General features: G+C 42.1%; 2 protein-coding genes across 2 annotated transcripts; both read left to right on the top strand.

Moving 5' to 3' along the window:
* The first annotated feature begins 50,752 nt into the window (after positions 1 to 50,752).
* On the top strand, positions 50,753 to 101,765 carry PDE4C (phosphodiesterase 4C). The gene is made up of 15 exons (XM_070931753.1): positions 50,753 to 50,898; positions 68,502 to 68,693; positions 69,589 to 69,625; positions 71,803 to 71,876; positions 74,385 to 74,437; positions 76,966 to 77,078; positions 80,239 to 80,332; positions 84,586 to 84,764; positions 85,998 to 86,096; positions 86,589 to 86,753; positions 87,219 to 87,318; positions 89,539 to 89,693; positions 99,709 to 99,831; positions 100,326 to 100,508; positions 100,887 to 101,765. The coding sequence occupies exons 1-15, from the start codon at positions 50,753 to 50,755 to the stop codon at positions 101,424 to 101,426; spliced, it is 2,253 nt and encodes a 750-aa protein (XP_070787854.1). The 3' UTR covers positions 101,427 to 101,765.
* An 8,840-nt stretch (positions 101,766 to 110,605) lies between these two features.
* On the top strand, positions 110,606 to 138,179 carry RAB3A (RAB3A, member RAS oncogene family). Its single transcript, XM_070943543.1, has 5 exons — positions 110,606 to 110,662; positions 123,541 to 123,768; positions 127,840 to 127,958; positions 133,468 to 133,592; positions 135,930 to 138,179. The coding sequence occupies exons 2-5, from the start codon at positions 123,541 to 123,543 to the stop codon at positions 136,118 to 136,120; spliced, it is 663 nt and encodes a 220-aa protein (XP_070799644.1). The 5' UTR covers positions 110,606 to 110,662; the 3' UTR covers positions 136,121 to 138,179.
* Positions 138,180 to 144,179: the final 6,000 nt, after the last annotated feature.

Below are 144,179 nucleotides of genomic sequence, written 5' to 3'. Positions count from 1 at the left end.
TCTTTCCAGAACTGATGTACTCTTTTCAGATATCTTCTCCTCTTTAGACTTGATTTATAATAGCAAATCATTATTTCTTGGGTTTTGTCTTTGTATATTTGCAACCAGTAAGCATCTTTTCTTCCAGTAACTCTGCACCTGCTGGCCTTGGTTACTCAACCAATAGTCCTGAGCCCTGGAGCCCACTCATCACCGGATATCCAGGAACTCCAACACGTAGTGAACTCCTTGTTGACCCAGACAATGACTCATAGGAGTAGACAAGCCCCACAATCAGTGCAAGCCAGTGACTCACTGAGGGATTATTGTTATTACTATTATCGACAATTACAAGATACATAGATATTGTCCCTTCTCCAAGTGCCCTGATTCACTGGAGGTTTTTAAAGAAGAGATTGAACGGCCATTTATCTGAAATGGGATATACTAGGGCCGTGATGGCGAAGTTATGGCATGTGTGACAGAGGTGGCACACAGCACCCTCTCTGTGGGCACTCAAGCCGTCGCCCCAGTTCAGCTCCGCTGTGCATGCCTGCATGCCACCTGCCAGCCAGCTGGTCTTTGGGTCTCTGCCGCACATGCACGGGGGGGTAGGGCGTGGGGGGACACACGTGTATGCATGGGGAGGCAGGGGCATGCGGAAGGCACACACGGGGATGGGATGTGTGTGTGCATGTGCGGGGGTGGGGCGCATGCATGGGAGCTGCACACCAGGGGTGAAATGTAAAATTTGTTACTATCGGTTCTGTGGGCATGGCTTGGTGTGGGGGGGGGGGTAATGTGACTGGGGTGGGCGTAACCAACTTTTTTTTTTTTAACTTTTCAAAGCATTTTTTCTAATGCTTTGAAAAGCCTCTGCCGATCAGGCAACTCAGCTGGGATCGTCAGAGACTTTTCAAAGCATTTTTTTAACCACCTCTTCGGCCAAGAGGTTGCAGAAAAAAATGCTTTGAAAAGCCTCTGATGATCCCAGCTGAGCCGCACGATCATCAGAGGCTTTTTTTTTTACTTTTAAAAGCATTTTTTCGTCGGAAGAGGTTGTAGAAAAAGTGCTTTTAAAAGTAAAAAAAAAAAAGCCTCTGATGATCGTGCGGCTCAGCTGGGCATGGGGGGGGTGGCGCGCAGGGATTTTTGCTACCGGTTCTCCGAACCACCCACCGCCATTGCTACCGGATCGGGCGATCCGGTCCGAACCGGGAGCATTTCACCCCTGCTGCACACGCATTGCATTTTGGGGGTTCGGGTGCATGCGCACATTCGCACGTGTGCCCACGCGCTTTGGGCACTCAGTCCGGAAAAGGTTAGCCATCACGGAACTAGGGTCTCCTGATTGAGTAGGGGGTTGGACTAGAAGACCTCTAAGGTCCCTTCCAACTCTGTTATTTTGTATTCTCTAACTCATATGTAAATATGGCTGGATAACGTTATAGCTTTGTCAGAAAGAAAGACTAAAAATGTGAACTTACTTCGCCCCCCCTCCACTCTTTTCCAAAAGATGTCACATGTTTCCCCCTCCTCTCCCTTTTTTGTGTGTCAATATCTCTCCAGGATTTTTTTTTCTTCTTTACAGCAAAGAGAAAGTTTGCTGCAGCTTGTTGCAAACATTATTTTCACATACACAGATTTCATTTCACTGTTTTATAAACACTGTAAAAACCTTATAAAAATTCTTTTAGAGTCGGTAATCGAAGCCATCGTAAAAATAAATTCTATTGCTGACCTTTCCTTCTTTCTCCCTGAGTGTTTAATACAGCTTCTATTTACAGCTGGTTAGACTGAATTTTAAATCACATCTAAGTATAATTTCAGTAGTGATCATTTGGGGACACTCAAATAATGGTTACAGATTGCAAAAGCTAAGGATGCCTTCTTTTTGGTTGCCGACTGTGAGTCTTCTCAAGTATGAAGTAGGAATTTTAAACTAAATCTTGAGTCATCTAATCAAAATTAAAGGTTTTACATTACAAATTTGATAGAATGCAGAAGTTCACAATCGATAGCCTGCAAAACACAGGCAATTCCTCACATGCTGGGGAACTGCTATCAAACCAACACAGCAAGAATACTACAGGTAATCCTCAAGTTACAACTGCAACTGAGCCCAAAATGTACGTTGCTAAGTGAGAAATTTGTTAAGTGAGTCTTGCTCCATTTTATGACTTGTCTTGCCACATTTGTTAAGTGAATCACTGCAGTTGTTAAATCAGTAACCCAGTTGTTAAGTGAATCTTCAAGACCGCCTTCTACCGCATAGCTCCCAGCGACCGGTAAGAGTTGGTCTCCTCCAGGTCCCGTCAGCTAAACAATGCCGGCTGGTGGGCCCGTGGGGGAGGGCCTTCTCTGTGGCTGCCCCAGCTCTCTGGAACCAGTTACCTCCTGAGGTCCGGACCATCCCCACTCTATTGGCCTTCCAAAAAGCAGTGAAGACCTGGCTTTTCCGGCAGGCCTGGGTACATTGATCTCGCTTTGCGATCTGACGAGATCCGGCCATGAATGGTGTGAATGAGTTTTAATGTCTTTAATGTTTTTAATTTTTAAGTGTTTTTATAGTGATTTTTTGAGTGTATTGTGAGCCGCCCTGGGTCTTGGAGAGGGGCGGCATATAAATTGAATAAATAAATAAATAAATAACCGCTCAACTACAGAAACCCTCCTTTTGTTCAAGCAAAGCTTTGTTGTTGTTGTTAGTTGCGAAGTCATGTCCGACCATCGCGACTCCATGGACACGGTTCCTCCAGGCCTTCCTGTCCTCTACCATCCTCTGGAGTGATTTTTTGAGTGTATTGTGAGCCGCCCTGGGTCTTCGTAGAAGGGCGGCATATAAATTGAATGAATGAATGAATGAATGAATGAATGAATGAATGAATGAATGAATGAATAAATAAATAAATAAATAAATCTGGTTTCCCCATTTACTTTGTTTGACAGAAGGTTGCAAAAGGGGATCACGTGACTCTGGGACACTGCAACCGTCATAAATGTGAGTCAGTGGTCAAGCATCCGAATGTAAATCACGTGACCATGGGAATGCTGCAATGGTCATAAGCAGAGGTGGGATTTCAGCAGGTTCTGACCAGTTCTGGAGAACCGGTAGCGGAAATTTTGAGTAGTTCAGTAAATACCACCTCTGACTGGCCCCGCCCCCATCTATTCTGTGCCTCCCGAGTCCCAGCTGATCGGGAGGAAATGGGGATTTTGCAGTAACCTTCCCCTGCCATGCCCACCAAGCCACACCCACAGAACCGGTAGTAAAAAATTTTGAAACCTACCACTGGTCATAAGTCTGAAAAATGGTCATTAGCCACTTTTTTCAGCACCGTTGTAACTTCAAATAGTCACTAAGTGAACTGTTGCAAGTCAAGGACTACCTGTATTTCATAACAGTTTGTTTTAAGGTCTCTGCTTCATGTGAGCTAAAGTCCTGGCTTTCAGAAAAGGAGCAGGGACAAATGGAAGATTTGAAATCTCCCATTATTAAATCAACAAGCAATCAATTAGCTCAGTAACAACTGGCAACAGATGTTTAGGGCCTGTGTTAAAAATCTACACTGCTCAGTGTTCCAACTATTAGCTTGGGGATATTTTATATGGTTGTAATTATAAAATGCATTCAGATCAAATGAAGACTTAGCAGAAGCATTGATACAGCATTCTAAATTGACTTATTTTATTTGGAATAGCATAGCATAGCATAGCATAGCATAGCATAGCATAGCATAGCATAGCATAGCATAGCATAGAACTGAACTGAATTGAATTGAATTGAATTTTTTATTGGCCAAGTGTGATTGGACACACAAGGAATTTGTCTTGGTGCGTATGCTCTCAGTGTACATAAAAGCAAAGATACGTTCATAAAGAATCATAAGGTACAACACTTAATGATAGTCATAAGGTACAAATAAGCAATCAGTAAACAATATCAATATAAATCATAAGGATACAAGCAACAAAGTTACATACAGTCATAAGTGGAAGGCGATGGGTGGTGGGAACAATGAGAAGATTAATAGTAGTGCAGACTTAGAAAATAGTTTGACAGTGTTGAGAGAATTATTTGTTTAGCAGAATGATGGCGTTTGGGAAAAAACTGTTCTTGTGCTTAGTTGTTCTGGTGTGCAGTGCTCTATAGTGTCGTTTTGAGGGTAGGAGTTGAAACAAATTATGTCCAGGATGTGAGGGGTCTGTAAATATTTTCACATCCCTCTTTTTGACTCCTGCAGTATACAGGTCCTCAATGGAAGGCAGGTTGGTAGTAATTGTTTTTTCTGCAGTTCTAATTGTCCTCTGAAGTCTGTGTCTCTCTTGTTGGGTTGCAGAACTTGAAAAGGTGAACTTGCCAACTGGCCCTACCCTTAAGGATATTTTGAAAGGTAGTGTGTTGGGCAACTCCAGCCTGTTACATTAATTTAGAATTCACAGTGTTGGGAGAATCCAGAAAATGGATTGATATAGCGACCGTGATGTATGGTGTATGAATACAGACAACCATGAAGCACGTGTTTCAGCATTGAAGCAGCAGTTCATCCTGAATACATGAAAATGCTTTGTGCTGAGAGAGAGATCCAGGTCAATTGGGCAGGCTGTCCACTTTGAGTCGGCAGCAAAATTGGCAAAAATGTTTAAAGATAAATCAACTAAATGTTAGAAATGCCACCAGACACCGGGATCGTACTATCATAAATGGTGGACATGTCCACAAGCGAGAAATTATTGGGCAAGAATTTGAACATGGTTAGAGAAAATGACACAGCAACATATTGGTTTAAAGCCGGAGCTGTTTCTGTTGGATATCTTATCGGAGAAATTTAGTAAAAAAAACCCATATAATTGATCATACATGTAATAACTGCAGCGAGAATCGTATTTGCACAAAATTGGAAAGCAGAAAAAATTCCCACAAAGGATGAGGTAATTAAGAAAATATTAGAATGTGCAGAAATGAATAGACTAAAAATGGCAATTAAAGGGAAGGAAGAATTGGAATATTACAATATATGGGGGAAACTTTACCAATGGATAGAGATTGAATATAGATAATAAGCAGTGTAAAATGTAAGAAATCTGGAAAGAACATGTTGTAATAAATTAAATTAAATTAAAATGTAAAAGCAAAGATATATACCGTATGTATTAAGAAAACGGTGGTAAATGTTGAATATGATGACACAAAAATGTTGTACTCAGATGACACACTGATTGAATAACGATGTACCGCTTGTTTAAAAATAAAAAACTTTTTTTTAAAAAAAAAAGATGTGGCAGCAACCACCACCAGGCACCCATAATTCACAGTATTTTTCTAATTTATTGTCTGATTAGCTAAATGTCTTTTAGGAAACAAATTTATTAATCTTGAATGAATACATCTTAAGAAGGCCCAGGAGTCATCTTTTAAATTATTGATAGAACTGAACAGGGGGGAAGAATGATCCATCAGTCACCAGGAGGGCATTATTAATACTTGGATTTTGCTTCCTCCAAAGAAGAAAGAAAACTGGGGGTTTAACCTGCTGAAAGGTATGAGATGCTGGACCAATTTGGGGACTTGGGATGGGCTAGTTCCCCATTGGCTGGAACTCCTGATGCAGTCCTAGGCTGCATCAACAGAGAGATAGTATCGAGGTCACATGAAATGCAGTGGTGGGTTGCCCCCGGTTCGCACCGGTTCTATAGAACCAGTAGTAAAACCGGCGGGAGGCTCCGCCCACCAACCCCAACGTCATCAAAATGCTTATGCGCATGAATAACTTCCGGTGGGACCGAAAGTTGTCGAAGTTTCAAATGGGCCATTTTCAGCCTCTGGAGGACCTCTGAGTGGGTGGGGAAGGCTGTTTTCACCCTCCCCAGACTCCTAGAGAGACCCTGGAGGCTGGGGACAGCAAAAAACGGGCCTTCCGGTCCCACCGGAAGTTGTCAAATGGACCATTTTCGGTCTCTGGAGGACCTCCGGGGGGAGGGGAGGCTGTTTTCGCCTTCCTCAGACTCCTAGAGAGGCCCTGGAGCCAGGTGAGAAAGAAAAACAGGCCTACTGGGCCACCGCGTGCCAGGGATGGGAGGAGTGGGGGGGGGTTGTGCACGCATGCGTGGGCGCATAAAATTATGGGTGTGGGCACGCACGCGTGCGACCCCCCCCCTCCTGGCACACGGTGGCAAAAAGGTTAGCCATACCAAAAGGTATAGGGTCTCCTGTTTGAGCAGGGGGCTAGACTAGAAAATCTCCAATGTCCCTTCCAACTTTGTTAATCTGTATTTCAACCAATCCCTAGCTCTTGGTTCCTCTGTGCTTCCTCCTCACCCACAATGGCCAAGTGCTTTGTGCTCTTGTCTTGGAGTTCAGGAGACCCAGCCAGCCAGCGACTCTGCTGTGAATACATTTTCTTCCTCTTAATTAAAACAAGCACTGAGAGGGAAGATGGAACAGGATGTATTAGATGGGGTGCCTGCAGGAGGCTGAATTTGGTGCTGTCTCATTTACTAGCTCAAAGGAGTGCTGGCTAGTTTCTGATGATCTTCACAGTAGTTGGGATGGGTCAGTCAAGAGAAGAATGGATCCGAAGACTTGGGGAATGGAAACAGTCGTCATATAGAGACAGTCTCAGCATCTCTCTGTGCAGGATTCTCCACAATATAGCAATAGCACTTAGCACTTATATACCACTTCATAATGCTTTTACAGCCCTCTCTAAGCAGTTTACAGAGTCAGTCTATTGCCCCCAACAATCTGGGTCCTCATTTTATCCACCTCGAAAGGATTGAAGGCTGATCCTTGATCCAGTGAAATCCCTGGCTGGGTGGCTCAGAGGCTAAGATACTGAGCATGTTGATCAGTTTGGTGGTTTGGCGGTTTGAATCCCAAGTATAGATCTCCTGCGTGAGCAGGGGGTTGGGCTAGATGACCTCCAAGGTCCCTTCCAACTCTGTTACTGTTACTGTTAAATTTGAACTGCCGAACTGCAGCTAGCAGTCAGCTGAAGTAGCCTGCAGTGCTGCACTCTAACCACTGCACCACCTCGGCTCTATATATCACAGGCTCTTGATATTCTTTGTGTGTAAGACAGAGAGATGAGATACAAACAGCAAAGGGCAGAACTTGTGTTGCAATACTGCTGACATTAGTCTGACACACATATATCCCTCAATCTTTCACTGGGGATAAGGTTTTTCCCATCTGATTAATAGAGAATTTTTGTATGCCTCTGTTTTGGTCCCAGTCAGGTCATTTTATTCATTCTATAATCATGAAAAACGTAAGAAGAGCAACTTCCTTTTAAGAACTTTTTTCTCCATATTCCTCAATATTAAGGTTCGCTAATCTTTATTTCCATCGTAGGCCGATATTAAAAAAATGTAGCATTACCACCATTCCAGGAGTAAGAATTTAAGGTATAGTTGAAAAGATTCATAACAGAAGTTAATGGGGTTATTAATACAAAAGTAAAACATTATAGTACCAAAATCAGACCGTTAAAAATTGTACTAAATTATTGATAGTGAAACTCTAAAGATATGGAGATGGTATGATTGATCAAACAGAGTAGCATTAAATAAGCGCAATAAAAGAAAATAGACTGAGCAGCGGTTCAAACAATTTTAGCCATAAAGCATCATAAACTATGAATTTATGTTATAAGCTTTAAGCTATAGATTGAGTTTATTTCATTTGGTCGAGGCCTTTCTCAGTCAGCACCCTTTTAGTGTGGTTTGCTTTTTACCATGAGTTGTGACTCAGTGCTCAGTCATTCAATGCCCTTGGATAGCAGAGAAAGGTGAATGAGTAATCCAAGCAACATTCTCAGTGAACCTACTGTGGCCCATTGATCCTGGAATGCAGCAGCTGCTGAATTATTTGTGTCGATTGTCACATTTCTCTTGATACCATACTTTTTGGGGCCTGCGTGATGCCTTCAGTTAGGTAACTTTAACAGACCTCGTCAAAAATATTAATCACCAAAAATGAGAGCAAAAAAATTTTTTTTTCTATATCTCTTTGTTTCATTAAATGCCTCCCCACATTTTTGCAATTTAGATATGATAGCCCTTAACTTTAACCCGAAGTGTCATATTGACTTATACCCTGTTTCCTCCAAAATAAGACATCCCCTGATAATAAGCCCAATCAGGCTTTTGAGTGCATGGCAATAAGGCCAAGCGCTTATTTCAGGGTTCAAAAAAATATAAGTCAGAGTCTTATTTTCGGGGAAACACAGTAAGTATATGCACTTGGTGGAGTATATATATACTTGGCGATGATGGAAAAGGAACAGAAATGCAAAATGCACCAGATCAATTACTTTAAACTGTAAATACAGAATGTTTATGTAAACGAGAATACAAAGAACCCAACCATAAAATCGCTAAATTTGGGGAAGTGCAAAACTGTACAGTGAACTATAGTGAGGAACTCCAAAATATATTATTCCACTGTTAGGCTTCCCACCTGTCAAAGGATGGTCCAGTAGACTTCTGGAAGTCAAGTGTCCCAATCAAAAGTGATATATGGTATTCTGGGTATAGCATTTTGGACAAAATAGGCCTGGAGGATGATAAATGTTATTTTTATGGGCTTCCATTTGTGTAATGCAATTTGTTCTCCATTTGGTTTCCCAAATTTGCACTGGAAAAGTTCCGAGTCGCCTCTAGCAGGATTGTGTAGGGCGTACTGTAAAAGCATTCATGCTCCTAGAGCAGGGGTCCCCAACCACTAAATTCATAATTTTAAATCCCGCGGACCACTAATATGATCTGCCTAATGACCGGCTGGGTGAGCGTGGCTAGGTGGTCATGTGACTGGGTGGGTGTGGCCAACTTGATGTCACTCACGTCGAGGGGCACTTTGCCGACTTCTACTCGCCCCTCCCCTCCCAGTCCCTCCTCGCCTGCCTGTCTGGGTTCCTTAGGGCCCCAACAGGAAGCAGTTGTTGGAGCTAAGTAGCCACCATGAGAAAGAGTTGGCAAAACAGCTGCTCAGTTCAAATTGGATCTGACCGAGAAGGAGACTCAGTAAAAGCACCTCACTGAGGACTATGAGCAGAGGAAAGACCTGCGGGAGTGCAAGGCCAGGTACTGGCGCCTGGAGGCTCAGTGGGCTGAGATGGTCAGCCAGTTCCAGGCCATGAGGCAGTCCCACTGGAACAAGGCCCTCCGGCTCTTCACCACCAGCAGCACTTCCCTCCAGCCTTCACCCAAAGCCCCACCCCAAAGCAGACACCAAGTCAGAATTTCTGCCCCCCTCCAACCCACACAAAAAGACCCCAAATGGGGAGACTCTCTGCAGCAACACAAATGTACATTGCAGGTATCTGGCCCAGGGGCCGTAGTTTGAGGACCCCTGATTTAGTGCAATATAAAAAATGCAAATAATTTTTCTGCGGACCACCAAAATTTTCTTGTGGACCACTGGCCTAGAGGACACCAGACAATGCCACTCCTTTGCTACTGATAGTAGTGGTGGGTTTCTACTGGTTCGCCCCGGTTCGGACAAACTGGTAGTGGCAGTGGCGGGAGGCTCTGCCCACCCGCCTGGATGTAATCACGGACACACTGTGCATGCGCAGAAAGTTCTGCACATGTGCAGAAGCGCCACGCACATGCTCCCAGTTCCGAGCCGGTAGCGAAGGTAAGAGTGATACTGGTAAGAAGGTAATACTGACTGATAGACATGGATTTCTTGATAATTTGCAGCTCTGAAGTTTCATACTTCATCTCTTCAAAATTACTCTTTGCCAAGGGAATGGCACTGTAAGGTCAAGCAGTAGAACACCTCCTGAGGATTATATTTTTTTTAGTGGTTTATGAATGTTACTTTTTTTTTGGTTGTTATTATAGAGCACTGCACACCAGAACAACTAGACACAAGAACCGTTTTTTCCCGAATGCCATCACTCTGCTAAACAAATAATTCCCTCAACACTGACAGACTATTTACTAAGCCTGCACTACTATTAATCTTCTCATCGTTCCCACCACCCATTGCCTTCCACTTATGACTGTATAACAGTAACTTTGTTGCTTGTATTGTTTGTACCCTATGACTATCATTAAGTGTTGTACCTTATGATTCTTGATGAACGTATTTTTTCTTTTAGGTACACTGAGAGCATAGGCACCAAGACAAATTCCTTGTGTGTCCAATCACACTTGGCCAATAAAAAATTCTATTCTATTCTATGAGCGTGTGTTCTACATACTGTGTAGGTTTGCACCCATTTTTCAATAATACATTTGATCCTAAGCTAACCAAACAAGCCAGATTGTTGAACCACCCCTCCTCCCAATCCACCGCCACATACACATAGACCTGAGATTAAAGCTAACTCAGTGAAGTTCCCCAAGTCTTTAATTGACCTGGTCAATCATGTTGTTTAAATCAGTTTCACTTGTACATAAAAACTGGTTATTTGACCTCTGTAGATTATAATGTGGACTTGCCCCAGAACTTTCTTTGAATAATATCAGAAAATGGAGAAGCTGGTATAGCATTATCTGATTAGATTTTGGAGACAGAGTTGATCTTTGTTACATGGCGTGCTTGTCTGGATTGGGACTGTTTACATGGCCTGCAGGTACCAGTGTTCCAGGATTTTTAATATTGCTTCCAACATCAATGTTATCCAGCTTAACTTTGGTACCAAGAGCCAAAGAGCCTGGTGACCTAACCTCTGCCCTTGGCATCTGGCTTTCATTAGTAAAACCGCCCTTGGGTGCCGGTTCTATGGTTACCAGGAAGTGTTTCCACATTTTTTTTTTACTTTTTTCTAAGCCAGGGACCATCCTTGTATGTTGCTCCATTAATTATTCATTTTTGCAGAAACATTTTTCCTTTGGTTTTCTCTGCTTGTCAGGTTTAGGGCTTCACTGGACATTGATGATATATTATCTGCCTCAGGTCCAATATTAAGGTAAAGGTAGAAGTGTTGATCTGTTCCTGCACTACAGTGTGTGTTAATTATATATCCCTCTTGAATTTTCTTGATGAAATCACTGGAAGTTTTTAAGAAGAGACTGGACAGTCACTGGTCTGAAATGGTATAGGGCCGTGATGGCGAACCTATGGCATGCATGCCATAGGTGGCATGCGTAGCCATACCAGTGGGCATGCGAGCTCAGCTCCAGCATGCGCAGCTGATTTTTGGGCCTTTTGGGCCCACCAGAAGTAGGGAAACAGGTTGTTTCCTGCCTCCGGAGGGCCTCGGGGCGGGGGCAGGCATGTTTTTCTCTCTAGGAGTCTGGGGAGGGCAAAAACGGCCTTCCCTACCCCTCTGGAGGTTCTCCAGAGGCCGAAAACAGCCTGTTTGCCAACTTCCGGTCCCACTGGAAGTTGGCAAATGGGCCATTTCTGGCCTCTGGAGGGCTTCCGGGAGGGGCCATTTTCGCCCTCCCCAGACTCCTAGAGAGGTTCTGGAGCCAGGTGAGAGAGAAAAACGGGCCTACCGGGCCATCACGTGCCGGGAGAGGGGGGGGTCACGTGCATATGCGTAGGGGTGGGGCACATAGAATTATGGGTGTGGGCATGCGATGGCATGGGTTAGCCATCACTGGTATAGGGCCATGATGGTGAATCTATGGTACACATGCCGAAGTGGCATGTGGAGCCATGTCGCCTGGCATGCGCAGTGTCGCCCATTCCTTTTCTGGGTTTTTGGTGCACATGCATGCGCGACAATCAGTTGGCCTTTTTGCGTGCAGCAGTGCCAGAAACTGGAAGAGCTGGTCTTCCGTTTTCCTGCATGGGCACCGGCACCGGCCAGCTGATTGTCGAATGCATGCCAGAAACCCGGAAGACTAGCTGGGTTAGTCTGGATGTGCGTGCTGGAAACCAGAAATTCATTTTCAGGCGTATGCATCCGCCCTGGGCATCTCCTCCTCTTCCGGTTTGCGGCCCAGACAAGCGTGCGAACAGTCCCTTTTCGGCACTTGGGACCAAAAATGTTCGCCATCACTGGTATAGGGTCTCCTGCTTGAGCAGGGGGCTGGACTAGAAGACTTCCAAGGTCCCTTCCATATTCTATTCTATGCTATCCTATGCCATGCCATGCCATGCCATGCCATGCCATTCTATTGTCATGATACATTTACATACCTGTTTGTGGCGCAGTGGTTAGAATGCAGTACTGCAGCAATTTGGTTAGAATCCAGAGATAAGGAGAATCCAAGACCTTCGTGCCTTCCGCCGTTCCCTTAAAACTTTCCTTTTCAACAAGCCGGGCTGGCCTAACAAATCCTTTTAAATGATTTTAAATTATTTTAAATTCGTTTGTCTTTTTAAATTTTAGGCCAAATTGAGATATTTTCTTTTAATCTGTTCTTAATCTATGTATTATGTATTATGTATTTACGTGTTTTTACTTGGCTGTACACTAAGGTGACCAGATTTTAACATTGGTGAAGAGGGACATTGTGGGCGTGGCTTATTTTGTGGGCATGGCTAGCTGGTCATGTGACTGGGTGGGCGTGGCTAGCTGGTCATGTGACCGGGTGGCCATGGCTATGTCTATAGGGTAAGGTGAACAGATTTTAACATTGGTAAGAAGGACACCATTGTGGGCGTGGCTTATTGTGTGGGCGTGGCTTGGAGGCCATGTGACTGGGTGGGCGTGGCTACCTGGTCATGTGACCGGGTGGCCATGGCTATGTGTATAGGGACTACTCAGAGGGCTGAAAAGTCATTTCTGACAGGTCCTCACACTTTTGACTGGTCCTCACACTTATGACCATCCTCACATTTATGCCCGTGCAGCATTCTTAACAACCATGTCACTCATTTCACAACTGCTTCTCTTCAACAAGGTGACAAGATAGGGCAAAAATGTAAAATGTGAGGACAGTCGTAAGTTCGAGGACTGGTCAAAAGTGTGAGGACCAGTCAAAAATAACTTTTTCAGCCCTCTGAGTAGTCCATATGCATTAAAGGATTACAGCAATAGAGAGGGATGAAGGAATGGAAATTAGAGTAGGAGTGAGGGTAAGAGAGGGAGGAAGAGAGGAGGAGAAGGAGAAAGAAAGAGGAAGTAGGGAGGAGAAAAAGAGGGTGGGGGGAAGGGAAAGTAAGAAGGAAAGAAAAGAGAGAGGTGGTAGGTTTGAGGAGAAAGATTGCTGTACAATAAAAAAGATGAAAGGGAAGAAAGCCAACCCCAAGCAAATATAAAGATATTAAGATAAAGAATGAATTGTTAAACTTTAAAGAATAAAAGAGAACAAATATGAATAAATAGCAATAATTAGAAACACACATACAAACATACAATGTATTTTCTTTGAACAGAATATTTGGCTGGTTCACAAATTTAAACAGCGTTTAGTCATTTCAATTAAATTTACAATTTCTATATTTCCTTTTTGCCATATTTATTCCTCATCTATTTTTTAAAAAAACCAATATTACCCTTCATCCTCATCTCTAATCTTAATCAAATTCAATTTTTCCCTTCTATTCTATATTATACCCCTTCCCATTGTCATCTATTTTTATATCCATCCTCACATTGTTTAATTATGTAATTATGTAATACAGTTGTTTAATACAAATTCAACATTTTAATATAAATCAATTAGTTATAAAACTATCTTTTTTGTATATTAATCAATATGAACATGAATATTCCAATTATTTCCATGCAATCCAATTTCTTACAAATCAATTAATTATATTTACCAATAATAATAAACCAAATAATTTCTCCCATATATTCCTCCGAACCACAACTTAACCATTTCTGCTTTCAACACAATATACAATTAATAGTATCTCAATTATTACAATTCCCTAGTTAAATACAGCTTTTTTTCCTTTGTGTTTTAAAATCTTGAACTCTCCTCCTAAATTTCCCATTGTTTGCAGTTTTTCACCTACCTTTTTTGGGGAGGAAAAATAAAAATAAAAATAAATCTCTCTCTGCCTCATTTTGTCACGCTGCACCAAAGATCCTGGTTTCGGTTTCGTTTCTGAAGCTTAGCTAGGGGAAAAAAAACTGCTTTACACTGATTGCCTGTAGGGCGGCCCTTTGAAGCCCCGGGCAAGAGTTTAAACAGTTTTTTTTTCTTCTAGCCATCAGCTGGAGCTCAAGAAAAATCGGGACTTTTTTGAAACGCCGCGGGACGCGGGACAAATTGCTCAAAAGCGGGACTGTCCCGCCAAAAGCGGGACGTCTGGTCACCTTACTGTACACCGCCCTGAGTCCCTAGGGAAAAGGGTGGTATATAAATCTAAAGTAAAATAAAAAAATAAATAAATAAAAGAATGCAGTACTGCAACTGCCTGCAATTTGGCAGTTCGATTTTCACCGGCTCAAGGTTGACTCAGCCTTCCATCCTTCCGAGGTTGATAAAATGAGAATCCAGATTGTTGGGGGCAATAGGCTGACTCCGTAAACAGTTTAGCGAGGGCTGTAAAGCACTATGTAGCGATATATAAGTCTAAGTGCAAATGCTGCTTGCACTTCATTCCTTAATTTTCTGCCCTCTTGCTGTGTTTTTGTCAATCTTTCCTACAATGCAAGAAACACCTACCTGCTCCTTTTCTCTTTTCTTGCCTCTCCACCTGCAGCCTCCCTTTGCCCACCCTCCAAGCAATTATATCAGAAGGGGGGAAAAAAGGGATTCCATAAGCCGTAATGGAAACTTTTCCTCAACCCTTTGCAGGTCGATCTGGGGAAAATCAATAAGCGTGGAATGTAGATTAAGCTTCCTTTCCCCAGCAATCACACATTTGTTCTCACATGGCAATTAGGCTTAAGGGGGGAAAAGTGCTATTGTTCATGCAAATGAAAGTGTTATTTTCCCTTGCCCTCAGCCCAGTTGCCATGTAGACTTAGCTCTCAAGAACAGAAGCTCAGGGTGGGATTTAAAGGTATTTCAGACTTCAGAGATTCCCTACGTGACATGGTTGCAATCAGTGGTAGCTCATAGACAACCAGGGCTCATTCTTGGGGGCGTGGGGTGGGGGGGACACTAAACAGGATCAGATCAAGGAGGGAAAATGCCAGGAAATTCAAGGTGGTAGGTGAGACTGTGAAGTCAAAAACACATCCCAGAAGATAATCTTGGCAAGTAATTTCCATATTGCTGTCGTGAACACTTCGTGTGCATGTCCATTAAATCTCTAATTATTAAGACTGATTCAGAGGAGGGTAACAGATGATACATGAGGGATCAGGGGATGCTTGAAGAACTGTTTTGTTTGGAGGAAAGGAGATTGAGGGAAACGTATCCATGTTTGGTACAAAAAAGGATGCCACAGCCATAGATAGGGAAGGAAAGAAGGTCAAGGACATTATTCTATTGACACAGAAACTGGGATCAGGAATAATGAGCATAAATTACAACTACAAGAAAGGGCTTATTTAAATAAGATCTGCGCAACGGTGGAACAGTCTGCTTTGTGGACATTTAATGAAGAGACTGGTTGAACTGTTTTTCCTGCGTATTGCATGAGACTGGCTTCTGCGATCCTTGTGTGGCCCCTTCCAACTCCATAATTCTATGAGTGTTGCCAGGAAAATTACATGGATGTGTCCATGAAGTCATTCAGATAAACACATTGGTGGAGGCTGACTTGAAGGTTAGGGGAAAATGGAAATGAAATCCTAACTGAAAGAACTGCTTGTTGTCTTTGAAAATATGGAAAATTTTAGCACCGCATCTGAACTGGCAGCCTTAAAGTCAGCTAATTAAGAATTTGGAAAACCTTCTTGGTTCTGAATTAAAATACAAAATATACTATTTGTTGGATAGAAAGGACAAAGTCAGCACCACCACCCATATAACTTAACCACCTGTGAATTGGCTGATAAATATAGTTGAAAACAGATGGTACAGATGACTGCAGGCAACTCCTAAAAATCAAGCTGCTTTTGAAGATTAGCCCTTGTTTTGAGAGGCCTTGCATGCCCAATGACTTTAATGCTTTTTCTAATGCCTAGAAAAAGCTCGTTCCTTTTCTTTCTTGTCCAAATAGCTCTTCCTTCCATCCATCCATCCAGTTTTTGTATGCTCTTTTGTCTTTCTTTCCTTTCCCAGTGCAATGTATCCCTTGTTTATTTATCACATTTGCAGATTGCCCATTCAGAACGACTCAAGTTAGCATACAAATCAAAAACAGTGGAGTCCCTCCATCAACTGACCTTCATTGTTTCCTTGTAAACATTTCATTACTCAGCTAGCTAACATCATCCGTGTGAGTGAGTGTGGGGTTTGCTTCCTGTTTATATATAGATAATTTTTGACTTATGATCCATTGCTTAACGACAGTTTGAAGTTACAACGAATCTCCTGGGGGTGCTTATGTTTCAAAATTCCAATGGCTGCTCCCCCCCCCCATGGTCACATGACTTTTTCCCGAAAGCTGTCATTTACTTCTGGTTTTCAGCAAAACTGGCCTATGGCAAATCATTGGCATTCACTTAATGAATGTGGCATTTGCTTTATGACCAGGGTGTTCATTTAATGACCATCTCAAAAAAGGTCATAAAATTGGATCACTCATATGGGTGACCAGATTTACAACCATCATAACTTACAATCATGATAGGCAGACTCAATTTACAGTTGTAAATCAAGGACTACCTGTACACTGATTTGTCCGGGTAATTTTGGTGGGGGTGTGATTTTCTCCTTGATAGTGATAGTTCCTTGATTAGGGTGTTGTTTGTCTGATGTTAATCCCTCCTAACCTGGATATTGGCTGCGAGAGAGGATGTGTTCTGGTCTTTTTGTTTCTTTGTGGTTTGTTCGTTTTTTGTCTCCTTTGAATAATAGCAATAGCACTTAGACTTATATACCACTTTACAATGTTTTACAGCCCGCTCTAAGCAGTTTACAGAGTCAGTATATTGTCCCCAACAATTTGGGTCCTCATTTTACCCACCTCAGAAGGATGGAAGGCTGAGTCAACCTTGAGCCTGGTGAGATTCAAACTGCCAAATTGCAGGCAGCCGGCAGTCAGCAGAAGTAGCCTGCAGTACTGCACTCTAATCACTGTGCCACCACGGCTAAGATAATATGTAGATATAGTTTATCTTAATGGCCTGTTGATTGCTCATTTGTCTGAATGCCAAGATTTTAGGAATTCCCTAACGTTTTTAGATTTGGCTTGGTCTAAGTGGCTCACAGTTTCTAATTGGAACGATGATTGAATCTTTCCATGTGTTGTCAAGCTCATTTTTTATTGTGTCTTTCTGATCGCTAGCCGGTGTTCACTCTCCTAGTCTTTTGCTCTCTGTCCTATATAGTGGCTTTTTCAGTACTGTATGTTATCTACTGTATGTTGTAGTTAATTTTTGTTTTTTCTTCTTGGGTTTCTGGGTCTTTTGGTTAAATTTAGATGTTTCAGACGGTTTTAGTTGTTTTTTGTGCCAGGGTGATATGATATACTGTCATTGTAATTATCTGTGGGTTGTTTCTGAGATGTTTTGGATGTAACTGTTATCCTTTTCACAACTTGTGTTGGTTTTACTGTAGTGGACTGAGTGATTGCACTTTTTGATAAAGTTGTGTGGGTACCAGAGATGGGTTTCAGCAGGTTCTGACCAGTTCTGGAGAACCGGTAGTGGAAATTTTGTAGTAGTTCGGAGAACCGGTAGTAAAAATTTTGACTGGCCCCACCCCCATCTATTCTCTGCCTCCTGAGTCCCAGTTGATCAGGAGGAAATGGGGATTTTGCAATAACCCCCTGGATTGGGAGGGGGGGAAATGGAGATTTTACTGTATCCTTCCCATGCCATGCCCACCAAGCCATGCCCACCAAGCCATGCCACATCCACCAAGCCAAATCCACAGAACCAGTAGTACGAAATTTTGAAACCCACCACTGGTGGGTACTCATTTTGTTGGGAAATATTGTCTAGGCAGTGTCAACCCTGAAGCTGACCTGATCTGCCTCAGAGTTCTGTTTGCTATGGGTGTATTACTTGGAACCCTTACATTCAGTCTGTTTCCTTTTGCTGATGTTCTGAATTGCTGCAGTACATTTATACAATGTCTCTTGCAGGAGATTGGATTGTTACTTCAGTAATGGAGCATCTGGTTAGAATGGATTGCTTTTCCAATAGACTTCCTTTTCTGATTTGCCATTGTTTCCTTTGCTGGTGAGGATATTCAGGAAGGTGACAATTTACATGTTTTCTTTTTCCTCTGTGAATGTTATTTTTGAAGATATGTCGATTGTTTTATCTGCTTCTACTAGTTTGTTTCTTTTTTATTGCGACGAACATGCCATCAACATTATTATTATTATTATTTATTTATTTTTATTTTACTTCAAATTTATATACCGCCCTTCTCCTTAGGGACTCAGGGCGGTGTACAGCCAAATAAAAACACATAATAAATACATTAAGAACAGATTAAAAGGAAATATCTCAATTTGGCCCAAAATTTAAAAAGACAAACAAATTTAAAATAATTTAAAAAATTTGTTAGGCCAGCCCGGCTTGTTGGAAAAGGTAAGTTTTAAGGGCACGGCGGAAGGCACGGAGGTCTTGGATTCTCCTTATCTCTGGGGGCAGCTGATTCCAGAGGGTGGGAGCCCCCACAGAGAAGGCCCTCCCCCTGGGGGTCACCAGCCTGCATTGCTTGGCTGATGGCACCCCAAGGAGGCCCTCTCTGTGGGAGCGCATGGGTCGATGGGAGGTCGTCGGTGGCAGAAGGCGGTCTCGAAGATAACTTGGTCCTATGCCATGGAGCGCTTTAAAGGTGGTAACCAACACCTTGAAGCGCACCCAGAAGACCACTGGGAGCCAGTGCAGCTCGCGCAGGAGCGGTGTTATGCGGGAGTGCCATGCAGCTCCCATAATTACCCGCGCGGCCGCATTCTGGACCAGTTGGAGCCTTCGGGTGCTCCTCAAGGGGAGCCCCATGTAGAGAGCGTTGCAGTAGTCCAGGCGAGAGGTGACGAGGGCATGAGTGACTGTGCGCACAGAATCCCGATCAAGAAAGGGGCGCAACTGGCGGATCAGGCGAACCTGACAAAAGGTCCCCCTGGCAACAGCCGTCAGATGTTCCTCCAAGGACAGCTGCGTATCCAGGAGGACACCCAGATTGTGCGCCCTCTCCGAGGGGGCCAAAGACTCGCCCCCAATAGTCAGTGATGGAGTCAGCTGACTATATCGGGATGCCGGGAACCACAGCCACTCAGTCTTGGAAGGGTTGAGCTTGAGCTTGTTCCTCCCCATCCAGATCCGTACAGCCTCCAGGCACATCACTTCAAGGGCATCGCTGGGGTGGCATTATTATTATTATTATTATTATTATTATTATTATTATTATTATTATTATTATTATTATTTCAATTTATATGCCGCCTTTCTCCAGAGACTCAGGGCGGAGACATCCTGGATCAGAGGTGAAATGCTCCCAGTTCGGACCGGATCGCCCAATCCGGTAGCGATCGTGGCAGGTAGTTCGGAGAACTGGTACTGAATGTGGCGCGAGGCTCCGCCCACCCACCCGGTTGTTGTTACTTCCTGGTTTTAACCAGGAAGTAATGTGTTTTATACCCTCTGCGCATGTGCAGAAGGTTTTGCTTTTTTGCTTTTAAAAGTAAAAAAAAAAAAAAAAAGGCTCTGATAATCACAGCTGTGCCTCCCGATCGTCAGAGCCTTTTTTTAACTTTTAAAATTATTTTTTTGCAACCTATTCGGCCGAATAGGCTGTTAAAAAAATGCTTTTAAAAGTAAAAAAAAAAAAGATCGTGCGCCACAGCTGATCACCCTCCCCGCACGCGCTGTTGTACTTACCCCACACCTCCTTTTGGCGTGTGCTGCACACACGTGCACCTTGCATTTGGTGCATGGTGCGCACTGTGCATGCTCGTATGCAGAGCAGGTTTGGTGTGTGGTGCGCATGCACAGCCACCGAATCAGTAGTAAACCGGTTCAGATTCCACACTGTTCTGGATCCATACTTTCCCACAGTACTTGTGGGAGTGCTATAAAATCTAGATCTGCAGTATAGTCTTTGCTATGAGTTTTGTGAGTGATGATCCTCCCAGGGTGTTCCTCTGATTTGTTGGTCTATTTGTCCATCATACAGAAAGCAGGTGGTGAGGCAGAGGGAGTGGGTATTTCAAGCTTAATGTATTTGGCTAGATTGGATGTGTTGTATGCTTCAGCCGCCATGGATTTTTTCCACTAGTTCTGGATCTATTTATTTATTAGATTTGGTTGCCACCCATCGCGCATCGAGGTGTCTCTGGGCAGCTTATTTATTCAGTTATTAGATAGGAGAAGCTGTGGTATTGAATGAAACCATAATTTCATCTTCTTCTATTGTTGATTTTCAGGAGGCACTGTAATGGGAAGTTGACAGAATATTTGCTCCTCTCTGTGATTAAAAATTAAAATGAAAAATATTGAAGACATTAAACAGTAATAAAAATTATAGGAAAAGGGGAAGGTAATCAAACCAGAATGCAAAAAGTTCAATAACAACCAAATACAATTTCTTAGTGCATATCCAGGAGAGTCTGCAAGGTGTAGTTAAAAAATAAAATAAAAGTGGTGGTTGCAAAAGTGCAATCAAAGCTCCCTCTGGTTTTTTTTTTTATGAGCACTACACTACAGGTAGTCCTCAGATTATGACTACAATTGAGCCCAAAATTTATGTTGCTAAGTGAGACATTTGCTAAGTGAATTTTGCTCCATTTTACAACCTTTCTTGCCACAATTGTTAAGTGAATCAGCTCAATTGTTAAATTAGTGCCGCAGCTGTTAAGTGAACAGCTTAAATCCCCATTGATTTTGCTTGTCAGAAACGTGATCACATGACCCTGCAATGGTCATAAGTATGAACCAGTTGCCAAGCATCTGAACTCTGATCCCCTTAGCATGGTGATGATGCAAAGGTCATAACAGTGAAAAAGGCTCATAAGTCACTTTTTTTCAGGGCCGTTGTAACTTTGAACAGTCACTAAATGGACTGTTGTAAGTCAAGGACTACCTGTATTGTGTGGCCACCATTTTTTTTTAACCACAGCCTGTGAACTGTCCTGGGCTTGTCTAAAAGAGAGTAGGATTGGAGCTGTGTGGCTCTCTAGGGGTATTGTGAATGTTGTTCCAGATGGCAGGTGCTATGCAAAAGAAATCACACTATCTGGGTCCCATTTAAGTGGTTCTAAAACTCAACACCTATTTGGTGGCCGATAATCAATACAAAATAAAAGGAAAATAATGACAACTCCCTGCTGGAGTTATTTTTCCAGATATACCATACATTTGTTAGAAGGAATGACATCAAATTAGCAATTGGCATTCTCGGCACCACTGAAGATTCCTCCCACACATACTGCATTTGCTGTCATACAAACAAGTAGACAGAGAGCTCTCCAGCATATTCTGGCCCGCAGCTGTTATTTTGTTTTGAAAACAATTAATAAACCAATATGTTTGTTATTTTGAAGTTACTCCACCTGCAACTGGAATCTGAAAGCGGGTCTAGCTCTGTGATATGCAGCATTTAGCCCCACAGTGCATGGCCGGTCAATGGTCAAAGGAAGGGAACTGAACATTGGGCCCTAACTAACAAAATAAAATTTAATGTACAGATAAGTGAAGTCTTACACTTAGGTAAGAAAAAACAAAAGTGCACATACCCGTGTTTCCCTGAAAACAAGACCCTGTCTTATATTTTTTTGAACCCGAAAGTAAGTGCTTGACCTTATTTTCGGGGAGGTCTTATTATTTTGGGGCAAGATGGGGCTCCTCTTGCCATCTTACCTGATTTCCAGCTCTGCATTTAAATATTTTTGGGGAGGGCTTATTTTCAGGGGGAGGCTTATTTTAGTGCATGCGCTCAAAAGCCCGTTTGGGCTTATTATCAGGGGATGTCTTATTTTCGGTAAAACAGGGTATATATTGGGATAAACTAGGCTTAATAGCAGTAACTGTGAGAGGGATCTTGGAGCCTTAGTGGACAACCAATTAAATATGAGCTAGGAGTGTGCAGCGGCAGCCAAAAAAGTCAATGCAATCCTAAATTGCATTAACAGAGGGATTCAGTCAAGATCAAGTGAGGTACTAATACCACTCTATAAAGCCTTAGTAAGTCCACGCCTAGAATGCTGCATCCAATTTTGGTCATACTATAAAAAAGTACTCTAGAAAGAGACTCTAGAAAGAGTGCAGAGAAGAGCAACAAAGATGATTAGGGGACTGGAAGCTAAAACATATGAAGAACGGTTGCAGGAACTGAGTATGGCTAGTTTAGTGAAGAGAAGGACCAGGGGTGACAGGATAGCAGTGCTCCAATATTTGAGGGGCTGCCACAGAGAGGAAGGGGTCAAGCTATTTTCCAAAGCACCTGAAGGCCAGACAAGGAACAATGGATGGAATCTGATAATGGAGAGATTCAACCTAGAAATAAGGATAAATTTTCTGATAGTGAGAACGCTCAACCAATAGAACAGCTTGCTTTCAGAAGTTGTGGGAGCTTCATCCTTGGAAGCTTTCAAGAATAGACTGGACTGCCATCTGTCAGAAATGGTGCAGGGTCTCCTGCTTGGGCAGGGGGTTAGGCTAGATGACCTACAAGGTCCCTTCCAACTCTGTTATTTTATTATTCTGAATTTCCTTGTTTTTGCTGCCCACTGCCACAAGGATAGGTGAGAAATGTGCAGAGAAAGTGGAAAAATAAGCACAAAAATAAGCGCGTGCAATCCTGTTGCGAACCGGTAGTAAAGGTAAGTAGAACCAAACCCCTGATTTAGTCATGCCGGCCACATGACCACGGAGACGTCTTTGGACAGTGCTGGCTCTTCGGCTTTGAAACGGAGATGAGCACCGCCCCCTACAGTCAGGAATGACTAGCACATATGTCCTAGGCTAGGGGAACCTTTACCCTTTAACTAATGAATCTATTCCCAGAGTTACTAGAGTTTTAATATATTTAGATCCTAATATAGTCCATCGAACCAAAGATGCTATATATGTATATTCCAAAGTTGCCCAAATTGAAAAAACTAACACCAATTGTTGGCTTCTAATATTTAATACTTGACAGTAAGTAAGCATGATGATATAGCTCCAGATTCCAAAAATCAAATCCTTCCTGGTAAGGATTTGGTAAATGCATTTCCTGTAAAGATATTCTTGGAATCAAAGAACTTCATATAATTTTTCTAAACAAACATGTGTAGCTATATAAATCAATTAACATTATTAAAAAGAATAAATAAAGTTTGCTCTCTTTGCAACTTTTAGACACTTTTCAAGTACAATTTCCCTACCAAATTTGTTGCAATAATCAAGAGATGCTTGATTATTGTCTCTACACCCAGTCTATCTGTAAATATTAAAATCTGGCCCAAAATCTTTTTAGGCTGTCCCAGATACACCTGGCTAGCTGTGAGTAACAGGTGAACACTAAACCAGATGGATGGGCACTCAGCATTTAATTTCACTGAACCCGTGCACAAAGTTGTCCTAGTAAAAGCAGAGCCATAATAGGTAGCCGCTAATAATGGTTTCCTTCAGACAGAGGAAAAACGTATTTTCATCAATAATAGAAAATGATGGGATTTAAGAGAGAAAAGCACAGAGGGCAGCTTTGGAAAAGAAGTGTGTGTGTGAGGAGCAGTGACAAAAATATGAGTCACTCAGCAATGCCCTTTGGCCCTTTTTTCTTCATGCTGTGCCATTAAAGTATTCTCTCTCTTTTTTTTAAGAGGACCAGCTGAACATGGAAAGATTGCAAATCTTTAAACCCCTGCCTTACCCTTCCTTTGGCTTTGTAGCAAAGGCAGGCAGAAGAAGCCAAAGCCTCTCCTAGCCAAGAAACCCATTATGCAGGCAGGGAACTCTAGAAAGTAGATGTGATAGAGAGCAGCGTGGTTGAAAGGAAGGGAAATTATCCTTAAACACGTAGCCCAGGGGGCGATAAAATGGCTGGGAAATTAATAACACAGGGCCTGATCAAAGCCACAGTTGCATAGTAACTTGCCAGTTGATTACTCACAGTTGATGACCCAGGAGATGAAAAATCTAACGCTTAACTTTTTGAATATATTTTTGCCAGATGAAGCAGATGCCAGGGAATGTTTTTTGAACAAATATATTTGGGGCTTCTCAGGAAGGATCTCCTGGAGCCGTTTGATGAAGCTCCTCTTGGGGGCATCAGTTGCCATGGGTTTCCCGCCCCACCTCCCCCAAGAATATTCTTGGGAAGAAATGAAGCCACCTAGGAAAAGATTGGCTGCTTTGCTCTCCCTTTAATCTAGCATCCACAGCTGCAGGGAAGGGAGCACCAGGCATCCCAGACAGGAGTGCTATTGAGCAGGTTCTGACAGGTTCTGGAGAACCGGTAGCGGAAATTTTGAGTAGTTCGGAGAACCGGCAAATACCAACTCTGGCTGACCCTAGAGTGGGGTGGGAATGGGGATTTTGCAGTATCCTTCCCCTGGAGTGGGGTGGGAATGGAAATTTTGCAGCATTCTTCCCCCAGGAGTGGGGAGGGAATGGGGATTTTGCAGTATCCTTCCCCTGGAGTGGGGTGGGAATGGGGATTTTGCAGTATCCTTCCCCCAGGAGTGGGGAGGGAATGGGGATTTTGCAGTATTCTTCCCCTGGAGTGGGGTGGGAATGGAGATTTTGCAGTATCCTTCCCCTGCCATGCCCACCAAGCCACACCATGCCCACCAAGTCACGCCCACAGAACCAGTAGTAAAAAAAATTGAATTCCACTACTGATCCCAGATATATGGCCTTGCGTTTGCCAGCTGCTATCTATGACTCTTCTAGGCACTTCTTTTTCTCGTACAAATGTGCAGGTTAGTTTCTCTTCTTTGGGAATCAAAAGTACAAGACAGGGAAATATACGTGTCCCAGGATAACGTTGCACGATCCAATCCTAGTTGGTCACCAGGACCAGAAGTTTAGTCTTCTAAGCTTTTGGACTCGTGCTGGAGCCCAACCTCACGGAACTTCTCTCTCTCTCCAGAATGTGTGCAGTGAACTGTTCTATGCATAGTATTTGCATGGTGCCTGATTGTGCATGGCACCACAAAAATACTATGCACAGAACAGCCCCATGTACGCAGTCCAGAGACAGAGAAGTTCTCTGAGGACGGACTCCAGTAAGAGTCCAAAAGTTTGGAAGACTAAATCTCTGGTATCGGTAACCGACTCAAATTGGATCCTGGTACAGACAGATCCAAAGAGTCATTGGACTGGTGGCTGGACATATCTGCTAACTGTCTCCTAAGGCTGGGAAAATACTTATTCCCTACTAATGTTCTTCCTTTCTTATTAGGAATCACTTGCTACCCCAAATAAACCAAGTCCTCCCAGATGCAGTTTTTTGTAAGAGCAGAAAGATTGCTGCATGAGGAAAGAAGTTTCTCATCTAGCCTCTTATTTCCCCTGTGACTAGCCAAACACTAGAATAAAATGTCCAGGAAGAGAACAAAAGATTTCTACCAAGGGTTTTTTGCTTAGCACTGCTTAGCAACTGCGATTCCAAGATAGACTGTTTCTGGATCTGAAGGCTCCATGTAATTTTCACTGTTACTTTCCTCTTCCATTACTCTGTCTAGTTCAGTGGTGGGTTGCCCCCGGTTCGCACCAGTTCTATAGAACCAGTAGTAAAACTGACGGGAGGCTCCGCCCACTGACCCTGACAGTATCAATGCTGTCTTATGCGCTTGTGCATAAGAGCGCGCGGCCCCACTGCGAACCGATAGTAAAGATAAGTAGAACCCACCCCGGTCTAGTTCTTCCTTTAAAGACATGTAAGACGGTAGCCTTCATCAAGCAATTAGCATTAAGAGATTTAAAATAGTTTATTAAAAGATTTATAATAAATTAAGATTACATTATACAGAAAACATTCTTCCATTTGGACAGCATTTCAACATTTTTTCTCCTTCTGGAAAATATCTGGTGAGGACTGTTACTGTTAATGTTACTGAATGAGCAAGACTAAAAATTTTCAATTTCTTTTTTTTTTTTTTTTTGGCATATTTCAGAGGGCTAGGGAATTATCAATGTGTCACTTTTGTATTTCAGAGACTTAATGTATCCATTTCTGCCCTTGTTTGGGTTTGAAATATTAACAGCAAAATTGCTTTGCTAAAACAGCTTTTTTTGCTGCCAAAGTTGATTGCTAATATATATATTTAAGGGGAATTAGGTAGCCACGCAGAGCCTACAAATTGTCACTCCGGTGTTCTGTGTGATTCTAACTGAAGATTAAACTAATTTCAGTTCTTTTTCTCAAAATGACCTGCTTGCTGAAGATTATGCCAACAGTAGTTTGAAATACCCATTTCAGGAGAAGTGCCTTAGTTTGAACAACTTCAGAATAATGGTTGCATATTTTAGTTTTAAATAAAATAAACAAGTTTCAAGAAAGGAACCTTCTCCCAATTATATCTGCACGAATCAGCCTTCTTCAGTCTGTGCTTTCTAGGTGCCTTGGACCACAAGACCCATCATTCCTGACTATCAGGACTGTTCTGTCCTCACTACACATTGGTCTGTGTGCAGCTCGAGATGCAGCTAAACCCGCCTATCCTGCAATAAAGCAAACCGTGTGCGTAGATCTGAATGCTTTATTGAAAGAACAGGATATGGTGAAACTGGGAAAAATAGGGATACATACAAGAACCAAATACAAGATAGTATTGAGTATTGAGTTACTGCTGAACATAACAATTAATAAATACAAACAATTTAAATCTCACCAGCGATGCTCTGTGTGTGGGATGTGGGTTTGTCCTTGGATGACCATGTATCACAGATTAAGATGGATTCTTCTTTGTGCTTCTGCCTTCTCCAAATGCTAAAGGAAATGGAATCTGGCTTCCCAGCTTGCACTTGTTTTGAGAGTGCGGGCTGATGGGTAATGGGGTGGGGTCAGCTTCAAAAAATATACTTGGCATTTGTCTCTCCAGCCACTAGATGGGGCTAGAGTGCAACAACAGTATAAAAAGATTATATGTTGGGGCATATTTGTCCCTCTGGCCACTAGATGGGGCTAGGGAGCAACAACAGTATATAAAGGTTATATCAGTGGTGGGTAGCTCCCAGTTCGGTCCAGTTCTATAGAACTGGTATTAAAACCGGCGGGAGGCTCCACCCACCCACCATGATGTCATTGTGGGTGATCTGCGCATGCGCAGAAGCGCACGTTCCCGCTGTGAACTGGTAGTAAAGTTAAGTGGAACCCACCCCTGGGTTATATGCTGGGGCATGACAAGGACATGATGTCCAGAGAATGATGGGGGTTACAAGTTAGTAAAGCTAAAATGTAGTAGTTTGGAGAAGATTGCTCTAAAATTCTTTTCCAGATCTATTTGCTGCATTTTGTTTTATTGTGATTCATTTTAACTAAATTAAATGATAGCATATGTGTGCCAAGATATAATGTTTGTATATTAAATGATTCCTCTATTCAGATTCCTCTGTTTAACATTTTGTTAAACAGGATCTCAGTTTTTCCTTGCAGTACTACAAGGGCTGATAAGGACTGTTCTATGTCGTAGCATTGACAGAGCCTGGGATTTTACTCATGTAGATGAACATTTAAACGAGGTTGTATATAATTCCTTGTCACATTTCGCAGGGAACGATGCTGTCTCTTTTCTCCAGCATGTAACATAACTGCATATCAAGCAGGAGAAAACATTAGGCTGGAGATGAATTTTACAGGAGACAGAAAATTCAGATGCCAAAAAGTAATTGACTCATTTATTTAAACCCGTCTGCAAATAAGCAATGTTTCCTGAAAATTGTTGCATTTACACACGATTCACTTCAGTTGAAGCTCTTGGGGCACAACCCGTCTTCATCAGTAGTTTGGTGCAAAGCTTCTTCAGAAAAAGGAGACAAGCTGTAGAGCAAGGGTGGGGGAACCATGGCCTTTTGAGGACTTGTGGACTTCAATTCCTGAGCCAGTCCTTAAAGGACCATGGTTCCCCACCCCTGCTGGAGAGCAATATGGGGATGGTCATGAAGAAAGTATTTGGGTACCATTAGGTAAACACCAGCTTAGCCGTGAAAGAAGGAAGGAGTGAAGAAGAAACTCAGTTTTGCCCCACCTTGATTTTCTTTGGTCTAAAAAGAGGGAGAAAAAAATTTCTATTTGGCTTTCAAGATTCTGTTATAATACCTTGCAAGAATATAGTGCAGGTAGTCCTTGATTTACAATGATTCACTTCGTGATCATTCCAAGTTGCAATGGCACTGGAAAAAGTGACCCCAATGATCAAAATTTGGATAGCAATAGCACTTAGACTTATAAACCGCTTTACAGTGCTTTTACAGCCCTCTCTAAGCGGTTTACAGAGTCAGCATGTTGCCCCCAACAATCTGGGTCCTCATTTTACCCACCTCGGAAGGATAAGTCAACCTTGAGCCTGGTGAGATTCGAACTGCCAAATTGCAGGCAGTTGGCAGTCAGCAGAAGTAGCCTGAAGTACTGCGCTCTAACCACTGCGCCACCAAGGCTCTTATGCTTGGCAATTGACTCATATTTCTGACACTTGCAGTGACCCAGAATCTCATGATCTCCTTTTGGGACTTTCTGACAAGCAAAGTCAATGGGGAAGGTGGATTCAGTTAACAAACGTGTTATTAATTTAACAACTGCTGTGATTCACTTAACAACTGTGGCAAGAAAGGTTAATGGGACAAAATACACTTAACAAATCTTTCGCTTAGCAACAAAATGTTGGGCTCAATTATGGTCATAGCTTGAGGACTACCTGTAGTTCTTGGGGAGTCTGTTTCCTGAAGCTTCCAGATGCTACTCACTGATATAAACCAATTCTTTTCTGCTGCAAACTTCTGCTTAATTCTGAACTGGCTTCATGCTGATTAAGCTAATGGTTTAAAAAAAAAAAAGCTTTATAACCTGTCTGAATGATTTGCAATGGCAGATCTAAATTTTTCTCCAACTTTCTGATTGAAGCTCATTCTATTTTGGCCCATTGTAGCACTTTCTCTTTTTTCTCTTTCTTCCTCTCCGTTCCCCCCTGCAGGAGAGTATTGATGTGTGATATTGATAGAAGAGCCAAATATTCTCCTTAATTAAATTGTAGAAACCCAAATCATTTAGCTATGGAGATTAAAAATAAATAAACGCAATCTTATTAAATGGAACACTGAAGTAGTGAACATAAGCAAAACATGGTAGGTTTGGTTGTTTCTTTTTTAAGAAGTGGAAAATTTTATATGAGGCCACTGCCTGTGAGGCAAACGACAACAGCAGCCCAGGATGGAAGGTAGATAATAGCACCTTGATTAAAAAAAAGATTTGGACTTTATATTCAATTGAAGGGGTTGTCGTTAAAAATAGGAAATTACTTAATACTTTCTTCTCATTGTTCCATTTTTCCCCGTTAGTCCAAAATATTGACATATTTTGGAATCATGTTTACAATAGAATTTCTTTTCTGATTTGTTTTACTGACTTGAAAAAAAGTGCTAATTCACCTCAGCAATGCAGAGAACCACAGGGTTGTGCAGAGCTCAGATTTGAAAGCCAAAAAAAAAAAGTAAAAGTTCTTTGGAGGGAAAAGAATGCAGACAAATTCCATCAATCCAAGGAATCTTTCCCAGGATAGTGCTGCAACTGTGAGGGGCAAACAACTGTGCCCGGACCTTTAAAGAGTTGCGGACGGGAGCTATGCAAATACCCTCAAATTTCAAATTAGCATTTTTTGCCTTAGAAACCAAAATACTGCACTGTCCGTCCGTCCCCAGCCCCCCATTATCTTGGAATGAGTTCATTTGAGTTGTATGGGTTTCATGGCTCTTGGCCAATGGGCTCTTCTTCCCACTGGCCCTGGAGATAACTAAGATAACTAAGAAAAGTATTGTTATTACTCCAATGGATGTAGAGCAGGGGTGTCAAACTTGATTTCATTGAGGGCTGCATCAGGGTTGTATTTGACCTTGAGGGGGGGGGCGTGGCCAGAGGGGCATTGCCAACTCGATGTTACTCATCAAGGCTCCATTTTCAGCCATGACAGCCCCTTGCAGCCCTCTGCCAGCGAAAACAGAGCCTGGGGGGGGGGGCACAGTCAGCCTGGGCTCCGTTTTTGGCCATGATGGTCTCCTGCAACCCTCTGCCAGCATAAACTGAGCTTGGGGAGGTGGCCCGCGGCCTGCCTGGGCTCCATTTTCACTGGCAGAGGCACTGCGAGCCAGTCCGTCGCTGTTTCCAGGGCGGGCCCGCAGACCAGATGTGAGCACCCCACCGGCCGCATCCGGCCCGCAGGCCTTGAGTTTGACACCCCCGATGTAGAGCAATGGTTCTCAACCTTTTCTTTATGATGATTTCTTTATGATGATTTAAAGGACCCCCTTTAAATAACCTTTTGTGGCTGCGGACCATGATCACGGACCCCCAAAACTTAACTCAAGATTTAAATGATAACATTTCTTTAACTCTTTGAGGACCCCCCTCTGACACTGCAGCCCCCAGGGGTCCATGGACCACAGGCTGAGAGCCAACTGATGTAGAGGTCCAAAATTCAATCTATTATGTAATTATAACAACATCTCAGTTTCAATCAGACCATTAATGACCAACCAAATATGTTTAAGAAGTAGGACAGGAAGAAAGGCAACAACGCCTCCCATCATTGTCCTTAGTAATGGATATTCAAAAAATAACATGGCTTCCAAATATAGACATCTCAAATCTATTTCAATGCTAGGAGCAGTAGTGGGTTGCAAATCCCGGCGCTACCAGTTCGCTATCGGTAGAATGCGGGTGTGTGCGCTTGCTTTGGGAGCGTGTGGTGCTTCTGCGCATGCGCAGACCATTTTTTGTGACATCTGGGCGGGTGGGTGGAGCCTCCCACCGCCGTCACTACCAGTTCACCCTAACTGGGGCAAATTGGGAGCAACCCACCACTGGCTAGGAGCCATTGCTGAAGGCCTCGATATACAGGTAGTCCTTGATATACAATCATAATGAACCCTGACGGTCATAAATCAGGTCACCCCACATGACTGACATGATTGTGCCACCTTGTTTGCAGCAATCATTAAGGACACATGACTGTCGCAAAATGAATACACTGATCTTTAAAGAAAAGCCAGGGTCACTAAGTGAACCCATTGTTCAGGATGACACCGTTTTGCTTAAAACCAGAAGTAACTACCTGTTTTCGGAAAAGTCATCCTAAAATGTGTCACATGATTGCAGGATGTTGCAAACAGTTGCAAATGCGGCCATGTTGCCAAGCATTTGAAGTTATGATCAAGTGACGGCGGAGAGTGCAGGAACTCTGGAACTGAGGCCTAGAACTCCCTTTTTCGCAGGTAGGTTGCAACTTCAAACCATCACCTAGGCATAAATCAAGGACTACCCGTAGTTCCAATTTAAAAGCATTTAAGACAATAACCGAAACCCAAACATTACAGTAATGAGTTCTGTAAGATTTCTTGAAGGACTTCCCTTTCCTACCTGAACAAACTAGGGAAGATCCTTCAACTGAGAAAAAAAAATATTTGATGCAAAAAAACCGAAAACAAACCTCAAGCAAGAGTAAAAGAATCAACGGCTTGAAAAAGAATCAATCTTGTGGATCATAGCCCACATCAGCAGATGTACAGAGTATAATACTGGATATTAAATTATACTGCAGGGCTCTGCCGGGCTTTGGAATTGATTCCAAAAAAATTATTCTGGAGTGGGATGGATGCTTTAAAATCTTGCAGGCAATAACCATGTTGGTGTCTAAATGCTCTGAAGCATTTATTTGAAATTAAATCCAAGGCTCTGCACAGCAGGGGTGGGTTCTAAAAATTTTTACTACCGGTTCTGTGGGCGTGGCTTATTTTGTGGGCATGGCTTGATGGTCATGTGACAATTATTTAGGATTTAGCAGAGGTACTGGTCTACCAGGCTTTTAACTGCTTATAGAGCTGTACCGATCTACCCATTTATTTTTCCAGGCACTGATCTACTCATGTATTTTTGCAGGCACTGGTCTACTCATTTGTTTTCTTTTAACACTGATCAGCTGTAGGGCGGCCCTTTGAAGCCCTGTGGCAAGAGTTTAAACAGGTTTTTTCCCTCTAGCCATCAGCTGGGACTCAGGAGGCAGCAATAGATTGGGGGTGGGGCCAAATAAAAGGTAAGAATAACGCGGAGGGTGGGGGGAAGGCGGGGTGGTCATATCGTCACCGCTACTAGCTCGGGGGAACCGGGCCGAACAGGGAGGACTGCTGCACAGCCATTTTCTATATACACACATCATGTACCCCCATTCCTTTCTTAGGTCTATACGACATCTAGCCAATGAAACATAAACTTTCTTACACACTTATACCAGCAATACCTTATAAAACACAGCCAGAAAAGAATGTTGTAGTAATAATATATATTAGTCTGATCTACTAAAGCATCCAAGTGGGCAGATGGATTGATTTTGCACAACTGCCCATTTCAACAAGTGTCTCTTGGTTAAAAAAAATAATACATTCGTTAATAAACACTGCTGTAGTCTTAAGCACAGATCAGTTGATGATGACGATGTCGATATATAAATTCCTCCACTCCAAAAGTCTGTTCCTTCTCACCCAGACCAAAAGAGCTTCCAGTCACTGGGTCAGTACCTCAACAGCTTCACCTGCACAATCTGGGGATGAGTTGTACAGCTGGGTATCACCATCATGCCAATAATACCAAACCCTGAACTGATGGGTGACCTTATCCATCAGATTCACATGGATGTAAATCAGGAAGAAGGAAAGCATGGAATCTTGAGATACCCCTACATGGAAGAGGCCATGAGTTTGATTTCTCCCCTCTCATCAACATAGATTGGAAGTAACCACAAGAGGCAGGAGAAGAACTACTAGTGCCCCCAAACCCAAAATCCACAGCTGGTACAGAAGAGTCCAGCTCATTAGTGTTGGAAGATCAAGGAGCACAGAAATGCATGCATCGCTTCCATCCTGGTCCTACCAAGGTCATCAAAAAGTATGACAAACTTTGTGTCTGTGTTATACCTTCATCTGAAAGCCACCTCAAATAAATCCAGCTAATCTGTTTCCTCCAAGATCCCTGATAGCTGCCATCCAACTACCTTCTCTACAACTTTCCCCACAAAGGAAGATTGGAAACTGGATGATAATCTGCACTTCAAGATCTCATATTCAGTTGTAATAATCTCCCCAGATTCACAAAGGTGTTGCTCTGAACAACTGGGGCATTATAGAATCCTGTGTCTAGAACTGACAACAGGAGAGCATTGAAGCGGGCTCTGATAGAGACTCTGATATTTAGGATTTATAAGTCACTTTAAGTAACCCACTTGAAGCTTACTTTAATTTTCTTTGGAAGATAAATGCATCCTGTAACTTTAAATTTATGTTTCATTGCCTCCTTGGTCTGATCTAAACTAGAGCTTAAGTGCTGCAGTAAAACATCCAAGTGTTGCAGTTCCCAGTGGTGGGATTCAAATAATTTAACAACTGGTTCTCTGCCCTAATGACCAGCTGGTTAGGCGTGGCTCGGTGGTCATGTGACTGTGTGGGCGTGGCCAACACAACGTCACACACATCGATGGGCGCGTCACCTTAGCTGTTACAATGTAATAAGGGTTAACCAGAGAGGCAGTTTCTGTAAGCAGGGCAATAAAGATTAGGCTAGAAACAACACCAGAATGTTTCCCTCCTGCCTTCCTTACAGGATTAGCCTTGTAAAGTGGAAAAAAAGAAAATATTTCTTCCAACAACCAGTTCTCTGAACTGCTTAGAAAGTTAACAATCGGTTCTCCCAAATAGGTGCAAACTGGCTGAATCCCACCACTGGCAGTTCCAATATAAAACTATCCCACCAACTGCATCTATGTCTCTCCAGTGGTATTAATGGCAGCCTTCCTACGGTCATCAGGTTGTTCTTAATCCTTGGGGCTCAATAACAAATTTGAACTCTAATTGTACCTAACAATGTTTACAATCAAGATTTCTGATTGAACCTTGGTGGCACAGTGGTTAGAATGCAGTACTGCAGGCTACTTCTGCTGACTGCCGGCTGCCTGCAATTTGGCAGTTCAAATCTCACCAGGCTCAAGGTTGACTCAGCCTTCCATCCTTCCGAGGTGGGTAAAATGAGGAGCCAGATTGTTGGGGGCAAGAGGCTGACTCTGTAAAACCGCTTAGAGAGGGCTGTAAAGCACTATGAAGTGGTATATAAGTCTAAATGCTATTGCTATTGCTATTGTAGAAAATCAAATTTTAGTTAAAAGCATAAATTTTCCATTAGCAGCAGTGGTGGGTTTCAAAATTGTTTACTACCGGTTCTATGGGTGTGGCTTGGTGGGTGTGGCATGGTTTGGTGGGCGTGGCTTGGTGGGCATGGCAGGGGAAGGATACTGTAAAATCTCCATTCCCACTCCACTCCAGTGGAAGGTTACTGCAAAATCCCCATTTCCCCCCCAGAAACTGGGAATTGGGAGGCAGAGAATAGATGGGGATGGGGCCAGTCAGAATTTTTACTACCGGTTTTCCAAACTACTCAAAATTTCTACTACCGGTTCTCCAGAACTGGTCAGAACCTGCTGAAACCCACCTCTGATTAGCAGAGATTAGTTTTCCAATTATACTAGGCAAATGAAAATATTTTGTTAAAATATTTTGTCAAATATGCCTGGACATCTTTTACTTGGATGGAAGACAATCCAGGAATATAAAAACTGCAGGCTAGAAAGAGAAGGGGAACATATCCTGTAAAACCACACTGGCAACCACTTTCATAGGACTATTGAAAAAACTCTATAGACATGAATTCAAAAAAAAAAAAAATGAACTCACACAGGACTGAACAATTATTTTAGATCAGGGGTTTCACTTGAGTTTTGAATACCAGGCCCAGAATCCCAAAAAGAAGGGTTAGGGTAAAGAATTAAATGGGGCTACATCAAAAGCTAAATTTGATTAACTAAACTGAAGGCAAATGCAGATAATGTGATTCATTGCCAAGTATTTCATAATTTATCCTCTATTGTATTAAATGTTGCATCCCCATATAGCAAATTTTGGAAGGAATCTGGAAACTAGTTGCATCAACTAGTGGCTGGGATTCAGCCGGTTCAGACCGATTTGGGTGAACCAGTAGTTGTGACCTGCTGGTGGGCCTACCCACCCGCCACGGCGCTATGCCATCCTATTTAGCTGCGTTTTTTAAGCCATCCGCATGCCTGCAAGCATACGCACGAGCAAAGCCATTGCGCAGAAGGCCACGCGCATGTGTGAAAGGCGCGCACTCACATTTTCGGTGCTGGGGCGAACCGGCTGAATTGTTAAATTATGTGAAGCCCACCTCTGATCAAAACTTTTGGGGGGGAACACACAGTGCACAGTCTGCTGTAGCAGAATAAGACAAATTCATGATCGGAATTCAATCTTGTTCCATCATCTTATTCTGTTACCGATTCACTTTATGTGAATCCAATAGATAAAGTTCAGAGGATGACACTTATGAGACCTCTGGGGGATGTGTTTTTAGTGCTGTTTATCAGAGGGCATTCTGCAACTGTTCCAATTGGGTTGTTTTTCCCCTGTTTAAATTGTGTTTTTAAAAGATGAAGAAATAAAGAAGCCTTGTGGAAAGCTGTGATATAAGCTGTACCACTGATTAGTTAATGAAAGAAGCATCTGGAAGTATCCATTGTCAAGCTTGCACATTGTGCAAATCCATGTATCGTTTAAGCACCTCCTACTAAATAAGTTGTTTCTGCTGAACATTTAACTATAAGCCGTGACTTCCAACCACAATGGTAAGATTTAGAAAAACATGCTCAGCCAAAAGCATACCAAACAAGTTATGGATTAAGATTGCAGGGGTCTGCAATCTTAAACACTCAAAGAGCCATTTGGACCCATTTCCCACAGAAAAGAAAACACCGGGAGCCACAAAACCCTTCTCATGCCTGACTGTTTCTTGAGTGGCCACAAAACTAGCATATGTCGTTGAATTAAACGTTCTGCTTTCTTCTGAAACTTTTCTTTTCTTCGATTTATCCATGGTTGGCCTGCCAGGGGTTGAAAAGCTCAATAAATTGTGTGCCGGCGGATATCACACATTAGCAGTTGTGACGCATGTTTTGAGTGACAAGGAGCCGCAGCAGAGGGGTGAAAGAGCCACATGCAGCTCCAGAGCCGCAGGTTGCTGACCCCTGGATTAGTGAGATGCATGAACCAGGTCATTGTCTCAGAAAAGGATGGGTTTCTTTGCTGCTTCCTGGTGTGGTTAGAGGGGATGCGGTGGCTCAGCGGCTAAGTCGCTGAGCTTGTCAATCGAAAGGTCAGCAGTTCAGTGGTTTGAATCCATAGTGCCGCATAACAGGGTGAGCTCCTGTTACTTGTCCCAGCTTCTGCCAACCTAGCAGTTCGAAAGCATGTGAAAAATGCAAGTAGAAAAATAGGGACCACCTTTGGTGGGAAGGTAACAGCGTTCTGTGCACCTTTGGCATTTAGTCATGCCAGCCACATGACCATGGACAGTGCTGGCTCTTCGGCTTTGAAACGGAGATGAGCGCCGCCCCCTAGAGTTGAGAACGACTAGCACATATGTGCGAGGGGAATCTTTACCTTTAATGTGGTTAGTCTGTGTTTTGAAAGTAGAAGTAATAACAGAGAACTGGATAGCATGGGAGAGCGAACGGCTCATACGTGTTATGTTGAGGAACACACATCTTCCACCATTCTGCCCTAATTCATGCACCACTTCTACACAAGAGTTCCTCCATGACCATAACTTTCTTAAGGGATTACACTTGATTGTCTGCTGCTGATCAAGACATAGTTCTCGTCCAACCCAACCATCTAAATTAGGCCTGCTGAGAAAACCCACCACCCATGGAGCAGTGGTGGGATTCAAATTTTTTTACTACTGGTTTGATGGATGTGGCTTGGTGGCCATGGCAGGGGAAGGATACTGTAAAATCTCCATTTCCTCCCAATCAGCTGGGACTCGGGAGGGAGAGAACAGATGGGGGTGGGGCCAGTCAGGGGTGGTATTTCCTGGGTCTCCAGACTACTCAAAATTTCCACTACCGGTTCTCCAGAACTGGTCAGAACCTGCTGAATACCACCTCTGCCATGGAGACATCAGAACTTCTCTGCAATAGTTCTCTGGACTACTCTGTCCCAAGATGTACTCTCATCTACGCAGTTAGCAGTCTGTAAACAGAGAGAGCAATGGAAGGAATGTTAAACATAAACAACCAAGAGATAGGAGGGGAATCCACTGTTAGCTTATCTCATAAAAGGCAACTGAAGCCAACTAGCAGAAGAAGCCATTCAAAACTTTTCAAGAGACTCCTGCTTAACAAACTCACTAATAAAGCAGTGTGGGAATTGCTTTTGCATTTTACAACATTCTGTTGTATTTACCCCAAGATTAGCATTAAAGAGACTTTACTAAAAACTGTATCCTACTTGCTTTCTTGACCTCACTAGCTGGAACCAATTTCCTAAAGAGGCCATGAGTATCCATTGGACACATTTAAGCAGAGGCTAGAGTCCTATCTTCCAATGTAATTCTTGCCTAATCCCTATGATCAGTGGTGGGTTTCAAATTTTTTTACTACCAGTTCTGTGGGTGTGGCTTGGTGGGTGTAGCATGGCTTGGTGGGCGTGGCTTGGTGGGCATGGCATGGCTTGGTGGGGATGGCTTGGTGGGCGTGACAGGGAAAGGTTACTGCAAAATCCCCATTTCTTCCCAATCAGCTGGGAATTGGGAGGCAGAGAATAGATGGGGGCAGGGCCAGTCAAAATTTTTACTACCGGTTCTCCGAATTACTCAAAATTTCCGCTACCGGTTTTACAGAACTGGTCAGAACCTGCTGAAACCTACCTCTGCGTAAGATCCCTTCAAACTGAGTTTACATGGCTCTGTTTGGGGTAGGGAGCAAGGATGCCTTCTGTTAGATCAGCGCTGGAAAGAAATGCGACTCAGCTCTGGTCAGTTCAGCTCTTTATTAAAATGGTGAAAAACAGACTGCTGGCAGTGGCTCCCGAGCCTCCTTATATTCTGCTCGGGCCAGCCAGCCAGCCAATGACAGCTATTCAAACTTCCCACCGGTGGAAGTGACCAATCCCCCGGCGGATGTCCTTATAAGGACATAACACCTTCCTATTAGGAGAGTGCAAACTAAGAATATGAGTCCACCTGTGGAATTATATCTGTCTAAGAAAATGTAACAAAATTTTAGTTATTTGAGATAACAAGGGGATTGCTTCAGGGATTGGGGATGAACTGGCTTCATTGTTGAGCCTGGATAGCTCAACAGACAGAGCTCTGTAATTTAACACCAGCTGTCTGCAATTAAAGTAATATCGAATCTCGCCAGGCTCAAGGTTGACTCAGCCTTCCATCCTTTCTAAGGTAGGTAAATTGAGGACCCAGTTTGTGGGGGCAATAAACTGACTTTGTATAAATATACAAAAGTATGAAGGCTATTGCTTAACGCATTGTAAGCCGCCCTGAGTCTCCGGAGAAGGGCGGCATATAAATCAAATTCAAAAAAAAATTACTTGAAATTGTTCTTCTTTGTTCAGAAGTATTAATATGAGGCAAGAGTCATTGAGCTATGAATCCAGAAGTTCATTCCCAGAGAGGGTTATAGATTAACAGAGTTGGAAGGGATCTTATAGGTCATCTAGTCCAACCCCCACTCAAGCAGGAGACTCTACATCATTTCAGACAAATGGCAGTCCAGTCTCTTCTTGAAAGCTTCCAGTGGTGAAGTTCCCACAACTTCTGAAGGCAACTTCTGTTCCATTGGTTGATTGCTCTCACTGTCAGAAAGTTCCTTCTCATTTCTAGGTTGAATCTCTCCTTAGTTAGTTTTCATCCATTATTCCTTATCTGGTCTTCAGGTGCTTTGGAAAATAGGTTGATCCCCTCCCCTCTGTGGCAGCCCCTCAAATATTGGAACACTGCTATCATATCTCCCCTGGTCCTTCTCTTCTCTAGACTAGCCATGCCCAGTTCCTGTAACTGTTCTTCATATGTTTTAGTCTTCAGGCCCCTAATCATCCTGGTTGCTCTCCTCTGCACTTTTTCTAGAGTCTCAACATCTTTTTTATGGTGTGACCAAAACTGGATGCAGTACTCTAGGTGTGGTCTTACTAGGGCTTTATAGAGTGGTATTAGTACCTCACTTGATCTTGATTGTATCCCTCTGTTAATGCAGTTTAGGATTGCATTGGCTTTTTTGGCTGCCCTAAAAAGCTTCAACCAAAATATGATCTTTCTTTTACAAAGCTGGTAGGAAACAGGAAGAAGGCTCCAGATAACCTCATTGGACTACAATTCTCATTATTCGTCTGCAATATGCTGGGAATAATAGCACTGTGAGAATGATGAAGTCTGCTCTAGGACATGGCTATGAAGCTCCTTATATTATTGTATGGATCAGACTAATAAGCTTGTTTTAGGATGTACAGTATCAGGCTTCAGTTTGGGGGACGAAACGATTTTTGTCTCGTATTGATTTTGCTTTTTCTGTTTTGCTTGGCCATTTTGCTAGGTCGTTAGTGAAACACAAACAAAATGACTTCTCTAATGTACCAATTTCCTATTAGTAAAGCAGAGTATTGGTTTGTAGACTGTTGTTTTTAATTGTTGACTTAAGCAAAGCTGTTTAATGGCTTTTCGTTGCTTGATTTCATGTCAGCTGCCCCAGGAAAGATTGGTTACTGCATCGTTGTATTTCGAAGTTTAGCCTTTCCAGTTGTTTGAAGAGAAGCTTCAAGCTCCCAATAGGGATACAGATAGATTCTTGTTTTAATCTTCTTAGGTCCCTTGTGTAACTTCTTGCAGTCCCCAGCATGAGCAGAAATGGGATAAATAATGGGGGGGCGGGGGGGCGGGGGGAATTCACCAAGTAGTCATAATCCGAAAAAAACCAGAACCCACCATTTCTTCGTGCAGAATTCTATAGCTTTGAGCCCAGAGACAGGTCTCTGCAGAGTAAAAATTACTTCCTGTGGTGCTTTCCACTCTCCGGAGTTGATGCTGAACGGGGTAGCTTTTCCATAGACAAAGTGCTGGGCCCTGCAGCGACCGTACAAATAGGGCCCTTGCTGTGTGCCAGGGAGGCCACCCCCTTCCCTCTCAACTGTAGAGTTGAGGAAAAAAATCTAATATTTCTAAACCCCTCTGGCCATTTTCATTTAATCAACTTAGCACTTATCACCTCTGAAGATGATGTTTTGTTCTTGTACGGATAAAAATAATAATCAAGATGAGTGGGTGGCAAGTCTGCAGAAGAGCCCTTTCCATTTTACAAGGACCTGAGTAATCCTGTAGCTGTTAAATCGACTCAGGTTTCATTATTATTGGACCCTTTTGGATTAATAAGAATCCACCCGCCTGCCATCACCCCACTTGGGCTTAATCAGCAGCTGTGGAAAAATGAGAGGGGACAATAGTTTGGAGAAAGTGAGAAAACAAGAATTGTTTAAGAATCGACTTTCTTAAAGCAGCTGTCCTTTTTTTCAAGCTGGCATCGGAGGTTAGTAAAGGATGGTTAAATGAATAGTAGAGAGATGTTGTGCTTGGCAAGTCTTTTTCTAAAAAATGAACAGCCATAGCGTTTGCATGAGACACAGCGCTTGTGCTTTGTTAACTCAAGGTTACAGTTAGAATGTTATGCAAACTCGGTTCTCGCTAGTTTCTTTGTTTTGGGCTAAGTGCAAAGATAATTAATTGTGGTTTATTAAATTAACTATTATCAAACAAACTTAGCACAAAGTGTGAAGCTAGGTATAATGTTTGTAAATATTGGAATGCAGAGGGTTTAGGTGGTTTTTTTTTTTTTAGTTTGCCTGTATGTTTGCTCATTTTTTTTTAATAAACTGGAATTTTGGGAGCATGAGAAAGGCTGATGAGGTTGGGAAACCCTAATTCTTTAGACAGTCTTATTCCTTTTTCCTTGTTGTCCAAGACTTTGCAAACCTTGGCACGGCAAGATTTAAATTAAAATTCATAACCTAGTAATTAGACTTTCGATATACAGGTAGTCCTCAAGGTACGACCAGAATTGAGGCCAAAATTTATCTTGCTTAGTGAAAGATTTGTTCAGTGAGTTTGCCCCATTTTACGACTTTTCCTGTCACCATTGTTAAATGAACCATTGCATTTCTTAAGTTAGTAACACAGGGATTAAGTGAATCTGGATTCCTCATTGACTTTGCTTGTCAGAAGGGCGCAAAAGATTACCCCAGGACACGGCAACCGTCGTAAATATGAACCACCTGCCAAGCATCTGAATTTTAATCATGTGACCATGGGGGGATGCTGCAATGCTTGTAAGTGTGAAAAATGGTCATAAGTCACTTTTTTCAGTGACGTTGTAACTTTGAACGGTCACTAAATGGACTGTTGTAAGTTGAGCACTATCTGTAATGAGTTACGAGTGATATGCAGGAAAAATTGGCTCATGAAGCCAATTTTGTGTGTCTCATAAAACTTAGATACTGTTTCTATACTTGTACTAACCATGACCGACCTAATTCAATACTACACTTTTTCTATGGCTGGCTAGCCTAGAACCAATGAATAGGCTCACAAAACTCCAGGAACTTCTGATATATATATATAAATGAATGAGCCATGTGATTCCTGCCTATCAAACAAAAGATGTATTTTGGTAAAATCTGTATTCAGATTTTTGTGTCTTTCTCCTACCTTGAGATATGCAATAGCCTGGACAGCTTTTCTTTACTCTTGTTCTGGTAACAAACAGATCTGACACAGTTTGTTTTCCTCTGACTGTATACGCAAACCCACATCTCTTGTATGTTCCGAGCCTGCAGAAGGTCAGACAGATGCTACCAGTTTATATTATTTATCCCCACAGCTTCCTTTGCTTTACAGAAGGAAGTCATGTGAATACCCAAGATTCCTTGGGGACTAAGCCAGGTATCTACCGGTAGCAGTGAGACTACTTTTCTTTTTTACTCCAGAATAAATAAGGCAGGCAGGTAGCTAATTCAATTATGCCAGAGTTGGTAGCTTATAGCTGTAGGCAGTTTTCTTCCTTGGGGTAATTTGATTTACAAAAGTATTGGCAAAGCAGAATTGATGCAGTGACCAGGATTCAGGGATATAGCCTATAAATAATTAGGGCTTTTGCATCCAGGTCAGGCAAAATTAAAATGACACCAAAAGGGAGCCTTATCTTCTGCATGACTCACTCCTAAAATCTCATGGCTCAATTCCACTTAGCCAGCTCATTACCTCCCCTGTGATCCATACTCTAGCTAACAGGTTAAAGCTGCTCTTGGTAGCCATTTGCCTAAGTAAACTTACATTCAGGAACTAAGTTTGCACAACAGTCCAAGTCTTAGCACGAGCTCCTTGCTTATGGCTAAGAACAATGTGCAAATATTGTAAGTCTATAAATATTGTGTGTCTATATTTTTCTTGACTGTACACCGCCTTGAGTCCTACGGGAGAAAGGCGGTATAGAAATATAATAAATAAATAAATAAATAAATAAATAAATAAATAAATAAATAAATAAATAAGTCTCTTTCTAAGAGAAAGAACATCTGTAGCTCAGGAGTGAACTGTGGAGTTCTTGGTGCTCTCTGAGTTTGGTTGTTTGGTTTTTTTTTTAAATATTTATTAAATTTCCAAAGATTAAAATACACAGTACAAAAAAAAAACATAATACACAAAAAAAGCAAGAAAAAAAACACACACACACAAAACCCCAAAAATATAAACAACCAAAAACAAACATATCAAAATGTTGATAGTAATAACAACTTTTCTGCATCGATATCTGTAACCTATTTAACCTCTTTACACAAATTCTGCTTCTAAATATCTCTGTCTTAAACTTACATCTTTATTTAAACTATCTTGATTTCTATTCACAGTTCGATCTCATAACAAAAACATCCCTTAAATTTTATGTTTACTCTCCAGCCAGGAATACCATTTATTCCATATTAAATAATACTCAGTTGTTTGCTTTTAAATGTTTCATTACCCAACTAGGCAGTAGTGAAATGCAAAAAATTTTTGCTACCAGTTCTGTGGGCGTGGCTTGGTGGGTGTGGCTTGGTGGGGTTCATATGATTAGGTGGGCGTGGCCTCTTTTAAAAAACTTTTTAAAGCATTTTGTACTACCTATTCGCCCGAACCGGTAGTAAAAAAATGCTTTAAAAAAGTAAAAAAAAAAGGTTCCGACGATTGCGTGGTACAGCTGTGATCGTCGGAACCTTTTTTTTTTTTTTAAGTTTTTAAAGCATTTTTTTACTACCGGTTCAGCTGAACTGGTAGTTTTTATCACCAGAGCGAACCGGTAGCATTTCACTCCTGCAACTAGGTAACATCATCAGTTTGAGTGCATCCATGAAAACCAAGTAGCAAGCACAAGAAAACCTAATCTCACAACACACGGACAGATTCAACCACAGTTTCAACTGGGAAATGATTAGACCAAGCCAAATCTAAAACTGCCAGGGAACTCCTGGAAAGGTTGGCATTCAGACAAAAAGGTCATCAATAGACATATAGAGATAAACCACGTTTATACATTCAAAAGGGACAATACAAATGTAGAATGGAAACAAAAATGCTAGAACATATCCCACTTTGCAGTCAAGCATTCAGATAAGCAGGATTAACACCACACAAACAATCAGGCAGAAGACAATATTCTGATCAAGGAACCACTAAGGAAGAAAGTCTACCCCCCCTCATCAAAACAGACAGGGCAAGCTAGTATATACTCTATAAATAGACAGCAAACACCCCACACACACACTCGCCTGGGCTAATGCAAATAACCAAACTTAGAGAGCCTCAAGAATTTTGTATATTGTAGTTTATCATTCATGTTTTACAGTTTATTGTGTGTGAATCCAACACTTTATGGAGCACTCAAGAAACTATGTTTAAGCAAACTATGGCAGGGTTGATTGAGCACAGCCAGAGGGACTTTTGAGGAGACCTAAAAAGGATGGTAGCATTAAAATGACTCTTTTGCTTCATTAAGTCCAATGTCCAAAGCTCTGACTGATCAATAGCACTCTCCAAGTAGAGTCTTCGAAGGATCATGTTCTCCTGTGAATCAGCTCAATTGCACAGCCTTAATGAATTCTGCCCTTTCTTTGAAGAGATAGTGAAGAGGCCAATTTCCTTCCGTTACCTGGAGGCTGGGCTCACTGAACTCTGTGGTGCCTACTTAGGAGTCTAACTATAAAGGTTTGTGCTAATCTGTTTTGCTTAACTTATTCAACAAAGGCCCAAGGCAAAGCATAAAGGTGAAATTATCATGCAAATGCTACCTTATATGCAAACATTTCATCATTTGCTTGCCAGCCCTTTTTCCAGGTCCAATCTCAGTGGCCTCCAGAGTGAGGATAGGAGAGTAGGAAACATTGCATGCCTCCTAGACAAGAATATGGTTCAATGCAACAAAAGAAATGGTGTAAATTGAGGTTTACTGTCCTCCTAGAAGAGAATGAGAAGGGGATGGGGAAAACCCTGCAGTTTTTCAGGGAAGGTGAAGTATTTTTGCATCAGATGAAAGAAGCACATGTGGAGCCTAAGAAGCTTCCCAAAAGATAGAGGCACAAGAGGGGACAGATAGATCTTACATGGCATCTTCATGCTAGATCTTCATTACATGACACAAAGGCTCAGGTGCCAAGGAGGACTCTTGCTTTTTGGAATTTCAAAATACACCAGCATTTTGTCAGTGATGAAGTTTCTGGACCCCTGAATGAAGAATGCTGCCATTAAGACTCAAGGAGTAAAGAGAGGCCACAGGTTCTGCAAAGGTGGAATTGCTTTTTTGTGCCCCAAAGAGGAGGAATGATGGTGATTGGACATCTCTATTGAGAGGGACTGAACCAATAGTCTTTCGGTTGGACATTCTATCAAGAGAAGTTTGACAGGAAGATTCCCAAGACTCTTAAACTCACTGACAAATAGCCCTTACTCCTGATCTCCATGGAGACAAATGGTGGTGTCTTCAAGATATTTCAAGGGATTACAAACTCCTGGACAGGAAGTGAAGGACCCAGGGAAAGAGGGAACTTTTCATTCCTTCTTGTTGAAGGCCCAGGCTCTGAAAAGGAGGAAAGAAGACTGTGTGAACTGGCTGTACAGAATCCAAACGGAGAATGGTTTGGATTCTTTGATAATGGATTACATTTCAGAGATTAAGGACTCTGGCCCTCATGAGAACTGAGAAACAGGAGTTCAGAAGATACCTTACCAATCTGATCCAGAGGGATTTAACTGAATCCTGAGTGGGAGGTGAGGGATCTCCCCCAAAATAGTACAATCCAAGAACAGGACCCAGAGGGACACGCAAAAACTCTTCCCATCAAGAACATTGTCCAATCCACTCCCTTTGAGACCCATCAACTCATAACCTTTCCAAATAAGGTTGCAGTTGCTACCAATTCTTCAGATTCAGTTCAATCATTCCCCAACTCCAAGTCTATAGTGACAAACAACAACAACAACAACAACAACAACAACAACAACAACAACAATTTGGGGAAACTGTCCTTTTAATTACATTCATTAATCAGAAAAGATATTACTTGTCTTTTTTATTTTCTTCTCAGTTCAATGAATGTTCTCATCACCCCATTTCTGTTCTGTTTCCCCCCCCTCTCCTTTTGCTGTTTCTGCTGGAGGTGTGAATGTTTTCTTTTTTGGTGTAAGACAAAATGATTAGTTTATGGATATGAAGAATTAATTCAATAAATGAAACATTTTATAGGAAATTCATTTTATTCAGTGATTGAAGACAGCTTTAAGTACAGGGAAAGAAAGAGGAACTGGACAGAGAGAAGAAAAGGAACAATAGCCGCATTTAGGTACTAGAGAACGGATTAAAGGCAAACAACCCTCTCAAACATGGGCCAGTCTTAATCTTCAGGCTTGTTATAATGATTTATGGTGTTCCAATATCTAAAGGACTGCTACAAACAAAGGAGAGAGGGTCAATTTATTCTCTAAAGTACCTGAAGGCAGAACAAGAAGTAATGAATGGAAACTAATCAAGGAGAGAATCAACCTAGAACTAAGGAGAAACTTCCTGGCAGAACAATTAATCAGTGGAATAACTTCCTTCAGAAGTTGTGGGTGCTCCAACATTGGAAGTTTTTAAGATGAAATTGACCAATCATATGTCTGAACTGCTTGAGCAGGGGTTGGATTAGAAGACCTCCAAGGTCCCTTCCAATTCTATTATTCTGTTCTGCACCTTCTGACCAATTCATTGTCCTCAGCATTGGGGATAAGTCCACCCACTCATTATTTGGCAGAGAGAACCCTGTCTTCTTATTCGATCATTTTTCCATCCTTCTTCATACGCTGTTAATGGTCTTAACTAATGAGGTCTCAACAGTTTATGAAAAAAATATTGTGTTTGACTCACTTGAAATTGGAATTTAAACCATTCATTTATAAACTCAGCTGCAAGGGGATTTCCATCCGGAATTCAATCTCTTAACTCTCTCTAACAAATGTTTTACCATCTCAGCTTATATTGAACAAATTTATCCTCGGGAATGAGAAAATCAGAAAGCCAAGCAGTTTAACTGTTTCCAAATTTCTGAAGTAAGTTTTAAAATACGAACATAAGGAAATGGATAGTAATTTCTTAACGCTGCGGATGAACCCTATCACCCTAAATGAAAAAGGAGTCCAATGTTAATATAGTTGCTGTGTGTTGAATATTCTTTGACTCCTAATGATGTAAATACTATTTTAATTGAAAACCATCCAACATTTAAAATTGGGGTCATGTTCCAACTTGCACCTGACTATGGTGAAAGGATGTTCCGGCCATTCCTTTTTTCTGCTGTTTCCCTTTCATGTTGCCTTCATCTCATCCCCATTCTGTGCGGCAGGTTTTAAATCATTATTATGTTAGCCGTACTTGTGTTAAAGCAGTGTTTTTCTCCTTATTCTGAGGCCCTCCAAGCTCAGCCTCAAGATCTGTAAGGTTGGTTAGGCTTTGTTAGACACCGACTTGGACAGAAGCCGGGGAAGAGATGCAAGAACAGCCTCAGCAAATAGGGATAGCCAACATCCTGCCAACTAAGTATTTTGCTAAGAGAAGGGAAGAAAACACCTCAGCTCAACAGAGGAGGGAGGGGGAAATCAAGTTCGCAGTGCAATAAAAAAAAAAAAACTCCTTGTTTAGAATTTTGCTATGGTAAACTGCCTCCACCTAATGGAAATAGTGGTGCATTGCAATAAATAAAGTCCAGATTTCTCTTAGAAATACAAACACATTCATGATGGCATTTCCTTTCACAGGTATAAAATGTCTTGATTAAATGCAACTCTCCTAATTCTGCCTTAATTAAGATTTATTTCTGGCATCTCCAGTTAAATGACGGTTAGGGAGGAGAGGGTACAAAAAGGTTCTGTAAGAAGGGCAGCTGTCTGTCAAAGTCTGCCATTTGTCAGAAATGGTGTAGGGTCTCCTTCTGGGGGTGGGGGTGGGGTTGGACTAGATGACCTACAATATCCCTTCCAACTCTGTTAATCTGTTAAATTAGGGAGTTAGAGAAATAGTTTGGCCTGTGTTTCTATTAATGTCATCCTCATTTAGTATCTCTGTTTTTCCTCCCCCACCTTTATATACACATTAAAGGCAAATCTCCATATAGAGGATACAGCCTCTGATATTTTTAATGAAAACTTAAGAATACAAATTCCTGAGGACTAGCACCCCTCAAACTGGCAAAAAAAAAAACCCAACAACAACCTAAGCATGCAAATTTCAAAAGCAGCAGTGTTTGTGAATTAGAGCTGTCCACCAAATCTACAAGAGATTCTTCCATCTACTCGATACCTTTAAACTGTCAGAAAAAAGCATCTTTTTAGGTACAGGAGAATATACAGATCGCTTTGCTTCAGGAAGTAAGGGAAGATTTCACAGGCAAAGCAAATGTTCTGCAAAGGTTCTTTGTTAAATGTGAAATGTTTTCAGCTTAGGGTCCTTTATTTTTTTAAAAAATGAAAACACTAATCAAGCATCAAGACCAGGATCAGAAAAAGTTTCCAGTCTTCCTCCCAAATGTGAGGCTTTGTAACACCAGAGTCATTTGTTTTTCCTTCTGCTTTATAACCTTATATAGTCACTTGGCAGGAGGTGGGATACACACATCTAACCCAACTTCTTTGGAGGAAATCTGACATTCCTTTTTTGCCCACTGCATATCTGTATTTGGTTGCCCCCCAATTTTCAGAGCTCCCCAAATATCAGGTAAAGGCAGTGGTTCAGCAACGCTGCAGAGGGTGCAAGGGAAGCCAAGAATTACCTAGCAAGAATCCAGGAGCAAGTGGGAATTTACTGTCAAGGAATCCCATTTGTTTTTCTCCCACCTTCCTGAGCCTGGATCTCTGCCAGCTGCCTCTGATGAAGGGCAATACATGATCAAGCCAGTCGAGAAGGAATTATGTTTATGGGACTCTGGCTTTCGACCCTCTTTTGATTCAGATCCTTACCAAATCCCTTCCTCATTTATTGCTTCACATTCCTGGAACTCCTTTGCAAAATGTCAAGCCAAAAGGCCTTGTCAAAAGGGCTTCCAACTTCACACTCAATGACGTGTGTCAGTATGTAGGATTCCAGCCAAAGAGCTTTTCCTTAAGAATTCCTGGGATTTGAAGACCCAAAGGACACAGTCTAATGCTTTATAAAATAGCTCAATATTCTCATCAGCTTTTAAGAGCCCATTGGTCAGATATGCCCTGTGCAATCTCCCCACAGGACCCACTGAGGCATGAATGAAGCCCCTCCCCCAAGCCCTACCTTCTGAGAGATTTAACAGTGCGACCATGGTTAACCCATCATAGGGTTCTGCCTGTTTCTCTTTCACAAGCAGACTCATGTCTTTCTTTTAATTTGTAACCAGAACAATCTAGCCATGATGGGGTAGACCTACCAGGTCATGGTTTTTTCTGTGCATATAGAAATGAAGACTGGTTTGAAGAAAAAGTCTGGTCTGCTTTTGGGGGCAGAAGTGCCTTCAAGTTATCCAAGACTGCCTGGACAAATCCCTGCAGGTTTTTTGACCACATTTTTTTTTTCAGAAATGGCTTTCAGAATCAAGAAGTGTCCGTTTCAGCCGTTCTTCCTAGGACTGAGAGAGGGTGAGTGCCCAAGGTCATCCAGCTGAATTTATTCCTAAGGCAGGATGAAAACTCACAGCCTCCTGGTGTTTCCCCGGTGCCTTTAACCACTACACCAAACTGGCTCTCGTTCTTCCATTCTTGCTCTTTGCGGAAAAGTCCTGCCAGGGAAGGATTCCATCTAGATGATGATACCACCTGGCCCCACGGGTGATGTCCCAGGAGGCCTCCCATCCTTCCAACTGAAAACGAATCCGCAGCTGTTCTCGTCTACTTTTAGTTCAGTGGCGCATCACATGTTTTGTAGGCAGTCCATCCCAGCGTCGGTCTCTGAACTGAAAGGATCGCTCTCTGACCAAGAGTCCAGCAAGCTGTTTGCCTGTCAGAAGAGTTCGTTCTGGAAAAGATGGGAAGCGCCATATGCTAATAGCCTAGATCAAGTTACATGCGCGCCCTCCCACCCACGCACCCTCCTGCCACACGAACTGTGCCGAAGTTAGAGAGTTACAAGAGATTTCCCCAGGGGCTCTCGGCTGTCCCATCTTTATCACTGTTAGCTCATTTTTTGCATCGCCGCCGCAGTTCTTGTATCAGCCGGCTATTTGCAAGCAGCCCGGAGCAACAGCAAAAGGTCAGAGCAAATGTTTACATTTGCCAGACGGGTTTGGAAGACCGAGGCCCGGGAGGGCGAGTTGGCAGAGGTGATCAGCTGTCAGTGAAATCGGACTCACCGGAGGCCAGAGGGCGGGCTAGCAGAGGTGATCAACTATCAGTGTAATTGGACTCACCGCATCAGTAGCATTGCCAGGACTGCTAGGCGGTTTTGAACATAAGTGATTTAGGTTTTCAGGTCTACTGTGCCCTGCCGGAATTTTGCGAGGGTTTAGTGTGGCCATTTCCAATGGCTTGTGCTGCTCTGGGAGGCAGCTCTATAAATGCAAAGTCTTTTTTGCATTTGAGCTTCTGGGAAGGGCTCTGCTGTCTTGTTAGGGCTGACCACCATTGGCAGATCCAAGCTGTCTACCCAAGGATGGCCTAAGTGTTTAAGGGAGGGAGCTAGAGGGAGCTGCAGGTGAGTTATGGGACAAGCCTCTTGCCCCTTGTCCCTGGCTTACCCTTGCTGGAGACAGTGACGAGAGAAACTTGGCCCTGCTGTCAGCTGGATCCATGCCAAGCCATTTGTTTAGCTTCCCGGCTGGGGGTGAGGCGACAGCAGAAAGTTCCCTAGAGCAGGGCGGATAAGATGGTGCCTGTGCGTGTCTTGCTTTGGGCTTGAATAATGGCTGGGGTACCTTCAAGGAGCCACAAAAATCAGAGGATGGTGAAGTTCCTTTGGGGCCGGAATATCTAACGTGGAGGCTGTCACGTCTCTGGACACAGAGCACCAATACATCAGGACAACAGAGCCGGAGGAACCAGAGAGAGAGCTGGCTTCTTGCAAATAGGATGGGTCCCAGCCGTGCTCCCTTCTGTGGCAGTGACGGTGTCCTTTTGGGGGCCCATTTGCGCACGGCATTGGGCATTTCCAGCTCCAGAGTCTAATTTAGCCTTTCGGCCATCAGCTACCCTCCTTGGCTTCGTGCGGAGCCTTGGGGGCGGTAGCTGTGGTGGTGGCAATTGCCTGAGTTCTCTGCCTCTGAGGAACAGCAGCCGGGATGTAAGTGGGATGCTCTCCTCCTGCTCCAAGCTACCCAACTCCCCAGGACTTTCCCCAGCCTCCAAGACCGACAGCTCACCTGTTCTCTCCAAGAAAATGAGTGTGATCCCCAATCTTCGTCTCCAGAGGAGGTTCACTGTGGCCCATCCGCTTTGGTAAGAGGATTGGGAGAGGGGGGAGGGAGGACTTCTCTGGGGCCGTTGCATGCGCTCCTAGTTCAGAGGTTCATAATGATGAGCTTGAAGAAGGACAAACTAACCCAATATCTAACCCAATATCCTTTTTCTAGCAGCAGATCGTTAAATCTCTCTAGGAGCAATCCTCCCCTTTGTTTTCCAGTACTCACAGATTCTCCACAAAGAATTTCCACTTAGCAGTTAAACCTGTTCTTCATGGATATGTTTCACTCTCTTTTAAAGTAATCTCAAATATCCTGTCTGGGGAGGGGGGCGGGAGTTGCAAGTTGGCTCTCCACTGGATGAGAACAGGTATCCTGTTGTCTTGAAAGGGGAGGGGGGGTAGAAAGTGTCCTTCCGTTTAAAATTCCATTTACCATTTTCTGGACAAGTAAATGGTAAAGTAACTTGTTCATGCTTAAAATTTGTTAGACGACGCCTCTGCCGGTCCATAGGAGCAAATCAGTTGTAGGATGAATAGGTATCTTTGATCAGATCGTCTTTTATGATCTTTTATGATTAAATGGAACCTCCCACTGCAAAGTCACTCTATCTGGTAACATACAGTGGGAAAGAGCAGCTGTCTTCTTCCCTGCTTCTTCTGAGCTTCCTGCAGGCGTTTTGTCTTTTAAGGCTTTTGGAACTTGGAGGATGGGGGAGATTGCCCTCCAAACAAAACAATAAATCAGCATTTAAGTAAGGAAATAAATCTGTTAAGTCTCTAATTGGGTAAAAAGGGATGTTTCAGATGTATTACAGTACTTTCTAGAATTTTTATGATTCTTGGCAACATAGGTTTGTGTCCCCCCCCTCCTTCTGCACTCTGTTTTAACTTTGACCATGGTGTGGGGGAGAGAGATTGTCTCCCAAAGGGGAGAAAGATAACCTCAGTCCATTGTGAGATTCCTCCATCTCGCACAAACCACACACTCACAGCTTATTCTCGCCAAGTCCCTTCCAGCCGCATCAACAGCTATTTATAGGAGAGTTCCAGATTCCGAAAGTATCTTCCCCAATGGGGTCAGGAACAATTAAAGCAAACAAAGTGGGGTGGAATTCAAAACAAGAGTCGGGGAGGGATGGTTTGCCAAATGCTTTCCCTCCTCTGGTGAGTTGAGTGGGATGGAGGTTAAATTGAGCTGCTCTGTTGCGCTCATGGGGTGGGGGGTGGGGGGGTGTCCTCCGTTCACATACATACCTCCACACATCTGCTGCTGTTGTTCTGGGTCCTCGGTTTTTGGCTTTCCCAAAGCATCACGTGATATTTTGCACATTCCTGAAACACAATTTTAGAACCAGAGTTATTGGAAGGTGCCATTTAGACCCGAAGGTCCAATTCCCTTTATGGTGATTGGGTGCAGATCAAAGCATCCCCATTCACCCAACTTGAAGAGCTTTAGTGAATTGGGGGAGGGGGTCGGTCGGGGGCTGCATAGGCTGCTGCTTCCACACTTCAGCTCTTTCCTTTCTGTGTTAGGAATGTTTTTCTTAATATTCAGCAACTATTACGGGTAGTCCTCATCTTATAGCTATTCATTTAGTGACCATTCGAAGTTACAATGGCACTGAAAAAAGTGACTTACGACTCACACTTATGACCGTTACAGCCAGTGGTGGGTTTCAAATTTTTTTTTACTACCAGTTCTGTGGGTGTGGCTTGGTGGGTGTGGTATGGCTTGGTGGGCGTGACGGGAAGGATACTGTAAAATCTCCATTCTCAACCCACTCCAGGAGAAAGATACTCAAAATACCCATTTCCTCCTGATCAGCTGGGACTCGGGAGGCAGAGAATAGATAGGGGCGGGGCCAGTCAGAGGTGGCCCCACCCCTATCTATTTTGAATACTTTGAAGAACCCGCCCTGCCCCGGTTCTTTGAATTTCCACTACCGGTTCTACAGAATTGGTCAGAACCTGCTGAAACCTACCTCTGGTTGCAGCATCCCTGTGGCCACACGATCAAAATCCAGGCACTTGGCAACTGTTGTGTGTTTGTGACGGTTGCAGCGTCCCAGAGTCATCGGGTTGCTATTTGTGACCTTCCCTGCCAGGTTCTAACAAGCAGAGTCAATGTGGGAAGCCGGATTTGCTTAACAGTGAAGTGAATGTGATTCACTTAACAACTGTAGTCATTCCCTTAACAACTATAGCAAAAAAAAAAAATGATCATAAAATTGGGCACAACTCACTTAAAACTGACTTGCTTAGCAACCAAAATTCTGGTCCTAAATTGCCGTCGTAAGTTGAGGACTACCTGCATTCCACATCATTCTTTTGTGGGGAAGGTAGAGTTTTCTTGGCCTTTTTCTGCAGGTATTTTCAATGTGTCGTTATGGAGGCTGAATGTTCCCAGTTGTTCAGTCTCTGCTTGCAGCGCTTAAGGTGGGACTGGATCCGTGAAGCATTTAGTGGAGCTGTTACTTCTCTTGATTTGAATGTGATTCTTTAAGCGGGAATGGCAGTGACAGAAGCGGAAGGAAAGGACACGCTAACGTTTTCCTGGTAGACTATGCTGGATTTGTCAAAGCCAGAGATATCTTGGGTTCATCCAAGCTTGCTGAACTCCAGGCAGGGCCTAAAGAAATGGCTTTGTTCACAGAGAAGCTTTAATCGGTTCCATTAAAGAACTGACCCTGCATGTTCCCAATACAGTTAACTTAGTTAGGATGGCTTTGCCTTGTTTACTTTTCTTTTGAAGGCTTGCAGGCTGTACAAGCCTAGCAGCTGACTTGGTTATTTTAGGGTTTGCGTGAACCTAGGGGAAAAAATTGGCTAAGGGTATAGGGTGTATATAGGCCTTGCAGTTTAGCTTGATAACCTGCTTTACACCCAGCGGTGGGTTGCAGATTATGTTACTATCAGTTCGCCCCACGTGTGCACACTTGCTTCATGCGTGCTCCTGCCTTCCACGCATGCGCCCGGCCCTTGGCGCATGCGCTTTGCTTGTGCATACGCCTTCCGTGCCTGCACCTGGCCTCAAAAATGTGCCTAAAGAGGATGGCATAACGCCTGGGCAGGTGGGCAGGCCCACCCGCGATTTCCGCTACCAGTTCGGGCGAACCGGTCCAAACTATACCATCTCTCTTTACACCACAGGGAACAGCAACTGGATTCCCCTAACATGCCAAGTCACAGACCACCAAGAAAAAAAAAGTTGTGTGTCAGATGACAAGGTGACCTTGCTCGCTCTTACTGGAATGTCCCCTCCACCAGTGACTTCAAAAACAGCCATCTTGCCTTTGTTCAATTTGTGCCTTTCTTGGCTTGTGAAGTAATGTTTGGTTTGCTTGAGTTTGAGTTTGGCTTCAGGTCCCTGCCTGAATTGCTGAAAACTCTGGAGTTTTCCTACCAATTTTCAGAAAATGAATTTTCTGAAAATGAAATGAACAGAATTTTCATTCTGTTTGAATGGAAACTGCATGACTAGAGGAAGTCTACCTCCACGGATAAGCACTGGGCGGGGCTGATTCTTTCCATCCCTGTTTATGATTTCCTGCCATTCGTGAGCTGCCCCGCTGTTTGCAAGTGAAATTTGCAAATATTGCAAATATTAGATGAGGGAATAGAAAGGGAATTCATCCAATTTGCAGACGACACTAAGCTGGCTGGAACAGCCAACACCCTAGATCAGGGGTGTCAAACTTGCGGCGTCACATTGTAGTCACATGATGTATCGCACCTTTTTTCCCCCTCTTCGCTAAACCGGGCATGGGCATGGCCAGCGTGTGACGCATCCGGCCCACTGGTCACGAGTTTGACACCTCTGCCTTAGATGATAGGCTCAAGATCCAGATGGATCTCAGCAGACATGAACACTGGGCCCTATTTAATAAAATGAAATTCAACTTAGACAAAAATAAAGTCTCACACTTAGGCAAGAAAAGCAAAATTATACGTACAGATTAGATGAAACCTGGCTTAACAGCAGTAACTGTGAGAGGGATATTGGAGTTTTAGTGAACAACCAGCTAAATATGAGCTAAAAGTGTGTGGCAGCAGCCAAAAAAGCCAATGCAATCCTAAATTGCATTAACAGAGGGACTGAATCAAGATCATATGACATGCTAGTACCACTCTACAAAGCCTTAGGAAGACCACACCTAGAGCAAGGATGAAATCCAGCAGGTTCTGACAGGTTCTGGAGAACCGGTAGCGGAAATTTTGAATAGTTCGGAAAACCAGCAAATACCATCTCTGGCTGGTTTGGGAATGGAGATTTTGCAGTATCCTTCCCCTGCCATGCCCACCAAACCACTCCCATTAAGCCACCCTACACCCACCAAGCCACGCCCATAGAACTGGTAGTAGTAAAAAAAAATGAATTTCATCACTGACCTAGAGTACTGCATCCAGTTTTGGTCACCACACTATAAAAAGATGTTGAGATTCTAGAAAGAGTGCAGAGAAGAGCAGCAAAGATTATTAGTGGCCTGGAGGCTAAAGCATACAAAGAACGGTTATAGGAACTGGGTATGGCTAGTCTAGTGAAGAGAAGGACCAGGGGAGACATGATAGCAGTGTTCCAATATTTGAGGGGCTGCCACAGAGAAGAGGGGGTCAAGCTATTTTCCAAAGCATCTGAAGGCCAGACAAGGAATAATGGATGGAAACTGACCAAGGAGAGATTCAACGTAGAAATAAGGAGAAATTTTCTGACAGCGAGAGCAATCAATCAGTGGAATAGAAGTTGCCTTCAGAAGTTGTGGGAGCTTCATCACTGGAGGCTTTCAAGAAGAGACTGGACAGCCACTTGTCAGAAATAGTGTAGGGTCTCCAGCTTAAGCATTGGGTTGGACTAGATGACCTACAAGATCCCTTCCAACTCTGTTATTCTAAGATTGTAATGCATTAGACCAACTGTGGAGTTAGTAAATGGACCTTCCAAAACTCCTGTGTTAGCGAAATGAAACCTCCCTGTACTGAAAAAGTCTACCTCTGCCTGCCTTCATTCAGCAGACTTTATTTATCAGGCAGCAAAGGGCTATTTGTTTTAATTTTGCTTTTTTTCACAATAGAAAGAAGCATATTTATGGGATTTTTCCGTCTCAGGTGCTCAAATGGCCTTAAGTTTTAAGTGCTTTAAAATGGAGAAACAGAAATTGTTGCTCTGTCTTAAACAGCATAAGGTATTTCTCACAAGTTATGTGCAATAATAATTATTAAGAAATAATAAGTGATTACAGGTAGTCCTCGATTTAAAACCATTCAAAGCTACACTGAAAAAAGTGATTTCTGACCGTTTTTCACACTTATGACCATTGCAGCATCCCCTTGGTCACATGATCAAAATCTGGATGCTTAGCAACTGGTTCATATTTATGATGGTTGCAGTGTCCCGGGGTTCTGTCATCACCTTTTCTGATCTTCTGATAAGCAAAGTCAATTGGGAAAACCAGATTCACCTAACAAACTTAACACTGAACTGATTCACTTAACAACGGTGGCAAGAAAAATTGTAAAATGGGGCAAAATTCACCTTAACAATGATCTCGCTCAGCAGCTTAAATTTTGGGCTCCATTGTGGTCATAAGTTGAGGACTACCTGTATTCTCTGCCCCCTGCTTGTGAGCTTCTCAGGAGGCTTCTGGTTGTGCACAGTATGAGACAGGATACTGCCAAGGTTAGCAACAAGATCCTGGACTAGATTTGATTCTACCACCCTACTCTGATTAAGAGCAGCCAAGTTAAAAGCACACCACCAGCGATGCCACATTTCTGAGATCCAGAAAGTCTTTGTTGGATCCCTCTCTTTCTTTCTCTCTCTCTCTCTCTCTCTCTTTTCTATGCTTTCTTTTTCCATTGAGCTGAGTCTCAACAAGACTGCAGAGTTCTGCAAAAATCCAAAGCTGTTATACACCTAAACATGAGCAGAGTGCCTTTTCCTTGAGGCCAACTGATCCCCCTGTGCTGTTGGGAGAGCGAAGGAGGAGCAGGGAGGAGCAAAGATTTTTCTGTTCGGGGCACTCAAGGCCCAACGTAGCTGCCGTCATCTGGACTCATTCATTCAGGAACTGGGTCTGACATTTCAGCGTGGCGAGAGCGACACAGGAAGCTCCCATCGCTTGGTTAGTCACCAGGATGAATTGTTCATCCAGAAGATTTTGATCCACAATGAAGCCTTTGTCCATGTTGTGCCACTGGGAGAAATGAACCAGAAACAAAACAACAACCAGTTTTAAATGGAGTGGTTATTTTTATTTCTTCTTCCTTTTGTTTTTTGTTTTTGCATTACATTCATTCAAAAAAAAACAACCACACCACACCGTCTTTTGGAAACTAGCTTCTGTCAGAGTAGATAGAAAGAAGGACCTCTACACCACTCCCTATTTGGGGGTGGGGGAGTGACAGTCTGAAGCATATCCTGGCATTTCCAGAGCATTCCCCCAGACCCCAACCCCGTCCTGCCCAAAGGCCCTTCAGGATCTAGTTTGAGGCTTGTACTCCAGAAACAATTGACTGATTATCTCACCCTGCTGGGCTTCAGCACTGACGCGAGCTGGAGCAAGCTGTTGAAAGGGTACCCATTGTTCCATACTCAAATGCATTTCATAGGAATGGGAGGCTTTCGGTGGTTATGGGGGGTTGATATGGGGACCTGGATATACTGTACAGAATCCCTTGAGGTTTAGGCACATGTGTGGCTTGCAAAGAGGATGTGGTCACATCCTCCAGAGACCCTTCTACATTGGGAATGTCCCTGGTAAGATTAGTCCAAATGATACCTTCTCCTTTTAAGGGTCTTTCACCCCACCCATCCTCCTCCCCTCCGCAGTCCAGTTCTGGCTTTTAAGCAAACTGCATCTGGGTAGTCAAAGCTGCAATGGAATGAAAATGGTCTAGGAAGTATATGGCAAAGGGAGAAACTGCTCAGAGTTTGCTGAACTATTAAATTCAGATCCACCTTGCTAGCAGTGAGAAAAATGGAGGATCTCTAGGCGAGTCACCATTTGGGAGATGGACACAGCACCTTCCCTCTCATGTACTGGCCAGTGTGTTTGGGGCTATCTAAATAGTAGACTTCAGTGTGGTTAGTTGCTTTTAGCTCTTCTTCTGAACCCAAATGGAGAAAAGTTCATAAGTTATCCAATTCTCACTTAATGAGGAGGTTTGGGTGGGCTAATCTTTCTGGAGAGGAAAAGTGAGTAGCCCCAGGGGGAGAGAGGCTGGCAATTATGTTTTTTTGCAATTCTACTACTTTTAGCCACTTGTGTTGCACAGTCATCAGAAAACAGCAGATAAAAGATGTTAAAAAGCAAAGGAGTATTGGGAGAGGACAGCCAATTTTCTTTGATGTTTTAAGGATAGATACAGGGTAGCTGCAGAATCCAGGAGAAAAGAGGGGGGGTGAAAAGATAAGATGGGTAAGAAAAGGGTGACCCATCCAATACCACATCTAAGGATCTTAAGTACTTCAGTCCTGTATATTTGCATGGTTTATGGTTAAGGAAAACTACCTTCTAACATAATTCAAGCCCCAAGATTAAAAAGAGAATGAAAAATTCAGAAACAAAGCAGAACTATAACTGATGGCAGTTATAGTCCAATATTTTTGAAAGGTGCTACTTTGGAGAAAGATGCTGCTAGTAGCTAGAGAAATTAGGAAATGCAGTCCAACCCATCTGGAGGACTGTTAAAGAGGAATACTGAGTTCCTGAACTAAATTTGTAATCAATAGAACTTTTTTGAAATAACAAAAATAGGAAGTAGTTTGATTTCTTGTTGCTAAAGATGTCAGCTAGCAGGGTTTTCCCCCCAATTTTACACATGAAAAAACTGTGTGTGTATGCGTGTGTGCCAGTGCCCATGATGCCAATATAGAAATAGATCAGTGTTTCTTAACCTTTGCAACTTTAATATGTGTAGATTTCAACTCCCAGAATTTTGGCTGGGGAATTCTGGGAGTTGAAGTCCACACATCTTAAAGTTGCCAAGTTTGAGAAACACTGTGCTCTATACAGTATTCAGAGCAGTGTGTCTTTGAATACCAGTTGCTGAGGAAAACTACCTGGGAAAGTTGTTCCCTCTATGACCAGCTAATGCACTTCCTGAAGCTGTTTGGTTCATCCTCAGGATAAATAGAGCACTGGGTTAAACAGTCCTCAGCCTGATCCAACAAATTCTTGTGTTCCTAGAAAAGATTCAGATCAACTGATAACTACAAGTAGTGTCTTCAAAGTGATTTGGAAATGATTGATAAGACTAGAACTTCCCTATTCAGCAGCCACCTACCTCTGCGTATCCAGATTCTGGACAACAAGCAAGGAGGTTGTTTACTTTAGCCTTGCTTGAGTAGGTCCAATCAGGGAAGAGAAGGTGGGTAAATTATATTACCGGTAATTCTGATCCAGCACAGCTTTTATGTTTTGTTGTTGGAAAGTTATGAAGTAAGCAAAGATGCCTCAGAAACTCTCTCTGGACTTTAACCTCATGGCATCTTAATGACCTCCTTCCCTACTTAATGGTCTAAGGTTATTCAGCACACATGAAATACTTTCTGGAGTTTTCCGGAACTCATTGTATGTACGCTCCTCGTGATCCTTCCAAGAACCCTATAAAACAGACAGGCTGGGTTTTTTATTGCAAAGGTGAGGCTGAGGAATTAGCTGCTGGCCCGACTTGTGCTCACCTGATTTGAGTTCCTGGCAGGAGTGAGCTGCAGACAAGAGGTGAGGTGTAAACATCTTGATTGGCAGCTCAGTCCATGGGCTGCATTGCCATGCTAAGCTCTGTCCCATCCTGTGAGCCATTAGGCGGTTTGAGTTTCAAGAGAACGAATTCATTCCAGGGCTGGATGGGATGACCTCCAAATGTCCTCAGTGAGAAGTTTCCTCAGATTCATGATGTCTATAACACCTGTGGTTCTTGGCATGCCTCCGCTCTACACTGCCGCCTTTTTCCTACTCCCTGGTGGGGCACACACTTTTTTCTCACGGCATCATGGAAACAGGACAAGAGCCAAAATGGATAAGTAATCCTGTCCAGTCGAGACAGTTACATTGGACAGAATCAAAGACTTAAAACTGTTTTTTGGGGGGGGGCAGGGCAGGATTGAAGGAGAAGCTAAAATATGTGTAAAAATTAGGGAGGAAATATGTGCCTCTTACACAAAAAATAGGGGGAAAGAAGCATTTCTCTCTCAGCAATGCTAGCGCTGTGAGTTGTTTAGCTAAAGCCTTCGCCAAATGACGTAGAGAATTCATTGCCACAAAACACAGTGATAATGTCAGAGCTTCAGCCAAGATCTGGTAATAATTAACAGAATAACAGCTGGAAGGGACTTTGGAGGTCTTCTAGTCCAACCCCCTGCTCATGCAGGACACCCCATAGCATTTCAAGCAAATGGTTGAGCAATTCTTCTGAAAAAACCTCCAGTGATGGAGCACCTACAACTTCTGAAGGCAAGCTGTTCCACTGATCAATTGTTCTGACTGTTAGGAAATTTCTCCTTAGTTCTAGGTTGGATCTCTCCTTGATTAGTTTCCATCCACTCCTTCTTGTTCTGCCTTCGGGTGCTTTGGAGAATAGGTTGACCCCATCTTATGTGTGGCAGCCCCTTGTAAACAAATCTTTGTTTGCAAACTCTAATCTGCACTTGGAAACTAGTTCCAAAGAATCTGGGACAAGGCTGGGACTGATAGGTTATTCTTATTTCACATACAAGAAGTGCTAGCAATGAAGAAGAGCAACTACTGCAGAACAAAGTCACCAGGCCCTCTGGTTTAAATCTTGAATTTCATTCACCCAAGCTTATGTAATGTAAAGAGCTCTTCCTGCTCGTTTCTCAACCTTGGATCCAGATGACATCTCCACCATGTTTTAGTAATGGGCCTGTCTGGATTTGTTCTCTTTGCTTGTGCTCCTGCCAGCTTAAGCCATTGTCAAGTCAAAGAATCAGATTCGTGGAGCTGGAAGGGATCACAAAGAGTATTTAATCCAATCCTCAGGGCCATTTGATTCAATTCCAGTTGAAACCAATCTTGGAGATTTCCTCCTACATATGAATGTACAAAACTATACCTGCCAGAAACAACAGTATATAAAAAAGGGCCAAGACAAAGACATTTTTTACTAACCACTGATTATTAAAATTACCTATAAAATAAGGTGCCCCATTTATCCACCCATTTTCTCCCTCTTGTCAGACAGAACAGACAAAAAACAACATGTGGAGTTACTTCTGAGTAGTTTATTGTTATTCCCCTTCAGGCAGAACTTTGCCAGACTAAAACTATGATCTGCATAACAATACCCTGTGGAACTGCTAGGGAGGGTCATCTTTTCCCTCTTCCTGCCAACCAGACATGAAAGCTCCACTGCCACTTTGCCTTCTGGGAAGCAGCCCCTCCTTCCTGAGACTCTATCCCTTAGCTAGAAAGAGTGCAGAGAAGAGCAACAAAGATGATTAGGGGACTGGAGGCTAAAACATATGAAGAACGGCTGCAGGAACTGGGTATGTCTAGTTTGATGAAGAGAAGGACTAGGGGAGACACGATAGCAGTGTTCCAATATCTCAGGGGTTGCCACAAAGAAGAGGGAGTCAAACTATTCTCCAAAGCACCTGAGGGCAGGACAAGAAGCAATGGGTGGAAACTAATCAAGGAGAGAAGCAACTTAGAACTAAGGAGAAATTTCCTGACAGTGAGAACAATTAATCAGTGGAACAACTTGCCTCCAGAAGTTGCGAATGCTCTTAACACTGGAAGTTTTAAAGAAGAGATTGGATAACCATTTGTCTGAAGTGGTGTAGGGTTTCCTGCCTAAGCAGGGGGTTGGACTAGAAGACCTCCAAGGTCCCTTCCAATTCTGCTATTCTAAACTCCAGACTACACTCCACTACAATCTGCCAAACCACTTCAATATATCAAATCTTTCAGAATAACAGCATTTGAATGGACCTTGGATATCTTCTAGGCCAACCCCTGCTCAAGCAGAAAATACTATAATATTTCAGAGAAATGGTTCTCTAATCTCTTCTTAAAAACCTCCAGTGTTAGAGCACTCAGAACTTCTGGTGGCAAGTCCCAAAGGCACATTTTCCAGAGGCAACTGGACTTTCTGGTTTTTCATTGAAGACGTTTCGCTTCTCATCCCAGAAGCTTCTGAAGAAGCTTCTGGGATGAGAAGCGAAACGTCTTCAAAGAAAAACCAGAAAGTCCAGTTGCCTCTGGAAAATGTGCCTTTGGGGTAACAGTGACCTGGATGACTGAGAATCTCCAAAGACATTCTGGTGGCAAGCCATTCCACTGATTAATTGTTGTTCTAGTTGTTTAACTGTCAGGAAATTTCTTCTTAGCTCTCAGTTGATTCTCTCCTTGATTAGTTTCCATCCGATGCTTCTTCTTTTTCACAAACAAGCTACGGTACTCTTGCTCACAAAAGTATCTAAGTATAAACCCATATACTTCCCTCTCTCTTCTAGAAGAGATAGCATAAGAAGCAGGAGATGAGTGGAGAAGAATAACAAGAAAGAAAAGCAAGAGAACTCCCAAGTTTATACCCTGAAGTCACCATGAATGAGTTGGGTGTCCATACAAATTTTCTTAATAAAACAAAATGCATTTCAACCTTACAAAATGAGTTGAATTCATCAAGCAAACGAAGCTCTTATCTCCCCCACCCACTCAGGCTAATCCTTTAAGGTGGTCTATCGTTTCAGCATGCTTATGTTGAATATACCATCATTTGCACCATATTATTGTTTTCAACCACTTGCTTAGTTCTTAGTAAGGAATGTAAGAGGACCTCCTCAATTCTGGTAATTACTTGGGAGAAAAATTAGAAGGTAAAGTTTCCCTGGAGTTTCTTGACAACAAGACCGCTGCCTTTTTCTGAGATGTTTTTTCTAAAGTTCCAGTCTAGTTTATACTGTGGGATTTCTTGCTTCCTCCAAAATACCACCCGTCCATCTTACTTTGTTTTTTGACGATTAGCCAAGATCAACCTAGTGTTGGCACTTTCTGTGATATTTTTATTTTATTCTTTGATTCCATCTTTATTATTTTTATAAACAACTCAAGGCAGCATACATACCTAATATTCCTTCTTCCTCCTATTTTTCCCATTACAATAATCCTGTCAGGTGGTTTGGACTGAGAGAATGAGTGGTCCAAAGTCGTCTAGCTGGCTTTTATGGCTAAGGCAGGAATAGAACTCGCAGTCTTCTGCTTTCTAGCCTGGTGTCTTAACCACTGACTAGACCAAATGTCAGAGGGAGATGCATAAAATGACTTTCTGCCCAACTTTTATTTCTGGAAACTGTTTTCAGAATTGTCCAGAAAGTGGTCAGAATCCTCACCCTGCCTGTATTCTGGACCTCTATATCTTTCAATTGGCGTTGCTAGCAGCATTGGATTGATTGTGACAGGAGGCTGGAAGGCAGTGGTGAAATGCTCCGAAGTCTGCTACTGGTTTGCTGTGCGCGCGCATGCACGGTGCACACCAAATGCATGCATTGCGCACATGCGCACCGCAGATGCTACCACACAGTGCTGAAAAAGAAGGTTTAAGAAGCCTTTTCTAAAGTAAGTAGAACAGTGAGGGGTGGGGGAACAGCTGTGCCGTGCGATTTAGATTCGCTAGAAAGCTTTTATTACTACCAGTTCGGACGAACCGGTCCGAACCGGTAGCATTTCACCCCTGCTGGAAGGGACTTTGGAGGTCTTCTAGTCCAACCCTTTGCCCAAGGTGGAGTCCTCATACCATCTCAGACAAATGGTTGTCCAATCTTTTCTTGAAAGCCTCCAGCGACTGAGTACCCCAATATCCAGAGGCAAATTGTTCCATTGCTTAATAGTTCTTACTATTAAGGAAATTCCTCATTTCCATATCAGATCTCCCTCCATCCTTCTTCAACTCCTCCAATTTTTAAGTAATGAGCATGCTCCTTGTGGTCTCTCATCAGCCCCAATTTTTAGAACCCTACTCCCTCTGGAATTCCAGATCCATTCTTTTTAAATCTCTCTAGGAAGCTGCTTTGCAATATTTGCTTCATTTCAGATGATTCAGTGATTCCTCATGGAAAGACCAGTCTCTGCTTCAACAATCTCCGAATCTGATATATTGATAGACCAAGAGGTCTTCCAACTTAACATTAGCATAGAGGAAAACTCTGTCCCTTAACATTAACTTAGCTTACCTATCAAACCCAAAAATTAAAACTAAAAAATAACTTCTGTGCATGCAAATCCCAACATCCCCCAATTTAAAAGATGTAGAGAAAGAAGTGAGGGGGGGAAAAGAAGGGAAAAAAAGTTGTTTATGACCCAAGCATAAACACAATGTCCTTTAAAAACTAAGCTTAATTTTTAGTACATCTCTCCATGCATTTCATACCACCGTGTTATGGCAAAGTAAGCCTATACAAGTAATCCTCAACTTACAACAGTTCGTTTAGCGACTGTTCAAAGTTACAACAGCTCTGAAAAATGTGACGTGTGACCATTTTTCATAGTTACAACTGATGATCCCCATGATCATGTGATCAAAATTCAGATGCATGGCAACTGGTTCATACTTATGACCTTTGCGGTCGTCCCGGAGTCATGTGATCCACTTTTGCGACCTTAGGTTGCTAACTTATCAACTGCAGTGACTCACTTATGTGGCACGAAAAGTCGTAAAATGGGGCAAAACTCACTTAACAAATGGATCACTTAATAGAAATTTTGGGCTCAATTGTGATCGTAAGTCAAGGACTAACTTGTAGGGTGAATTACTGGTCTCAAACATACTATCCTAGAAGCCCTCTGCATCAGTGATGGGTTTCAAAAATTTTTACTACCGGTTCTGTGGGTGTGGCTTGGTGGGCGTGGCTTGGTAGGCATGGCAGGGAAAGGATACTGCAAAATCCCCATTTCCTCCTGATCAGCTGGGACTTGGGAGGCAGAGAATAGATGGGGGTGGGGCCAATCGGAATTTTTACTACCGGTTCTCCGAAGTACTCAAAATTTCTGCTATGATTCTCCAGAACTGGTCAGAACCTGCTGAAACCCACCTCTGCTCTGCATCTGTACACCCTAGCTCTGTCCCTTGCTTTGGTGATAGTGCTATCATTACCTTCAGTATCTTCCATAGCAGCTCCTCACTTTTCATTCTCCCCCTAATGTAGGAGTGTGTGAGAGAAAGATGACTCTTGCAACCTTTCTTGCTTTAATGGCAAATAAAAAGGAAAACTAAATAAAATAAAGTCAATAGCACCACATACTGGTCTTCTAGTGTTATGGCTAGAAGAATCAATCTTTTTTTTTTTCTGTCTCTCCTTCAGAAAACAGACCAATCTCACAAGAGAGAAATAAAATAAAATTTTATTAAAAAGAAAAGCAAATGTAAAAAATCCCCTTTTAGCTTTATATGTATGCAAAAATATTTGTTAACAAACGAGATAAAAATATAGAGCTGTTCAAATCTCAGCAACTGTAAAGAATAAGCCCTCTAAAAGAAAACTGAGAAGGAAAATATAAGGCTTTAGGCAGAACATAAAATCGATCTGCTCCTAATTTAGAAGTAGCTCCACTATAAAGCAATTGCAAATTGCATAAAACCCACAAATTACTGGTTTTACACAAAGAACATCAATACAAGAGACAAAACATTAGACTTTAATACTGTTAAACAGGGTAACAAAAATTAAACTTAATGCACAATTCCAACTAGACTTGTTATCTATTTCTTAGGATCGTCTAATGATGCTTGAGGCTAGAGTCCACTGCCTGGACCTTATCCAGATTTTTGTGGGTTTTCCTTTTAACAGTTGCTTAGGAAGATGCTACTTTTCTTCTTTTCCTAGCCTACTTACCCAGCTTCTATTGTTTCAAAAGATAATAGTTTTCCTCTATGGCAGAAAGGAGATCTCCTTGCATATCTAACCTCCAGCCTTGTCTCATTCTGGATGACCCTGCTAGACAGGGGAATGGCTATTTCCTTCTAGTTAACAGGTTATTGTTCTTATGAAAGCGAGGTGGTATTGCAACAGCTGTGATTATGATTTGTTGACTACTAACTCAAATAGGTAACTTCACTGAAAAAGTTCAACTGTCATCTATAGTTTACAAGCCACAATAGTTTAGTCCATACAACCATATACACGGTGGAGCAATGGTTAGAGTGCAGTACTGCAGGCTACTTCTTCTGCCTGCCAGCTGCCTGCAATTTGGCAGTTCAAATCTCACCAGGCTCAAGGTTGACTCAGCCTTCCATCCTTCTGAGGTGGGTCAAATGAGGACCCAGATTGTTGGGGACATGAGGCTGACTCTGTAAATCGCTTAGAGTGGGCTGTAAAGCACCTTAAAGCAGTATATAAGTCTAAGTGCTATCGCTATTGAAAGCAAGCAAGACGCATTATGGGTTAGCTGTGAATCTGATTGGTAGGTTAAGATGGTGGAGTGGATGAGCAAAGAAGTTTTAAAACTTGGCAAAGCAGCAGTTGATTTAGTACTTGGGTTGCCTTTGGCCAAAGATTCATAAGCATTATAATCCTGCTGACCCCTAAAATGACTTTGTGCAATACTTCACACAAATAAAACCAAGTACAGGTAGTCCTTGAGTTATGACCATAATGGAGCCTGCCTATGACAATCATAAATCATGACGATTGGAAAATGGGTCTTCATGTGACCAGATCAGTTTTTACAATCTTTTTGCAGTGGTCATTAAGTGAGTGTGGTAGTTGTAAACACATCAGGACTAGATTCAGCAGTCCATCTGCATTTAAAAGATACAGGCCACTCTTTTGAAGTCCATATTTTGGATAGAGAAGAAGCTGATTTGGAAGAGGAGTGAAAGAGGCCATCTATGTCAAAATTCAACGGAGGGATATTCCTCCCTCTCTCAACAGAGGGGGAGGGATAAGACATTTTCTATCTCCAGTCTACAACACAGGTCTTTCAACAGTTCCAAGAAGGCTCCACACCCATTTGCACCACTCAGGTGACCCTGATGGCACAGATAAGCCTCCAGGTGGCCTTAAGAACATGCTAAAAGAAGGCAAATGTCCAGCTGTCTGCAAGGAGTATAAATCCTTCCATTCCCCTCTATCCAGTTAGAGCTGAAGAAGCTTCTTGCATGAGAAGCAAAACATCTTCAAAGAAAAACCAGAAAGTCCAGTTGCCTCTTGAAAAAAGCACCTTTGGGACAACCATGACCTGGATGACTGAGAATCTCCATAGACACTGGTAGTCATAAAGTAAATGCAACCATTGTAAAGCAAATGCAGTGATCATTAAGTGAACCAACAGTTTGCTATGGGGATTTTTTGTTGAAAATTGGAAGTAACTGCTGGTTTTCAGCAAAAACATCATAAGGGATGGTCATATGACCATGGGACACGACAAATTACCAAAAATGTTGCCGAGTGCCTGACGTACAGTCATGTGATCAGGGGGTGGACGACAACAGAACTGGATTGCAAGTACCTCCTGGGAGGTCCATCAGAACTTCAAATGGTTGCTAAGGTCATAAATCAAGGACTACCTGTAATAGGTTTTAGTGGTTTATTGCTGTGGATTTGAGGGGCTTCCTCAGGAACTACTGTATGTATTTCAGTTTTGTTTGTGTTTTACTGTTTCTCTCTTGCTTTTTGTTGCATAGAGTCAAACATCAAGTGGTGGTTATACAAATTGAATGGATGAATTGAAACCGCTCTATAGTGGACTTGGTTTTCTCCATGAAATTTTAAGGCACCAAATCCTCTCAAAATCATATAGGTACCAAATATTTGCTAAAGTGGTACACTAAGAACCATCATCACATGGTCATCCTGTCAATGACTATAGGTAAAGCTCATCAGCCTCTATTCTCCTTCCAGGAATTAAAATATAGCAAATTCTTAAACTTTCTTACTGTTCAGCAGTGGGATGCATTCATATGTATGTGCGTTTGCAGTTATGGAAGCTTTATTTATTTATTAAATTTATATGCAGCCCCCCCCTTACTATTGAGGTGTCATTTACTATTGAGCAGCTAGTACTCCTTTTTCAAATTAGTCCTGTGAAATTTTATAGGTAGTCCTCAATTTACAATTGTAATTGAGGCCCAGGTTATGGTCATAAATGCCCGTCGTTAATTAGGTTCCCACACATGACTGCACCTGATTTTAAAACTTTTTTCGAGGCAGTCATTAAGCGAATGCAGTGGATGTACAGTGAACACCACAGTTACTATGCAAAGTCTGTGACTGTTAAGTGAATCCATGATCTGCGATCCATAGTTTTTGACGGAAACTGGAATAAATATCAGTTTCTGACAAAAAGAATTAAGGCCACGTGACTATGAGATGTTGCAAACAGCCATAAATGCAGGCTATTTGGGTTTAAATGCCCAAAATGTGATTCGATGATCTTGGGGAAGTGGGGGGTGGCCTTTGGAACTTCAAATCCAAAGGAGGTCTGTTGTTACTTTGTATAGTTACTAAGCAAGCAGTTATTAAATTGAGGACTACCTGTAATTTCATTGGAGGCTTAGTGTATATTATGAGCCATGATTGCCATCTTCTTTAAAAATAAAATGTTCTTTTCAACAGGAAAAGACTGAGCAAAGCAACTGGAGCAATCGTTTTACATTTTGGCATTCTCTTTTTGTCTTTCTACAGCTTTGATGTCGAGAATGGCTTCTCTCCAGGACGAAGTCCCCTTGGTTCCCAGGCCAATCTGGGCCTGGGACTTGTTTTACAAGGCACAACACCCCACAGCCAACGTCGGGAGTCCTTCCTGTACCGATCGGACAGCGACTATGACCTCTCCCCGAAAGCCATGTCCCGCAATTCCTCTATCAGCAGTGACATGTAAGCACAGAGGACACGGGTAACCCCAATACATTTTTCTGTCTTTTGCCAGCAGAAATTGAGGCTCATCAAATCACACAAAGCCCATTTCTTTCTTTTCCATCCTTGACATCCACTGTTACATGGAATTTCTTGATGCTCCTCTTCTGCTGGAAAATCAGAGCCACACTAAGTGTGTCTCCCAGGGACAACACCGTATCTTGGGATGTTTGCAGTCTAGCTGCTCTAAGTCTAGTAATCAGTCTGGCTGGGATTAAAGAAGGATCGCAGAAGAATTCTGTTCTGGTATTTGCAATTAGAATAATTCTCTTCAGCTTCCCGTTCTTTTACATTTGAGAACAATCCCTTGTCAAGTTCAGTGAATTTCATGCAAGGCAGTGGGACAGAGTCTTATGAAATGGGTACAGGGTGGGTTCTGATCCAGGTTTCCGATTTCACCTGGGATATGTTGAAAGGTCTGCCATAGTGTGGAAAGGAAGTTCCAAGGCCATCTATATATTCCAGGGCAATTCCTCTAGGTTAGCTGAGGACAGGGATGTAATCTGGATAGGGCGCTCAGTATGGCACTTCAGGCTGTGTTCAGAAATTGAACCCACTCTTTGGACTTTATAGCAGTGGTGAAATCCAAATTTTTTTACTACCAGTTCTGTGGGCGTGGCTTGGTGGGCGTGGCAGGGGAAGGATGCTGCAAAATCTCCATTCCCTCCCCACTCCTGGGGGAACGATATTGCAAAATCTCCATTCCCTTCCCACTCTGGAGCCAGCCAGAGGTGGTATTTTCTAGTTCTCCGAACTGCTCAAAAATTCCGCTACCGGTTCTCCAGAACCTGTTAGAACCTGCTGGATTTCACCCCTGCTTTATAGCCATTAACATCCTTCTCTTCTCCCCTTGCAGGCATGGAGAAGACTTGATTGTTACTCCTTTTGCACAGGTAGGTATTCTCTTTAGGACTGAAAATGGTCCTCCCTTGTCAATCTTGGCACGCTGTGCCCCTGTGCCCAGTTAAGAACATGTTCAGAAGCATAATGAGATAATGTTCCCTATGTGGCTTTCTCCAACCTCATATGTTAAGGGCCTAAGGCCATGGCCAAGTCACTATTGTTGTGAATTGTAGCCTCATTTCTCTGGAAAGGATTGCGGGGAGGGTGGGGCTGTTGTCCCTCATAGGGCAATCCTTCCTCACTTTTGATTATTTTTTTGAACTCTTTCTAAGTCATTTAACTTGTTGGCCACAATCACATAACATACCTAGATATTTTGGGAATTAATGCTGCATAATTGTTTTTTATCTGTTTCTTAATCTTCCTTATTCCCCCCCACCCCCCAAGTTTATATGTGCAAAAATAATGAATTTCTCTGCTTCCACCATGCTATGCATAGCTTTTCAGGCTTCCACACTGCATCCCATACATATCATTTTTATCAATCTTCTTGCTGCCCTTAGTATACATACCTCACATACAGGTAGTCCTTTGTTTAACGACTGTTCAAAGTTACAGCAGCATTGAAAAAAGTGACTTACGACCAGCTCTCAAACTTATGACCCTCACAGCAGTGGTGAAATCTAAAATTTGTTACTACCGGTTCTGTGGGCATGGCTTGGTGGGGGGTAATGTGACTGGGTGGGCGTGGCCTTTTTTTTTTTTTACTTTTAAAAGCATTTTTTCTACAAGCTCTTGTACCTTTTCTACAACCAGTGAAGACGTTGTAAAAAAAAGGCTCTGACGATCCCAGATGAATTGCCTGATCGGCAGAGGCTTTTTTTCTTTTAAATGCCTCTGACGATCAGGCAACTCAGCTGAGATCGTCAGAGCCTTTTGAATGCTTTTAAAAGTAAAAAAAAAAGCCTCTGATGATTGTGCGGTTCAGCTGGGCATGGGGGGGGGGGGCAGGGATTTTTGCTACCGGTTCTCCGAACCACCCGGCTCCATTGCTACCAGATCGGGCAAGCCGGTCCGAACTGGGAGCATTTCACCCCTGCCTCACAGCATTCCCCACAATCATGTGATCAAAAGTCAGGCATTTGGCAACTGGCATGTATTTACAACAGTTGCAGTCTCCTGAGGTGACGTGTTTGCCATTTGTGATCATCCCAACTGGCTTCCAATAAGCAAAGTCAATGGGGAAAGCTGTATTCACTTAATGACGTATGATTCACTTAAAAACTGCAGTGATTTAATAGCTGGCAAAAAAAAAAAAGGTGGTAAAATCAAGCACGATTCACTTAACAGCCTGTTTGCTTAAGCAGTGGAAATTCTGGCCCTAATTTGTAATTTAAAGACTACCTTTATATGGTTTGGCATTCCCATATCCTTCCTTTGGGATATCTCACTGTTTTGTAACAGTGTTCTCCAGGAGAAAAACATTTTGTCTCTTAAAAGAAGGGAAGTACATGGAAAAGTGAATTCACCACCTGGAGTCAGCAAGCAATTTTTCCCTCTTGGGATACAGAGTTTTGGTACTATCTGGGAAGGAAGGTTAAAAATAGCCTCACCCTCTCCTTAATCAGATAGCAAAAGAAAACTTCAATTTCTGGCAGCTGCAAGACCACTGAGAGGCAGAGCTGGGAGTCGGGGAGGAAAAGAGACTGACTAAAGACTGCAAACCCACATCTGCAAACCTCACAGTATTCTCTAAAGTAGGGGTCTCCAACTTTGGCAACTTTAAGCCTGGAGAACTTCAACTCCCAGAATTCCCTAGCCAGCTCGCTGGGGAATTCTGGGAGTTGAAGTCTGCCAGGTTTAAAGTTGCCAAGTTTGGAGATCCCTGCTCTAAAGGAGAAAGGGAGTTTCAGGGAAAAGTTGTATGAAGGGAGGCCCTCCTAAGTGATAACATCCTTTCAGGCTTGGATTGTATAACCTGGTCAGTTAAAGACAAAGAGCATAAAATATGCTAAACTTGGTTAATTTTAACCATGGCTAACTTTGTGGCCTAGTTAATCTTTTATTTCATTTATGGTTCATTGTAGGAGGCAAATCCAATAAGTGGGTTGATTCAATTACTGAAAAATATGGATTTTTTTGCAAATCCAGCTAGCGAGTATTCATGTGAGACCAAGAGCCGCTACACGGTTGATTCTGAGGGATGCTTTTCTTCTCCCACTCACAGGTCTTGGCCAGCCTGCGGACAGTTCGTAACAACTTTGCTGTCTTGACCCACCTCCGGGAACATGTCTGCAACAAGTGAGTGACAGGTTCAGGTGGGGAAGGAAGGAAGGAAGGAATTGTGTGGGGACTGGGCAATTAAAGGGGTGGTTGACGAAACTGTGCCCCACTTTGGCATTCAATCAACCTGCAGAAACCCTTTTTTATGATCCTGTAGTTCTTTCTGCATGATGGTTTGATAAAGCAAAACTGCAGACAGAAGGCACTGTCTCTGGGGTCTCATCCTTTTGTCCTCCCTATTGTGTACAAAGACACCTCAAGTAGCATTTGCAAGGACCATGTTCTTATGACACCCTGTCTGCTGCAGAAATAGAAGCTGTTACACTGAATGTTCTCCATTCTCCCGATATAACCTGATGTTGCATAGCATTTGTCTGTCTTGAGGATGTTATTATGATTGTGCGATCCAGAACTTGGGTCTGCTGAACTTCTATTGCCTGCTTAAGACTGTTGCAGCCACACAGAGACACACCCATTGTGTCACTAGGCCCTGCTCTCTGGGGCCATTTTGGCTTCAATTGTAAGAGATTTGGGCACTTGGCTTCCATGGAGGCATCGAGCCATGGTGGCGGTGGTTAGAAGGCAGTACTTCAGGCTACTTCTGGTAGCTGCTGGCTGCCAGCAGTTAGGCAGTTTAAGTCTCACCAGCTCAAGGTTGACTCAGCCTTCCATCCTTCCAAAGTCGGTAAAATGAAGACCCAGATTGTTGGGGACAATATGGTGACTCTGTAAACCACTTAGAGAGGGCTGTAAAGCACTGTGAAGCGGTATATAAATCTAAGTGCTATTGCTACCCACTTAACCCTCAACTGCTTCGTTTTATGAATATGGGTCTGCCAGTTTTCTGGATGGCTGGTAATTCTGGTTTTTGGCAGACCTGTCAACAACTAATAGATTTGTATGTACAAAAGAGCAATCCGTATAAACAAGGGAAGAGACATCTCATTGATCATACACCCAATTAAACATTGGGTGTATAAACATTAAACAGTTTTTTTGCTAGTCCTAACAAGTACAGGATTTGCATGGTCATTCTTCTCTTAGTGTTATCTTTTTCTGGAGGGAGGTACCCCAATTTTGACTACTGTAATGCATTTTTGTGTGTCCTGTGGGGGTTACCAGTTGCAAGCTCCATCTTTAATAGATTCCTGGGCTGTGAAAAAATGAAAGAGCGAGTTCCCTTGTTTCCCACAGGAATACTGATTTTCCAGAAGACTCTTCCCATGTTTAAAAAAAAAAAAAAAGGAGCCCCACCAACAGTTGCTGGGATGTTGGAGGGGAGCAGGATGATGCAGAAGAGAGTTCCCCTGATGTAGCTGTGGGCTTTTCCCCAGTGACAGGCTGTGTTGTTTTCCTTCCCTCCCCCTCACCAGAAAAAAATATGACTCTTGACATGAATATATCCGTCTCCAGAAGGCTGATATTCCCATGTCAAGAAAACAATCAAAGAAAAAAATATATCCAGTCAGAGGGGCACATAAGAGTAGCAGTGTGATAGGAAAAGTGAGCTCTTTCCTGCTCCTTTCTATGACCACCAATTTGTCAATGGAATTGCTGATCTCCAAAGACCAACTATCGATGTTAGCTTAGGCCACTTGAAAAGTGACTAAACCTTCCATTCCAGGCACAAACCGGAGTTCCTCAACTTTGTGCCATCAGGCCACATCTAATGGGCGAGTGATTCATGATTGATTTTCCCATTGGTAGGAGACACATGATGGGAGAGGAAAGGGAGACTGGGAATTAAATCTGTACCGGAGCATCCCTCCCCAGCCGGGTTTCTGAGGCACAGTGAAGCTTACCTGTTGGCCCACTTTTCTTCTGATTCAAGACCGGGAGGAATGCTGATTTAATACAGCTATGAAGCCACATCCTCAGTGTCACAGGGTGCTGGGTTGTACAGCTCTAAACAGGAGAAATACAACAAGAAACAGAGACAACAATGGGAAGAACATTTCTAGGGTGAGAGCAGCTGTGTTCCCAGCGGAGGTCAAAATGGGCAAGATGGCAGATGCAAGGTCACAATGCAATAAGGCCAAAATGCCTACAGGAAGGGGTCAAAAAAGTGAAGTGGGTCACTACAACCATGAGATTGAAGGGGCAAAGGGAGGGAGACATGACAAGCTGTCGTTGCCTGCATCTTGCCTGTTTTGACCAGAGGGAAGGAGAACCTCACTGTGTACAAGTTACCTTTGTCCCAGATTTCTAAAAGAAAGAGAAGTAGGGAAGACATTTCACATTACTGCTCCCATCTAAAATTGTACTCCTTTGAAGTACAACCTCTTGGCATATTGGCAGAGCTAATTTTCAAGTAAATTTGCTTAGGAATGCAGCCTTCTTTAAATTAGAGTTTATGGTTCAATTATAATTTGCATGCCGGTAACCATACTCTACTCTTACGTTGGTGTGGGGGGGAATGTGCTCTTGAGTAAATAGCTTGTTTGGGGATATTTCCCTTCTCTCCATCACCAGCCACAGAGAGCCGCAGGGCTTCAGAGAAGCTTAACTTTATGCTATATTTTGCAGGCGAACATCTGGTCCAGTCAATCCCGTCTCTACCTCTAAGGTCAATCTATCAGGTAAACCCTCTCAGCTGTCTCTGGGATCTTTTCCTTTTCCTTTTTTTTTTTAACTCTCATTCAAGTAAAATGGCCTCACCTTGTGAAGTGGCCCATATTACAAACTGGAAAGCTTCATAAGCTTGTAAAAGGAAATCAGCTGATTTGGATCCAAGGTCTGCATCATTCAGCATCTGGCTTTCAAGAGAGGCCAATCAGATGCTTCCACAAAGTCTGCAAGAGAGATGCATAGGCAGATGCCCTTCTGTGGTTGTTCCCAGTAACTGACATTCAGAGCTAGACTGCCTCTGACTGTGGAAGTCTCAGCCTTCGTTCATGGCTTAACAGCTATTAATAGATCTTCCCTTCTGAATTTGTCAAAATCTCCTGTCAACCATCACTAAGGTTGATGGGCAAAGAGTTCCACAAGCTAAGCTCTGTGCCCAAAAAAGCTTTTTTTTAAAAAAAAAAAAAAAGGTAACTTGTTAAATTGGAGGTGCTGCAGACTTTATTTTTTTGTGAGGTGCAAGGAAAAAAATAACCCTTTCTCTATGTTCCTACAAGATTTTACTTCTCTTATACCACGCTTTAGTTGCTTCCTGACCACCCCACCCCACCCCACCCCGTGCTTTACCCTTTCCCATGTCTGAATATTGGGAAAGGATGATTTGCCCTTTTCCAAGTGAATTTGTGCCACAGAAGTTCGAACTAAACATTCGGGGGGCTCCTCCTAGCTCATGTGTGTGCAGTGTCAGCAGGCAATTGTATTGAAGCCGTGGAAAGGGGGAAAAAGGGTTTCTTCAGCCTAAAGAGAAAAGCGGGGGGGGGGATTGATTGGTGTTACCAGCTCCTTTTCATGCATTGTACATGAGAGTAGTATTGAGGCCCGCTGCAGGTGATTCTTACGGGGGCCTCTCAGGGCCAGCCTTGCCCCCCCCCGGCTACTTGCCCTCCCACCCCTACCCGTCACACCCCCCTCAGCCTCTGCAGTCTGTGTTTGCTCTGGGCTGCCCTCTCCCTGCCCCTCCTTCTCTGGCTCTGTTTCATGCCACCTCTGCGGCGGGTGGAACGTCTCCAATTGACGTCAGTTGTTCCATTATTCAAAACGCTCTCTTTCAGCTGGTCTCTGCGGCCCCACAAGAGACAGGCCCTTCTGATGGGCAGCCCTTCCTTTCCAGCCTCGGGGCAACCTGAACCACCTCTCTCTCTCTCTCTCTCCTGCATTCTGCTAAACCTTTGGTCGACCCCTGACATCGGGCAAATGGGTTCCAGAAGCATATATCAACCTCGGCGGGCTTGTCTGACAGAAGGCAGGGGATGCCATAGAGGCACATGCTGCAGTAAATGGCGGGGGGGGGGGGGAGTTGATGGCTCCCAGTGAGATAAGTTAATGTGAGGGGGAGGCAACTTATATACCAATGCTATGGCCAAGCACTCTTTAGCAGGATTCCTAGGCTGTGGCATTCAAAAGTCCTAGAATGGCAAGGAGGAAAGCCTCTATTACTTCCTTATCCCTTTCTTGTCTTTGCTTCCTTATCTTGCCTCTTTGGACAAGGTAAGCAATGTCAGGACAGTCTAAAGCCAGGATTTTGCCCTAAAATTCAATGTTTGGTTGATCATGATATACTGAATAAGTATAGCTCCTTGGTTCACACATAATGCTAAGCCACTATGAATGAGCTTGTACATTAAACCAAAAACAAACTAAATGTAGCCTTCTATCAGGCATGAGCCCAGGAAAGGTTGAAATGTAGATTATAAGGTCCTTGAGAGCAAAGACCTATCTTATTTCTCTAGCACTGTGTTTCTCAACCTCAGCAAGTTTAAGATGTATGGACTTCATCTCCCACAATTCCCCAGCCAAAGTTGCTGAGGTTCAGAAACATTGCTCCAGCCATTTAAAATATATGCAAACTACTTTTCCAGCAGGCATTCAATGTCCAAACTGCTGCTTCAAGTTATTATAGAATAAAATTACAGAATAAAAGAGCTAATGTTAACAAAAGAAAATCCCAAAAGCAAATTCAAATATTAGGATTGCAACCCTTAAGGAAAATGGTCCAAAATACGAGTGTTTATTTATGTTGCAGTAACTCTGTTATAAATCATTAATCCTTTTTTCTGGCAATCCCATGTGGTTCAGCATCTTGTTCCCTGAAGAGGCTAATATAATATTCTGAATCAAATGATTCTGCTCTGTTTACTGTGGATTTGCTTTCCAGCTGATTCCAAATATTACAACTGGGATCTTCAATAACTCTAAAATATTATCCCATTTTATTTAACCTTACTTTACTTGCCTCCATGATGCTTAGACCCCACCTTGATAGTTCTGAGAGATGCCACATGTGAACTGCAAAAAATAAGAGCTGGACCATTTTTTTCAAACTAGAACCAGTTTTCAGAATGTACCACTGTGGTTTCCACCTAGGGCTACTCAGGTTATTGCCGGTTTTGAACCTAATTTTCAGTGTGTGTGGAGACTCCTTAAGGTGGCACAGACATGCCTTCTAGATGGCATTTTCAATGATGCTCTTTGCATTTCATAGAGGATGCCTACCAAAAGTTGGCTATCGAGACCTTGGAAGAGTTAGACTGGTGCCTGGATCAGCTGGAGACTTTGCAAACACGTCATTCAGTCAGTGAGATGGCTTCCAACAAGGTAAGACATTCAACCCAGGTTGGGATTCAACTCCAAAGACAGGAAGTTCCCCTCTACTCTCTCTTTCTTGACCACTGTCAACTGTTGTGTTATGGCCATGGAGTTGTTTCTTTTTTAAAAAATGGCATAAGGTTTTGTGAGAAAAGGGGAAGCCAAGGAAATGACACAGGCTTTTTGCTTGAAGCAGATTCAAATTTGGGGAACAGCTGAAAGTTGAGAAATGGGGTTGCTGCTTAGAACATTCCACAATCCACCTTTGCAAAAAAAAGTCTGCAACCCCTGTTTGTCCAGTGCAACTCTTCCCAAGATATATCCCTGTGCTGTTGCAACTAGAAAGTCAGGGAAAGGCTGCTCTGGGCCACTGGCCATCAACCGGTGCGTTTCCTCACAGTTCACTTTATTCTTTCCTCTGAAGAGAAGCATTAGTGAACTTCCTGAAGGGCAGCCTCGATTGACCAGTCGTACAAATAAACAAACCATGATATCAGTCAGAAGAGATCGGAAGTGACTGCTTTAAATAACTTTTATGTATTTAAGCAGAAAAAAATATCAGAGAAGGCAGTTGGGGGGGTGGGGAGTAAAAGTATGGCTCAACATTCAAAATGCTAAAATGGTTGGCAACTTTTATTGCCTTTCATTCAAGACAATAAAATAAGTTCTTTCAATTTTTTAATACACTCCCAGTTTCTGGTCCATTGATTCCAACAGAATCGAAAATAATAATGGGGGGGGAGATACACTGTGCTGGAAGCCAATGAAAAATGAGTGCCTCACTATGCGGGGGACACTCCAAGCCATGAGAGTGGGGTAATAACACACATTTGCAAGGTTTATATAACATGCAATGACTATCTGATGGCTTAATACAATGACCTGGAGCATACACCAAACAATGCCAAGCTACCCAATTCAGTTTTAGCTTAAGATGTTCAGACTATCTGTGGGTCAGAAAGTGTCCTTCCCTTGCAACTTTTAGAACCTGAAAAAGATCAGCCTTCCCTCATATCACTGTGAGCCCTTTTTACAAGAGAGAGAGAGGGGGGGGGGGAAAGAAAGAGGGAGAAAGAGAGGGGGGAGAGAGAGAGAGAGAGAGAGAGAGAAAGAAAGAAAGAGGGGGAGAGAGAGAGAGAACCTTCTCCAGCCTTTGTTCACCCTAGGAAGAACACTCTCTCCATTTGTCAATGGTTTTCTTGACGAAGGTGAAATGGGGGAGGGGATTTTCTCCCAGTATTCCTCTTCCCCGGTCTCTCCGAAAGCCTTGGCTGTTGCTAAACAGAGTTTTTGGAAACAACTTCCATGCTCTGTTGTGCCTGGGCACCATCGGGGTTAAAGCAAGTCGCCTTCCTCAGAGGCTCTGCCAGCCAATGGAAGAGCTGAGCTGGCTCCAGCCTCTGTGCCTCTGGCTTCTGATTGGATGGCAGCAGAAAGGAGAGGTACCTGATGCTGGAGCAGCCTTGGTACATCCATGGAAGAACCTTTCTTCGGCAGTGATGCAGGGGGGACTTCGTCCCCCTCCTCAGCTTCTGTCCTAACTCTCAACGTTGCAGACAAGTCCTAGGCTCCTTGTTGCAGAGCTTGGGATGGTAGTTCGGACCCCTTGGTAGGAGCATCCGTGGTCTGACTAGGGTGCCTCAGAGAGAAGGGTGGGCTCGCACACAAGCTGGCACTTTTGGCGTTGCGATGCCTGACGCCAGCACTTCGTTGTTCGCATTCTGGGACAGCAGCATCAAGGTAAGTGGGGACTCCCTGACACAATGTAACTCCCGGCAAATCTCTCCAGCAAAGGGTGCAGGAAAGGGCTTTTGCTGCTGCAAAGATTTAGTCACAGACACAAAACATCAAAGACACACACATACGTACGCACACCCCTAAATGCATGCTGTTCTGCAGCAGTCGGGATGCCTTTTCCTCTCTAATTGTTCAGGTATCCTCTCCTTATCTCAGGAGCTGACGGGAGGTTTCTGCTTTTGATACACCAGCAATGCTTTTATTTTTTAACCTTGTTGAAAATACTCTCGAAGGAACTCTGCGAAACTGGCTGAATAATGCTGTCAGACAGATGAAACAGTACCAAGGGAGGGGTCTGTCCCCCTCCCCACATAATATGTTACTTGATGAAGAGACATTTATAAAAGAAGCGTATTTCAAAGTGAACAAAAAAATGCAATCAAGGCGTTCATGTGTGTTTTGAGTTATACAGAACTCTTCTTCCCACAAGCTGAATTTTTAAACAATTCTACGAAAGGACCAGGTGCCTTAATTCACATTGTAGAATATAACTCCACATTGTCTCACATAAGTATAATTCTTTTTCATTAAGGTGAATCCTATAATAGGATGGAAGGCTTGTTTCAGTATGAATAAGACCTAGCACATCTGATTTGGAATTAGGTCATGTTTGAGAAAAGCAGTAAAATATACAACATGAATGTATCTTTGCATTTATCACCTAATTCTTTATGGAGTTTCTTGGGTATTCTCCTCTTTTCCAGAGATAAAAATGAATTTTTACACTAGTTTTGAAGCAAGATTCCTGAGCTCACCTTTGATGTTTGAAAATTTTCAAATTTTCACTTTTAAAAATGTAAAATTGAAGATTTATCTAAGATTTGTGCAATCAGAATTCTCCAAGTCATTGTTTTTTAAATTTTCTTTGATGTTTCTTCTTCTCCTTGGCCGGATATGCTACCAGTAATGCGCATAATTTAAAAGCTTACAAAATAACGAGAAGATAGATAATACGTTTGTAGCTCATCAAAAGACTTTGATGTGGTTTAGCTTTTCCTCTGCACATTTCAACATTTGCTTTCTTTTGACTCATTTTCATGTCTCAGGTTCTATGTTAACTCGATACCTAATATTTAAATGTTTAGAAATCGAAGTGGATGGACATCTTTGCTTGCAATTAGGCAATCCTTTCTCAGATTCTGAATATAACCAAAAGCCAACTGAGAAAATTCAGAAATTAAGTAGAGACATTTTTCTGCTGTTGAAGTGCCTTATTGGAAATATCTTTCCTTGCCACTGATCTCTTTCTTTAACAATGGCCTCCTGTTCAGTGGTGTCTTTAAGGCCAGGCACATAGGATTCAGATGCTCCTGATCCAAATGCTGTGATGGCTCCTTACAGGTTGCTGATTTCCTCTCCTCTCTGTCTCTAGTTTAGAAGAATGCTCAATCGGGAACTGACACACCTCTCGGAAACAAGCCGTTCTGGAAACCAGGTATCCGAGTACATCTCCAACACATTCTTGGGTGAGTCATCAGCTTTATGGTCTTCAAATGCAATTCTTGAGAAAATTGTTAAATTGATATGGAAGAGTGGGCCAGTCACTTCTCTAAGGGGAGGCAGACGTAAACTGTTAAAGAAATGTTATTCTAAATTAGCCTACAATACATACTGCTCTTTCTGATCCTGGCAGATAAGCAATAGGCCTTAAAGGACTTTAGAAATACAAGTAAAAATTATTTTGCAGTATTTTCGGATTCTAGGTTTCTTGAACAACTAGCATCTTTCTTGTGCGGTTACCACTATTCTCTTTTAAAACACCATAAAGAGAAATCTACAGCTGTGCTGTAGCAGACCTACCAAGCTGTCTAGTCCAGTATTCTGTTCCTACAGTGACGAACTGAACATCCCTGGAAATTCTATAATAAAGACATAAATGCCATCTTCTTCATGTACAAGCTGAGTTCCTGAGCATACAAGTTGACAACCAGTGGAACAGACTGCCACATGAAGTGATCAGTTCTTCTTCTCTAGATATCTTCAAGCAGAGGCTGGATAGTCAATTGCAGAGATGTACTAGTGGATCCTGTACAGAGCAGGAAGTTGGATTAGACCCTTCCAACTCTATTCTGTTTTTCGCCATGATGAATAGTCAGAAGTGTACTTCCATCTGATACTGGTGGTGTCATACATACACCTCAATAACAGACAACTTCATTCTTGTCTAATCTCCTTTTTAAACTATCCAAGTCAGTATGCATCACTGTGACTTGGGATGGTGAACACCACAGTTAAACTTTTTGTTTGCTGAAAAGTGGTTCCCTTAATTAGTCCCAAATATCTTATCATTAAATTTCTCTTCCCGAGAGATCCATTATCTACCATTGCTGCATTTTGATTATTCTAATACCGTGTTTTCCCCAAAATAAGACCCTGTCTTATATTTTTTTTGAGCCCTGAAATAAGCACTTGGCCTTATTGCCATGTGCTCAAAAGCCCGATTGGGTTTATTATCAGGGGATATCTTATTTTGGGGGAAACAAGGTACATCTCTAGCGTATCTCCTCTAATATGTATCTTTTTTATCTTATTAAATTCCCCAGCTTTTTAAATATTTTACATATTTTCCTGATAGCAAATTAGCTTTAGCCCTACTTTGTTTTGGCTATTCTTTCCTGCACCTTTTCCAGTACTATAAAAAAAAATTAAGTCCAGCAATAGTGTACTAGAATTATGAAGCTAGTAGCATCATTCATTCATTCATTCATTCATCCATTTATTCATTCAATTTCTATAGACGTCCTACTCAATCAAGTGACTCTGGGCAGCTTACAATTATAACATTATAAAGCAATTTAAAAAACATTAAAAGACTAAAATATCCACAAAATAAATATATAAATAGCAGCTGTGATGATTTATCAACTAACAGCAAAGCCAATTTAATTTCAATTCTTTTACTAAAGATTCCCAAAACGGAATTAACCTTTTGAATAGGGACTGTATGTTGAATCTTGTTTGAGATAATCACTGCAATCCCAAGATCCTTTTCATGGATCATCAATGAGTCTAAAAAATTAGGTTACGCTGGGCAGCAAATGTACATAAATTCTTGTATAGAATAGCACTTACCAAATGTGAATAGTGTAATGCAAACATATAAAGATTAGCCAAATATCATATGTATCTGACTTTAATTCTTCAAATTTTATCTGATTCATGAAATGCTATCCTCAGTTTTCAGACAGACAAATTGGTCAAAAGGTGGATACAGTATATATAGAGAATAATAATACATGCAATTAAAAAACTTGGTTAAAATGGTCTCAGTCCATTAGGTCATCAGTACTGCTATATGTGCCCTATTGAGGAAATTGATACCTTGCACTCACATGCAAGTAGGCAAGTAGGTTTTCACTGGGGGGGGGGCAGCATCTGTATTGTGGCACAATCTCTCCTTGAAATTCACATGCCTCCAATGATCTTTTAGAATCCTGATGAAGACCTGTCTATTCACCTTGGTCTTCCGAATATGAAGGATAATTGAATGATTTCTTATTTGATTGTTTTCTTTTTTCCTCCCCTATTCATTTTTACTATCAAGGATGGGCATAGCATTCAAAAGAACCATTTCTCCAAGTACCTCTGTTGAAAATATGAAGGCAACCATGTCCTTGACAAGGCTGGCATGACTATTTTGAAATCTTTCTCTGGCTCTTTCTGTATACACATGTGTGTGTCCAGTTATTTTGTTTCTCTGACAGTTTTTCCCCCCACATGTATTATCTATGCATGCATATATGGGCAGAGACAACTGGGACAGAAACAACCGCATGAGCTTTGTGAGCGAAGTGGCTGTTTTAATGCTTCAGAGGGAAATGCTTCTCTTGCGCTAATGTACTCTTTTTAATCCTTTGCACAATCTATTTTCATAGTGATTTAGGTGTTGCCCTTATTATTCTATTATAATAATTTTGTTGTAAACCACCTGGAGAAACAATTGTAGGTGAAGCTATATAGAAATATATAAAATAGCCACATATACATCAAGTGCACTGATGATGCACAAGAACAGTAGGCAACAATACATGTATTCTGACTTTGATATGCAAACTGAAACTGGCAAAAGGAGGGAAACACTGATATTTATTAAGCTATAAAATAAATGCCTAAATTCTACTTCAATCTGCCTTCTTGTTTTTCAAGGAGGCAAAGATGCAGGCAAGATTGGTACATTCTTCTTAGTTTTGCAAGAGAAGATGCCTTTTAAAGTTCTTCTGTTAGTGAGTGGATGCCATCATAATCATCATACAATAGAATTTATTTTTATTTAATTATTTTAAAAATAAAAAAATCAATAATAGATGACCCCGAATAACTGAAACTTCTGCTGGATTTGAAGGTCATTGAAAAAATATGTTTAAAATGCAACACTTCTAAAAAAAGAATAATTAGAATAGAATTACCATCTCTAAGTTGAAAACATCTGGACAACCACTAGATGGCTGCAGCAAGTTAGAGTTGTCTAATTTCTAACTGCTACCTTCTAATGATCATCCAGATGTATGCAGTCCAGATAATGACAGTCTTACAATAAAGAAATTTGTCTGAAAATGTGTACGAACGTTTATGATTTAAAAAGAAAAAAAATGGATCAATCCAAAAACATTCTAAGCAGTTACCTTGGAAGAAAATCCTAATCCTACTGTTCTTATTCAGAATTTATATATATAATAAAGAATATGCTTCATTATATCACTATTGGTGCTTATAAACTGATTTCGCTTAGCAATTTTTAAAAATTAAAACATTATAGTCATGTGGTTTATAGTCTTGCTTTTTGCAAAATAGTTTAACAGAAAGTTCTTCCCGTTTGTTCTCTCCATGAATGTGACTTTTTTTTCTCATGTGTGGTACAAGTTTGAGTATATACGTGTATGTGAATGTGTGAGAGAGAGAAGACAGGTGAGGTGGGGAGACCCTGGCTGGTCTTAGAAACATCACTTTGAGGAAAGGACCAACATTCCACCACGCATTGTCTCTGGTTGCCATGGTGTCTGTAATATTATTAGTTTCTGCTGACGTCAATCCTTCTGTGCCTCAATATTGGGGGAGGGTCTCCCTTTGAACAGCAGGAGACTCGTGCAGGGGTGGGGGCTTTTCATACTCCACTTTTTTCAGCATGCTTAACTCTTTGGTTTCAGAAATGTTGTTTCAAGAAGGACAATTGTTAATCCTGGGCAGGGAATTTGCTAGCTCATAGCAACTTTGAAATGAGAAGGCTGAGTCCCCAACTCCAAGTGGGGAGAAAGAGTATGTGCTTTTAAAGGGTTTCACAAGATACAGTTTCTTCATCCTTCTCCATCTCCTCCTCTTACTTTTTGTCTTGAATTTAGATTTTGTAAAGCTTCATGGAGATGGAAGGTGCCATATTACACAATAGGGCAATGGGGCTCTGCTCTTCAGATTAATAGGAGCAGAGATATGATTTGGTTTATGTTGATTCTTTGGAGATTTTCAAGATACTGTCACGACACAGTTTTTTTCATCACAGATAAAGGAAGTTCATAAAGGTCCTGGATCTTACCGTGAACCATCAAATCATCTAAGCTGTCAGTCTATATTTTGTTCCTTTCATTGCAGGGAATCTGTTTCTTTAGGGGAGCTTCTCTATTGTCATTCATGATCTCAATAGGAATTCCCATAAGCTTCTGAAGAATTTTGGGGATCTTCGTAACAGGACTTGTTCCACTGCTATTGTATTTTCTGTCTCCTCCAGACAAGCAGCATGAGGTGGAAATCCCAACCTCTGTTCCCAAAGAAAAAGACAAGGAGAAAAAGAAGCGGCCAATGTCACAGATCAGTGGTGTGAAAAAACTGATGCATAGCTCCAGCTTCAGTTGTGCTGCCATCCCTCGTTTTGGAGTAAAAACGGATCAGGAAGGGCCATTGGCTAAGGTGAGGAATGCCAGGCACCAGAAAAGACTGGAACAGGAAAGCTGGCATGGTTCACTACATATTGTAGTTGTATATACGTATTCTGAATTTTGTCTAAATGCAGAATTGATGTTCAACATAAAGAAGTCCTTCTACCGAAGCATTTAAAAACAAGTTTCTAATCTCCAAATTGCATAGCTTAACTACAGTAAGAATGTTAACTGAAGACTGCTTTGGATGGAGAGCTATATTTTTTTCCCAGGTTTACAGATTAGTTTGGAGGCTGTGGGGAGAGGGAGGGGATATGGAATAGATAGCATTAATTGTGGCTCCACAGTTGTGGGACTCCCTTTAGTTGCTTCCTGTTGAGCCGTAAGCAAAAACTCTTTTCTTTGTGAAAATAATTGTGCTGCTTGTTACGTGCATGGAAATCTGCCAATTTCATGTTATTTTAATTGCTTGGTGTTTCATTCTTATTGTAGTGTTTTTAAACCTGCTGTAAAACATCTTGATAATAATTTGATTGTTCTTTTGATTGGTGGGAGAAAGAAGAAGGGCATCTGGCAGGGGCAACCAAGAGGAGGAAAGGAAGACAGGATTATAGAGGGAGGGAGAGAGGGAGGGAAAAATCCAGAGGGCGATGTTGGAACTCAAATAAAATCTGAGAAGAGGCGAAACAACCATATCTAAGTGAGTGATGAAATGGAAAAATAGAGAACGAAAAAAGGAAAAATAAGGGGAGGGCAGTGGAAGATGGATGCATATTTACAGAAGACGAATGGTTTGGAAGCAAAGGAAATAAAGAAAATACAAGGAATTGGAAAGATACCGAGACAAGAAAAAAGACAAGAACATGGTTTTACTTACACACACACACACACACACACACACACACACACACACACACACTGTGTGTATCTGTGAATATATAAAAATCTAGGAGCCATATATTTCCATTTCAGTCTTTGCAATACCACTTTGGTAAGTGCTATCCCCTTTCAATTGAGCATAATATATTGTGAATCAGTTCACTTAATAATGCAATGTATCACAGTTCCTGAAAGTCAGTTTGAGGTTTTTGATGTACTTTCTCCTGCTTATTTTAATTGTCTTCCTACTGAAAACTTTAGTAATTTTTTATATGTTCAGTTATGCTAGGTAAGTCTTCTTATTTGGAGAGACAGTTTGCTTCTACTTTTGTTACTTGGCAGAGTCCAACATTGTAGCAACATCTTTTCTTGCCACCCCCTTTAGGAACTAGAAGATGTGAACAAATGGGGCCTTGATGTATTCAAGATTGCAGAATATTCTGGCCACCGCCCACTAACAGTCATCATGTACAGCATCTTCCAGGTGAGCTGATTCTTTTTCACAAAAATTATCAGGTTCACAAAGTTGTTATTGAAATGTTAAAAGCTAAATGGCAGAGGAGAGATCCTGCAGTTTTACCATTAAACAGGGCCATTGGTCTGGAAGAAGAGTCCAAAGAAGTAGTTCAGTCTATATGTATATTGATTGATCAATAATGTAATGCAGGTACATTAGGTAAATAATGTTTTAGGCACTAATGGTTACTTCCACACTGCTTTGAAGCCTTAACACATTTTGTTGATATGCCTACTTTGCAACAGCATCATACTAATTGACTTGGAAATTGTAGGGTATTTTTTTAGGAACTGTGGTTAGAGTAAGAGATTTATTCTGTCCTTGGCTAGTTCTGAAATCTCAGGAGAAAGGCCAATTTTGGTTTCATGAGTTCTTCCTCCAGCTCTTCTTTTCCCTCTTTCCCCGATGATTTGACTAGGAGGGTCATAGCAGCTTCCTTCTGTATTGTCCACATTGTAGGAAAGGGATTTGCTGAAAACTTTTCAGATCCCTGCGGATACCTTCATCACATTCATGATGACCCTGGAAGATCATTATCATGCTGATGTTGCCTACCACAACAACATTCATGCAGCTGATGTTGCCCAATCCACACACGTATTGCTTTCAATGCCAGCTCTGGAGGTGAGTCTACAGAAAGGCTTTTTGGGGGAAGCTTTGAAATAGGCTGGGAAAAAGAAAGGGAATTTTTCCTTTAATTGTTGGAACCGTTCTTTCTAGTCATTTGGGAGACTTTCTATAGGACAAGAACAAGCTGTGCAATTAAACCCCTACTAGGAAGATCATTGAATTCTGTGACACTCAGAGAAAAAAGCTAATTCTTCCAAGAAAAAAAATTCTGACAAAGCCAGCCAATTTCTCCATTGTTCTGCTATAAGAGAAGAGACCAGTAGTTTATAGAATAATGGAATTGTAGCATCATAGGATTGAAAGCAACCTTGGGAGTCTTCAAGTTCAACCCCCTGTTTGAAGTACCTAGTCCTATATACACTGATACAGTGTGAAATGTCAGATCTAGTGTTCCATTCATATGTTTATTGGTTTCTTTCATATTTTCTAATGTTGCTTCTGCTCCTTTTGTTCTCCCAGGCTGTTTTCACTGACCTGGAGATTTTGGCTGCCATTTTTGCAGCTGCCATCCATGATGTTGACCATCCTGGTGTTTCTAACCAGTTCCTGATAAATACCAGTGAGTGAATCACCTTTAATACCAAATTTCTTCAGGATATTAATACTGTCTTCAGTCTAATCTATTTTAGGTCTTATCCACATGTTTTAGGGTTGCATCTTGCATGTCTGCTTTCCTCCTGTCCTTTCATTGGGAGGCATGTAAGCCAACATGAAAGATGACCCCACAGCCAATATTTACTGTGACTCAGCAATAGAGCTGATTAATTTGCTGCCTGCATCCATTGGATAATTTTAGGAAGCCCTGCTGAACTTCCACCTCCATCAGACATCATTTAGCACCAAAAAATTGCTCCCTGCTATATGGCAAGGCAGGGTTGGAGGACTCCAGATCCTTCTGTCAGCTAAAATATTTTATGTAAGGGGGTTTCAAGGTCAATCTTCATTTCCTTTTTTAACAGTCTGTCCTATTAATGTTGAAATGTTGGAACACTGAGAGGTTGATATTCCCATGGGAAAAATACTCTAGAACACTGCTTCTCAACCTGTGTGATCCACGGACCCCTGGGAGATGCAATGTTACAGGAGGTCTGCAAAGGCTTGAAGAAATGTTATGATTTCAATCTTCAGTTAAGTTTTGGTGGTCCATGGCCATGGCCCGTGGCCCGTGGCCACAAAAGGTATTTAAAAAGGGCCCGTGGTGAAGAAAAGGTTGAGAACCACTGTTCTAGAATATTCCAAACTGAAGCCCCTCATCAAATATTGAGAGCTCAGGCTCAATATTTAGAACTCATCATAGTGAGAAAGTACATCACTTGATTTCCATTCTTCTGGAAACTGAGATCTATCCATAAGTTATACCATTTCCAGAAGACCTCTTCTCCCCCTGCTACTACCTCCTTACGTCTGATGGGAGGATATCCTCATAAGACACCAATGGTTTGGGACAAAATTTCAAAGAGATACCCAGACTGTAGATCTCTTCTTGAAGCTGTGTTTATCTATAGTAAGAGTAGAGTATCACAGATCAATTTTGGAGTGGCCATCTTAAACTGGTTAATTCTTGAAAAAAAAATGCTGGGCAAGTGGTTAAGTCTACTGAATCAGTAAAGCACTGACTTTTCATATGCTTAAAAAGTTGTTTCAGTACCTATTAATGTGGACATAGGAACTGTTTCCCTCAGGCTGTTCTATGGTTTAACCAGGGCTAAAACTTACCACAGGGAATGCAAACTCAGGGACCAGTATTAGGTTTGAGGAAAGTGGGAAGCAAGACACACAAAATAAAAGGCAGAGTAATTTGATACGGAATGTTTTGAGGCCAAAACATTTGAGGTAAACTGATTAGAAAATCCATGTTATGTAAAGAGAAGCTGGCTGAGAACTCCATCTAGAACTTTATACTCCTGAAGAAACAATACAAATGTCTATTACAAAACAAGAAAAGAAAATTCCCCGTGCTTCTTGGCAGCAATTGATAACAACACCTCAAGCCAGAAATACCATTCTACTCTGGTGCCCAATAGCTGGCACCAGATTGACAGGGTCCTTCTCCTTCCCCAACTTGTACCAGCATCTGTGTGGGAGGACTATTTTAGAGCACTATAGTCACAAGAAGTGTCTCCTAAATTCAATTTAACTTGTAATGCTAACCTGCTCTCTAACTGAGCTCCAGTTTCAAGTGCTGAAATAAAGATGTTTATAAATCATGTGATGCCTGGTAAGGCTCCTGAAATATTATGCAATAACTGGGAATGGTGGGCCTCAATTCTTGCTTCCCTGCTTGCTTATACTGATCACTCTGCACAAATTAGTAGGAATGCAAATTCAGGGTTGTACCAGAGATCAGTATGTAAGATCATCTAAGTTTATTTTTAAATCAGACCAAAGGCCTGTGTAATTCAACATCCTTTGGAAGATACCTAGTAATCAGCAATCATATAATAAGCCACAATGATCTAGCAACAGCTGCCTATGGGCTTATTTGACACCTAACATTTAAGTTGAAGTTTAGAATACGAAATGTAAAAAAAAAAAGAATGAACTGAACAAGTTTATTCTTGTTCAAATAATAGGAAATTATATAGTAAGAGTGCATATAAGACAAAGGCAGGTTATTTCAAACCCGTATGTAAACTTTTTAGCTTCCTTACGTTACTGCCCTATTTCTTACCAAACTGAACAATTGTCACAATCCTAAACACTGCCTGCAAGGCTGCCTTTTAAACTAATGATGCTCTTCCTATTGTCTCTTTCCTTCCCTATTTATTTTTATTTGTAGATTCAGAACTGGCACTAATGTATAATGATGCATCAGTGTTGGAAAATCATCATTTGGCAGTAGGATTCAAACTTTTACAAGAGGAAAACTGTGATATTTTCCAGAATCTCTCGAAGAAGCAACGACAAATGCTCCGGAAGATGGCCATTGACATGGTGAGAAGCTTTTGTTGGTCATGGTTATAATTTTGAATGAATCACAATATTTCAAGTGAGATGACATGTGTTTATTGAAATGCATGAGACTGGTTATTTTGATGTTGAAAGCTGTTTCAAGGAGATTGTTGTTTAAGAATAAATTAATCACATACCGGTAGTTAAGGAATTAGGACAAGATTTTACTATTTTAAAAGCTTGGCAGACCTGTTTGAAAGAAACTTTCCTTTATCTCTTGGGAAGTTTACATTTTTCCTAAGTTTACATTCTTCTTTTAGGAAGTTTCTGTTGTACCATTTCTAATCCTCTGAAAAATAGTTGCTTGGCTTTAGTCAAATATAATGGAAATTCAGAGACCATTATGGCTTCATCACTTGTGGGGGTGAACTTATACAGTTGCATTTTGTACTTAAAGGCCATTCTAACCCTCATCAGGATTTAGACAACAATATGAAAATGTAGTGATCATTTTTATTCTTGGGGCTCGAATTAGAAAAAAGCAATTTGTCATTAATAGGGAATGGTGAATGAGACCCAAATACAACTAAAGCTGTTAATCAAAGATGTTTGTCAAAAACTCAAGATGGTGTCCATGAATATGTGATTGAAACCCCATTCCATTTCTACATTTATCATTTGCAGCATGGCCATCATCTTGGCTTATGTAAAGAATATGGGGAAAATGAAATGAAATAATATGTTGTGTGCATCTGAAACTAAAAATCCATTCAAACAGCTGCTTTAACATGCATTCCATTGTGAGTTGGCACAAAAGTATGGTGGCATAAATTGCTCTGTCACAACAATTACTCTCTAGTTACTTTAGGAACATGCAATGCTACTCTAATAATTTTAAGATGGGACAAATTAAAGAGAGGAAACAGTTGCTCAGTTTCCATTCCTACCTGCTAGGTGGGAAAAATAATGGCCTATTTTTCTCCAGAATATTGGGATGGTTGTATTTACAGGTAGTCCTCCTTAACAATTGGGAACAGAAAGTCTGTTGATAAGTTACATGGTTATAAATTGAAAAAACACATGACTGCATTGCTGTCCCAGCTACCATTTTTGAGTGAGGAATGTGACAGTCATTAAGCAAGGACCTCATGTGACTGCAACTTGCAACTTCCTGCCAACTTCCTGCCAACTGGCAGGGAGGGTTACAAACTGCAATCATGTGACCATGGGACACAGTGACTATCAGAAGTGTGGGCCAATTACCTGAAATGCAGTCATGACCGATGGAACACTGTGGCCACCATAACTTTGAGGATCTGTTGTAGGTGCCATTTGTTTAACACCATCATAACCATTGTAACTTCAAACAAACACTGTATGAATGGTCACTAAACAAGACCTACCTGTTTTCAATTTTGATGCCACCTACCTCCATTAGGGTTTGAGCGATAGTAGCTATGAATCAATTATTTGGTACTTCACCAGAGCTAATGTAATGATTTAAAAATCATATTGAAAATAAAATAAATACTCTTGGTTACCTTTGGAATTGCCCTACTGTTATCTTCACAATAAACTTACTGCTACTACACTCTTCCTCTATTCCCCATATTTAAATAATTTTCTTTGTTTAAAGAAAGGTCTAGTGCTGTGATGGCGAACCTATGGCACGTGTGCCACAGGTGGCACACGGAGCCATATCTGTGGGTGCACAAGTGTTGCCCTAGCTCAGCTCCACCATGCATGTGTGCGCCGGTCATCTCATTTTCGGGCCTTCTGGGCCTACCAGAAGCTGGGAAACGGGCTGTTTCCGGCCTCCGGAGGGCCTCTGCGGGGGTGGGGAAGGCCATTTTCGCCCTCCCCAGGCTTCTAGAAAGCCTCTGGAGCCCAGGGACGGTGAAAAACAGGCCTACCAGGCCCACTGTGCCATCCCATGCCAAAAGCAGGGGGCGCACGGGGGGGGTTGCACGTGCATGTGCGGGGGGCATGGTGCAGCATTGAATTATGGGTGTGGACACATGCATGCACAACCCCCCCACGCTCCCCCCGCTTTTGGCACGCGACGGCAAAAAGGTTAGCCATCACTGGTCTAGTGATACAATAAGGAACCCCCAAATGACCTGATGTGTGCTTTGATAAATACCAGATTGCCAGTGCCCACAAACTGAGGGCAGGGGTAGCATGCGAAGAGCAATCAGATTCTGTACCATGGTCACCAGCAAAGTGCTAGAAATTGTATGCAGCAGGGCTTAGGTTGAGAGAAGACGGTAAGCATCCCTGTAACACTGAATCAACTAACTACAAAGTGAAGTGGGTTCAGCTATGGGCCGAGATAAACTGAAGATAATGTGAGTGATCTCCTTAAAAATGGCTAATTGGGCATCTTCAAGCCACCATTAGAAGGCTGTTGGATGAGTCCTATGAAAATTGAATTGAATACTTTATTCGGCCAAGTGCGATTAGACACACAAGGAATTTGCCTCTTGTGAAGAAGCTCCCAGCATACAAAGAAAGTAACAGAATAATGACCATTATCATCAACATACCAATAAGAGAGGGGAGTAAAGAAAATAAGAAGGTAATAAGAAGGATAAATAATACTACAGCCATACTACATGAGTAAATATACATAGACATTTATTTTATTTATTTTATTCAATTTATATCCCGCCCTTCTCCAAGTGTACTCAGGGCGGTGCACAGCCAGACTAAAACATGTATCGATACAAAATTTAAAATTATTAAAAGAATTAAATAACTGGCCCAAAAATTTAAAACATTGAAACTAAAACCCCTTTGACAATTTAAAAAGCTAAAAACTAAAAAGGGGAGGGGGTTTCATGCCAGCCCTGCTTGATGGAAAAGAAAAGTTTTTAGGGCACGGCAAAAAACCCGGAGATCCGATATCCTTCATATCTCCGGGGGCAAATCATTCCAGAGGGCAGGAGCTGCCACAGAGAAGGCCCTCCCCCTGGGGGTCGCCAGCCGACATTGCCTGGCTGACAGCACCCTGAGGAGTCCCTCTCTGTGGGAGCGCACTGGTCGGTGGGAGGCTATCGGTGGCAGAAGGCGGTCCCGCAAATACCCAGGTCCCATGCCATGGAGTGCTTTAAAGGTGGTGACCAACACCTTGAAGCGCACCCGGAAGACCACTGGAAGCCAATGCAGCTCACGCAGGAGAGGTGTCACATGGGAGCGGCCCCTCACTCCCATAATCCCCCGCGCGGCCGCATTCTGCACCAGTTGGAGCCTCCGGGTGCTCCTCAAGGGGAGCCCCATATAGAGAGCATTAAACAGCATTGTGAGAATTAGATATTCAGCATAGTGATAGCTGAATGATAGAAAAAATGATGGTAGAATGATGGAAAAAGGAGAAAGGTTTAAAAGATCTGAATGAAGGAAGTAGGATCTCGTGCAGAACTGAGGAAGGAAAATGAATGTGCATATTTGATTATGAATAAAAAGATTAAAATGTATGTCAGTATGAATTGGTGTCATCTAGTGGTGGTGGATGCATATGAAAATATAAATCCATATGTTGGTGACAGTTCATGTTACACTCTTCCAAACATCAGACCCACGGATTAGCTTTGGGGGGAAATGTGCAATACTAAGAAAGTATGTAATCCAGATGAAAATTATTCTAACATCTAACACGAGTGGGTGGATGAGAACAAGATGACAGGGTATAGAAAGAAGTGATCAAGCTGTTTAGAAGTTCAAGAATTAATAATAACAGTAATTATTTGGAGCTTATCTACTTAGAAAAAGACTTGTTTGTTTGAATGTGTAGTTTAAGCATAAGTCTGTCCATAGATCTATATGGCTAAGGATTGAATCTAATTCTAAAAATGTGATTGATTTGAGAGTTTACAAAGCAAGATCAAGAGAATTAGTGAAGATGATGAAAGGTTCCGAATGTGATAGAGATCATTTTTGTAGAAAGGTTAAAAGTGGATCTTAGAATAGTGAAATTGGAGTGAAAGAATAACTAAAGGAAGGGAATGTCAGAGGCTGTATAAAATAAAATTAAAAGACAGATTACACAAAAAGAATGGAAAGTGTATGTAAGGAAACAGTGGGAAATGCTTGGAATAAAGTGAAAAGAAATATATTACAGAGTTCCACAGAAGTGTGTGCAGTTAAACTAATTGGAAGTTAAAAAAAGGAACTTAGTGATATCATTGAGTGAAAGAGGCAGTGAGTGAAAATATATATATATCAGAGGATGACCACTGCAAAAAATAAGTATAAGGAAGAGATATATAATATGTTCTGACAGAAAAATATGGTTTATATAATACAGTCAAAGAGAACAAAGAATGGTTAAATTAAAAGTGGCAGAGAAAAAATGATATTAGTGATAATAAAAATGGTTTTAGAAGGAGAAGCAAACTAAACAAGGAACTTTCAGCAGAGTAAAAGGAATTAACCATAAAAGTAATGAAATTATTGGGAAAGAAGCTGAAGTGAAATTGAAATTTCATAGATTTACAGGAATGATAGTGATATGTTGAAAAATAGTACTGCAATACAGCAAATGCAATCACTTTTAAGGTCTATGGGGAAATTGATGAAATGGAAGTTTTATAAGGAGTGAGAATATGGAGAAATAGTGAGATTGCAGGTATAGAGGGTACAAGTGAAGATGTTAAAAGGTAGATCTGGTTTGCTTAAAGAACGCCTAAGCAACTTTTTAACATGTACAAAGACTATATCTGTGTTTGAAACTTGGAAAAATGCCATTATTGTTTCCCTATAGAAGGGAAAAGTAGCGAGAATAAATGCCAAAATTGCAAGGAATAAGTTTTTAAGTTGAGTCAAAAGATTTTTGGCAGAATTTTGATTTAAAGGGTATGAGGTAGGGTGAGAAAAACTTGAGAAGTATACTGTGTCTTTTATTTCAAGAAGGGAAGGGAATCAGATTTCGGCTCTTCTGCAGGTCATTGGAAAACAATGTGAGAAATAAAGCTTATTTGGTTAGGAGAATAGGCCTGAATTAGATAATATTTTGCTTGAATGAGAGTGAAGGTTGCTGAATGCAACAAGAGCAGTACATGAGTTGTTTAATGACAGTAATTAGGAATTTCCCTTTGCTAAGTAATGCAGTCATAAAATATGACACATGACTGCATCACTCAGCAAAGGAAATTCCAACAGTCCCCATTACTGTTGTTAAGCGAGGATTGAGTCATTAAGTGAGGGCATCACATGATTGTGACTTGCAACTTTCTGCCAGCTTCTAATAAGCAAAATCAATGAGGTAGCCAGCAAAAAGCCGCAAGTGAGGCTGGATGAGTGCCATGGAGTGTAGCCAGGTGACAGATGGGGTGCTGTGGTGCCACATGAGTGTGGCCAGGCAGGGGGATGCTGTGGTGTGCGTGCAGCTGGATGGGTGGGCATGCGCTATGGAGTCTGGGTGGCAGGCAAGTGATACAGAGTATGAAATCCCTGAAATCTCTGTAGCAGGCTCCTCATGAGAAAAAATGGCAGAAGCAATTTCCCAGTGATTTGGGATTTCTTGCATGCTTCCACCTTGTCTTTACTTGTGGGAAAGTCTCAAGTGGAGATTGCATGACCACAGGATGCTGCAAGGCAATTGCCAAGCACCCAAATCACAATCATTTTTTAAAAAAAATTGATTTATATGCCGCCCTTCTCCGGAGACTCAAGGTGGCTTATAATGCGTTAAGCAATAGCCTTCATACTTTTGGTATATTTATACAAAGTCAGCTTATTGCCCCCACAAACTGGGTCCTCAATTTACCTATCTTAGAAAGGATGGAAGGCTGACTCAACCTTGAGCCTGGTGAGATTCGAACTTACAGTAATTGCAGACAGCTGGTGTTAATCACAATGCTTTCAGTCTGCTGAGCCACCAGGCCCCTTGTGAATCATGTGACCATAGGGGTGCTGCAACAGTTGGAATTTCAAGGACTGGTTATAAGTATCATTTTTCAGTACCATAACAACTTCAAATATTCGCTGAGCGAGTGGTTGTTAACCCAAGGACTATCTGTATATTGAAAGTAAAGCATTTATGAGAACATATGGAATGCTTAGCAAATTTCTCAACACTGAATGGAGTTAGATTAGGATATGTGCTGTTCCTTTGACTGTGTAATGTATTTATTGACAACTGCTTAAAGAATGTTAATGGGTGATGTTAGAGCAATGTTGTTTGTGAGTATGATTATACAAGTATATGAGGATGATGCTATGTTGTTGGCTAATAATCTGAATGATTTGCAGTGAATGTTAGACTGTATGATGTAACAAGGAATATGAATCTGAAAATCTGAATATGGATTAAAGAATATTAGTTGTCTTTAACAGGGAATATGGAGGAAATGATTGTAAATTGTGTTTGTCAGAAGAATCATAAATTGAAAGCAGTAGGAATGAGTATGGATTAAAATGTGTGCTATAAAACAAGAAGTAATAGTTATGGATTAATATATGTTAACTGAATGTGGATTAAATACAGAAATGAGTGGCCATAATGAAACAAATATTTCAAAGTGGTTTGGTCACAGAGAGGGAATGAATGAGGATCAAATCATCAAATGAATACATGAAGAAAAGGTGAATGGATTAAAAAGAAGGGTGACACTGAGAAAAGCATGGTTGGATGTAATTGATGAGAACATGAAAAAGAGCAATGAAAAGTTTAAAGATAAAATGCAGCGTATGAAGCAGTGTATATTGATATGGTAAAGAAGTAAAGAAGACATGTAAGAATGGGAAAAGGGTATAATAATGATGTAAGTTTAGCAAGGCTCATTTGCGATCTTATTCAGGAGGGGGGAGCGGACCTGGCAGGTATTACGGAGACCTGGTTGGGCCATGAGTGGGGGGTTCCCCTTGTGGATATGTGCCCACCAGGTTTCCGAGCATTCCATCAGCCGAGAGCTCAGGGCAGGGGCGCGGGGGGTGGCGGTTATTATAAAGGAAAGTCTTGATCCGAGGGAGACCACTGTTCCACAGATAGCCGGATGTGAGTCCCTTTTTGTGAAGTGGGGTCGTGGAGTACAGATGGGCTTGTTGATCACATACCTGGCTCCCTGCCGCGTGGCAACGGCCCTGCTCGAGCTGCTCAACGTCATAGCTGAGGTGGCGGTTGGTACCCCCAGACTTCTAGTCATGGGGGATTTCAACCTGCCATCTGTCGGCGAAACGTCTGAGGTGGCTCGAGAGTTCATGGCTTCCATGACGGCCATGGACCTTACTCAGTTAATTCATGACCCCACTCACACGGGTGGACACACTCTGGACTTAGTTTTTGTCTCTGGTCAGTGGTCGAGTGGCTTTGATACAGGGGATATAGTCATCGAACCCTTGTCATGGTCTGACCACTCACTCCTTCGACTGGACTTTCTAACCGCTGCACCCCGCCGCAGGGAGGCGGAACCGACCAGGTGGTTCCGCCCCAGGCGCCTGATGGACCCTGATAGGTTCCAGATGGAGCTTGGGCCATTTCCTGAGACTCTGGCTCATGACTCGGCTGAGGACCTGGTGGCCGCCTGGGATAATGCGGCTGCCGGGGCCTTGGACCGTGTCGTGCCTTTGCGGCCTCTGACCCGGCACCGAACTCATCTAGCTCCTTGGTTCTCCGAGGAGCTCAGGGAGATGAAGCGCCGGAAAAGACGCCTGGAGAGTAGTTGGAGGACCAGCCGCTCCGAATCCGACCGAACACTGGTGAGGTCTCATATTAAGACCTACCTAGTGGCGATAAAAGCGGCGAAATCTAGCTATTTTGCCATTCTTATTGCGTCATCAGATAATCGCCCGGCCGCCCTGTTTAGGGTGACCCGCTCCCTCCTCCATCTGGAAGCGCGGGATGACCCCTTGCAGGGCCGAGCTGAGGATTTTGTGCAGTATCTGTATAACAAAATCGCTCAGATTCGGGAAGGGCTGGCCTCTGACTGGGTATGTCCGGACGGGATGACTGAGGTAGGTCTTGAGAGTGTTATCTGGGGGGAGTTTGATCCTGTGGCTCCCGAGGACATGGACAGGGTCCTGGGACGGCTGAACGTGACCACATGTTTATTGGACCCATGTCCCTCCTGGTTGGTACTGGCTTCCCAGGAGGTGACACGAGGCTGGCTCCAGAAGATTGTTAACACTTCTTTGAGTGAGGGGGTCCTGCCGGCTGCTTTGAAAGAAGCGGTTGTGAGGCCCCTCCTCAAGAAGCCCTCTCTGGATCCGGCTGTTTTGGCTAACTATCATCCAGTCTCCAACCTTCGCTTCGTTGCGAAGGTTGTTGAGAGTGTGGTAGCGCAACAGCTTCCCCGGTACCTGGATGAAGCTGTCTATCTAGACCCGCTCCAGTCCCGCTTCCGGCCTGGGCACAGCACGGAAATGGCATTGGTCGCGTTGGTGGATGATCTCTGGAGGGCTCGGGATAGGGGTTGCTCCTCTATCCTGGTCCTGTTAGACCTCTCAGCGGCTTTTGATACCATCGACCATGGTATCATGTTGCACTGGTTGGCGGGGTTGGGGGTAGGGGGCACCGTTCTGTGGTGGTTCTCCTCCTACCTCTCTGACCGGTCGCAATCTGTGTTGACGGGGGGGCAGCGGTCGACCCCGAGGCACCTTGCTTGTGGGGTGCCACAAGGGTCGGTCCTCTCGCCCCTTCTGTTCAACATTTATGTAAAGCCGCTGGGTGAGATCATCCGTGGCTTCGGGGTGGACTTCCATCAGTACGCTGATGACACCCAGCTGTACATCTCCACCCCAGGCCACCCCAACGATGCCCTTGAAGTGATGTCCCAGTGCCTGGAGGCCGTGCGGGCCTGGATGGGGAGAAACAGGCTCCGACTCAACCCCTCCAAGACCGAGTGGCTGTGGCTTCCAGCGTCCCGATATAGCCAGCTGACGCCATCGCTGGCTATTGGGGGTGAATTACTCGCCCCCACGGAGAGGGCTCGTAACTTGGGCGTCCTCCTGGATGCACGGCTGTCTTTAGAAGACCATTTGACGGCCGTGGCCAGGGGGGCTTTTTATCAGGTTCGCCTGATACGCCAGTTGCGTCCCTTTCTAAATCAGGACTCTCTACGCACAGTCACTCAGGCACTAGTCACTTCCCGCCTGGACTACTACAACACTCTCTACATGGGGCTCCCCCTGGGGTGCACCCGGAGGCTCCAGCTGGTCCAGAACGCGGCCGCGCGGGGGATTATGGGGGCGACGAGGCGCTCCCATGTGACACCTCTCCTGCGCGAGCTGCACTGGCTTCCGGTGGTCTTCCGGGTGCACTTCAAGGTGTTGGTGACCACCTTTAAAGCGCTCCATGGCTTAGGGCCGGGGGTACTTACGAGACCGCCTTCTGCCACCAATAGCCTCCCACCGGCCAGTACGCTCGCACAGAGTGGGCCTCCTCAGGGTGCCGTCCGCCAGACAATGTCGGCTGGCGACCCCCAGGGGGAGAGCCTTCTCTGTGCGGCGCCCACCCTCTGGAACAACCTTCCCCCAGAGTTACATACAATAACAGACCTCCAGATTTTTCGTCGGGCCCTGAAAACCTATTTATTTCAACTAGCTGGGCTGGCTTGAGTTAAATTTTAAATTGATTTTAAATTGGGTTGTTTTAATTTACGGCCAAAATATCTAATTATTTTAATACTGTTTTTAAATTTTGTATGCTCTGTTTTTACTTTGGCTGTGCACCGCCCTGAGTCCTATTCGGAGAAGGGCGGTATAGAAATTTAATAAATAAATAAATAAATAAATAAATAAATAAATAAATAAATAAATAAGGCCTTTTTTTCTCATCTTAATTCTTTAAATTATTTGACTTCCTCCTATTTTTTATTATATTTCTTTACTCTGTGTAACATTGCTTTACTAGGATTGGTGTGCCTGAATGCATGAATAAATGCCTGCAGGCATAACGAAACTCCCCCCACCCCCGAAAATATGTGTTAACTTTTTCTTGTTTCAAAACTGATACTTTGTTTCTCAAGTGATTCTTGTCTCTTCTTTCTAATATTCTTGAAAATAGGGAGAGGAAGACAGAGAAATAATTTTTGTATTTGTGGTGGGGGGTTATAAACAGGTGCTCGCAACAGATATGTCAAAACATATGAATCTTCTGGCTGATCTGAAGACAATGGTAGAGACCAAGAAAGTGACCAGCTTGGGAGTCCTACTTTTGGATAACTACTCAGATCGCATTCAGGTAAGGCACTAAGGGGCAGGGATAAAATGGAGAAGAGCACATTTCAAACAGAGGTGTGAATTCCAAGCTCAGTTCATACTTAAATAAAGTTCGACCTGAGCTCAAGATTTTGTAGCTAGTTATTAAAACCATGAATGTCAAATGATAGTTCTATGGAGTCCTCTTGTTCAGAACTTAATGTTATTATCTTCAAAGAGCTTTATTAGTTAATGTATAAAAGATACACTAAAAGATACATATAAAAGATACATATAACTTAAAATATATTCTTAAGATCTGTCTGAGTTTGGTGCTAAGAAAAATAATAGAGAAGAGGCAGAGAAAGAAATGAATGAGGCACATACATACGCTTAATTATTAAACATTATTAATAAAATTGAAGTGCTGTAACATATTAGTTGTCAAAATAAGACTTCCAATGATATTTCCTCTTTGATATGTTGATTTGTGATGTAGTTCTACTGTAAATGTTATATAATTGTTTTTCTCCACAGGTTTTGCAGAATATTGTACACTGTGCAGATCTCAGCAACCCCACAAAACGACTAGAGCTCTATCGCCAGTGGACAGACCGAATCATGATAGAATTCTTCCACCAAGGCGATCGTGAGCGGGAGAAGGGCATGGAGATTAGTCCAATGTGTGATAAACACAATGCCTCCATAGAAAAGTCTCAGGTGACACTGCTAGTAAACTTCAGGTTATAGATGGCATGGGGATGACAGCTGTTTAACTGTGGGTGGGGTTTTTGAATTTTTATGCTAAAGTGAAATAAAATACAAAGCTAAACACAAATGAATGTAAAAGCTATGTATATCAGCATAGCCATCAATAATTTTAATGGCTTCTTGAATGGAAGGGAGAAGGAGAAAAGCAAACATGGGTATTCACAGTCAGAGCATTTTGAGTTAGGAAACTTTTGCTTGTATACCTCTGGTTTTTGCAAGTGTAGAATTGGAATTGTAGGAGGAATTAGGTACAGATTTATAAAAGATAGGACAACAAAGTGTCTGCCCTAGCATATTTAACATTCTGTGTTGTTTTTCTTCTGCCAGGTGGGATTCATTGATTATATTGCTCATCCGCTTTGGGAAACTTGGGCTGATTTAGTTCATCCTGATGCTCAGGAGATTCTGGATACTTTAGAAGACAACCGAGAATGGTATCAGAGCATGATTCCTCATAGTCCTTCACCTCCCCCAGATGCATCAGGTTTAGAGAAAAATGGAGGAGACAAATTCAAGTTTCAGCTTACTTTAGAGGAGGAAGATGGAGAAGAATCAGAGATTGAACCAGAGATTGAGAGCCCTTTGGAAGAGGATAATAGTGAATCCAAAACCTTGGGGACAACTGATGATTCAGAATCTGCAAATGAGCCATTGCCTTCTCCAACAGACAAATTGGGCAGCCCCCACAGAAACGCCCTGATCAAACAAAAGGGTGCATTGAACTTTGACAACCAAAGAACACTTTCACAGATGGATAGTGGTTCCATAGCAGATCCTGCTGAGTTAGCAAGAAGAGAGAGCCTGACTGATGTACAATCATGTCTTGACATGGAAGGAAATATCACCTTTTTGCCTCTTGGGACGTAGTGAAGGGAAGGCCCGATGATGATTACATTCTGGCAGGGCCAGAAGGGGATCACCCCAAATCTTGCTGCCAGCAACCTATGATTTCACTCCCCATTGTAAGGGAGTGTTACTATTAACATTTTCTTCCCCAAAGAAATCTGTAGCTTGAACCACATTATTTGCCCAGGTGGCGAAATATCAGAGATCAGACTATGACTGTCATGTCTTCCTTCCAGTGTTGCTACTCAGCATCTGAGTTGTACCTGGCAAATGGAAAAATTCTTCCTGCTGGACTTCTCACTATCACTAATTTCTTATTTTGATTTCAACTTGGAAATAGTCTGTATCTTGTTTTAAGAAAGCCCAGGTGGAAATACAGCTTTTAGTTCAGTGTAAGAACAAATGTTTTGCCTGAAGATGGACACAGGTTCAGTCTCTGACATCTTTAGTCTTCTTTTTTAGAGGTTCTAGGCTGGGGGGGGGGGGGGTTCTGACTGTGATCCTGGATAACATTTTCAAGTTAAAGCAGACAGTACTGGGTTGGTTGGATAAATGGTCCGACTTTTTGTAGTCCTACACTTTCCAAGTATGCAAATTTTATTTGAGGAAAAGTTCGGTATGATCCTGCTGAAAATCAGGATAATATAGTGGGCTTGATGGACCAATGATTTGACCCAGCAAAAAGGGAATCTTAAAATGACATGCTATTGCAGAAAAAGGGGAATTGTGCAGATAAATATTATGTTTGCTTTTCTCAAGTGTAACAAAACCAGCATCCTGGGAAGTTTCACATAAAATATTCAAGTAGGAGGCAGTCTCTGTAAATTTCAAATAGTTCTATCTAGTGTGATGGGATGCTATCAAGAGATACAAAATTCATCCTGCTGGATGCATTTGGCATCAAATTTCTGATACTCAAAACAAGAAGGCCTTCCTTCAGACTGCATGTTGCCTCAATCTGGTAGCTGCATTGAAAATCACCTCCTTTATATTAATCTTTTAGATACCTTTTATCCCACATGAAAAGATTTATAGAAAGCGATAACCCAATTTCTCCAATATTCAGAAGCCCTATAGAGAAGGGACTACAGATTTTGTTTTACTTTTCCAGTAAGGGGGAAACCCTATTGTTTTAAATTATTTTTTATTTTGTGACATGTATTTCTCCATAGCAGCTGTAAAGAGTAAATAATTCATGTGTTCTTTAAAAAAAAATGAGGAAAGTATTTTGATGCACAAATAGGTAGTCACTATTTTAAAAAATATTTAATTAATCTTCCCAGCAATTTCTAATATAAGACTACTATAGTAACTGGCAGAACTGCTTGCTATACAAGGGTAATTGGAAGTCTTGCTAATTTTCAAATTAATGATGGGGGGGACTTCAATTTGATAATTTGTCTCTTCTGACATTTTAATCATTTGACTTTTTCCTGTGAAATCAATGTCCCACTTTGTTACAGCTTTGGGTGCGTGTGGCTTCTTTGCCCCTTTCTCCTAAAAGAAATGGGAGAAGCTATCCCAAGTGATGTGTTCATATTAGACTACTCATAAAAATTTTGTGTGATATGTACACTATTTATTTTGAATCTTTTGATCATTAACATTTCGCTGAAGAAAAAACCTATTATTTTTAAAGGGCATTTTAACTTTTTTTTCTAAATACAAACATAGAATTGTTTTTTTTTAATAAGCTGGTTTTCTGACATTAGGGGAGAAGCAATTTATGTCGAATTGTGAAAAAATTGTGGATTTACACATTTCCCCCCTATTTTCAGTATTCAAAGAAATCTATTATTTTGGTTTTTCTGGGTTACCTGGATCTTCACTCCATGTATTTTGCAGTTCACAAAAAAAGATTGTTACCACACTGAAGTTGTTCAAATCAAGTTAGAGAGCCACTCTGTCCCTCTTATTCTCCGTATGCATTAAAGGGTCTGTCCTATTCCAGAGAACACAACTAGATAGCACTCTATCCATTGATTTTTCCCCTAGAAGGCTTAATCTGCTGATTTGAAGAGATAGATTCATTTTGTGTTTTTACAGTACTGTTTTGGGTAAATAATGCAGTTCTATGGAGTTTCAAAAAGAGACAGGGTTGGTTGAAACTGGGGAATCATTAGCCAATGCAAGTAGCAGATAAAACTTATGAATAGACAAATGAGATTTAAAGGTTCATTTGTAAAATTTTGGTGAGGCCAGATTATGATTTAAGGAGCTGAAACTGCTAAATGATTATAAAGCTAGGGTGGTACCTCCATCTACTATATTTATGTATTAGAAATCCAGGGAGGGTGCAAACGAGGATGATTCTATGCACCAAAATGATATTGTGTCTCATCATTTTTTTTCCATATACTGTACCTCTTATGAAAGGCCGGTTATGCATTACTACTGGGAAGGCTACCACTTTTAATTTATTTTCAGCAAGTATTTTTTGTTCTTTTTTTTAAAAAAAAAACTTTTGTAGCTTTATGCTTAATGATATTTTGATTTGTAATAACCTCACCAATGGTTGGTTCAGGCAAATTTTATTGATAGCAATTGGTTTAACTGTGATTTGCACTCAAAAATGCTGCATTATATGTGTGCAAATGTATATATGTATATGTTGAATGTTTGTTTGTATACACATGTATTTCACAATGCACTTTGAGTTTGCTGAGCTGCCACTGGGGCCTGGCCCTACAGATTGAGTTACTGTTTCTTTGTGAAATAAGTATTGTCGTAACCACAGAAAACATATTGACATTTTTATCTGATTGTCTGGTTTTCCTTACAACATTAAGTGTTTTCTGGCAACACCTTTTCTTTACATTGTATTTAAGTGTTAAAATGAAATGATTGGCTTTTAAAATTGTACTATAAATCTCCAGAGCTTGAAAAAAATTTTCAGTTCTAAAGAAATCACAGTAACGGAGCATTTGTTAGTAGGAATGATAACTACAGGAGAGGAGAGATACTGCCACAGGAGTTTAGAATGTGGAAATTGTGGATGGAGACGTGAACGGAGTTAATCCAAGATAGAAAGGTAAATCTGAGCAAAGAAATTAGAGGAGACAGGGAGGGGGAGGGAGGGAGAGAGAGATTATATAGTGATGCTTGATCAGAGTTTAGGCAAAAAAAGCAAAAAGATATGATAAGAACTGTCAGGACTTAGCCCAACTGATTTAGGAAAATTAGGATCATTTAGAACTGCAAAGGACATAATACTCTCTTTGCAAACAACATTTTCTAACATCATAAGGAATTATTTTGAAAGGGTAGGGGATTGAGTGTTATAGCATGTAAACTTTCACAGTTACTGATGCAAAAATGAGTGAAGCTCTGGAAAAACAATAATGATTGTTTATTTCCCACAAGCCAGGTCCTTTTTTCCTCCTAGCAAATCCATCACTGACAAGCCTAACTCCCAAATAATGTAAATATTTAATCCCAAAGCATAAAGCTTATCTCTCATCTGTGCTTGCCTGTCTCTTGTATGTCCCTCGGTGCTCTTGATTTATACACGCACATCATACACGCACATCTGCCTAGTTTCACAAAATACTCTTGCCTTCTTGAGGGCTTATTATGACAGTGATCCACCAACTACATTTCCCTCCAGGTCCTATTTGTTTCCTTCACAGATTACATGGTGGAATTATAAGGGAGTACTGTATAATCAAATGGCCAAGCAAGACTCAAATCAAAATTTTGATATTGGATTTTGGAAGATATTGTAAATAAGATTTAGCAAAGCCCACAGTACACAAACACACCATGAGGTTAGATGGGGATGATACACTTGCCTTTATTAAGACCTACAGATGCACTCAAAACTCTACAAAACATTTTCTGCCATATTTTTTCCTTAAGCAGATCATATGTAGGTGAAAGAAACAGAAATAATGTAAAAGAACAGAGTCATAGCAGTGGATCAGTGAATAATGATTATTCAATTTTGGAATGCATTTGAGCTTCCAGAGGGTCTTTCAGCATATAACAAGGTGGATCTCTTCCTTATTAAATATAGGATTCCTATATTTTGCCAACACTGCAATCTGTGTGCCCCATAACTAACTTGGGAACTATACAAGTATGTTTGAGGTGTTCCCACTCTTTCTTTTTTTAAAAGTGTTATCAGTCTCAAAAAAAATCACTTTAGCAACATTCAGAAGTTTTAAAATGGTGTTATGTTGCCATCTAATGGTCACACACAGTCTTTGGGCATGCATTCACATATATCACTCCAAAGTCTTCTATTATAAATAAGTTTACAAGTAAACTTGTAATCAACTGCAGTTGACATTCTATACTCTTAGGAGATACTGCATGTATCTCTCGCTATGATCTAACCATCCCACTGTGGTTAGGAATAATTTGGTTTTCTTATAGATGGCGATTTATGAGGCAGATGAGCTAAACCTATTAAAGCTCAGGACATATTTACAGAATTTTGCAGAGTAATGAAAGTCCTAACAAGATAACACTTCAAAGTTTTCTAATGATATTCCTCATAACAAAACATAAACATGATAGAAGGGAAATTTTGATCCTAGTCTTCTGTATCTACATGCTTAAAACATTTTTCGTAAGTTACTTAATGGAAAGATTGTCAGTTACAATATTTTACTGAAGAAGCACTACAGATACCATACAACATGGATGGGTTGGGCTGGGTTTTGTTAGGAGCCTTGGGGTGCAGTGATTAGTATTGCAAGTTAACTCTGCCCACAGTCTAGAGTTCGATCCTGACAGGGTTCAAGGTTGACTCAGCCCTCCATCCTTCCAAAGTCAGTAAAATGGGGACCCAGATTGTTGGGGGCAATATGCTGACATTGTAAACTGTCCATGGAGTGCTCTAAAGCACTATGGAGTGGTATATGTGTCTAAGTGCTATTTATATTGGTTTGCTTTTTCTCACTTTCCTGACCATGATTGTCTTGGCCCATTTTCACAGAAAAACCTGCTAGCATTTTCAAATACTTTTCTCATACTATATGCATTTTATACACATTTGTTACTGTAAGCATGTTAGTAAATAATTTAGTAAATAAAATACATCTGTCTATGCTTTTTTCATTAACGTGTTTTAGTATTCACTTTTTGTAATATATACATTTTATGCATATTTTTGAGTGAATTAGTGAATTACATCACCAATTCAGACAAAAAAAAAAACCCCATATAATTTGTATACATTCAACAGGTGTAAGTTTATATAAAAGTTCAGACTAGATAAATCTCTCCTAATCCTAAAACTTAACTGACTCCTCATTTCATATTGAACCTCCAATAATAATAACTCAAGCACTTTTATTGCCACTATAATCCTGGCCCTATTGCTAATTTTTTTTAGTGTAGATTGATGTAGTGGTTAAGGCATCAGGTTAAAAACCAGGGGACTATGAGTCCAAGTCCTGCCCTGGGAACAAAACCAGTGAGATGACCTATCTCACCCTAGGAAGGAGGCAATGGCAAACCATTTCTGAAATCTTGCCAAGAAAATTGCAGGGACATGCCCAGGCAATTACCAGGAATCAAAACTTGAAATTTGTGTGTGTGTCCTTTCAAAATTTGAAAGGACACGCACATACATTGGTAAAATGACAATAAATGAAAAATACCCGATAATGTTATAGAGGTATTGTGATATAATACTCATTTAAGTGTAATTTCATTATCATTTTAGTACTTAGAAAAAGATGGAAATGACACTGGGAAAACCAAGAGGATTACATTAGAGGGGTTTTCTTGACCCTCTATAAAACATGTGAAAAAGCCACAACAGAGGTGCCAGTTCTGGAGTATAAAAATTCGGGTGATCAGGAGATAACAATAAAGAGATACAGGAAACTCCTTGCTACTTACTATCTACTGGCTACTGCAATCTGGATAATGTAATGCAGTCTTGTAATAGCTTTAAATCTCAATAATTTTATCACTGATATCCAGTGAAGAATCATTGTGTATGACTGAAGCGTTATCAGCACTGATTTTCAAAAGGACAGTTTATCCTGTCTTAAAGGCCACATAGTGTATGTCTAGTAAATTTTAAAATGGTATTATATTCTGGAATCTGGGCTATTATTGACTGTAGTCCTTTAATAGAAAATGCTGACATATATTCAGCCTTCTAATATAACAAACATATAACCTAATATCAGAAAGCAGTCTAAAATGTTTTCCCTTCAGATTAAACAGCATACTTTCCAAGGGGTAAAATAAATAAAAAAGAGAAATGGCTAACTCCTACATTTTTATGATCCCCAGCCCTTTCCTGCAAACAGTCATCTTGAGGTAAATCCCAACCTTGTATTTTACAGCTATGAAATTTATACACTAAAGTTATTTTGTTATTCTATTACTGAATATTGTTTCATCTTTTGCAAACATTGTAATAAGCAGATATATGCAAGCTTGCTTTTATCTTTCACCTTAAAAATCTGAGTTGTAATAACACTTTATATGCAAAGATACTGAATAATCTATAATAATTATATTACATAAAATTAATACAGGAAGTCTTCAATTTATAACCACAACTAAGCCCAAAATTTCTGTTGCTATGTGAGACATTTGTTAAATGAGTTTTGCTCCATTTTATTTATTTATTTACTTGTCGAGTACTTATTAGATAATATATATAAGTATAAGCATGAATTGAATACATAAAATGAATACAATTAAAGGGAACATTAGGACAGGGATGGTAGGCATGCTGGTGCTCTTATGCATGCCCCTTACAGACCTCTTAGGAATGGAATGAGGTCAATAGTAGCCAGGCTAAGGTTAAAATTTTGGGGGTTTTGGGATAAAATCACAGAGTCAGGTAGTGCATTTCAGGCATTGACCACTCTGTTACTGAAGTCATATTTTCTGCAATCGAGTTTGGAGCGGTTCACTTTAAGTTTGTATCTGTCTGCTTGTGTACTTTTGTGGTTGAAGCTGAAGTAGTCATTGACAGGTAGGACATTGTAGCAGATGATTTTATGAGCTATGCTTAGGTCATACTGAAGGCGTCGTAGTTCTAAATTTTCTAAGCCCAAAATTTCAAGTCTGGTGGCATAAGGTATTTTATTGCAAGCAGAGGAGTGGAGGACTCTTCTTGTGAAATATTTCTGGACTCTCTCGATTGTATTTATGTCTGATATGCAGTGTGGGTTCCAGATAGATGAGTTGTATTTGATAATTGGTCTAGCAAATGTTTTGTATGGTCTGGTTAGTAGTGTAATATTACCGGAGAAGAAGTTACGCAAGATTAGGTTTACAACCCTTGATGCCTTTTTGGTGATGTTGTTACAATGGGCTTTGGCACTTAGATCATTTGATATGAGTCCTCCAAGATCCTTGACAGAGTGAGGGTCATCTACAAGATCATGTCCACTCAGCTTGTATTTTGTGTTCTGATTCATTTTGCCAATGTGTAAAACAGAGCATTTGTTGGTTGAGATTTGGAGTTGCCAATTTTTTGACCATTCCGACATTTACAACTTTTCTTGCCACGTTAAGTGAATCATTGCAATTCTTAAGTTTGTAACTTGGTTGTTAAGTGAATCTGGTTTCTCCTTGTCAGATGGTCGCAAAAGTTGATCACATGACCCTGGGATACTGCAACCATCATAAATATGAACCAGCTACCAAGCATCCAAATTTTGATCATATGACTGTTTTATGCAACAGTCATAAAAGAGAAGAATGGTCATAAGTCACTTTATTTCAGTGCCATTGTAACTTCAAATGGTCACTAAGTGAATGATTGTAAGGACTTTCTGCACATATTAATAACAAGTTGCTGTTTTTTGTTCCAGAAAATTCACAATTATGAATATGTTCAAAAGTTACAAAACAAGCTATGGCAGCAAATAGGACAGCGAATATTCATGTCTTGCTTCATGGAACCAGTTGCTCACTAGAATTTTTGTGTGTTTTGGGGATCTTGGTCATGTTTTCAAGATGAAGACATGAGGTAATAATATCAGGAGCTTCCTCATGTTTTATTTGTGTATTCCCAGGAGTTATGTACTTATTGCGCACAATATATTTTATTGAGGGCAGATAATAAATAGTGTTAATATTTTGCTTTCATGCAAGGGAAAATATAAATAAGTAAAGCACAGGTAGTCCTCAACTTACGACCACAATTGAGCCCCAAAATTTCTGTTCTTAAGTGAGACATTTATTGAGTTTTACTTCGTTTTACGACCTTTCTTGCCACAGCTGTTAAGTGAATCACTGCAGTCGATAAGTTACTACCCTGGTTGTTAAGCGAATCCGGCTTCCCCTTTGACTTTCCTTGTCAGACGGTCGCAAAGGGTGATCACATGACCTTGGGACCACACACAGCAACGGTCGTAAGTATGAACCAGTTGCGAAGCATCTGTATTTTTGATCACACAATCGTGGGGGGGGTTGTAAACTGTGAGAAAATGGTCATCAGCCACGCTTTTCAGCGCCGCTGTTAACTTTGAACGGTCACTAAACGAACTAAGGAAATAAATTCCACCTCAAGATCACTAGGTAGCGCCTTCTAAAGGGAAAGAGAGGCAAAATGAAGGCGGGATATATTTCTCTGTGTGTGTGTGTGTGTGTGTGTGTGTGTGTGTGTGTGAGAGAGAGAGAGAGAGAGAGAGAGAGAGAGAGAGAGAGAGAGAGAGAGAGAGAGAGAGAGAGAGAAACACAGGGCCTGGTGGCTCAGCAGACTAAAAGCATTGTGATTAACACCAGCTGTCTGCAATTACTGTAAGTTCGAATCTCACCAGGCTCAAGGTTGACTCAGCCTTCCATCCTTTCTAAGGTAGGTAAATTGAGGACCCAGTTTGTGGGGGCAATAAGCTGACTTTGTATAAAAATATACAAAAGTATGAAGGCTATTGCTTAACGCATTGTAAGCCGCCCTGGGTCTCTGGAGAAGGGCGGCATATAAATCAAATTAAAAAAAAAAAAAAAAAGGAAATCTCAAAGGCTTTAGCAACCCTTACTCAGAAGTCAAATCCCTCCGTGAGGTAAAAGATTACACAGCCTAATCAATCACCGACGTGTCGCCAATCCCCGAGACGACAACTCCTCGGGCCCGCCCCCAGGAAAACCAGAGGGGAAAAGGGGAGGGCCCTTTGCGAAGTCACGTTACACCCCCCCCTCATCTGCATATCCCCGCCCCCTTCGGAGCGCTGGTGACGTTGGCCAGGGATCTGCAGGCAGGTGCTATTGCCTCGCGCCACTGCCGCCGCCGCCGCTGCTGCATTTAGCTAGGAGATCAGAAGCGCGTTCACGGGGTGAGTGCGCTCCCGGTGCAATTCCCCCCCACCCCTCTCGTCTTTTATTTTTTTACCTATAAATCTTTTTCTAACCTAGATAGATGACCCCTTTCCTCTGGATTGCCTCTTTTTCATTCGGTTGGCATTGCTTTGAAACAGGGTGGCGCGACGGCTTGGGAGAAAGAGTGGGGTGGGGGGGCAGGTAGTTAACCTTCATTTGACACATGTATGACAGGTGGGGGGAGGGGTGCAGAAAATAAAGGGGGGAAGGATGCTGGGTTTATATAGGGGGCCGGGGGGAGGGGAGCGTCGTTCGATCGAAGGATCTATGGCGGTGGAAGGAATGTCGCTGATTATTTTCTTTTCTTTTTTTCCAAAGGGAAAGGTGGTGGTGTTTTTTTTAAATTAATAAATAAAATAAAATAGATGGCACTGGAATGAAACGGGAGATGGGCATTCATTCGTGGGCCTCGTCAGAGGAGGTTTCAGTGATGCAGATGGTAAACAGGAGGCTCGGGAAGAGAGAGAACGGAGGGGATGGGAAAGGAAGGAGGCAGCATCGCAGGTTGCAAAGGGAGCCAGTTCCGGCTCAAGTGCTGTTCCTCATTCGGCTGGGCCTTTCTTGCAAGAGATGGATTGGGCTGGGAGAGGTGGGGAGGGGAGGAGAAAAAGAGGGGGCATTTCGTAATAACAGCTCTTTCCCTCCAGGCAAAACAACTCTTTCCTTCCCCCCCCCCCCCAAGCTTTTCCAAAGGATCTTCAGGATGCAAATCTGTCAGCAAGATCAGCTTTATAATACTTGACTAGAGAGGTTCTTTTCCTTCCTTTGAACCCCTCCCCAAATGCCCCATGTAGTTTTGGGGATCAGCACTTTGGGAACTTCTCCTTTGAAGTGCCCCCCCTCCCTGCTATTGAGCAATTTAATTCCAAATCTGATTGAGAATGTGGGGAAGGGAAAGAAGGTTGCCATCTGGGATCTCTTGTCAAAGGGATCTACTACATTGTAGCTGGGGGAGGGGGGGAAGAAAAAAGCCTATGGTAGTACAATTGTGAAAATACAATTTGGTATCGGACATGATTAATGTCTTGTGGCTAACACATTTATCAGCTTTCCTGAGACTCAGCCTCTTGTATGCAATGCAGCATTAGGGGCTGCTTTTTCAGATCAAGACAGTGGGGGGAAGGGTGCATTATCGCTATGGTGTTTTTTTTTCATCCGAAGGAGAGCAACTTATCCTTGGCCAGGCTGCACTCAGCTATTCCTGCTAGCTTAACAAATCTTCCTAAATGTTCTACTGCCCATGGTTACAGTTGCCCATTAGCAAGAGCAAAACGCTGGTGTCTGTGTGTGATGTGTGTGTGTGTGTGTGTGTAGCCAGACAGACCGCTTTAAATATTCAATAACTGGGGAGCATTTGATTCAACATGAAAGCATTTGCAACTTGAGCATACCATGCAAGGCATTGCATGGACAGATAAGGCCGGGCCAAAGGATCCTTGCTGGATAGCATCGCGCTTGGATGTCCTGGCAAACCAGTGATTGATATTGAAAAGATTGAATAGCTTGACATTGGCCTGCTCTGCTTCCCCTTTACGTTGCCATAAGCTACGATGATGATAATTTGCTTAGACAGCCTTAAAACTGGTTTGGACTTTTATGAAATGGAGAGAAGAGTTAATTGCACTGGTGAAATGGAGCTTCCATGTTTGGAAACAGCCAGCAAAACATTTTGCCCAGGGGTAATTGGCAATAATTGGTAATATCCGGTATTGGATATGATGTTGGGCAGAAGACATTTATTTTATTTTATTTTATTTTATTTTTGAATTTGTATACCGCCCTTCTCCCTGAGGACTCAGGGCGGTGAACAGCCAAATAAAAACATCAAATACAAATATTAAAACACAGTTAAAAAATATATATAGATTTGGCCCCATTAATTAAAACGATAAACAAAACAAAACAATTAAAACCCTTAAAAGAAATTAAGCCAGCCCGGCTTGTTGAAAAAAGAAAGTTTTAAGGGCATTTGATTCGAATTAGCAGGATCTTACAGAATATGAATCAAGTATATTCCTGCATTAGGGCAGTCTTCTTCAAAACATTGGGTGCTGATCATGAATATAGGAGTTATCACTTTCATGTCTTGCATAACATTTTCCCCTCTGAGGCATATGCATGAAAGTGAGATGGAAGAGGTGGAGAGCCCATCTAAAACAAAATAACCGAGTTGGAAGGGACCTTGGAGGTCTTCTAGTCCAACCCCCTGTTCAAGTAGGAGACCCTATACCATTTCAGAAGTGGTTGTCCAATTTCTTCTTAAAAACCTCCAGTGCTGGAGCACCCACAACTTCTGGAGGCAAGCAGTTCCACTGGTTAATTTTTCCCATTGCCAGAAATTTTCACCTTAGTTCTAGGTTGGTTCTCTCCTTGAGTAGTTTCCATCCATTGCTTCTTGTCCTGCTTTCAGATCTTGATCTTATCCAGTAAGGCTCTTGGCCTAGATCTTAAGGAAGGAAGGAAATTAAGCGAGGGGATGTTAGCTGTAGACAGGTATTCCTATATATTAGGAAACCCATTTAGAAAATGTTACTCAGACATGATGCCATGATCTTCTCCCAGTTTCTGAAAGCCCAACTGATGAGCTAATATTATGTAAGCCAATTCATTTTGGGAATTATTAGCAACTAGAATTGATGACTGTTTACTACTTCCTGAATCACAGATAGCTATCCTTATGTAAGGCATGCTATCACTTTCCTTGTCTATGCTGTGAGCATTTCATGGCACAGAATATTACAATAGATGAGCTGCTGGCCTGATCTAGGGCTCTTCTTGTGTTTTTATGCTTTATGAGAGCTCCTAGAAGATCCCTTATTCAGTAGATAGGCCTGAAAACTGGAGCCAGATTCAGACTAATCAGTTTTCAAAGAAGACCCTGCAACTGTCATGTGAATTAGAACCATTGTTGTCAATTTGACATTTTGTTTAAAGTAGAAATGATATCTGAAAACCTTCTGAGATAGAGCTGGTACCAGATACCCAAGCAAATTCAAAAGGTGCTGATATTCTTCCATGTTGGAGAACCACGAGTTGCATATCTGCATTGGCCTATATGCTGTTTTCAGGATTCCCACCCATCTTGCTTGCTCATTACCACATAAGGAGGATCTTATATGTTCATGCAGCATATTTACATCAATTAGTGATTTGCTGGGTTTCTACAAGATACCCTATCATAAACGAAACCAAAAAAAAATGGCTTGATCCAAAATAGTAAAGTTGTCTTCAAATGCTGCAAAGGCCTTTGTGTTCAAGATGATTCCCCATTCAAATATTAACCAGAGCCAACCTTGCTTAGCTTTCTAAATCAACTAAGGTTTGCTAGGTCCTGTCACCTGCTAAAGCCCTTGCATAACATACTAAACCACACACACACACAAAATTAACCAACTTAGCACTATCTCAGTTTAGCATATTGTAGGAATGCATATGATAAATCTCGACTTGGTCTTGTGAAATATATTGATGAATACAACCAGAGGCAAATGTACATTGTTGAAGGTATCTCTTGGTGGCCAGAATTGGGGACATAAGCCTAGAAATTAGATAGCTGCATTCCTTTGCATTAGTCTTGGATTCTGTAAAAGGAGATGCCTATTCTGTTGAAAACAATGCAGCATGGACAGACAGCATCTGCATTTCAATTGCTTGTCTGATTGTGCACCAAAAGTTCTTCACATTTTAGGCATTCTGGTTTTCTTAGTGCTTGGAAGTTCTGGGGCAGGTACGTGGCAAGGCAGGTAAAATTGAATCAATCTTTTCTTTTGCGCTGTCTTTCGTTTTTACCCTCCAACTTTTTCATGCGTCTCGAGCACGTGTGCTGATGTCAAAGAGCAAAGGATTTATTATTATTATTATTTGGTTAACTAAAGTCATCTTTGGGTAGTGGGAGAGAAAATCAAGATGGCAGTCATGATGCATGTAAAAAAATTGTAAGATTTTGATTTCATGGTCATATCAACATCTGATTCTCTCCCCTCACAGATCAACCCATGCATGTGTGTGCATAACCATTGATTTAGAAACCATTCCAAGTTGGAATGAAAAAAGTGACTTGCATCCTAACACTATTGTAGCATCCTCCGGGTCATGTGATCAAAATTTGAGTGCTTGGCAACCAGCATGTATTTACAATGGTTGCAGCTTCCTGGCATCAAGTGGCTGCATTTGTGACCTTCCCAGCTGGCTTTCAACAAACTAAGTTAATGGGGGAAGCGGATTTGCTTAATAGTTAACACTTAACAGCCATGGAGATTTTGTTTAACAATCATGGCAAAATAACTCACTGGATGACAGCTTTGCTTAGCAACAGAATTTCCAGTCCCAATTGTGGTTGTAAATTGAGGATTATCTGTAATCACAGCCTATAAAAAGGTAGTTTTCCAACATAGGACATTGTGACTGGATTAACACATTACATTAAGCCATTATATGATTTGTTCAGCATGAACCCAATTGACTGTTGCTTTTTCTACAACCAAGTTAAGCATAACATGATTTAGCCCAATCTCTTACATTGAATCCAACCACGACCCATGTAATTTAGTATTTACTAATTGGCAACACAAGTTCTGTTGATTTTCAGTCCAAAAAGAATCTTAACCAGCTCCATTTGGAGAATGAATTCAGATATTATTATTTTTTTTTGCACCTCAGCATGTGCAGCGCCGTTGAGCAAAGGCTATTCTAAAAATAGTGATTCTAATACAATTCCTATCCTTATAAAGAAAGAGTGATTTAAACAGGACCATGTGAAGTTACCTAATGCAAGGTGAGATCTCACATTGGGACAAAGTCTTGGTTTATTAAATTAGCTTTTTGGTTATATCAGTTAGCCAAGTTTCATGAGTGGTGCGGTGGCCTAGATATAGGTGGAGCTCTCACCTCACAATCAGGAGGCTGTGAGTTCGATCCTGGGTAGAGGCAGATATTTCTCTCTCTGGGTACAATGGGATTATATCTGCTGAACAAAGCTCTGCATTGGCGATAGGAAGGGCATCTGGCCAGTTAACACTCAGCTCCATTCAGTTGCCCAGACTCTACCCCACAAGGGATTATGGGGTCGTTAAAAGAAAATGATGATGATGATGAGTTAGCCTAATTTCATCACAAGCTATGGTTTACAAACCTGAGTAGTCATGTTCATAGAACATGCTAAAATCAAAACAAATGTAATTATGAATTAGTACATTGTGTGAACCAAGTCACTGAATCAGATGGAGCAGATTTTTTCCCAGGCCTTACTTGGTGATGAAGCTTCTAATTCTTCCCGACTCTCCCTTCATATCCATTCTCTTTGTCTCCAAACCCATTGGCTAGTCTTTCTTTACTTATATTTTCTTTCCTTGTCTTTTTTGAGCCAGACTTAGCTTTCCCCTTGTCTTTCTTTCTATTAACTTTTAAAGATTTGGATGCAAAGCAGAACAAGGCTGCACCTGGTTTCCAGCATTTCTTCAGAGATACTGTAGGGAGAGAGGTCAAGAGTCATATTTTCTTAAGAGAGAGGGAGGAAAGATATGAGTAGTGGAAGCACTAAATTTGGAAATGCAATGAGTTTCTCATGAGCTGATTCAAATGAATTCTTCCCATTTGGTTCTTAGAAACAGCAGTAATAAATAGTGAATGTATGTCTATATGCCTTTGTCTGAGTATTGGTGAAAAATGATGAGTTATGTAGTCAAGGAATGAATCCCTGAGTAACTGCAACCCACTGATGGTTCATCCTTTTATATGCTAATATTCTTGCAAAGTATGTTTGATTTATTGGTCCTTTCTTTTGCATTGGTAGGTGATGTCTTTGGGACTTAGTATAGGTATTCCTTGATTTACAACCATAATGTCAATGTTCCAGAAAAACCCAACTCCAATTAAAAACTCTGAGACAAGCATTTTCTCAAAGTTCCATTTATTAGAGTAGGTATACTGGCACATCTGGGAAAACCCGAATCTGAGAGTTCCGGGTTTTCCTTCAGTAAATCAAAACCCCAAGTCCAGTCCCTGCACCCATCAGTCCGTCACATGGCCCAATCACCATCCATTCCAACCTGAGCCATCACTGCAACCACTCCTCCTCCAGATGCAGGAACACCATGACCTTGACTGAAGGGAAGAATGCTATTATGTCTAGCTACAATCACTCTACTGAATCCCTCCTCCTACTTTCCCAAGCGCAAGAAGTTGGCAGCGTGGAAGCATCTGGTGTTAATATAGCTTCCAAAGCCAGCACGTAATTGGAACCAAAATTCCCATCGTAAGTCTTTGCAGTCATAAAGAAAGTCATCACATGACCACACCCAATTTTTACAACCATTTTTTACCCCAGTCATTAAATGAATCCGGCTTCCCCAATTGACTTTGCTTGTCGGAAGCCACTTGGGAAGGTCACAAATCATGATCAAATGAGCGCAAAACTCTGCAATGATTGTAAATGCGAGTTGGTTGCCAAGTGCCCAAATTGTGATCATGTTGTGACTACAGGAGTGATGCAACAGTTGTAACTTCCAGCTCAGGTTATAAATCACTTTTTTTCCAAGGTCATCGTAATTTTAAACCATTGGTAAATGAATGGTCTCAAGTTGAGAACTACCTGCATCCATTAGAGCTAGGTAGAATCTCCATGTACTGAAGTAGTTTATCTATGATGTAAGAGAAAGAGCAATGACTTTGTCTTCATCTTGTAATTGAATGTTTCCCAAAATACTGCCCTGTTTTGAAACAGAATACTGGATTTGATGAACTTTTAGGCTGATGGCAGCAGAGCACTCATATTATTCTGGAAGAGTGTAACTCAAAACTTCATCAGTTCTGCCCTCCCCTTTTGCTAAAATTCCCTGTTGTCTAGGTGTTTTAATTCCCAAACCAGAATACAGACTCGGAATCAGATACTGTACAGTCAGGGATGGGTTCTACTTACCTTTACTACCGGTTTGCATTGTGTCTGTGCACGTGCGCTCTTTTGTGCATGCGCAGATCAACTTTCATGACATCCGGGTCAGTGAGCGGAGCCTCCCACCGGTTTTACTACCGGTTCTTACGAACCGGTCCGAACCAGAGGCAACCCACCTCTGTGTACAGTGCAATCTTTACTTCTTTTCTTGGAATAGCCTCAGCAAGATTTTATTTGGGAATTACTTCCAGCCAGATGAGCAAAAAATTGCAATCTTCTTTAATGCATAAGAATGCTTGCCAATTTGGTGTCCATTGGTAAAATGCTAGAATTCCAATTTCATAAAAAGTAGACCGTATAAGATTGGATTCAAGCCACCTTGAAATAACAGCTTTTTAGAAACAGAACATTCTCTGTGCATAATTTAGGAGCACTCTCTCTCCCGTTCTGCAGAAGTCAAAACTAAGCCTTCCTTTTCAAATGCTTTTAAAAAGCATCTAATGAAAAGTTATGCATGTATTCCCTGTGTGTTAATAGAGATCAACATACATAGCATCAGAGGTGTTCATAGGGTATGGTTAAAAAAAGTCAAAATGCTGGCCATAATGGTGCAATCCATCTTGTTTTTTTTATGTATGTCACACTGACCTTTTTAAATCATACCCTGAGTCACCCCTGCATTGCAATGGGTGTAACAAACAGAAAGAAAGAGAGGCCCGCATTGAAAAATTCACCACCAGATTAAAATTTAACAGTGAGCCAAGGTGACAGAAGAATCAATACATTTTTAATTTCCAAAAATCTTCCAATCCAATTATTTGACTCAGTTTTATATGTCACTAGTGACCAAGTAAAGATCAAAATGGTTGGCCAGCAATCTTAGGGCTGCTTTGATATAACTGAGCCTCCCACATTTTTTTCCCCTTTTGATGAAACAAGACAGAAAACGTATCTCTAAAATTCAATTTTGCATTGATCAATAGAACGCCCTGAGTTCTGAGCTCCTCTTTAATCTCATTTTCTTGTTATCCTTTTGGATTTGTCTTTTTCATTGCTGAACACCCAAAGCCAAGGATGAGGCATTCATCCTGGGAGCATCTGCTATAAAGAGCTCAGTGGGCAAAAACACAGCTGACTCAGAACCAAAATGGAGTCCGCTTTCCTGCTACCACCAAACATTGCTTAGCAGTTCCCTGCTGCACAAAACTGAGGTCTGTTTAGCTGTAGCTAAAACCCGTATTTGAGATTGGCCTCTAAGAAGATGTGAGAGGAATCCAGCTAAATCCTTCTTAGGCCCTAGGAATTATTTCAACCCCAACGTTTGCTTTGTGTAATGCAAGTAAACCACGAGCTGTTTAATTAGCTAAAACAGTGGTTTTTAACCTTTTCTTCACCGTGGACCCTCCTTAAATACCTTTTGTGACCACGGACCATGGCCACGGACCCCCAAGACTTAAGATGTAACTCATAACATTTTTTCAAGCCTTCGTGGACCCCCTGTGATGACATCACAGCCCCCTCCAGGGGATAAGAGGTTGAGCTAAAATATTGTATTGGGTGGTATGTCTGCTATGATGAAATTAGAAGGCAGGGCATATCTAGGATGCAGTATCTAAGAACAAGCGGTTTAAAGATTTTTTTTTTCTCCCCAAAGAACTGTGGGAAGTGTAGCCCTCTGAAATAATTGTTACCACTGTCACCAGACATGTAAGAAAAGTCTGTAGCTGAGTCAGAATGTACCCATTACATCTGGCATTCTGTATGCTACCATGCCCAATCAGATGTCCCCACACAAAACAAGCATTTAGCTTTTTTGGTGTTGTAACAAGGGCAAGAAGCTTACAACATTATGTTGGTGTTTTCGATTTTATATCTTTTTCTGTGAACAAGGCTGGAACGATTGCCCAGTGCTAAGAAAATTGCCAACTCTGTGGTCTCAGCTGCACAGATGAAACAGAAATAAAGTGCATTCAGTTTAATAATAGCAGCCAGCGTGCTTTTAAATAATGAATAAAACCAACACAATGCACTTTTAAATAATCTGTTCTATAAGCTTTCTGAAACAACAAAAAAAAAAAGTTGTTGATGCTCTGTGGAAATTTTTCCATTTATGTGGTTTGGTTGACCTCTCAGAGACAGGAGCTCCATAAAATAACTCTCTTACCCAAAAGGCACCGTTCCAAGATTGAATCTATGTCACCAACGGTGATGGCACCAATTAAGGAAAGCAATGCATCTTAACTGATTTAAGTATTAAGTTCCAGCTGATGAGCTGCATCGGTTTGAATAACTCATGGACCAAATGCTAATCCAATATCAATACGATTCAGCAGCAAAACTGGCTGATTATCTATGCCATGATTTTCATTCATCGTCTTCTTTTAACGACCCCATAATCCCACACGGGGTGGAGTCTGGATAACTGAATGGAGCTGAGTGTTTACAGGACAATATGGAGTTTTGCTCAGCAGATATGATCTCATTGTACCCAGAGAGAGAAATATCTGCCTCTACGTAAGATCAAACTCACAGCCTCCTGATTGTGAGGCGAGAGGCCACTCCCATGATTTTCATTATTTTCCTGAAAATTGGGGTTGGGGTGAGAGCAGGAGGTCTCTCAAAGACTGATCACTCACAACTCTAGTCTTAATCCTTGTGCACCTCCCAAAGCAGCCTGAAACCAGCTCTCCAGAGCCTTGCCATTTTGCCATCGAAATTCATCACTGTGGTTTTTTCCCCCTTTGGGGCACTTGGGGGCGGAGGAGGAGGGTGGAAATAGGAACTATAGGCTTTCCAGGGTGGATAAAAATCAATGATTATTTTTATCGAATTTATTTTAATAAAAAACTTTTGGGGTAAAAATCTATCGTAAGATAGTTTTCTATTTAAGATACATAAATAATTTAGTTTATTCAGCATGAAATGGAGCTTAGTTATGTAGCACAAGGCTGTATATTCTGCAACACTGGGACTATCGGTGAGTCAACAGCGGGTCAAAGGAGTAGCAGAGATGATAGTTGCTCTTTAAAAATTATGATTTAAATCGAGTTGATTTAAATCAAGTCTTTTTACTAGTGATTTAAATCATGATTTAAATCATGATTTAAATCGACTCGATTTAAATCAAATCCACCCTGAGGCTTTCCAATCAGGGAGCTGAGTTGCAACCTTGATTGCTGGAAAGTTGCTGGCCATAGTGCTAAAATGATTGTCCTTGATGGATTGGGGAATAATCGAGACAGCTTTCCCTTTTTAAAAGAGAATTATTCTTTGAAAGGTAAGATAATTGATGTCCAAAGAAAAGGTGGATGCAAGTCTTCTCTATATTTTAGAGAGTGCTTTGGGGGTGTAGCATGCTTTTGAGACTGGTGCAAAATGAAGGACTAGGCAAATCATCTCCAAGTGAAATGGGGAAACAAATTATTTATCCCATAGAGATAATACGTCCAGTTAGCTTAATTGCCTCTTCAGTCTGCATTCTCAAGCCAAATGTTTATATATGTCACAAAGATTAATTCATAAAACAGTATATGAAATATTTTTATCCTGTAAGATCCGGGCCCCTAAGATAGCTTGCAGATACACAATAAGAAAAAAGTAAACAAAAATCTCAAATGCAAATTATATTATGATATAATATTAAAAAATTCCTTATTCACCTCAATGTTTCCACCCTGATTTCTGTTCCTTGATTAAACTGCGATGGAGCCTCATTAAAATTTAATTTATTTATATATTTCCCTCAGAGGTGGGATTGGAGTTGCCTATATAGGTTTTCTCCATCCTGTACTATCAGTTATATTTTCAGATCAATTTTAGTTGGATAGCATGTTTCCCTGAAAAGAAGACCTTGTCTTATATTTTTTTGAAACCCAAAATAAGCACTTAGCCTTATTTTCGGGGAGGTCTTATTATTTTGGGGCGTGTGGAGCAAGACAGGGATCCTCTTGCCTGATTTCCAGTTCTGTCTCCCTAACCCTAACCAGAGGAAATGGCGGGGACCAGCTGTGCATGCGGTTAAATATTTTCAGGGAGGGCTTATTTTTTGGGGAGGGTTTATTTTCGGGAGAGGGCTTATTATCCAGGGAGGGCTTATTTTCAAGGAAACATGGTAGATTAATCTGGGCTTTCTTCTATAACTTGCTTAGGATCTATCCCAAAGACCAGGACATCTTTTCAGAGGTGTAGACAGCTTCCAGAAATCCCCAGCAACATGGTTATTGATGTGGATTCTAGGAATTGCAATCCCCAGTTCTGGAAGTAGCTCATATTTGGGAAACTTGATTTATAATATAAATGTGCTTATATATTTGCCCTTGGTGGTACACTGTATATATTGTGGGATAGGAAAATATAAGTTGTGTATGTATATACAGTATGACATGACATACTGTACAGCTTACTAAAGCTAGCTAGGCCTGGTTCTAGAACAGTGTTTCTCAAACTTTGCAACTTTAAGATGCGTGTATTTTAGAATTCTGGGAGTTGAAGTCTACACATTTTAATGTTGCCAAGATTGAGAAGCTCTGGTCTACACCATAATTATATGAGAAATTACTGTGGTCTCTGGTAGAATATGGGGTATAAATCTAATAACTATTTGGTTGGATATCGTGACAAAACCAAGGGAAAATGGTGGAAGCAGCCTTTTTAAAAAAAATATAAAGTCTGAATTTATAAACATCTACAGTGTGTTGTGAACTAGTTATCTGAACTCAATTGAACTTGATTCTTGATTCCAAGGAGCCATAACATACCACGGAGTTGTATTGTATGTTGTGCTATGTGCAAAATAATGCAAAATTATAAAAGAAAGACTCTTTAATAAATCAAATTGCAATAAACTGTTTAGTAAATGAAAAACGAAACCACTTTATTAACAGTTCGTAATAGAGAAGATCTGCCTAATTTGTTAGTGTATCCTATTTGTAAACTTCCATAAGGATTATAAAATGTTACACTTTTGATTAAAAGTGTCAAAATATACCAGAAGGTGAGGGTGTCATTGCAATCCAACCTCTCTGCTTTGGCTTGAATCATAATGCCTCAACTGCCATATTTTGATCCCTGTCCCATATACCACTAAAATATATACGGGTAGTCTTTGACTTACAACCATTCATTTAGCAACCGTTTGAAGTTACACTGGTCCTTAAATTACAACGGTTGCAGCATCCCCACAGTGACATGATCAAAATTTGGTCACTTGGCAAACAGCACGTATTTAGAATGGTTGCAGTGTCCCAGAGTCATGTGTTCCATTGCAACCTTCTTCACTGGTTTCCAACAAGGTCAATAGGGGAAGCTGGATTCACTTAATGACCAGATGATTCATTTAAAACTGCAATGATTCACTTAACAACCATGGCAAAAAAGGTGTTCAAATCAGACACAACTCACTTAACAACCACAATGGATATTCCAGTCCCAATTTTAGTTGTAAGTCGAGGACTATCTGTTATTCATTTTTAGCTCAGTTTACGTTACAGTATTAAATATGCCTGTATGTGTAAAATAACAAGATAAATAAATAACATCGTTGAATGTGGATGATACTTATCAAAAAATACTTTAAGAAAATTAGCAGGGATTTTTCTTTTAAATGTTTTTAAAAGTCTGTGATGGGCTAAAGTTCAGCCAGATTCTGTAAAATAGCTTGGGAAATAACTTGGGAAGAAAATAGCCTTAAAGGGTCTTGGGCAGGGGTGGGCAACTGTGGCCCTTTTACAACCTGTGGACTTCAACTCCCAGAAGCTTGGCTGTCTCAGGAATTCTGGGAGTTGAAGTCCACAGGTTGTAAAAGGGCCACAGTTGCCCACCCCTGGTCTTGGGGATCTGTCATTAATCTTAAAGGATCAGAGGGTGTGGTTTTCTGCTGAAGTTGCAAATTGGGTGGTGTTTTTGTGCTCCATCCTTTTCCTACACCCTCCTCCAACTCTTCCCCAGATGGCTTCTGCAACAGACCCTCGCTATGGCCAGAAGGAATCCTCAGACCAGAACTTTGACTACATGTTCAAGATCCTGATCATTGGCAATAGCAGTGTTGGGAAGACTTCCTTCCTCTTCCGGTACGCCGATGACTCCTTCACTCCGGCTTTTGTCAGCACCGTTGGCATCGACTTCAAAGTGAAAACCATCTATCGCAATGACAAGCGCATTAAACTGCAGATCTGGGTAAGGAGGCAAGGGGAAGCTGTCCTGCCTTGTAGCGGTGTTTCTCATCCCCTAGCAACTTTAAGACATGTGGACTTCCAACTCCTGGATTCCCCATGCTGGTTGCGGAAATCTGGGAGTTTAGGCCCTCATGTCTTAAGGATGAGAAAAACTGCCTTGCAGGATTGCTTGCAAGCGTTACCAAAATAATTGCTTTCTGAGAGAAAATATACTGCCAGCAGAAGGATCGGGGTCCCTGGCATGGCTGGGAAAGAGCTTGAAGAAGTCAGAGACCCTGCCAGCTGAATTGAACAATATAAATATAATTGGAGTAGTGCTCTGTTTTTGTGCAAAGAAGTGTCAGCCCTTCCATGTAAAGCAGATAAGAAACATGATCACATAAGATGGAAGGTGCACTTGCAGGAGGAGAGGACTTAGTCCACTCAGAGCTTTCCCAGAAAGAAAAACATAGATCAAGAGACCGAGCAGTCCTGAGCTGGATGGAACGGAGATAAGTGGTACAGGGTAACCATATCCTAGAATCTCTCAGGATAAAGAGCCGTGTTGGTGCAGTGGTTAGAATGCAGTATTGCAGGCTAATTCAATTCTCACCGACTCAAGGTTGACTCAACCTTCCATCCTTCCAAGGTCAATTGTCACCAGCTCCGGGTTGTCTCAGCCTTCCATCCTTCCAGGGTTGGTAAAATGAGGACCCAGATTTTTAGAGGCAATATGCTGACTCTGTAAACCACTTAGAGAGGGCTGTAAAAGCACTGTGAAGTGGTATATAAGTCTAAGTGTTATTGTTATTGCTATTGCTATCTAGTAGTTGAGAAATTTATAGCTTTAGTTTAGCAAGATTCTGTCTATTAGGTGTAAGCAATAAAGGATTGGACTTGGTTGGCTCTCACTGTCTTGTCTTTGGGCTTGGGCCTGACACCAGAGGAGCTAATTCTACTTTATTGTAAGGCTTCATTAATAGAATCTTCCAATGCTGAAAATACAAATCTCTTTTTAAGCCTGATCAATTAGGACAGGTCCTTCCTAAGTTTCTTCCTCTTACAAGTATCGTATTTTTCAGAGTATAAGACGCACATTAGTTTTTTGGGAGGAAAACAAGAAAAAAAAATTCTGCCTCTGCCTACCAGCATCCATCGGTATTCATCTGGCTAGTGTCCTTGAAGCAAATAGCCTAGTCAGCTTCAGCACATGAGCAGCTGATTGGTGGTTGGATCGGAATACCACTAATCAGCTGTTCCAGGCTGCAGTAATCACCACAGCCCATCGACGCCTCCGCGTGTCACGTTTTCGGCTTCTGCGCATTGCGTTTTCAGCTGGTTCCAGGCAGTGGGGATTGGGGGGGGGAATTGCACGGAGGCCGAAAATGCAACACGTGGAGGTGGCAATCAGAGGTGATGGGCTCTGGTGATCCCCACGGCCTGGAATGGGTCTAAAATGGAGTGTGCAGAGGCTGAAAACGCAACGCACAGAGGCTGAAAATGGCCAAAGGGTGGGGGCCGACAGGTGGGCGGGGCTTCGGCAACATTCGGTGTATAAGATGCACAGACATTTCCACCCACTTTTGGGGTGGGGGAGTGCGTCTTATACTCTGAAAAATACGGTAACTGCAGCTTCCTCCCCCTCCTATCTGATCAGTATCTCTTTCCCTCCAGGTCATTCCTACATAACCATTACATTAAGGTTCATGTTAAATAATATTGGTTTTTCTTTCAATGCTGTTACAAGGATTACAAAAAAACTCTGAAAATTTTGAGTCCATCAGAATTGGATGGCTAATAAATTTAAATAATTGTTTTTTAAAAAAGCATCTTTTTTGGAAAACAAAAGTGTACTTTGGCCATGAAGACATTTGATAAATGTCTCCTCATTATAAAATCAGTTTATTATGAAGCCAAAGTACAATTTCTTATAAGGTACAACAAAGTGCTGTTTTTTTTGAAAATAGGACTAATTTACTGAAGTGTTTCTAGAATAGCTGTAGTGATCCATGAGGTGCATATAGGCACCCAGCTTCTTTTTTTCAGCCTCAAGTAGGGCCAATATTTGGCAGCAAAACCATTACATTTTTGAAATTCAATTTCCCCTTTTTTTAATGAAAACAAATAAAGTACCGTATTTTTCGCACTATTAAGATGCACTTTCCCCCCCAAAAAAGTGGGTGGAAATGTCTGTGCATCTTATAGAGCGAATATTGCAGCGGGGGGGGGGAAGGAGGTTTGTGCGCCGGGCAACGCTGGAGCCTTCGCTACTGAGCAGCTAATCAGTGGCTGGATTGGCCTCTCGGAATACTGCCACTGGTGATCAGTGGCGGCGAACAGTGGCGAGTGGCAGCAGTCCCCGCCACCTAGCACAGCTGATCAGCAGTATTCCAGGAGGCCGATCCAACTGCCAATCAGCTGCTCGACAGCGAAGGCTCCAGTGTTCCCCGCCAGCAGCAGCAGCTCAGCTCAGTTGACCGGTGGTGGGCGCAACAGAGCGGAGCCCTGACGAGCCACATGCTGGGGCTGCGATAACGTGCTGAAGCTGACCAGGCTGTTTGCTGTTTGCTTCAAGGACGCTAACCAGATGAATACTAGATGGATTCAGGGAGGCGGAGGCAGAATTTTTTCTTCTTGTTTTCCTCCTCTAAAGCTAATGTGCATCTTATGGTCCGGTGCGTCTTATAGTGCAAAAAATACGGTATATTCCACTTCTAAAAGGCACACATTTTTCTCTTTTAAGTAATAAAATCTTCCCAAACTCTCCTAATGTGGAATGGAAATTTTGATATTACCACTCTGCATGACATCACTGGCAATCAGTAAACTCTGCTGTAGCCTTAGAAGGTGAAGCTTAAAATAAATCCAACCCCAGTCACAGATTGTCCATCAGGGAGGGAGGGAGAGAGAGAAAGAGGGAGAGGGAGAAGGAGAGGGAGAGAGAGACAGAGAAAGAGAGAGAGAGAGAGAGAGAGAGAGAGAGAGAGAGAGAGAAACACAAAGGCTAGCAATGTTAAAGCCTAAAATGCTTGAGTTTTAATTACCATCACAAGAAATACTCCTCATATAATAACCAGAGGTGGTATTCAGCTGATTCATACTGGTTCAGGCAAACCAGTAGCGGAGATCGCGGGTAGGCCTGTCCACCTGCCCCAATTCTATGCCGTCCTATTTAGGCACAGTTTTGAGGCTGGGAGCATGCGCGGAAGGTGGCTAACCAGTAGCAACAAAATGTGAAACCACCACTGATAATAATTGACCGTAATTAGGGGAAAACCTTTAGAGTAGGGTTCCCCAACCTTGGCAATTTCCGGGTATGTGGATTTTAACTCCCAGAATTGCACAGCTGTAACTGAGAATTCTGGGAGTTGAAATCCCCTCACCTTCCATTTGCCAAGATTGTTCTGCCCCAGCTACGGACCCCAAAGAACACAGCACACACAAAGTCTGTACAAACCTTAGTTTACTAAATTAAATCAGTCCTTTTCAAATAAAGGCTGTTAATTAATTTTCTTAACAGCCTACAAGAATCCAAAGAATAAATAATCGCAATCTTACTATGGTTGGCAGAAAGCCCAGAAGCAATTTGCAGGAAACTGATAAGAGAACTAAGATCAGGACGCGAAGGAGAGTGAATGAAGTTGTTTCCTGCAAATTGCCTCAGTCATGTCCTTCCTTAAATAGGCTAAGGGAGTGGCCAATTAGCCCCAAGCCTTACTCTTGAGGAGACCTTCTCCTGAGGAACCACTCTTGCCTTTTGGCAGCTCTGCATGCCCGTGCATCGAGAAGAGGCATCTCCTCTTCTTCCTCTTCACTTATGGGAGCTTCTGGAGGTTCTGAAGACCCTGGCTGAATCCCCGCCTCTGACACCACATCTTCTCCAGCCTCCTCATTGTCTGACTCAAGTGCCAGCTGCACAGGCTGCAGGTGCACAGCACCACACCAGCCTCCTCGCTGTTGGAATCAGCTACTAGCTGCACAGGCCACTGACGGGCCACAACAAAGATTGGGAAACATTGATGTAGAGTATGGCAATTCCATAGGATAAATGCTATAAAAAAGTACATCAAAATCATTCTTGTGTTTTTCTTAGGATACAGCAGGGCAGGAACGATACCGAACTATCACCACTGCCTACTATCGAGGGGCAATGGGTTTCATTTTGATGTATGACATCACCAATGAAGAGTCCTTCAATGCTGTTCAAGACTGGTGAGTTAAAGTTTTTAATAACTAGCTTTAATTAATTCTGAAACTTGTAATAATTTTAATATTCAAATGTTCCCCAAGGATTCTTTTAAACAAATGCAGCTGACATTTGAACAAGCCATGGATCAAATTGACATCATTAGTATGTCTACTTATCCCTTTATATGCAAGCACCAAAAAGTTTATTTTTATTTGTAGGCCACCTTTTATTATTTTTACTTAATTATTTTATTATAATATTAATTATTATATTATTTTAATATTATGTTGCAAGTAACAGTGAGCATATCCAACACACTTTCCTTCTGGACTTTGTGCAGTATCTGTATGACAAAATCGCTCAAATTCGGGAAGACTTGGACTCTGACTGGGTAGATTCGGGAGGGGTGATAGAGGCAGGTCTTGGGAATGTTTTATGGGAGGAGTTTGACTCTGTGACTCCCAAAGACTTGGACAGGATTCTGGGTAGACTTAGCGCAGCCACATGTTTATTGGACCCGTGTCCCTCCTGGTTGGTGCTGGCTTCTCGGGAGGTTACACGAGGCTGACTCCAGGGGATTATTAATGCTTCATTGAGTGAAGGTGACTTTCCCGCCGCCTTGAAAGAGGCGGTGGTGAGGCCTCTCCTTAAGAAGCCTTCTCTGGACCCGGCAGCGTTAGTAAATTATAGTCCAGTCTCCAACCTCCGCTTTGTGGCGAAGGTTGTTGAGAGTGTGGTGGCGCGACAGCTTCCCCAGTACCTGGATGAAACGGTTTATTTAGATCCATTCCAGTCGGGTTTCAGACCTGGGTACACCATGGAAACGGCATTGGTCGCGTTGGTTGATGATCTCTGGAGGGCTCCAGACGGGTTGTTCTTCTGTCCTGGTCCTATTAGACCTCTCAGCGGCTTTTGATACCATCGACCATGGTATCATGCTGCGCTGGTTGGAAGAGTTGGGGGTGGGGGGCACCGTGTTGCAGTGTTTCTCTTCCTTTCTCTCCGACCGGTTGCAGGCTGTGTTGGCAGGGGGGCAGAGGTCGACCCCGAGGCGCCTGGTGTGCGGAGTGCCACAAGGGTGGGTCCTCTCGCCCCTTCTGTTCAACATTTATGTGAAGCTGCTGGGCGAGATCATCTGTGGTTTCGGGGTGAAGTACCACCAGTACGCTGATGACACTCAGCTGTACATCTCCACTCCGGGCCACCCCAATTATGCCCTTGAAGTGGTGTCCCAGTCCCTGGAGGCTGTGCGGATCTGGATGGGGAGAAACAGACTCAGGCTCAACTCGTCCAAGACCGAGTGGCTGTGGTTTCCAGCGTCCTGATATAGCCAGTTGGTGCCATCATTGACTATTGGGGGGGCAAGTCGTTGGCCCCCACGGAGAGGGCTCGCAACTTGGGTGTCCTCCTGGATACACGGCTCTCTTTAGAAGAGCATCTGACGGCTGTGGCCAGGAGGACTTTTTATCAGGTTCACCTGATTCTCCAGTTGCGTCCCTTTCTGGATCAGGACTCCTTATGCACAGTCACTCATGCCCTCGTCACTTCCCACCTGGACTACTGTAATGCTCTCTTCATGGGGCTCCCCTTGAGGAGCACCCGGAGGCTTCAACTGGTTCAGAATGCGGCCGTGTGGGTGGTTATGGGAGCGACATGGCGCTCCCATGTAACACCTCTCCTGCGCGAGTTGCACTGTGCTTCAAGGTATTGGTTACCACCTTTAGAGCACTCCATGGCTTAGGACCTGGGTACCTACGAGACCGCCTTCTGCCACCGGTAGCCTCTCACCAGCCAGTATGCTCCCACAGAGAGGGGCTCCTCAGGGTGCCGTCAGTCAAACAGTGTCAACTGGTTGCCCCCAGGGGGAGAGCCTTCTCTGTGGGGGCACCTGCCCTTTGGAACAAGCTCCCCCTGGAGATACGGAGGATCCCGGATTTACGCACTTTCCGCCGTGCCCTCAAGACTTTTTTATTCCAACAGGCTGGGCTGGCCTAACTCTTTTTAATGGTTTAATTTTAATTTGCTTTTTAAAAAGGGGGTGTTTTAATTAGTATGGGCGAAATTTGTTTAATATGTTTTAAATTGTTTTTTAAATTTTATATTGTATGTGTTTTATCTTTGGCTGTTCACCACCCTGAGTCCTTCGGGAGAAGGGCGGTATATAAATCCAAATAAACCTTAAACCTTAAACCTTAAACCTTAAACCTTCTCCTATTTTCCCCACAACAACAACCGTGTGAAGTGGGTTGGACTGACAGAGAGGGACTGGCCCAGATTCACCCAACCAGCTTTCATGGCTAAGGCAGGACTAGAACTCACAATCTCCTGCTTTCTAGCCTGATGCCTTAACCCAAGGGTCTGCAACCTTAAGCACTCAAAAGAGCCATTCGGACCCATTTCCCACAGAAAAGAAAACACCGGGAGCCACAAAACCTGGGTGGGCGTGGCCAACTCAATGTCACTCACTTCCACCAGTCACATGACCACCACCCCTAGCCACGCCTACCCAGCCGGTCATTAGGGCAGAGAACCAGTTGTTAAAAAATACCGGGAACCACAAAAACCTTTTGACATATTTCTCTCTCCCCTCCCTCCCTCTCTCTCTCTCCCCCTCTCTCTGTATCTCTCTGCCCTGGCCATTTCTCCATCCCCTGCCGCCACCCTTACCTTCTCAGGCCAGGCAAGGAGTGACTGGGAGGGGAGGGTGAGGGGTGGGGCCAGCCAGTGGTGGGATAACCCGACAGGGAGCCACAGCAGAGGGTCCAAAGAGCCGCATGTGGCTCTGGAGCCACAGATTGCTGACCCCTGCCTTAACTACTAGTGGCTTTCTTTCTGAGTTACATCTTTCTGACTAAGTCTTGTGGTGACTTTTGCTCTTTATTCTTATGTAATTTAGGTAGGACAGAATAGAAGAATATAAAATGCCTTAATGCTCATTAGAGATAGTCTTTGTTTAGCAACTACAATTGGGACCACTGATTCAGTCATTAAGGGAAGTGGTTTCTAAGTGAAAAACCATGTGAACTGCAACTGTGCTTATGAGTTTCCTTAAATTTTCCTTTGCTTTTATAGTGGCAGAAGGCTATGACCCCAAACTGCCAGGTGAGCCCAAATGGTAGGGAAGGTTTCTGAAACTCAATTCGTGAGGAAGAGACTGGACATCTATTTGTCTGAAATGGTATAGGGCATGAGTGGCCAACTCAAGGTCCGGGGGCCAGATCAGGCCCATGGAGTGCTTAGATCTGGCCCACAGGGCCACCCTAGAAATAGTGAAGGATTGGGCCGCAGTGCTTCTGCCAGCGAAAATGGGCTCCCAACAGTAGTGGGTTGCTCCCGGTTTGGACCGGTTCTTTAGAACCCGTAGTAAAACTGGTGGGAGGCTCCGCCCACCAACTCCAACATCATCAAAACGCTTCTGCGCATGCACAGAAGAGCACACATGTGCGAAGCAAGCACACATGTGCGAAACAAGCACACGTGCGCAGCCCCGCTGCAAACCGGTAGTAAAGGTAAGTAGAACCCTCCCCTGGCTCCCAAGCTCCGTTTTCAGCTGCCACTATAGCCTCCTGCAACCCTCTGCCAGTGAAAGTGGAGCTTTGTTTTCACTGGCAGAGGGTTGCAAGAGGCTGTGGCAGCCGAAAACAGAGCTGCTTTTTTTTTTTAAATTTGATTTTATATGCCGCCCTTCTCCGGAGACTCAGGGTGGCTTACAATGCGCTAAGCAATAGCCTTCATTCTTTTGTATATTTATACAAAGTCAGCTTATTGCCCCCACAACTGGGTCCTCAAAATGGGCTTGAGAGCCCATTTTCGCTGGCAGAGCTTTCGGGCCCCCACAGGCACCCCTGACATGAGTGACGTTGAGCCGGCCACCTTGGCCACAAACACACACACACCCCGAGGTCAAACATGACCCTGATGCGGCCCTCAATGAAATCGAATTTGACACCCCTGGTATAGAGCCTCCTGCTTGAGCAGAGGGTTAGACTAGAAGACCTCTAAGGTCCTTTTCAACCCTGATGATGCGCTGGAAGCTAGCTAAAAGGATAAAACTTATAGCCCTTTTCCCCTACATCTCTGCTCTTTGGAATGCTTTCCCCAATGCTGGGATAATTAGCAAGATGATTAATATTTGTATTTACATTCATTGGCGAGGAAAGGGTTATAAGAAAATAAGCAGGCACACGCGATGAAAAGAATGCGCTAGCACTGGCTGTTTGCCTAATGCGCTGCATCTGTGTGAAGCCAAATGCTTAAGAGGCAATATTTATATATTTTCAGTGTGAAATTGATTAGGGGCCTTGTCAGTTAGAGGCAGCATTTGGAAGCCAGTCCAGAGTTCTACTCAATTAATTAAGGTCAGAGAGCTGAGCTTCTTAACTTGGGGTGAGTATTTTCTAGGGGAGTAATATGCTTCTGAAAGAAAGCAGCTCAGGAAGAGATATTGTATCTTGTTGATGCAAACTCTCCTTTCTGTGAGAGGGGAAAAACAGGCAAAAGATAATACTTATTAACTTACTGTAATGGTGAACAGGTGACTGAAAGATGCTTGACGGTCATACATGTGGGCATTGGTTGCAAAGTTACTTTTTCGTCACTGTCATACCTGCAAATTGAGCCGTGGTGGTGGTGACGCAGTGGTTACCATGCAGTATTATAGGCTAACTCGGCCCACAGCCAGGAGTTCAATCTTGACAGGGCTCAAGGTTGAATCACCTTTCCATCCTTCTGAGGTTGGTAAAATGAGGACCCAGATTGTTGGGGGCAATAAGCTGACATTTGTAAACCACTCAGAGAGTGCTGTAAAACACTGTGAAGCAATATATAAGTCTAAGTGCTGTTGCTATTGCAAAGAGCCTTGATAGTACAGTGGTCTAATGCACCCTGTTATTAACACAGCTGCCTGCAATTACTGCAGGTTCGAATCTCACCAAGGCTCAAGGTTGACTCAGCCTTCCATCCTTTCTAAGGTAGGTAAATTGAGGACCCAGTTTGTGGGGGCAATAAGCTGACTTTGTATAAATATATAAAAGGATGAAGGCTATTGCTTAGCGCATTGTAAGCCGCCCTGAGTCTCTGGAGAAGGGCGGCATATAAATCAAATTAAAAAAAAAATGATTTCTGTCCAAGGCAGTTGCTAAACAAGGTATTTTTATTGCGTTCCTGTTGATTGAGCAGGAGTTTCAGTAGTGTATCTTCATGATGAATCCCTAGGTAGAAGATACCTGTATGAGGTCCAACCAAATGACATAAAATTACATGTAGCTTATTTTTTTTAGACTTTCTTTGCTTCTTCCGTATCTTATTTTTATTGTGCCTCATGAAGGCTTCTCCAGAACTCTAAAATTTGCACACCCTTTTGTGACATTTTGTTGGATCCCAAATTCCCAATAAAACTCTTGCCTGACTATGGACATTTTCCACCTGGGTCAAACATGCTTGTGATTACTTTTATGAGTACAGCTGAAATATGCTCTTGTTTTTCCCTCCATGTTAAGAAGGACTGAGCTTGTCTTCCAATGTTTACTTCAGGTCGACTCAAATCAAAACCTACTCATGGGATAATGCCCAGGTACTGTTGGTGGGTAACAAGTGTGACATGGAAGATGAGAGGGTTGTGTCATCAGAGCGAGGACGTCAGCTTGCTGAGCACTTGGGTAAGTGAACAACAATTGAAATGATGTGTATTTGAGCTATAAAGATGAGATTGATAAATAATACAGAAGTGGAATTTCAAGTCTCCAGGCCTCAAGGAAAATTTTTTTCCTTGACAGAGTATTAGGGCTTTATATAGCTAGTGTGGATTAAATAAATTATGGAAAACAGATTGATATATGAGATACGTTTGCATAATATATGCACATTGTATAGAAAAAATGTAGATGGATAATCTTTTTGGAACCTTAGATAGGAAGCTGTTATTACATGGATTAGATCAGTAGTGGGTTTCAAAATTTTTTACTACCAGTTCTGTGGGTGTGGCTTGGTGGGCATGGCATGGCTTGGTGGGTGTGACTTGGTGGGCATGGCAGGGGAAGGAGCCTGTAAAATCTCCATTCCCACCCCACTCCAGGGGAAGGTTACTGCAAAATCCCCATTTCCTCCTGATCAGCTTGGGAGTTGGACTTGGGAGGCAGAGAATAGATGGGGACGGGGCCAGTCAGAATTTTTACTACCGGTTCTCCGAACTACTCAAAATTTCCGCTACCGGTTCTCCAGAACTGGTCAGAACCTGCTGAAACCCACCTCTGGATTAGATGCAGGTTCAGGATAAAAAAAAAGACATTTGTAACAACATCTGTCAATAGTTTCTAAGATTGGTTGCTGAGTTGTCTTTAAGAGGAGATTAGATAAATTAACAGAGGAAGTACAGGGAATAAATGGGATATCACCTAAAAGAGTTTTTGAAATTGTGTTTAAATTATTAGCTGATACTGTTGCTTTCAAAACCTGTTTGTGGCTGGATCCTTATTAGATATAAGATGCTGAACTTGATTAACCTACCTTGATGCTTTGGATTTCATAAAATATTTATAATAGAAGGGAGATATTTTAGGCCAGTAAATCCAACTCCCTCCTCTGTGCAAAAATTGAAGGTAGAATGTCGATGACAGAAGGCTGTCTAGGCACCATTTCAACACATTCACTGAAATGCTCACCATGTCTCTGATAAATGACTCTGCTGTTGTACTGCTCTTAACATTGGGTATTTTTCCAAACATTCAGCTAGCATCTTCCTTCATATAACATAAATGCATGTTAATCTTCCATCCTTTCTAAGGTAGGTAAATTGAGGACCCAGTTGTGGGGGCAATAAGCTGACTTTGTATAAATATACAAAAAGAATGAAGGCTATTGCTTAGCGCATTGTAAGCCGCCCTGAGTCTCCGGAGAAGGGCGGCATATAAATCAAATTAAAAAAAAAAAATCTGAATGACATCCTTTCGGGTACTTAAACAAGGCCATTACGACTGTCCATTCTCAAGGATAAACATTTCATGGTCCTTCAGTTACTCTTCACAGGACTTAATTTCTAGTCCTCTGATGTTCACTCCTTTCCTGAACCTCTTTCAGTTTCCCTGAATCCTTCTTAAATGTGGGGCCCATATTTTACAATACTTAACGTGATGGAACAATAACATTTCATGATTGAACATCTACACTATTATAGATTTAGCTTAAATTTGCACTTACGTTTTTGGCAGCTAAATTACCCTGCTTGTTCCTACTCAGTTTGCAATCCACTTCTATTCCAAGATTTTTTCACAGGTACAAGCCGGGTTTATTTCTCTATTTGATTTTTATTTTCCAGATGAACAACTTTGCATTAGTCTCTATTAAGTTTAATTTTTTCCCTTTCAACCCATGATGCTAACGTATCAAATTATTTTATTTCTGTCTTCCATTTATTCTGTCCTTTATTTATTGAATTTATATGCCACCCATCTCATTATCATGCTACTTAATTTTCCCACTCATTTGTGTCATCTGCAAATTAGATAATTATTTTTTCCTGCCCCTTCATCCTAATTATGAATTATAAATGATGAGTATAAAGCTTAGGACTGAAGCTTGGTTGTCTTATTAGACAGATCTCTCTGGTTCAATAAATCTGTAAGAATGCTCCAATGTGATTTTGAGTCATCTGTGTATTCAGCTTACTTTTAACAAGCTTGCTAATAAAAATGTTATGAGGTATTTTCTCAACGCTTTGCTGAAATTGAGCTATAGTATGTCTACATCATTCACCAAGTGTACTAACGAAGTTACTAAGTTGATAAAAAGGGTAAGGCTAGTTTGGCAAAACTTGTTCTTAACAAAATACACACTGACCTCTGATAAATCACTCCATTGTTTGCTGATGGATTTCTTATTTTTTTATACTCCTCTTAGAAATAATTGGTCCTTGATTTTCTTCGAGGCCTTTTGACTCGTTTCTCTTTCCTGTTCTTGCACATGCATTTTTTTGTATTTTGTCTTTTCCCTTCCTCCAGGATTTGAGTTCTTCGAGGCCAGCGCAAAGGACAACATTAACGTGAAGCAAACCTTTGAACGTTTGGTCGACATCATTTGCGAAAAGATGTCCGAATCACTGGATGCAGCTGATCCAGCTGTGACCGGTGCCAAGCAGGGCCCACAACTGACCGATCAACAAGCTCCTCCCCACCAGGATTGTGCCTGTTAAGAGACTTTGGTGTGGATGCCCTGACTTTACCTGTCCCACCCACCTTGCCTGCCTCATGTCTTGCAGTAACCAGAGCCCCTAGATTCTTGACAGTTTGTGCTCTCTGTCTTCCCTACTGCCACCAACACACACACACCATTTAGCTATCCCATTGCTTATCCTTTTGGGGTAGGTGGTCGAGACTCAAACCCAGAGCTTCTCCACCTCTCTGTGTGGGCCTTTGAATGCTTCAAAAGTTACTCCCTTTAATCTTTGGGTGGGTAGAAGCTCTATCTTCCTGTACGCCCCCCCTCCCCCCCCCCGGGGTCCAAGTTGATGAGCGTGAAAAAAGGGGGTAGGGGCAGCGCTGGAACTTTTAACTGTTCTTAGTGGGGTTTTATTTATTTATATATTTATAATGTTCCCATTGACACCTTTGAACATTCTTTCCCTCTCTCCTGCTTCGTAAGCGCCACGATCCCACTGCATTTTCCTGCACTCGGTATGGACAAAAATAGATGACGTCCCGAGATTCAAGGGGATCTGGCTGTGTCTTCACAGGAAGGAAAATATATCTGTCAGAAGCATCTGTCTCTTTCCTCCTGACCGCTGATCATGGGCTGTAGAGAAAAAATAATATTGTTCAGGCAAAATGAGCTATCTGGGAACTATCCCATTGCCAGCTCTGAATTGGGCTAGGTTTTTGTAATGCTGCGAAGTGAGATTAACCTCAATGCTCCCTCTTGTTTAGCTCCAGTTCGTGCCTGCTTCTTGCATGCTGTTTATCCTCTACCATGAAAGGAAATAATAGGTTTTAAGGTGAATACCTTTCTTCACAGAATGGCAGGAATTTCCAACTTAAAACAGTACTTCTTGTCACGCTGGATTCTAAGGCATTTCAATCGCTCTAAGTCTAGTTGAACTCGATCCCTTAGCAAGAAGAGGTTTGCATGGGTAGGTAGGTCCTTTTTCCATTCAGGTAGAAGAGGAAGAAGGCCTCCCTGTAATTAGAAGATGACCATATTTGGAGAAACGATAGAGTAGATCCTTTTGCTCCACCAGCAAGGAATTTGTAAGAGTGGGATTCCTCTGCTACTTGCAGCGGCCTAGTCTGCACCCAGATTTTCCAGCTTCTCTCTTTGAGAAAGACGGGGCTAAATTGGAACCAATGCTCACTGGCTGCTCATAGCATAGCAAAGAGCTGCCCTTTGGACGATGTGTAGCGAAGCTCGTCACCTGCCCGGTGTCACTGGAGGTGAAAGTAGATTGGAGACGTTCTGCTGCCATTCGGTTGCCCCGCAGAAGACGGTTCTCCCACTTTCACCTTGCCGAGTGTATAGATAACCTGCTTGCTCCTCTTCCCGTCTTCCTCGGTGTACAGAAAAAGAAAAAGAAAAAAAAAAAGAGCAATCTCTCCAGTTCCGTGTAAATAGAAGTAGCTGGTGATGTTATGTGTGTATGGACCTTTCATTGCTGTGTCGTGATTTGTGTCGTTGTTTTTAGTTTGTTATTTTTAAAATAAGTCACCCTACCTGACGGGTTTTCACAGAACTATTGTATTTATTTAAGAGGAGAAAGGCGGAGAGGCAGCTGGAAAACCCATTTTGGCTGATCTAAAAACCACACGGAGAAAGCCAGAGGGTTCTTTGTCATTTTGGAATGGTTTCTCCACTGCTTTCCTTTCCTAAACAGACCTGAGTTTGCAGGGGTTAAGTTGAATCTGATGTCAAACATTCCCCTCAGTCCAGCATCCTCTTTCCCTAGCACGGACTGGGGCAGGTTGGAGTTGAATTCTGTCAACAGCCACTGTTACCTTCCTCTTACCAGTACTCCTATTCCCCCTTCCCCATTGCTATCCTTAATTTATTTTTTTCAATGAAGCTCTATACGTTTGTTTTACAAATTCTTGGACACCATCTGCCCTCTCTCTTTCTCTCTCTCTCTCTCTCTCTTTTTTGAAGTTTACTTTAATGGAAAAAAATATGCTGTACTGTATTTAAAAAAACAAAACAAAACCTGTCAGAAGTGTCAAAATAAATAAATTCAGTTTCCTAAAATGAGCAAACAAAGATCACTGTATTAAGGAGATATTGTGAAGAAATAAAATGGCTAATCACAAAAGCGTTTGATGTCAGAGTTCCTATGAAAGAAATACAATGTAATTTTGCCTGAAAGTGGTAATTAAGGATCAGGGAAGATTATCAGAGGTGCAGATAAAAACTATTTTCAAAGAGGTACTTAACAGTATACATATTCAGATCCACCAGATTCATTGATAAGGAAATATAATATTGTGCCGAAGAATAATTGTGCATAGTTAGTTGGCTATAGCTTCTTGCAGATAAGAAACTTGCATAGAAAATTTTCCCCTAGGCAGATCTCCTTTACTGTATCAGCACAAGGGGCTTTGATCAGCTTATAAATTATTTTTCCATTCATTCTATTGGTTACATCAGCCAAGAATATTTTGAAAACTTCTTGTAGAATTGAAAGATTCAAGTTGTTAACCAGTGGAACAACTTGCCTCCAGAAGTTGTGAATTCTCCAACATTGGAAGTTTTTAAGACGAGATTGGACAACCATTTGTCTGAAATGGTACAGGGATAGGGATAGAACAGGGGGTTGGACTAGAAGACTTCAAAGGTCCCTTCCATCTCTGTTATTCTATTCTATTCTATTCTAAGCTATAAAGCCAAATCCTCTGCATCTGAATTCTGAGAAACAGAACAATAACTGATAAACTTCATGTAGTCTTCAGCTTACAACCAGAATTGAACCCACAATTATGGTCGTAAGTTGTGAGAATGCTTGATTTTACAACCTTATGTGCAGTGGTCATTAAGCGATCCCATTGTCCTCCATGTGGTGTTTTTTGCCAGAAACTGAAAGTACCGTAAATTCCAGTTTCCAATAAAAATGTTGTAAATCATGATCACATGACCGCAGGGTGCTGGAAACAGCTGTAAATGCAAACCAGTTGCTGAGCACCCAGTATGCAGTCACGCATGTGCCAGATGCCAGAATTTCAAATCTGGATCTTAAGTGGCTTTTTCAGGGTCTGTCAGAACTTCAGTCACAAAGTGATTAGTCATAAATTGAAGGCTATTTAGCTAGGGCAGCAGGTTTAAGGGAAGGGGGAAATTCCTCTATTTTTTTCTAATATATTGTCCTTTTGAAATATATTTTCAATTTAATTAATATCCTGCCTGCCTATTTACATTAAATGTTTATGGTGACTAAAGCAAATAAACCCAAAAGAGCTTTTTCAAAAGGCAATTTAATAAATTTAATAAAACAAAACAAACAATTGGATTTTGTTTTTACATGAAGATGTTTCGCTTCTCATCCAAGAAGTTTCCATTCAGTTGAAACTGAAGAAGCTTCTTGGATGTGAAGCAAAACGTCTTCAAGACAGAAGAAAAAGTCCAGCTGCCTTTTGAAAAAGCACCTTTGGGACAATAATGATCTGGATGACTGAGAATCTCCATAGGGACAACTCAGCATAAGGACTTTGCACCAGCTCAAAATTCTCTGAAATGGTGTCTTCGGGTGGCATTGGCTCATTTTGAGAGCTGAATTTTCATGCAAAACTAATCTCTTCTTTGGCAATGTTGGAGGCTGTGGATACTTTTTTATTCCTTTGGCAGATACTTTTGTATCTCCCACTACCCAGGAGTCAGTACTACATCTACGTGGAGGGAAGTAAGCAGTGGGGTACCACAAGGTTCCGTCTTAGGCCCAGTACTCTTCAATATCTTCATAAATGACTTAGATGAGGGAATAGAAGGGGAACTTACCAAATTCGTGGATGATTCTAAGCTGGCAGGAATAGCCAACACCCAGATGATAGGCTCAAGATCCGGATGGATCATGACAGATTTGAACACCGGGCCCTATCTAACAAAATGAAATTCAATGTAGAGAAAAGTAAAGTCTTACATTTAGGCAACAAAAACCAAAAGTACACATATAGACTGGATGAAACCAGGCTTAATAGCAGTTAACTGTGAGAGGGATCTTGGAGTCTTAGTGTACAACCAATTAAATATGAGCCAACTGTGTGGTGGCAGCCAAAAAAGCCAATGCAATCCTAAACTGCGTTAACAGAGGGATACAATCAAGATCAAGTGAGGTACTAATACCACTCTATAAAGCCTTACTAAGACCACACCTAGAATACTGCATCCAATTTTGGTCACCACACTATAAAAAAGATGTGGAGTCTCTAGAAAGAGTGCAGAAAAGAGCAACAAAGATGATTAGGGGACTGGAGACTAAAACATATGAAGAACCGTTATAGGAACTTGTTGTGGCTCCGTTACCGGAACCTGTGTCATCGTCAGGAGAGGACTCCGAGAGTGAAGGGGAGGAGTTGGCAAGGCCTCCCTCTCCGGGACCCTCCTCTCTGGCAATGCCTTCGGTGTCCGTCGAAGGGCAAGAGATAGGGCCAGGGCCAAGCACGTCCACGCAGCCACAGATGAACAGTGATGAGGGTAATGAGTCTTGGCTGGACCCACGCCAGCGTCGCAGAGATAAGCGCGCGCAACAGAAGAAAGGGCGTGCCCGAGATTAGGCTGAGTCACTGGACTACACCACACAGGATATAAAAGGGAGCGTGATGACCAGTCAAACCTTGTGACAAACAAAGCTGAAAGCTTCCACACCATTCTGCATTGCCGGACTTTTGCTTTAAGACTGGATTATCTCTGGACTTGATTGTAATTATTGAGCTGCTTTCCTTTGATGTAGCAGAAGTGGGGAGAAGTTATCTCTCCTCTTTGTAAATAATAAACTCTTGGCAGGCAGCCACTAGGTTGTTGCCAAGTTCCGTTATCATAAGGAAAAGGATTTTGCCGGCTGGTTTAGTCTTTAACTCCTGAACGTCTGTTGGGGTGTGTGTGTGGGGTTGGGGACAGAACACAACTGGGCATGGCTAGTCTAGTGAAGAGAAGGACCAGGGGAGACATGATAGCAGTGTTCCAATATTTGAGGGGCTGCCACAGAGAGGAGGGCGTCAAGCTATTTTCCAAAGCACCTGAAGGCCAGATGAGGAAGAATGGCTGGAAACTGAACAAGGAGAGATTAAACTAAAAATAAGGGGAAATTTTCAGACAGTGAGAACAATCAACCAATGGAACAGCTTGCCTTCCGAAGTTGTGGGAGCTTCATCACTGGAAGCTTTCAAGAAGAGACTGGACTGCCATTTGTCAGAATGGTGTAGGGTCTCCTGCTTGGGTGGGTGGGGGGTTGGACTAGATGACCTACAAGGTCCCTTCCAACTCTGTTAATCTGTAATCAGTAAACTATCCTCTTTCAAGCCACTTTGGGGTGGATGAGAGATTCTCAAAGCCTGGTGTTTGCATACAAGCAACGGAAGAGAAAAGAGAAAGAAGCTGTTTGCATGAAATAGGAGGAACTGGAGCATTTTATTTTTCCTTTAATTGGAGAAGGAAACTTGTATTTTTCTTTGGGATCTGCAGTTGCTCTTGGGCAGATTTCTGATTTATTTTTGCACTCCTATCATTTGCAACCCTTCTTGGATTAGTACCTGTACTGTAATCTTCAACTGGGTTGAAGTTACCACAGACCGCCCCACCTACTTCCAACCCTGATTCGAACTTCCAACAGCTACTTCTCTTTCCCCTCTCTCCACACTCATTTAATCACACTTCGGGCACTGGGCAACTAGCCCACATTTATGGCTGCTTGCAGCATTCACAATTGCTCTTTACAATCTTTCTTGCCAGAAACTTGTATTTACTTCCAGTTTCTGGCAAAAAACCATTGTAGACAATAGACTCACTTAATGATCAGTGATTACTTAACAAATGCTGCAAAAAAGTTTGTAAAATTGGACCTGGTCCCGATTCCCTTAATGACCAGCACAACTACTACTACTACTACTACTACTACTTCTTCTTCTTCTTCTTCTTCTTCTTCTTCTTCTTCTTCTTCTTCTTCTTCTTCTTCTTCTTCTTCTTCTTCTTCTTCTTCTTCTTCTTCTTCTTCTTCTTCTTCTTCTTCTTATTATTATTATTATTATTATTATTATTATTATTATTATTATTATTATTTCCATAATTCTGGGCTCAATTATTTATTTATTTATTTTATTTTATTAGGCTTATATGCCGCCCTATCTCCAACGGACTCAGGGAGGCTCACAACAATAAAACCACAATAATCCATCATGCAAAGTTAAAATGCCTAATTAGATCAAATACTATTAAAAACCCGTAAAAAAAACCCCATCAGTCCAGGCCGGGGGACTCGAATAACCAAGTTTTTAACTCGCGGCGAAAGATGCGAAGGTCAGGGGCCAGCCGAAGCCCCAAGGGAAGTTGATTCCAGAGGGTGGGCGTGCCCACAGAAAAGGCTCTACCCCTGGGGGCCGCCAGCCGACATTGTCTCGCCGACGACACCCTGAGCAGGCCCTCCCTATGGGCGCAAACCGGGCGATGGGATGTTGTTGCTGGCTGCAGGTGGTCTGCCAAATATCCTGGGTCTAAGCCATGTAGGGCTTTATAGGTCATCACCAGCACCTTGAATCTCACCCAGAGGGCAACCGGCAACCAATGCAGGTCGTGCAGGAGGGGTGTTACATGGGAGTATCGGGATTCTCCCATCACAACCCGCGTGGCCGCATTTTGCACCAGCTGAAGCCTCCGAGTGGTCCTCAAGGGCAGCCCCATGTAGAGAGTGTTACAGTAGTCAGTACAGGAGGTGACTAGCGCATGAGTAACTGTGCGTAGGACATCCCGGTCCAAGTAGGGGCGCAATTGGCGTACCAGACGAATCTGGGCGTATGCCCCCCTGGTCACAGTCATTATATGATCTTCTAAACTCAACCATGAATCCAGGAGGACACCCAAGTTGTGTGCCCTGTCTACAGGGGGAAAAACTTCACCCCCTATAGATAGCAATGGAACCTCTCCTATGGACCGAGATGCCGGTACCCACAGCCACTCGGTCTTGGCTGGGTTGAGTCAAAGTCTGTTCCTTCCCATCCAGATCCGTACCGCTTCCAGGCACTGGGCCATCATGTTGAGGGCATCACTGGGCTGGTTCGGGGTGGATATAAAAAGCTGAGTGTCATCAGCGTATTGATGGTACCTCACCCCGAAGCCACGGATGAGCTCTCCCAGCGGTTTCATATAGATGTTGAACAGAAGAGGCGAGAGAACCGACCCCTGGGGCACCCCACAAGTGAGAGGCCTCCAGGTCGATCTCTGCCCTCCTGCCAACACCGCTTGCATTCGACCGAGAGGTAGGAGGAGAACCACCATAAAACGGTACCTCCCACTCCCAACTCCTCGAGGCGATGCAGCAAGTTACCGTGGTCGACGGTATCAAAAGCTGCCGAAAGATCTAATAGGACCAGAACAGAGGAATAACCTCTGTCCCGAGCCCTCCAGAGATCATCCACCAGCACGACCAATGCCGTCTCCGTGCTGTACCCGGGCCTGAAACCCGATTGGTACGGGTCGAGGTAATTCGCTTCATCCAGGGCCAGCGGGAGCTGATGCGCCATTACACTCTCAACAACCTTCGCTAGAAAGCGGAGGTTGGAGACCGGACGAAAATGACTCAAAACAGCTGGATCCAAGGCCGGCTTCTTGAGGAGGGGCCTCACCACCGCCTCCTTCAAGGCGGTCGGAAAACTACCCTCCCTCAAGGAAGCCGTTATCACCGCCTGGATTCAGCCGCGTGTCCCCTCCCGAGCTGAAGACCAACCAGGAGGGGCACGAGTCCAGCACACAAGTGGCCACACTCAGCTTCCCCATGATCCTGTCCACTTCCTCAGGGGTAACAGAATCGAACTCTTCCCAAGGCACAGGATCCACTGCCTCCTCACCATCTGACTCTGTCCAGTCAGAGTCCAAACCATCCCGAATCTGAGCGACCTTGTCCAACAGGTGCTGGCTAAACTCCTCGGCTCGCCCCCGCAGAGGGTCTTCCCTCACCCTCTGAGTCAGGAGGGAGCGGGGCAGCCGGGCGATTCTCTGCAGATGCGATGACATCGGCTAAGTAGCGACGCTTTGCTGTCGCCAACTCCACCAAGTAGGCCCGTGTGGCCGAC

This window comes from Pituophis catenifer, unplaced genomic scaffold, assembly GCF_029215685.1.
Source record: "Pituophis catenifer annectens isolate HBS135680 unplaced genomic scaffold, rPitCat1.0.hap2 SCAF_1, whole genome shotgun sequence".
Classification (NCBI taxonomy): Eukaryota; Metazoa; Chordata; class Lepidosauria; order Squamata; family Colubridae; genus Pituophis; species Pituophis catenifer.
Note: the sequence above shows the minus strand (reverse complement) of the source record. Positions and strands in the feature narration are given on the sequence as shown.

What these genes read in the sequence shown, in the direction of transcription:
- PDE4C (XM_070931753.1), top strand. Translation starts at nt 50,753, where the DNA reads ATGCTCTCCTCCTGCTCCAAGCTACCCAACTCCCCAGGACTTTCCCCA. An exon ending in CGGGAACATGTCTGCAACAA is followed by an intron (nt 71,877 to 74,384) that starts GTGAGTGACAGG and finishes TATATTTTGCAG; the next exon opens with GCGAACATCTGGTCCAGTCA. An exon ending in CATCTCCAACACATTCTTGG is followed by an intron (nt 80,333 to 84,585) that starts GTGAGTCATCAG and finishes TGTCTCCTCCAG; the next exon opens with ACAAGCAGCATGAGGTGGAA.
- RAB3A (XM_070943543.1), top strand. Translation starts at nt 123,541, where the DNA reads ATGGCTTCTGCAACAGACCCTCGCTATGGCCAGAAGGAATCCTCAGAC. An exon ending in TTCAATGCTGTTCAAGACTG is followed by an intron (nt 127,959 to 133,467) that starts GTGAGTTAAAGT and finishes TGTTTACTTCAG; the next exon opens with GTCGACTCAAATCAAAACCT. An exon ending in TCAGCTTGCTGAGCACTTGG is followed by an intron (nt 133,593 to 135,929) that starts GTAAGTGAACAA and finishes CCCTTCCTCCAG; the next exon opens with GATTTGAGTTCTTCGAGGCC.